Genomic DNA, 106556 nt, shown 5'->3' with positions numbered 1-106556 from the left:
AGGCAAAGTTAAATGGTTTGCCCAGGGTCATACAGCTATTAAGTGTCTGAGACTAGATTTGAACTCAGGTCTTCCACTGCGCCACCTAGCTGCCCTAAGGCACTATAAATGCTAGCTATGATTTATTATTATTTGCATTTTAAACCAGTGCCACAATTCTGAATCTGATCTCTTTGAACCCACTGAGGCTGTACTAAAGAGCTATTTTCTATGTCCACATCAAACCATCACAAGTTAAAGTAAGAGAACAAGGAAAGAAGGAATAATAAAGATAGTATCCTTTGGTCTAACACTGTTGTTTGCAAAACCCTTTCCTTAACTCTCCTTTGAGGTAGTTAGGGTAGATGTTTTATGGAACATATTTGACATTCATCTGAAGGTCTGAGATTCAGAGCAAGTAGACTGGGTTACTGGTAGGGATGGGAACTAGAACCCAGTTCTCCCAATTTCCAACCCAAGGCTCTCTCTACTGCAGCATTTATGGAATACTGGGACAAGAAAGGAGGGGCAGCAGGGTGCTCACATCACTGTAACCTCAGCAGGGGTGGAAAATGAGCCTTTCTTGAATTGATCTCTGCATCCCCTTCCCACATGGCTGCTGTTTTAAAATACCATGGGCCTCATGCATGCTCAATAAATATTGATGACCACAATGGGAGAGTAATAGCATCCAGTACTGCTGAGTAATCTGTTGGCGTGATCTTCAGAGGTGATTCATTGACTTCTTCCTGGGAATAGAAGGTCAAATGAGACAGAAAGAAGAGCATGAACCATGAGAAGGAAGGAAGGAAGGAACAGAGGGAGGGAAGGAGGGAGGGAGGGAGGAAAGAAAGGAAGGAAGGAAGGAAGGAAGGAAGGAAGGAAGGAAGGAAGGAAGGAAGGAAGGAAGGAAGGAAGGAAGGAAAAGAAAGGAAGGAAGGAAGAAAGGAGGAAGGAAGGAATGGAGGGAGTAAGGAAGGAAGGAAAGAAAGAAAGGAAGGAAGGAAGAAAGAAAAAGAAAGGAAGGAAGGAAGAAGGAGGAAGGAAGGAATGGAGGGAGTAAGGAAGGAAAGAAAGGAAGGAAGAAGAAAACAAGGAAGGAAATAAGCATTTATTAAGCACTTACTATATGCTAGCCATTGTGCTAAGCACTTTACGAATACTATCTCATTTGATCCTCATAATCACCCTGGGAGGCAGATGCTGTTATTACCTTCATTTTACAGTTGAAGAAACTGAGGCAGATGTTAAGTGACTTGCCTGGGATCACATGGCTAGTAAGTGTCTGAGGCCAGATTTTAATTCAGGTGTTCCTGACTCCTATATCCAGTGTGCCACCTAGGTACTAGGTATGACAGTGGGAAGGCAAAAGTGGGGAGGGAGCAGAAACCATCAACTAGAAGCATGTCAGGACATGCAAGGACCTCAAAGCACAGGACATCTATTCCAGCCCTCAGAATGTACAGATGAGCACATGGGGAACCTGTCCTAAAAGGGTGTTTTAGAAGGACAAATCATATTGCAATCATATTAAACATATTTCCACATGAGTCATGTTTTGGAAGAAGAATCAGAACAAAAGGAAAAACTACAAGAAAGAAAAAAAAAGCGAAAATAGTATGGTTCAATCTGCATTCAGACTCCATAGTTCTTTCTCTGGATGTGGATAGCATTTTCCATCATGAGTCTTTTTTTTTTTTAGCTTAAAAATAATTTAATAATTCATTTTCTACAGGAAATATATCTAATGTCAAAAGACATATATATATATGTGCATATATATATATATATATACACACATACATACACAATAAAAAGGTGGACTAAAATTTATCAACATAGCCAATTCAAGAAAATCTGGATTTAAATCTGACAAATATTAATTCAAACCAGGAAGTATTGAGGAGATAAACAACTTATATCAATCATACTTTAAGATGCTATGCAGGAGAAATGTTTGTTTAACTTTTGAAGGAAAAATTTTAAAATAATTATAACAATAACTGTAAAGTTAGATTTGATAGACAACTCATAAGTCTTTCTGAATTGTCTTAGATTCTTGTATTGCTGAGAAGAGCTAAATCTATCAGAGTTGATCATCACACAATGTTGCTGTTACTAGGTACAATGTTCTCCTGATTCTGCTCATTTCTCTCAGCCTCAGTTCATGTAAGTCTTCCCAGGTTTTTCTGAAATCCTCCTACTCATCATTTCTTATAGAACAATAGTATTCTATTATATTCATATATCATAATTTGTTCAACCATTCCCCAGTTGATAGGCATCCCTTCAATTTCCAATTCTTTGCCACCATAGAAAGAGCTGCTATAGATATTTTTGTGCATGTGGATCCTTTTCCATCTTTTATGATCTCTTTAGGATACAGACCTAGTAGTGGTATTGCTGGATCAAAGGGTATGCACAGTTTTACAGCCCTTTGGACATAGTTCCAAATCGCTCTCCAGAATGGTTTAATCAGTTCACAACTTCACCAACAATGCATTAGTGTTCCAATTTTCCCACATCTTCTCCAACATTTATCATTTTGCTTTTTTGTCATATTAGCCAATCTGATAGGTATGAGGTGGTACCTCAAAGTTGTTTTAATTTGGATTTTTCAAATCAGTAATGATTTAGAGCATTTTTCCTATGACTATAGATAACTTTAATTTCTTCATCTGAAAACTATTTGTTGATATCCTTTAACCATTTATCAATTTAGCCTGTGCTGTGCTCTCCTTGTATGAATTAGGGTGATAGTGGCAGAAATAAAAACCAAAATTCCTATTTGGAGGCAGTTAGAAGGAGTAGTGAATAGAGTCCAGCATTTGGAGTCAGGAGAGATAACCTGAGTTTAAGTCCCACCTCAGACACCTGGAGCTATGTAGCATTGTAGAAATCATTAGTTGTCCTTAGCCTTTTTCCTTATCTGAAAAATGGGTAAAATACACAGGTTATTGTTAGCATCAAATCATATAACACATGTAAAGCACTTTGTAGTCAGTCAATAAATGGTTATTAAGCACCTAGTATGTGCTGGTGTGACAGGTGAAATCTGAAATAACCAAAGGAAACAAAGGTTTGACTCTCTGAGCATATTGATATATTAAGCGATGCATGCCAATTACATAACAAATTGGGACCAGGCCTCCTCAGCTTGGCACTGGATGCCAAATACAGGAGGAGATAGATTTTTATGTATTTAAAGAAAACAATTAACAGAATATGAACCAGGATGCAAAATTAGGTAATTTGATTTATAATCGGAGGAAAGATTAGGGACTTTCTGAGCTGGGAGGGGGGATAGTGAGCACGTGGACTTTCCCAGATGTGAAACAAGATGTCACTCAATTCCCAAACAGGTGGAATATATAGGAAAATGCAACTTAAGGCTCAAAATGGAATCAGTTTTACAAGATGGAATCAGTTTGATTCATACAGTTCTCTCGATTCCCCCTCTTTGATTCATGGGGGAGGGGCCAGCCCAAAGTCAAATTTATAAGTTTTTAAATGTGCTTATGCTCACTATTAATATTCTGTACCAAGACAAGACCACTGGGAAGCATTTTCTCACTTAGATTAATACAATAGCTAACACAGAGTCTAAGAACAATAATGATGATATCCCCTATTAAGTTAAGCTACAGATCAAACTATTTAGCTGGGGTTTTTTTGTTTGTTTGTTTTTGGTTTTTTTGCTAGGCAATGGGGTTAAGTGACTTGCCCAGGGTAACACATCTAGTAAGTGTCTAGTGTCTGAGATCAGATTTGAACTCAGGCCCTCCTGACTCCAGTGCCAGTGCTCTATCCACTGCACCACCTAGCTGCCCCTCAGATCAAACTATTTAGAAGGCTCACAATGGACTAATTTTGATTTACATGTCACCAAGGTAACCAAGAAAATTCAGGAAACAAATACCATGAAACAAAAAGCCAAAGCAATACAATGATGATTACCAATATTAAAGTCTGCTTGTATCCTAGTAACCGCTCCCAATATCCATTTAATCAGTACATTTTGTCCTGAGTCCCAGATGTCCTATGGAGTTGTCTGGTTCCTGGAACTAGCTTTTCTTGGACATTTTGGAATAGGCCTCATTCTTAGGACTGCTCTGAGGGGGCTCTGCTTCTCCAGTTCCAAGTCACTTACAGAAATTCCTTGGTAATTCTGCTAAAATTTGTCAGTAACAAGACTTAAATTTGGTTTTCCAAACCTAAAATTTCAGAGTGTTTAAGTTTTGGTATACCACTTGCTGATTCTTTCTTTACCTAAACCCTGTGCCTAATATATGAATCTAAAAATAAAAAATAATTATGAGGGTCTGGCCTGTAAAATGAACCCTTCTGTCTTTTAAAAATTATCAGGTAGGTACTTTAAAATGGGAAAATAATTTCACTTTCTTATAATTATCAATGCAATTTTATATGTAAAATCCTTAATCAAATTTTGAGAACTTAACATATCCGAAGCCTGGATTTCCTATTAGAAACATTTGGAAGCCCATCATATACATATGTATAGAAACCACATCATATCTTTGTATTATTACTTTATCTAATTCCCTCCTTAGGAGGATATCATCTGTATATTATAACTTTACCACAAATACAGATTAAAATTGTAAGATTTTCATACTTGTATCTTATTATAGTAACTCAGAGATATTCCAGTATTAATCTATTAATTGAGTTAGTATTTCAACAGCAAAACTTCAACATTTGGAAGCTGTTTATTGAAATTTGCTACGAAAGGAAAAAGGCAGGACCTATTTATAATAATATCAAGACTATTTGTCAAGGGTATAGACAGACCTGACATATATCATAACAGAGGAAAAAACTCCCTTACCTCTGTTTGATTCTAGGCATGAGTCATATTTGACAGCAAATCATATGACAAAACTCCACATTATTCACAGGTTATCAAAAGCCAGGCCCAGGATTAACCAGGTGGGAAATTTCCTATTCACAAAGGAAATAACATAATGGAGAAAATGAGTCAGGAGGATTTTACCTTAAGCCATGCTAAGGTTATCCCATGAACTTTTTCTAGAGACAGACATCCATCTGGAGCAGTTCTCATACTACAACACATGCCATTTTCTCCTTGAATGGTGGACCATTGGTTTAATGGGCATTTCAAACAACCATATCTGAAATCAAACTTAGAACAATATTAAATTACAGTCTTGAGAAATTTTACCTCAAATAGCAAAATTTCACTAATCACAGCTTAGGGCTCAACTATTACTAATTTTCTCATGTTGCCTTAACAGTTACATTTCATTTATACTTCACTTATAAATTAAAAATAGCCACATTCTGGAGTTCTTCAAATTATACATAAAGTGAATACATGAAAGGTGACTCATATTAATGTACTGATGTTATATCTTTAAACCAACCTATACATTTTCATAATTTTCACAAGTGGTAGCCAAATAATTTCAGATGAAAATTCATTCTTTAATATAGTAAACTTGCAAATTCGCCCATTTGGCAAGGAGTGAGAGCGATGATTCTATTTTCTCAGTTTTAGGTTATTAAACTTTAGTGCTTTAGAATTTTTCAACATCTAGTCAGTGGGGCTGATAAGCTGTTATAATCCAGCCTGAATTCTAAGTCTCAAGAGGCCTCACAGATAAGAATATTTTAAAGGGTCTGTGCAACTTTTTTCCTCAAACAATAAATTATTATGATGATTATTATCTATTTTAAAATAAAATATACCCCATTAAATAGTTAATAGTTTTCAAATATCTATTTTTATCGCATTCCTTTAAAAGCTCAATTTGTAATCTAACAGCATCCAGATTAAAAGAGAAGTTATTTGTCTAACAGCATTTCTGACACAATAAAAGAAAAAAAAATTTAGAAACACAATAACAACATACACAACATCATGTGTTTAAAACATGAAACAAAACTTGTTACCAGTTAGATAATGTCAATTCAGTTGAATGCATTTCCAAATTATCTTATGAAGGAAATAATTCATTTTATCATCTTTGGCATTTTATACTAATCACATTTAAAACCTGGTATAGAGTTATCCAGTATGGAGCAATTACATTTGATTAAAGAAATAATAATAATAATAATGCTCAGTATCAATATACTGTTTACCATATGCCAGCATTCTGTCAAGCACTTCACAATCATTACATCTTTTGTTGTGGTCCTCACACCACTCTGGGAGGTGGGTGCTAATACTATCCCCTGTATAAATTAGGAAACAGAGGTAAACAAAGATAAAATAACTTGCTTTAGATCATGTGCACAATTTAATAATAAATTTCTAAGACTGTTGTGTAATTCAGGTTTCTCTAATCCATATACTTTTCTAGAATTTTTTTTATTTGATGCCACAATTAATAAGAGAACACATTTCACCATATCATAATTTAGTTACAGGACAAATCTCAACCAAATCAAATCTAGATTTACAACCACAAAGTCAAAACTTCAATTTTTCAGAACAACTGCTCTTTAAAATTTAGAGCCCAGAGTTAACAGCTCATCTTCAAAGATTTGTAGCAGCACTTTTACCTTTCCATAAACTTTTTATTTTCTTTCAAAAATCAGCCAAAAAGCCGAATCAATTCTTTTTGTGTTCATAATCTAGCACCATCCTCTCACCTTTCCCTGAGGCTTTTCAGTTTCAACTCCCATGACAAGATAGGGAGAGGCTCCACCTAGCAGCCTAATATTTCCATTCCCCTACTTTGGAGCCCAGAAAGTTTCAAAAGATTGGACTTTGAGGGGCAGATTTTCCAGTCATATCCCAGACTATCTAAAGAACTAATTTTCACTCCATATAATTTTTCCTTTGTAATTTAGCACAAAATTTTTAAACAACTGCATGGATTGCAATGCTGTTATCTTTTAGGGTTTCTAAGAGCTTACAAATGCATGAATTCTTTCTAATATTCTTTGATGACCTTGTTTCTAATTTACCTAAACAATTATGTTAGGTAAAGCTTTGAAAATTCTACTCAAGGTTTCCCATAACATATTCTTAGTTCCTGGTCACCTCTCCCTCTCCCATCATTGTGAATATCTATCCCTATTATCCAGAACAGGGTCTGGACCTAGGTAACAGTAAGGGTGGAGTAGGAAGTCCCTCCTCATGAACGTTTCTTCAGTTTAACTCACCTTTTCCATTCCTTAATTAAATTTTACCCATTTTAAAGTTGCTCCCTGATTTAAATAAACTTTTCTCTTTTCATGGTCAAGAAAGGGTTAACAAGAGGCAGTTCTTAAGCACCTGGGTTTTTTTTAATCAGGTAAACTGATTTCCTTCCTAGCTCAAAAACAACAGCTTTATCAATCTCCTGTCTAATCACTCTGATATGAATGAATGAAGACCTCTTTCCCAACTCCAAATCCCTCCCTCCATAAAGGAGAGAAAGGTTCTTAAACTTAATCTACAAATCGCCAGAATCCACTAAGATGTTATTAGCAGTTACCATAATCTGGAAATTTACAGTAAAGATACTACATTTCAGTTACAAATTCAGTTTCTGCTTCGTGTATAACACCACAAATTTCTACAAACTAGGAAAAAGATTTCCTTTATTTGATTATCTGACTTTATCTCTGTAACCCCAAACTGTCCAGGGCTGAAATGATTGAAAGTATCTTGCAGATTTTTTCTACTTTTTAACCTAATCTCCCACTGAAAACCTAAAGTGGGAGTTAGTTCTGCTTACTGGGACAGAGAATTTAGCATCAGATTAGAGAAAGCTAGGAGAACTGCTTCAAATATGAAACTATGAAACTTCATTAATTTCCCCCAGCATTCTAAATGCTTTGACTGCAGCTTTTCAACACTCTTTCTGGCTAGCTGGCAGCATTTTCCTCTTAGAAATTTTTCAAGGTAGTAGAATCTACAAATCAGACTAAATACAACACAAGATAAAGATTTTTTCTGAACATTTTACAAAGATATTAGGAAACATACAAAACAATAAGATAGAAAAAGTTAGTGGGCACAATCTTAAACTTATAGTAATTGAAAATCCCTTCTTCAGGCCAAATTTGGGACCCATTTGGATTTTTATATATTATAGACCAATTTTAATTTCTTTAATAATCAAAAAGGCAAAATTGAGGCCAACAGAGGTTATCAGTTTAATCTTTTGCAGTTGAAAATTAAATTTTGTATAATTCAATAGCTCCCACTACCAGTCTGTCAGTCATTCACTAATCATGGTTATTTGAGACTGCTGGTCATGTCATTTGTCAATATGGTTATTTGTGACATGTAATACAAGCTTCTTCAACTTAAGTGGAGGCTTACCTATTCACTCAAAGGAACTTCCTGGGAAACACCTGCCCCAACAATGTGAGGCCTTACCTTAGCTCAGAAGAATTTGAAATGAAGGGGGAGTCTGATCTCCTCAACCTGGCTTGGCACACCAAAAACTGGGTGAAATCTGAAATAACCGAGGGAAACAAAGATTTGAATTTCCAGGAATACTGATTTATTAAGCAATGTGTGCAAATTACATAACAAATTGGGACCAGGCCTCCTCAGCTTGACACTGGACCCCAAATGCAGGGGGAGACAGATTTTTATGCATTAAAAGAAAACAATTAACAGAATATGAACCAGGATACAAAATTAGGTAATCTGATTTCTAATTGGAGGAAAGATTAGGGACTTTCTGAGTTGGAGGGATAGTGAGCAGGTGGACTTTCCCAGATGTGAAACAAGATGTCACTCAATTCCCATGATTAGCAAGCAGGTGGTATATACAAGAGAACAAAACTATAGTCTCAAAATGGGGTCAGTTTTACAAGATGGAGTCAATTTGGTTCACACAATTCTCACAGTTCTCTCAGGGCACTGTGCTAATTGCTGGGATACAAAGAAAAGTCAGATCCCCTGCTGTCGGTTAGCTCACAGCTTGATAAGGGGGACAACATATAAACTACTCCATAGAAATGAGATGTATACAGAATAAATTGAGTGATCTCAGAGGGAAGGTACAAAGATCAAAGAGGACCATGGATGACTTCTGGAAGAAGGTGGGACCTTTAATTGAGACTTGAAGGAGGCCAGGGAAGCCAGGAGGAAGAGTTAAAGAGGAAGAGAATCACAGTCATGAGAGCAGTATTTGGAATCAGGTGAGCAGGGTTTAAATCCTACCTCTGATACTTTACCTGTTGTGGCTTTGGGTAAGTTATGTATCTTCTCTGGGTCTCAATTTCCAATCTGTAAATAGCAAATAGTAAATAGCAAAAAGTAAATAGCAAATAGTAAAAATCAGTTTCCTAATCTGTAAAATAGGGGGCCTGGGCTGGAGGACCCCAAAGATGCTTTCCAGCTGTAAATCTATGACTCTGTGCAGCTCAGTCATTGAGTCTGAGTGAGAGAGGAGAATATACAACCCTTGACAGAGATCGGGATGTCAGAGAGAGGGGCTGGCTTTTCAGAGGATGATGTTAAGTTCTGTCTTAGACCTGTTGAATTTGAGATAGAAGTGGGATAGTCAAGTGAAAATATCCAAGGGAGAGGTGGGGGCTCAGAGATGAGGATGAGTCAAGCGTTTCAGGTACCCTAGAGGTATCATTCTGAGTCATCTCCGTGGGGTGACAGAGTAGAGCAGGGGAGAGGATGAATGTATATCAAGAGAAGAACAGAATGCTGGAGACTGGGTCCAGAGGGATCTCTATGTTTGAGACCAAGGTTTGCAAAGTATTCTATGTATGCCATCACTGGATCCTCATAACAAGCCATTTACCATCTCCGTTTTATAGATGAGGAAACTGAAGCTCCGAAAGGAGAAATGATTTGCCCAGGGTCACACAGCTAGTAAGTGTTTGAAGTAGGATTTGAACTCAGTTCTTCCTGATTCCAGGTCCAGGGTTCTATTCACCATACCTCCTGGCTGGTACCATGGAAAGAGCTCTGGCTCTGGAGTCAGAAAATCTGGATTTGAATCCTGCCCCATTAACCAATTTCAGGTTGTTTCCGAGTCCAGGCTTCTTCAAAGAGTCAGGAGAAGGAAAAGGAAACAGGGAATGGTTAGTCAGAGACGTAGGAGGACAACCCCAAGCAAGGCAGGAGAGAATCACTCAAATTCCAAATCAGAGGAGACCTCAGAAGCCATGCAGGATAACCCACTCCTGAGTCCTCTCTCCAACAAATCCAACCAGTGGGCAGCATTTACTAAGAGATCTCCTGGGAGGAGAAGCCAGTCCACTCCCTCCTGAAGCAGCCCGTTCCATGTCGGGAGACTTCTAATGGTTGAGCTTTCCCTCACATTAAACCCAAATATCAAACAGAGCAAATCTGATCCCTCATCCATAGGATAGCTCTTAAAATACTAGAAGACCATTATCCAGGCTTCCTTGAGTCTTTTTCTTATTCAGGCTAAACATCTCAAGTTCTTTCCTCACAGGACATGATCTGGGTTGCTCTTCTCTGGACACCCTCTGGTTTAATCGATGTTCTTCCTCTAACGTGCCACCCAGAAGTGAACACAACACTCCAGATGTGGTCTGGCCAAGAGACAGTATGGTATAGGGATGCTCCCAATTCCCTAGTGTTAGACATGATGCCTCTCCCTCTTGTTGAATATAAACATTTATGGATATCTTTTGTCTACTAATACAGCCTGAGGTCTCTTTAGCTTATGTGCATAGATCCTGTGGTCCACTAAAACTGCCAGATCTTTTTTCAGATGAACTGTTCTCTAGCCATACCTCCCACCTCATGCTTACGAAATCGATTTTTTGAACCCAAGTGTAAATCTTGACATTTACGTCTAATTTCATCTTATTAGACTTGGTCCAAGACCCTGTCATACAATACATATTAGCTATCCATTCTAGCTTTGTGTCACCTGTAAATTTGATAATTCCAGGAAGAAGAGGAAGTTCTGAGAAGGAAGGAAAGGAAGAAGTCCAGAGTGTTAGTTGTGGGTCCATCTGCCACTTAATGACATTATACATAGGCATTTTACACACAGACACACAGACACACAGACACACAGACACACAGACACACACACACACACACACCCCTCTCTGACCTTCAGTTTCCTTCTTACATTCTTCCACTGGCATCTTCTGATGAAAGCACAGAGGTGATCCTGGGTTCTAGAAGCCTATGCCAACAGAGGCATAGTCTGTGACTTAAAGGTTCATTACCATGTTGGTTTTAGGGAGATGAATTTTTTGGTCACAGTAACTCTAAAAGCCCGGCTACTTACAGCTGAGGTGTGAAAAGTCTTACACAACTCTTGACCTTGTGCTAACCTGTTTGCCACAGGGGATTCAACTAATCTGCTGGGGACCTCTTGACATTTAGAAGATAAGAAAGAAAAATAGAAAATGGCCTTCAGTCTTCAGTGGCCCTCTTCTACTTCCTCAGTGACCCGTGGTAGGGTGGGGGGGAAGGGAGGCAGAGATTGATAAGGATCACAACAGCCCTAGACTGCCTTTATATTTCATCTTTTTTTAAACATTTATGGAATAAAACAAGCATTTCCACAACATAGTGTAATTAAAAAAAGATGATTGCACATGAAACTGCAAATCCATTATATACAACTTGCTTTCCTTTTAAAGATACGATAAAGTTCTCATATAAATTTCTTTTTTTCTTCCCTCTCCCCTGCCCTAGAGATGGCTACCATTAGATACAACTATATCTATATCTATAAAATTATTCTACACATATTTCTATTTATCAGTTCTTTTTCTGGATGCAGATAGTATCTTTCTTCATATATCTTTTATAGTTAATTTGGGTAATTATAATAGTCAAATGACTTATTCGCTCAGTCATTCTTAAGACAATATTGCTGTTACTGTATACGACGTTCTCTTGGTGCTGCTCATTTCGCTCTTATTTCATTATTATACTTCATCTTAGTGGCCAGAATTCAATGGAGATCCTTGCCCAGTAAATGGTTCCATTTTTGGAAGAACTGAATCATGTCAAGGCATATGCCCCGACAAGTATAATTTAACATACAGAGTCTCTAACAGCTAGAGAGTGCCCAAAGTGGAATGAGATGACTAGATAGGTAGTGAGCTCCTTGTTATGTGAGATATTCAAGTCATTGGAACCTGATGAGACCGTCATTTGCTTCAGCACTAGGTGGCAATGGCGAGTCATAAATAGTGGGCCGCTGAAGCTTTTCTTTGGGGCCCTGGGCTATTCACTCCAGAGAGGAGGGGTGGGGCCTCGGCATCCTTTCAGCTGCCCAAAGGGCAAGGCCCTCAGAGGCTGAAAGGGAGGACTGGGGAGGGAGTCCCTCTTCCCCTGTGGTCGGGATTGAGAGCAGGTTCAGGCACGGGAGGGAAACACCCTCCCTCCACTCCCCCACCCCAGTGCAGGGATGGCTTGGGGGCTGGAGGGTGGAGGCCAAGCACTGAAGGCCAGGGTTTATTTATGGCAGGAAGCAAAGTGTGTCTGAGATTCCCTGAGGGCCAGAGGGCGGGCGAAAGGGGCTGGACCTCTGGGGGCTTGAGGGAGTCTCCGAGGTTATAGAGGCCACTTTTCTGAGTGGGAGGGCATTTCCAGACCCCCCTCTTCACTGTCTCCAGTCTTTCTCTTTGTCCAGATCATGGGATCATAGGATTTAGGCCTGAGAAGTACCAGAGACGTAGCAGCTCATCCCAATGCCCCTCTCTTTTTACACAGGAAAATGGTCGCAGATCCTGCGTTGACCAAGGAAGGCAGAGGAAAAAAACCTTCATAAAAGCTAACATTTCAATCGCTTTCTTTAATTTTTTTTTTAAATTGATATCTTTGGTTTTTGCATCACCTTCATTTTTGAAATATATCCCTTCCTTCCCTATGTGGAAACTGACCGTCCCATCATAAAGAAAAACAGGGGGAAAAGTTCAGCAAAACCAACAAATTGCTCCTGACAGTACGTTACTGTTGAGTTGTTTCAATCTTGTCAGACTCTTCGTGACTCCATTCTGGGGTTTTCTCGACAAAGATATCGGATCGGTTTGCCATTATCCTTCTCCAACTCATTTTATAGATGAGGAAAGTGAGACAAATAGAGTGAAGTGACTTGCCCAGGGTCACACAGCTAATTAAGTGTCTGAGGCCAGATTTGAACTCAGGAAGAATTTTTGGTCCAGTTCGCTATCTACTGCACCACCTAGCTGCATTGTCTGACCATATATTCAGTATTTCACTCCCCAAATCCCCTCCACCCCCCACCTCTTAACATCTTAAGGGCTACAAAGTGCTTTACTCACAATAGCCCTGGGAGCTGAATTGTCAGTCCTATTTTACACAGGAGAAAACTGAGGCTCAGAGAGAAGGTGACTAGCTCATCACCCAGCAGTTAAATGCAGAGGCAATGTATATGTATAGCCTGTATCAGGTTGTCTTGGGGAGGGAGGGGGAAGGAAGGGAAGAAAAATTAAAAACTCAAAAGCTTATGGAAGTGATTGTTGATAAATCAAAATAAATTAAAAAACCAAAACCAACCAAACAAACAAAAATTTCCTTCCTTTCTATAAAGGCTTTAAAAAAATGCAGTGGCAAAACTGGAATCAGGGGCTCCTGACTCCCTGTGCTGACCCTTGACACTACACTGAGTTGCTAAGTTGTTTATGTCTCAGGATGATAGACGTTTCACAGACACGTTAGATACCATTCCCACCCCCCCAAATATTGTACTTTGCAGGGGCTCAGTAAATTTTGAGTGAACCAATGAAAACATGTCTAGCCAGGCAGGTTAAAGTGAATGCTGAGCCCCAGCCAGTGTCTTCTAAAACACCAGTCTGATGGTCACTCACCTGCTTCAGAAACTTCAGTAGCTACCTATTGCCTCTGGGGTTGAATACCCGAACTCCTGGGTTTGACATTTAAAGCCCTTGGCAGTCAGGCAGTCATCTGGTTTCAGCCTACCTTTCCAGGCTTATTCCCCTTCATGAAGTCTACCTTCTGGGGCAGAGTGGCTAATTCACTGCTCCTGAAAATCAGCGCTCTTACTCCAGCCTCCATAACTTTTGTCCAGAATGTGCTCCATTTCTGGAAACACAGCCCTGGCTCCTTAGGATCTTCCAGGCTTGGCTTGTGTGCCGTCTTCTGCCTTCTGATCTCTTAGGCTGCCTAAGGGGCTCTCCCCCTCCTCAAATTTTCCTTCCTATTCATATCCCACTTCCCTTCACTCTCCCCTTGCCCCAGAATGAAACCTCCCTGGGGGTGCTCTGAATCCCCAGAACCTGGGACAGCGTCCGGCACACAGTAGGTACTTTGTATTTGCTTGTTGGATTGGATCGGACCTCCAGGGCATCACTCCTTCCATAATCAAGCCTGCAGAGAGATCAGTGGGAAGGCAGATGCAAAAGCACTTTTATTGGCTGCTTCTCTGGCTCCCCGAAGCACCGGCAGAGTGGGGGACAGAACCACAGAGGCTGGGGTGCAAAGGAGAGGAGAGATGCACGCTGAAAGGAGCAGTTAACAGGGTGACAGGTTGAGACACGATGCCTGAGACCAGGGAGCCCTGTGATCTCAGACAGGAGAGAAAGACAGATCATCTCAAGCCAATGACAGGGGAGGAGTTCATCAGGAAACAGTTGTAGGAGAATTTTTAATCTCTGGTTTGGAGCAGCTGTCTGATGTCAGGCTGTCTGCATAGTTTCCCAACCATGCTGATGGTCCTCCAGCTGCAATATTAGGCTAATCTTCCCCCAGCAACCTCCCTTCCTCCCCCATCCCAGGGGATGGACAGGCCAAGGGCTGTTTCCCTGTTGTGAAGGTCAGAGGTCACTCCCTCCCCCATGCCATGCTCCATCACAAGTTCCCTGGAATGAAGACAGACCAGTTATGTCAGGGACAACCCTCCTGGGGCCCAGGAGGACAAAAGCCATAACATGGGTGATGTTTCTCTCAAGCCCCTGACCACCCAGCCTCAGCTGTGAGAGGCACGCACCCCGGCCCCTCACTAGCATCCCGTCCTACAAATCGACCAAGGGACAGACCAGGTACGTTGTCGAGAGAGCTCGTGGTCAGGGACAGGTTGACTAGATGACTGACTCACAGGTAGTATGGTGTCATGGGAATCTCCTTAGATTCAAGAGAGATGGATTCCCATCCTGTGTGACCCTGGGCAAGTCACTTAATTTCTCACCACCTCCATTTCCTCATCTACAGCATGGGAATAATAATAACCCTGCCCCATAGGATAATTGTGAGGTGATAGGTAAATATCCTGATATGTCCCTGATACTTAAATAAATCACTTTACAAAGCTCGGAGAGCTATAGAAATGCCAGATCTGTTTATCAGATCCCATTACTAGCTGGCTAGTGATCTTGGAGGGAGCTGGGCATGTGTGGAGGACTTAGCATGGAATGGATGAGAAGTGGTTTATTGAATCAAATCCCTGTTCCACACTGCTTACCTGTGGGACCTAAGACAAGTCATGGCTCTGCTCTGAGCCTAAGTTTCCTCTTCTGTAAAATGAAGGATTGTGGGATCACATGTTTCCTGACCTGGAGTCAGGAAAACCTGAGTTCAAATCCAGTCTCAGACCTTACCTGGGGTAAATCATTTAACCTCTGTCTGTCTCAGTTTCTTCACCTGTCAATTGGGGATAATAGCCTACCTCTTAGGCTTGTCCTAAGGATGAAATGAGGTAGCTTTGTAAACCATTAAGTGCAATAAATGCTAGCTATCGTGGGTCAGAGCTGAGAGGTACTTCAGAGTTCAGGCCAACCTCCTCATTTCTGAGAGGAGTAAACTGGGGTACAGAGAAGGGGGTGGCTTGCCCAGGATCTCACAGGGACTAGGGTGATGTCTAAGGTCCCTCTGATTGGAGGTTTGGGTTGGTTTCTTCTTGGAGAAGAGTTATTCCCAGGCTCCGATGTGCTCAGAAAGGAATCAGAGTCCAAGCACTGGGGCTGCTGAGGCTGCTTCCTCCTCTCCCCTCCCCTTCCCTCTCTTCATTCCCCCCCAGTCCAGCAAAAGCCCCGTGAATGGCCCCAGAACGGGGGACCAGGGCTGGGTGTATAATCGGGTTGCAAGGACAAAGATTTCAGATTCAATACTGTTGTTATCTCTGCTAATGGAGGAGGGGAAGAAGGGCTGATTGAAAATTGAAATCCAATGATAATCACCAAGTCATTACTGAGTCATTAGTTTCAACCACCTCTCCTGCTAAACCTTTTTATCTCTCTCCACTCTTCTTTTAACCCAGCTCCCTAGTCTGGCCTTGAGAGCCCCCCACAATCAGTAGACTTCCTGCCTTTCCAATTTTACTTTCTACTACTTGCCTTCCACTATACCCTATGCTTCAGTCCAACTACACTACCCATGAGGCTTATATTTGTTGTTGTTGTTCAACCTTGTCCAGCTCTTCGTGACTCCATTTGAGGTTTTCTTGGCAAAGATACTGGAATGGTTTGCCATTTCTTTCTCCAGATCATTTTACAGATGAGGAAACTGAGGCAAACAGGGCTAAGTGACCTGCCTAGAGTCACACATCTATGTCTGAGGTCGGATTTGAACTCAGGTCTTCCTGACTCCACTGCACCACCTAGTTGCCCTCTATTGCCTTCTACACCCTATACTTTCCCACCTCTGGACCTTTGCCCACACAGCTCCCTGTGTGACTAGAGTTCAACCTCCCCTCTAACCTGGTAGAAATCCTACCTGTCCCTTCAAGACCCAGTTGACGGCTGCTTTGGGATGCCCTCATCCAAAGACGATCTTTTTTGACATCTTCCTTGCACGGCTCTCCACCTAACGTACCTCTCACAGTCTCTTTTGGGTTTGGGTCCCAACACCTCTGCTAGACTGTGCCCTCCTTTCTAGCAGGGACTGTTTCTTAGCTCCTTCTGCATCTCCAGGCTTCGAACACCCTCCAAAGGCCTTTTGTTGACAGTGGAGGTGTGGGGTGTTTCCCCACCAAACCAGACCACAGTCCTTTAGTACAGACCTTTGGGAGCAGTTGAAGAGAGCTGATAATCACCAGGGGCAGCGTGGGATTTGGAGTAAGGCTGACCAGCTTCCTCCCTGTTTGATTCTGGGCTTGCCACTCACCCAATGGCTCAATTCTTTCTTTTGTAAAGAGAGGAGAATAACACCTGAAGGCCCTGACTTTCTGGATTCAGAATCATGCCTCTGCTGCTGCTTCATCCTCAGTACCCAAGGCCTTCTTGCCTTAGAATATCTTACCATCCTTCAGCCTGCCCACCATGGAACCTCCCTTTGCCAGGCCTGTCTTCTCCCATTGGCGAGCTTCTCCTGGGGCCTCCATTTCGTGGAGGGGTCCAGGCTCCCCTCATGGCTCTGCTTCCAACTTTAAAACCACGTCTCCTTGGGGTAACTTTATCACCTCCCCTCTCTACTTAACTCCTTTTGACAGACTGTCTTCTCCCATTAGACTACAAGCTCTTTGAGGGCAGGCCAGTTTCATTTTTTTGTCTCTCTATCCCCAGCATTTAACACAGTGCCTGGCACACAGTAAGCACTTAATAAATGCTTGTTTCCTTCCACCCCTCTGAGGATTGTAAATGAGCTTTCTTAAGCAACTACAATAAGGCTACTTTGTTGAGAGCGACAGCCTCTACCCTCTAGGAGCTTCTATTCTAACATGAGAAACAAATGTGCTTGTGGGCATTTGTATAGGAAAGAAACCAAGCAGGCCGAGGTCACCTCAGAGGCAGGGCACTAGCAGCCTGGGGAACCAGGACAGACTTCCGGCAGACTGAATGTGAGCCGAGTCTTGAAGGAAAGACGGCTTTGGCCAAGAGGAAGAGGGAGCATCTATCCCGGGAAGACAAGATACAGAGATATGTGGGGTCCTGGGCTGGCCTGTAGAGGAAGTGACAAGAAAGACACACAAGGTGGGAAGGGCCCAGCTTGTGCATGGCTTTAAATGCCAAATGGAGGACTGTCAGTTTGATCCCGGAGGTAACAGGGAGCCATCTGAGTTTATTGAGGGGAGGTAGGCAGGGAAGGTGCAACATGGTTAAACCTGTGTTTAGGGAAAATTGCTGGCTGATGAGGGGAGGATGCATTGGAGTGGGAAGTCAGGTAGGGAGACCAGGTAGGAGGTGACTTCAAAAGTCCAAGTGAAAGGTGATGAAAGTGAAGAGGTGACAGACTCTTTTTGTTTGTTTGTTTGTTTTTGTTTTTTAGGCAATTGGGGTTAAGTGACTTGCCCAGGGTCACACAGCTAGTAAGCTGTCAAGTGTTTGGTCTGAGGCCAGATTTGAACTCAGGTCCTCCTGACTTCAGCTCTGGTATTCTGTGTTCTAATGACCCTCCCAGCACTGACATCCTGTGTTCTAGGAGCCCTCCTAGCTCTATCCACTGTGCCACCCAGCTGCCCCTTGCTGTTGTTTTCTCTTTTTTGTTTTGCTTTTTCTTTGTTAGTGAGGCAATTGGGGTTAAGTGACTTGCCCAGAGTCACACAGCTGAGAAGTATTATGTGTCTGAAGTCGGATTTGAACTCGGGTCCTCCTGACTCCCAGGCCAGTGCTCTATTCACTGCGCCACCTGCCTGCCCCCTAGAGGTGACAGTCTTAGAGGTGGAAGGGACATTAGAGACTATTGAGTTCAACCACAGATGAGGAAACTGAGGCTCAGAGAGATTTAGTGACTTGCCCAGGGTCATAGCTAGTGAGTGTCTGAGGCAGCATTCAAACCCAGGTCTCAGTCCTTGGCTCAGGTTCGGGGCTCTTAGCCTCTGGGGAGCCAGGGCTGTCTTCACGCTGCAATGAGGCTCCTCAGCACTTGCTTGCTGAATTTGGATTTAGTTAGGTTGCTAACATGGACTCTGTGAATTTGACCTTCCTTCCTTCCCTCCCTGTGACTCACCTGGTGACTTAACAGCATCGGGAGCAAAATCCACCCCCATCCCCCCGGCCCCAGTCATGCCCCAGACGGCAGCTCCACCTTCCCTGGAGCCAGGCTGGGGAGCTGGGATCGGGCTGCTGCTTCTCTGGGCTGAGGCTGGAAAACGGGCGCGGGGGCGTCCTTGACGCCAGACTCCCCGGGAAGCTGCCTGTGGTGGTGGTGAATAAACAGCTGTGTGACATAGGCCTGAGGTGACCTTGGCTGACTCCCCTGAAAGGGAAGGGGGAAACAAACGGCCACAATGTAGGAGGGGTGCCTGGCGAGCAGCCCTTGTGCCCGTTCACTGGCTGACTTGGAGGACTGGCCCAGTCCAGAAGGAACAGGAATCAGGAGGCAGAGCTGCTGGCTAACTGGAAACCAAGGACTGTGTTATTACCCAGGCTCTCTCCCATGAACTGGTTATGTAACTTTGGACAGAGCACTTCTGTTCTCTGGGACATAACATCCTCACCTCTGCAACGTGGGATATGGCCTAGGTGATCTCCAAGGGCCCTCCCAGCTCTGCCATTGTGTGTTTTACGGGCCTTCCCAGCTCTGACATCCCGGGTTCTAAGGGCCCTCCCAGCTCTGCCATTGTGTGTTCTAGGGGCCTTCCCAGCTCTGACATCCTGGGTTCTAAGGGCCCTCACACTCTGCTGTTGTGTGTTCTAGGGGCCTTCCCAGCTCGGACATCCTGGGTTCTAAGGGCCCTCTCAGCTCTGACCTTCTTTGTTCTAGGGTCCTCCCAGCTCTGACATCCTGTGCTCTAAGGGCCCTCCCACCTCTGACATTGTGTGTGCTAAGGGCCCTCCCAGCTCTGCCATTCAGTGTTCTAAAGGCCCTCCCAGCTCTGACAATCTGTGTTCCAAAGGCCCTCCCAGCTCTGACATTTAGTATTCTAAGGGCTCTCCCAGCTCTAACTCCAGTGCCTTCCCTGTTACCTCCATTTATCCCATATATAGCTTGCTTTATAATCTGTATGTTGTGTTTCCCATTAGATTGTAAGCTCCTTGAGGGCAGGAACTGTTTTTTGCCTTTCTGTATCCCCAGTGCTTGGCATAGTACCTAGTAGGCACTCATCACCTCACTTCTCCTCCCTTCTAAGATTACCTTCCATTTACTGGGTCTATGTCATTTGCGTGTGTGTGTGTGTGTGTGTGTGTGTGTGTGTGTGTGTGTGTAGAGAGAGAGTTTTTGCATAGTCTCCCTCTCTCCATTAGAATGTATGCTCCTTGAGGGCAGGGACTATGTTTTTGCTTTTCTTTGTATCCCTATCACTTAAAACAGTGACTAGGTCTTACTAAGACTCAGTAAATGCTCACTGGCTGACAGGTTATGGCTCAAGGTTCCCCCTAGCTATGATACTCTAGGTCCTTTCAGGTCTATTCTGCTTAAGTACAAACCGTTGCTCGTGAAGGTGAGAGATGAGAAAGACCCACTACGTTTTATTAGAGGTCCACACTAGCTATTCTTCAGGGCTAGGGAGCTTCCCAGGGGCCAGTGGGGAGAGGGGTAGGTTCCGTGATGGCAGGCTTCAGCTATACTGGCCCTTCTCTGAGCTGAGGCTAGAGAGAAGGGGATAAGAATGAGTTTCCCACACTGGAGACGCCGCAGTGCAGGGTGGATGAGTGCTTTGTCAGAGATACTGTCCTCCCAGGTCCCTTCCAGCCCTGAGATTCTACAAGAAAGAGAATTCACTGTTTGGAAACAGTAGCTCAATAACCTCTTTTGTGAGGAGGGGAGTGGAAAAACAAGCCTCCTCTACCCACCCACCTGAAGGACAATGGGTTCAACGCTGGCGAGCCCAGACCCAGCCAGAAACCACAGGAGGCAGGTGATTTTTCTTTTAAAAGTCAGAAGTGTGTGTTTTTTTTTTGTTGTTGTTTCATTTAATATCTCATCAGCTTTACAGGGTTACAACTGTCTTAAATATTTCTGAAGTTTAAATACAATCTGTATAATAATGTTATTATAAAATGTAAACTTTCAGTGTTTTTTATTTCATAATCACAAGATTTTTTTTTTAATACCTGAATGTCCTGCAAAACTGAAATAGTTAAAGGCAGCCCTGGCAGGGCCAGAAGGCCCACAGAGCTGTGTCAGAGGTAGAATGTGGTTTTTGCCTTATTTTTTTTTCTTTTACCTGAGTTCAGGCACGGTCCCCCCTGCCCCTGGTCACAGCCCAGGCTGGGGATTCCATGCTGTCTAACAAACCCCAGAGGAAATGCTAGTCCACATGCCAAAAAAAGGAAAATTGAATGTAATATGTTCTCCAGAAAAAAAAAATAAAATGGAGGTGGGAGAGGTTGGAGGAAATTAGAAGACAGATGAAAAGATGACTGTACAAAATGGATAGTTACTAAGACCTAACCCTGACCTCTCAGCTTCCTTTGCCCCAAGCCCACCCCCCTCCCCCCCAAAAGGGTTAGCTGTAAGATAGCATCTTCTCATCCTAGTCTACTTAAGTACTTTGGCAGCTCCTAAAAGCAGCAGGTTAAAACAAAAACCCAACTAAAGCTCAGGACTTTTTTTTTAAATTTCTTTCTGACCCTAAGCTCAGGGTAAGGTTTCCCAACCCATCCCTACCACTATCACTGCCAAAGATTTGCTTTGGAAATAAGCCCCCTCCCCATCCCCCAGCCAAGGGGACCGGCCCCCCCAGTTTGCATAAAAGGGTGCTGAGATGCACCCCAAAAGTCTCTTGCTTCCTGGGGTAGAAAGTTGCTTGATTCTCCCCAGCTCTGTAGTCAGTGGGTAGGAAGGAGGGGATTGGAAAGGGGTACTGTGGGTGGCCTCTACTTGAGAGCCACCCTGATGGGGCTGGGGAAAGGGTGCTGCCAGGAGGCCAGGGGAGATCCCAGTGGGATCAAGCTTCAGTAGTGTCCCTTTGGAGGGGTACGGCCCCCGCCCCCCTTCAGAGCTTGCCTACTTTCCTGTTCAGTTCCTACCTAGCTTTAGCCCTGACCTGGCCTGTCCAGGGACACTCCAAGACTGCCACGAAGCCCTGTCTCCAGAGGTAGCTCTGGGTATAATAAGTGGCCCACTCTTCTCCTTCCCCTGATGAAACAATTGTCCCCTTCCCTTCTCAACCCTCCCTGCAAAATACAAGCGACCTTTTCAGGGAGGAACACAGCTGATGCCCCTCTTGTCCCCCACACTGTCCTGACACCCCAGACCACCAAAGCTACTCAGGCTACTCCCCAGATCTCCCTGCCTCTCCCAGTACAATCATTGGAGCTGAACAGCAGGCATAATTCCCCTGAGTAAAGATCCAGAGCCTGCTGAGAGAGCCTGGATCATACATAAAGACAATTTTACACAGAGGTTTCAGTACACACACATACACACGCACACGCACACATGCTCACGCGCATACACTATATATATATATCTATGTATAATTTTAATATAGAATTTCTTCTCCCAACCCACTTTCCCCCTTCTACAGTTCTTTCTCCCCTTGAACAAGCAACATGCTAGGATGGACAGGCAGACAGTCTGATTTGGAATGGAATCACTATAGAGTGAGCTGAGGAGTGGGCAAGTGAGGAGGCGCAGCTCGGCGCTGGGATTTCCTACACAGTTAAGGCTCTCAACTTATCCCAGATGGATGAAGAAGATGAGGGGAAGCCTTGGGGTGCTAGGACCAAAAAAAAAAAATTCACCACCGAGTGTCCTGCCTTCTGCTGGTGAACTGCTCCATGCTGGGCTGGCATGATGGATGGGTCCTGGATGACAGGCGAGATCCGCCTCCAGGGCACATTCAAAGTCTTTATAGATTGATAGGCACCACTCTACAGGTATAGCCTTTGAGGGCTTGGGGGTCACCTCCAAGCTCTGCCAAGTCCTAGAATAGCAAGACTGAAGAGGATGACTAGATGGGATTGGGTGTGGGGAGGTCCGAGGGGCCCAGATCTTTAGTCCCTTCAGATAACCTTTGACCTGGCTTGGGGAGGGCAGACTGGGTATGGTGATGAAGAAGATGACTATTATTATTATTACTTTTTGGCATTAAATATCAGGAATGAGGTAGAAAGAAAATTTCAAAGCTTTATCTTTCCCCTAAAAAGGGACACCTGAGTCCAGACACCACCTAACGGGACCAAAACTATAACTGTTTTTGGTACATCTTGACCAGCAGCCAGCAAAAGGATGGGAAAAAAGAGGAAATCTGTGGAAAGGCTGGATGGAGAGAGGCAGGCTTGAGGAAGCCAGTTCCCTGTGGAGTCCATGAACTCCCGGGACTCTAAGGAAGCTTAAGGATGGCTCGGGGATGTTGTAAATTAGATGAACTGTTCATTCAGGCCAAGAAAATGGGTACTCCCAGGACAGAGGAGGACAGAAGCCTTCCCTGCAGAAAGCTTGGCTGCACGGGCTGGTGTTTTCATGCTGGGTACTCCGTTCCCCATGCTTCCCTGAAGCCAGAGCAAGCCCTCTCATGTTTGCCTGCCAAGTAGGTGGTCAAGGGACTCCAGTAGGGTGGTTTTTTTGGGGGGGTGTTTTGGTCCCTCAAAAACAGAGAGTAGAAAACGTAGCCTCCCAGCCCAGCCACACCTTCCATCAGATATCTAAAATAACAAAGCTCGTAGGTTTTCGGCAAAGGGAAACTGACCTCACACTTCTTCCTTGCTGTGATACCTTCTGGGGTTCAGACGCCTGGATCTGACGGGTGAGAAGTCTAAGTCCTGGGCTGCCTTCCTGAAACCAACAGAATGCTCCCTCCATTTGTTTCTGACTCCCAGCCACTATGGGAAATAATTTAGCTGGGGGCTTTTTGGGACCCCAGGGAGTAGGAAGACCCTGAGAAGAGGGTTAGGAGGGGCACGGAGATTTGAAAAAGGAAAGAAGGAGGGAGGGAGAGAGGAAAGGAAGGAAGAAGGGAGAGAGGGAGGAAAGGAAGGAGGGAGAGAGGGAGGGAGGGAAGAAAGGAAGGAAGGAAGGAGGGAGGGAAGGAAAGATGGAGGAGAGGAAGGAAGGAGGGAGGGAGGGAGGAAAGGTAGGAGGGAGAGAGGGAAGGAAGGAAAGAAGGAAGGAAGGAGGGAAGGCTTAAAATGTACTCTCACTAGGCCTGAGGGAGAACAGGGAGTTCTGAGGGAAAGTCAGCAGGGATGAGGAGGAAGTGGTCCTGAGGTGCCCCACCAGGGGAGTTCATGGTCCTGAGATTTATTTATTTTTTTTTTTGTAGGCATTAGAAGGGAATGAAACTTCCCTTCCCCGTCCTGCTGTGATACCCCAATGTCTGTCACTAAAGTGCCTACATAGAGTCCGAGGGAGAAGCAGAAAAGGTGAGGGGCATCAGAATTTTCTATGATGACCCATCCTGGGCTTCCACCCTTGTCTTTCCAGACATGGCCCAGACTTCTGAAGAAGGACAAACATTGGCCAGACTGATAGACAGGCCGGGCCTTCCCTCCCCCCACCTCACAGGCCCTGAGCAAATCACCGTCTCCCCTCCCCTCCCCACCCCCTCAACCCTGGGCAAAACTTAGCTCCCTGGGCCCAATTATAGGCAGGAAGGCGAGGACCTGAGAAGGGCCACCCTAGGGACAAGGGTGGGAGGAGAGGGGAGCTGAGCCAGGGGGTGCCAACTGCTTAATTTTCCCTCTGGAGAAATTAAAATCAAGTGCAAGGAAAAACAGAGATCTAGGTGGGGTCTAGAAAGCTATTTCCACTGGGAGCTCCCCCAATACGAAGAAAGGGAGACCCTCCAAAAGACTTCAGGGTCTCTTTTAGGGAGATCTTGCAGCAGGAGTCGGGGGCTGGTGAGATTAGAGGGAGAAGAGCTTTTGAGGGAGATGGGGCAGGAGCCTGAAAAATAGGTTTTAAAGGTATCAGGGCCTGGTGATTAGATTGGGAGCTCTCCGAGGGCAGGGAAATTTTTTTTTTTGCCTCTTTTTGTATCCTTAGCCCTTAGTGCCTGGCACACAGTAGGTGCTTAATGCTTACTGATTGACCTGAATGGTCTGAGGTATTGGAGAAGAGACTCCTGGTCACTCTTTGGCCAAATGAGGCTGAGCTTGACCACCCGAAGTCTTTTTATGGGAAGAGGAGGGGTGGTGTCTGCCCTCACCTACTCCAATGAGACAGCTGAGTCTATTCAGTATAACAGTGACGATACCTGGAATCCTCCACCCCAGCAGAGGCACCTTGTTCACCCCCTCCTCATTTTTCAAGTGCTTTACTCTCTGTAATGGGGTACTCTCTAATGGAAGTGGGGTGAAGGGTTATCTGTTCCCCTCTCTGGGTGTCAGGCATGCATTCATTGTCAACGCAAGAGAAACGGGCAGTTGGCTGGAGACCTAGCTGTTCCCATGCTGAAGAGGGGGTGGTGGAGGGTGAAGAAAGAAGGGCCATGGGCCGATGAGGGCCCACAGCCAGGGCAGAAAGGTAAAAGGTATTAGTACTCAGATCCAGAAGACAGTCTCTAGGAACAGGCACTACAAAGCAAACGATGCAATAAAAACTCAACCCCACTTTTTTGGGCTTACAATGTATCAAGTTCAGGCCCTACCTGTAACCAGTGCCAGAGCAGAATTCATTTTTCCTGTCTCTCCAGCAAGTACCTATTCCTCTTTCTCCTAACCCTAGCCTAGAAATGAGAGTGGCATTTGGGGTCCTCTGAGCCAAGCTGTAGGCTGTGACCCACCTGCCCTGAGCTATTCATGCAAGGAGAAAAGATAGTGGGGGTAGGAGAAGGTTCGGTCCTTTGCTGGGTCACTCTTTCCTTTAGAATAAAGGAGGGTCCTGACTGCACACTAAGATGGTTCAACTAAGATCCTCTTGCCCAACTTCTGGCCTGAGATTAGTTGTACCCCTGCCTCTGCAAGGAGGGGGAGGGAAGGTGTATATACCCAGTGGCATAAACAGCTTCCCTGCCTTAGAAACTCCGCATCCCCCCACGGGAGGCAGGATCAAAAGATACTTTCGCCAAAGGGACAGAGGGAAATGGGAGGATGTCTCCCTCCCTGCCAGCGCCTGAAATTGTGCTACCTGCCTTCCTCTCTTGCCCTCCTGGCAACAGACTCATAAGTCCCTCTCCCCTCCCCGCCCCCGACCCCAGCTACAGCACCTGAGTTAATCATCTCTGGGAGAAGCCAGCCCCTGGAGACTCCAGGGTCATCAAGCATCCCCAGTTTATGAAAAGCAAAGCATCATAGGAAATTCACCAAAAAAAAAAATTAATCATAGTAGGGAGTAGGAAAGGGGAAAGGGATTAATAAAAAGGTTATTAAACATTTTTTTCTTTTTTTTTCAAGTTCAGTTTCCCTGAACAAATACGAATATATATATATATATATGTATTTTTTCCTAAGTTTGATTTTTCTTAGAGAATAAAATAGATTATTTACAAAAAAAAACCACCTCAAAACAAAAGCCAAAAACCTCTTAAAAACCCCCATATAGTTTGAGTGTAGTTATGTCTTTACAAAAACAATTCTTCTCTCCCCTACCCTCCCAACCTCTCCCTCCCCCACTCCCCCCAAACCACCAACAAAGACTTCTCTGCTCTAGGCTCAGGGCTTACTGTGGAACCAAGGAACTGGGCATGGTGAGTGTGGGGTGGATGACAAGAGAAATTACAAAAAGAGTGCAGGATATGTGAGGTAAACAATGTCGAATCGACAAAGCAACTGATAAAAGCCTGAACCCCCACGGACCTAGCTCAGTCCCTTGGGGATCATGATAAAGCCACTGGGAAAAGTCTACTTAGTTTCTCCTCTCCCTAATTTCCCCTTCTCCTTCTCCTGATGCTCTTCTTGGAGGGTCCGAAACCTGGAGAAATTCAAATGTTTCTTCTCTTTTCCCCTGGTTTTATTCAATTCTCTTTATAGATTTCCTGGTGTATGTATATCGGTCTTGGGGTGTCAGCTCTAGCTCCCTGTTTTTGATCTCCCTTCCCCGGCGTAGTCTCCACCCCCTCCCCACTCCCCATTCCTCCCTTGCTCACCCTCTCCCGGGGCCTCCCTTTCCCACCCTGACCCCACCAGTCCAGCGGGCTCAGCATGTGAGTGAGAAAGAGAATGAAGAGAGCGAGAGAGAGGAGGGGGGGTAGGCTAAGCCCCCTTGGCGGCTTAAGGCAAAGAGTTATTCGAGGTAGAAGCCGGAGGGACAGACAGACCCGCTGCCCCAGCCTGAGAGCTGCCACCGCTGCTGCCTCCTCCACCGCTACTGTTGCCGCTGCTGCTGCTGCTGCTGCTGTTGCTGTTGCTGCTGGGTCCTCCCCCAGGCCCGGTCCGGCTGCTGCTGCTGCCGCCGCTGTTATTACTACTGCTGCTGTTGCCACCTTTGCTGTGAGTGGAGGCTGGGACCGAGGCTGGTGCACCTGGAGGCTGAGCAAACAAGACCCCTGGGAACAGACAGAAAGGGCCAGGATCAGCAAGTCTACTCCCCCAATGTCCACATGAGCTCCAAGGGCCGGGAGGCTGATGGGGGCTCCCTCCTTCACTTGGGGACCCCCAGGCAGACTCCTCAAACCCCGTCCCACCTCAAAAAGCTCTGTTTGCAGTAATGGAGGACTTAGGTTCGAATCCCGATTCAGCCACTCTCTACCTAGATAACTCTCGGGCGTTTTACCTGCTCTGGGTGGGCCTCAGTTTCCTAAGCCATAAAAAAGAGGGGGTGGGATTACAGAAGGGCAACATTTTGGAGTTAGAAGGGACCTTGGGATAACTCCCTAAGTCAGCAATATGATGCATAAGCTAAAAACAAAACCAACCGAAAGCAACATTGGCCTGCAACAGGAGAGGCAAAGCTTCTAAGGAGGGGAAAGGTCCACTCTAGTCTGCCCTGGTTGGATCACACCTGGAGTACCATAGGCAGTTGTAGAAGCCACTGTTTAGGGAGGACCCTGATGATCTGTAGAATGTCTCGAGTGGGAGCAACCAGGGAATGAAGACTTGGGGTCATGGCCTAGGAAGACTAGAAGGAACACGGGCTGCTTAGATTGGGGCAGAGGAGATTTAGCGGGGCCGTCGGGCAGGAAAGCGATTAGATTTTTCCAGTTTGGTACCACCAGGTAGAACCGGGAGCCATGAGTGGACACTGTCGGCATGCTATCAGGAAAAGCTCCCTAAGGATTTGTTAAAGCTATCCAGAGATGAAATGAAGGGGCTCTCTGGGGAGAAAGGAGGTCCCTCAAGCCGGGCCTGGAGGTCTACTTATTGGGTAAAGCTTGGGGACATTTCCCTGGTGGCCGCCTGCTCTCAGCTAGCACCCAATTTCCTGAGAATCCAGTTCGTTGCTGGACAAGTAATTTCCAATCTCAGGCTCAAAAGGGCCATGATCTCAAAAGGTTCCTGCTCTGAAGTGGTCCTACCATAGCCATGGGAGTTAGGTGGGTCCCAAACCAGGCTAGGACATACCTGTATACATGATACCGTTGATTTCCACAGACATGCTAATACTGTTGGTGCCATTGGTGCTGGCTAGGTTCATGGCCGAGTCTTGGCGGTTCTCCGATGCTGGAGAGGCAGAGGAGGGGAAGAAAAATGATGAGTATGAATGGGAGAGGAGAGCAAAGGGGCTTCCCCGAGGGGGTTCTAAAGGCTGGAAGGGTCCCAGAATTCTTTCTTAGTGCTACTGGTGGAAGAAGGCTTCAGTAGCTAACACTATGCCTCTCACTGGGCTTTGGAAGCCTTCTCTATAGATATGGGTCCATGTGCTCTCCCAAACTCCTCTGCCTCATCCTCAAGTAGGTACAGGTCAGAAGTCTTGGCTTCCCCACCTGTAAAATGGGAATAATCCTATTTGCACTATAACTTTGTAATCTTCGAGGGCCAAGAAAATGCCACCATTTAGAGGCAATTGTGGTGTAATAGGAAGAGAACCAGATTAGGAGTCCCAGCTCTGTTATGAACTGTTATATTGGCCTAGTGCTTTCCTCTTTCTGACTCTTAGCATCTTCACCTATAAATGAATAGTATCGTCTGGATAATCTTGGAGGTATTTACTAGCTCTTATACTATAGGGCCTTCCAGCTCTGATATTCTGTTTTCTAAAGGTCTTCCAAGCTTTGACATTGTGTTCCAAAGGCCCTTCCAGCCCTGACATTCTGTGTTCTACGGGCTCTCCCAGCTCTGACTTTCTGAATTCTTTTTTTTTTTTCCTCTTTTGGCTAGGCAATGGGGTTAAGTGACTTGCCAAGGGTCACACAGCTAGTAAGTGTCTGAGGCCACATTTGAACTCAGGTCCTCCTGAATCCAGGGCCAGTGCTCTATCCACTGTGCCACTTAGCTGTCCCTGACATCCTGTGTTCTAAGGGCCCTCCCAGCTCTGACATCCTATGTTCTAAAGGCCCTCCCAGCTCTGACACCCTGTGTTCTAAGGGCCTCCCAGCTCTGACATCCTGTGTTCTAAGGGCCCTCCCAGCTCTGACATCCTGTGTTCTAAGGCCCTCCAGCTCTGACATCCTGTGTTCTAAGGGCCCTCCCAGCTCTGACATCCTGTGTTCTAAGGCCCTCCCAGCTCTGACATCCTGTGTTCTAAGGGCCCTCCCAGCTCTGACATCCTGTGTTCTAAGGGCCCTCCCAGCTCTGACATCCTGTGTTCTAAGGGCCCTCCCAGCTCTGATATCCTGTGTTCTAAGGGCCCTCCCCGACTCTGACATCCTGTGTTCTAAAGGCCCCCCCACTTGGATGTCTTGGGTTCTAAAGCCTCCCCGGCTCCAAAGCCTGCCCACTCCCCTGGCCTGGTCACCTTGGCTATTGATGCGGATGCTCATGGGCAGCTGGGCACTCATGGCCAGGAGGTTCTGCTGCAAGGCTCGCTGCATCAGTCTCTGTTGCTCATCTGCCACCAGGACCATCTTCTTCTCCGGGGGCTCACCAGACTCCAGCTTCTCCCGCAGCTGCTCCAGGGCCGCTGCTTGGGCCACCACGGCCGCCTGGGCCGCAGCTGCCTGCACGGCTGCAGCCTGGGCTGCCACCACAGAATGGCCTGCCAGGGAGACGGGCAGGCGGCTGGGCACCGTGATGGGGATGGAAGAATCCTCCTCTGGGTGGGACAAAAGTATGGTGTCACAGACCATAGGACCTTGGGGCGACCTCCCCACCCCCAAGCCTTTGTACTTTGCTATTCCTTCCTGACTGGAAGGTGCTGCCTCCCACCCCAGCTTTTCCAGCCCCTTCAGGACTCAGCACAAATCCCACCTTCCACAGGCCTTTGCTGGACCTCCCCCTCTGAGCTTACCTGCCCTCTACTCTCCCTCTTTAAAGGTGTCTCCTCCATTAGAATGGAAGCCCCCTGAGGGCAGGCTATTTTCGACTTCTCTAGCACTTTGCACAGTGCTTAGTACTTATTAGTAAGTGCTTGCAGACCATCTATTATATAGCATGCAGGTCTGAATTTCTTAGCAGAGGTGGGGAACCTGCAGCCTGGAGGCCACATGTGGCCTTCTAAATTGTTGGCTGCGGCCTTTTGACTGAGTCCAAGTTTTACAGAACAAATCCTTTTCTTAAGGGGATTTATTCTGTGAAGTTTGGATTCAGTCAAAGGGCCGCACTTGAGGACCTAGAGGGCTTCCCTGACACTCTCACCTTTTTTGATCTTCTGGGTTGGGGTGATGGCTCCTCCGTTGCTATTGGCTGGCAGTCCCAGGGGGGCCACCTGCAGCTTGGGTGAGGACAGCATGCTGTGGGCCCCTCCTGGAGAGTAGGCAAAGAGGGAGCCCCCAAAGCCCTGTCGGCGGCCCTCCCGCCGGTTGCTGTCAATGGCGGCCTGTAACTCGCTGGGGTTGCTCAACCCACGTTTCTCACATTCGTAGGGATACAGGTATTTCATGTATCTGCCATGGGTGTGGGGAGAAGAGAGAGGGAAGGAAAAAGGAACACTGTGACTTTAAGAACTTTGCCATGCAGTGGAGAGAGGTGAGCTCTGGATTTGGAGGCAAAGGTCCTGAGTTCAAGTCCTAGCTCTGACCCTGACTAACTGAGTGACCAGGAAAAAGTCACTTAACCTCTCTATGCCTCAGTTTCTTCATCTATAAAATGGGAATAACAATATTGGTATGATCTAACTTACAAAATTGTTGTGAGGGAACTGATTTGTAAATGATAAAGCACCACAGAAATGGGTTTTATTATTATTTTCCCTTTACTACCTTCTTTCAATCTTCCCTATTCTGGAAGGAAGGAAGGAAGGAAATGAGGAAGGATGGAAAGAAGGAAGGAAGGAAGAAAGGGAAAAGAAAGGAAAAGAAGGAAGGGAGGAAGGAAAGAAAGGAAGGAATAGGGAAGGAAGAAAAGCAATAAGAGGGAGGGAAGGAAGAAATGAAGGAAGAAAGGGAAAGGAAAGAAGGAAGGGAAAGGAAAGAAGAATGGAGCAAGAAAGGAAAGGAAAGAAGGAAGGAAGGGAGGAAGGAAAGGACAGGAAGAGAGAGGAAAGGAGGAAGAGAAATAAGAAGGAAGAAATGAAGGAAGAAAGGGAAAGGAAAGGAAAAGAAGGAAGGAAAGGAAGGAAAGGAAAAAGGAAGGAAAGAAGGAAGGAAAGGAAGGAAGGGAAATGAAAGTCAGAAAAGAAGGAAAGAAGGAAGAAATGAAGGGAAGAAAGGGAAAGGAAAAGAAAAAAGGAAAGGAAGAGAAGGACAGAAGGAAAAGGAAAAAAAGAAAAGAAATAAGGAAAGAAGGAAAGAAGGAAGAAACGAAGGAAGGAAGATAGGGAAAGGAAAGGAAGGAAGGAAAGGAAGAAAAGGAAGAAAGGGAAAGGAAGGAAGAAAAGACGGAAGAAGGAAGGAAAAAAGGAAGAAAAGAAGGAAGGATGGAGGGAAGGAAGGAAGAATGGAAGGTTGGTTTTATTAACCACCTGCTATGTGTCAGACACTGTGCTTTACCAATATCATCCCATTTGATTTTCACAACTACCCCAGGAAGGAGGTGCTATTATCCCTATTTTACAGTTGGGGAAACTGAGGTTGACAAGTGGTCGCACAGCTAATATGGAAACTGAGGCCCACATAGGTAAAGTGACTTGCCCAGGATCACCCATCTGATAGGTGTCTGAAGCTGGATTTGAACTCAGGTCTTCTGACTCCAGGCCCAGCTCTCCATCCACCCCCCACGCCCGCACTGCCGCCAGTGGGACTCACTGCGTCCGCAGGGTGAAGGCAGCACTGGTGATGGAAGTGGGCAGGTTGAGGCCCTTGGTAATCTCCCTCCACAGCTTCTTGTTGATCACCTCTACCAGGCCGCCCTTCTCGGTCACCAACACGTAGAGCATGTACAAATCTAGGACCTGCTTTGCCATGATGGGGATCCGATTCACCGGGGTCCCTGCCAGGGGGAAGAGGACACAGGATAGTCACTCAATGCCCATTAAGTCCTGGCTACTGTGCTAAGCACTGGGGATAGAAAGGTAAAAACACAAGGCCTGCCCTCAAGGAGCTCACAGTCTAACAGGGGAGGCAACATGCAAACAAATATGTCCAAAGAGTCTACGGATGGGATAAATTGGAGACAATCTGAGAGGGAAAGGATTGGCATTAAGGAGGATCAGGAAGAGCCTCCTGCAGAAGGTGGGTTTTGAGCCGAGTCTTGAAGGGAGCCAGGGATTCTAAAAGGCAGAAATGAGGAGGAAGGGCATTCCACGCATGGGGTGCAGCCTGTACAAAGGCACAGAAGTGGGAAATGGAATGCTGTGAGAAACAGCAGACCTACACATTAGGAAGATCAGTTTGGCACCTAAATGGAAGACAGATTGGCAAAGGGGAGAAATTTAAAGCAGGGAGACCACTTAGGAGGTTATTGCTACTAATCTAGGCAAGAAATGATGAATGGCCTAAAGAGGACAAATAGGAAATAAATTGTAAGGGGAGAAATGCCAAGATTTGGCCACAGCCTGGACATGGGGTGAGTCAATGAGGGTGACACACTGGGGATGACATCTCAGTTTGAAGATTGGGTAATAAGAGGATGGCGATACCTTTGCTGGTAACAGGGAAGCTGGGATGGTTTGGGTGGAAAGATAATGAATTCCATTTTGGACACATTGAGAGAAATGTCAAAATAAACAATATCAATACAATTTTAAAAGAAACCTTTTTTGAATTGACCCATGATTTCTTCCAATTTCATCTCAGCCTAAGCGCAGCAAAAATGATAAGAAAATAACAGTGGATGAATTTTTTTTTAATCACTTAGTCCACAACTTTTTTCTGGAAGAGGAAATGTGAAACCACTCTAGTGTCTTTGCCAAGAAAACCCCAAATGGGGTCACAGAGAGTCAGACAGGACTGAACAAGAAGTCAACTTTTTGTTGATAAGCCCCTCCGGGCTGGGGCCTTGAGTGACAGAATCCAGTCTGTCACCAGCCTTTCTGGCTTGGAAGTAGGCAGCAGAGTTTGGGCTCGGGGGGCATTAACTTTGGGGCACCCCGCATCATCTATACCCCACCAGGAGGAAGCAATCAGCTACCACGGAGTATAGCCCTCCTCAAATTAGCTCCCACCTACCTTCCCAGGCTTCTTCTGTATTATTTTCCCCTTCACATATTGTTCATTTCAGGAAAACTGTCTCGCTCATATATTCCTCATATGTGACACTCCATCTCCTGCCCTTCCTGAGGCCTGGAATGCATTCCCTCCTCGCTTCTACCCCACAGAAACCTTTTGTTTTTGTTACTGAATCATTTTAGTTGTGTCCAATTCTCTGTGACCCCGTTTGGGTTTTCTTGGCAGAGATATTGGAGTGGTTTGCCATTTCCTTCGCCAGCTCATTTGACAGATGAGGAAACTGAGGTAAGCAGAATGAAGTGACTTGCCTAGGGTCGCACAGCAAGTAAGTGTCTAAAGCCAGATTTGAACTCGGGTCTTCCTGGCACTCTATCCACTGCCCCACCTAGCTGCCCCTTAAGTGTTTGTTAAATATATGAATGAATGAATTCCTGGTAGACTGCCTGCCCCAGGCTTGCTGCAGACAAATTCAGCAGACTTGTGTCATAAACCAATAATTGCACGTACCTGGCTGCCACCATCCCAACCCAAACATAACACACCTTCCTAATCCATGAGAAAAAAAAAAAAGAAAACATTGGCACTTATATGAGGGCACCAAAAAACTTTCTTAAAAAGCTTTATGCTTGGCTTGGCTGAGGCCCAAGAGAAGAATACGAGGATCTTGGCATTGGGAGGGAGCCTGGCTGCCATCTGCTCTGACCTCCACCTGACAGTGGGTGTCCAGCCTCCGCTGCGATGAGGAAGCACGCCATTCCAACTCTTAACTGTTAAGAAGGTCTCTCTGCCACCCACCCTCTAACTGCCTCCTGGTTTTGCCCCCTGGTGCCAAACAGAACAAGGCTAATCCTTTCTATACACCCCAGACCTTCCAGCACTTGAAGCTGGCTCTCAAGTCCCCCCAGGGCCTTCTCATCTCTAAGACAAACAAGCCTAGCTCCTTCTACTGATCGTCACAGGACATGTCGGGCCTCAAGGCCCTCGCCTCCTTGGTCACCCACCACTGGACACGAAATGTCCTTCCTAAACTGTGGTAGCTCCAGGTGTGGTCTGACCAGGGCAGGACCGAGGCACCACCTCCCTTTCCTCTCTCTCCGATCCCTGCGTGCCGTCTTGGGAAGGGAGGTGGGGAGGGAGGGGGAGAAAAATTTAAAACTTATAAGCTTATGGAAGTTATTGTTGATAAATCAAAATAAATTAATTTTAAAAAATGAGAGGAGTTAAACCTGATGGCATCTAAGGTCCCTTCAAGCTCTAAATTTATAACCACAGACTCATAGATCTATCTAAGGCCATTAGATAGAGGTCATTGAATCCAACCTTTAGAGGCCATTGAAACCAACCCTATCTTACATATGAGGAAACTGAGGCCTGAAGCAAGGGGAGGGGGGCAAGAAGGGGGGGAGAGGGGAGATGTTAAGAAAATGACCCAAGGTCACTCAAGTTAAAACATGTATCTGAGGTAGGACTGAACCCCAGTCTTCTGACTCCAGAAGTCAGGAGTCTTTCCACTGAGCCATATTATTTCAGACTCCTGTAATCTGTCTTTGTCTCTATAACTCTACTGAAACTGTTGCACCAAAGGTTACCAATGACTCTCTAATCGAGAGTCACATAGCTAGAATGTAACTGATGCAGGACTTAGCTTTAGGTCAGCTTGGTTCCAAGTCCAGTAAAGTTCACTACGCCATGCAAGGACAGCAGAAAGTCATGGGAATAAGGAATTGAAAGGTTTTGAAATATTTATCATTGAAATGGTTGACTATAAGACCAAAACTGTGAATGGAGAAAAGGGATTGCTTTTAAACCACAGGAAGCTGGGAGACCCAGCGGATACTGATGGATTTAATTCAATAAGTTCAAATCTGAGTTCAAATTTTGCCTTAAGACACTCACTAGCTGTATGATTCCGGACAAGTCATTTAACCCCTCTTAGACTAAAGCAGTTTACCAACTTGATAAAATTTGACTATTATCATCATTGTTATCTAACCACCCCTAGCCCCCATTTTTTGCTTTTACATCCATCATCCCATTAACCCATGAACACATTACCCCTTTGCACATCGTAGTTATTTAATACATGTTTGGTGAACTGAATTACCTCATTTGGTTCTCACAACAGCTCTGGGAAAGTCTCAGTAATAGTAATGACTATTATCATCGTTATTACTATTATTATAATATCATTTTAACTTCATAGCCCCCCCCCCCCGCACCCAGCTTATGGCTCTGCTGCATTTGCTAAATGACTGATGTTCAGAATGGGAAAGGCACTAGAATCTGGCCCTCCTGGGTGGGAAATGATCTTTAAAGGATGTGGAAGACATCCAGAACTTTTCTTAAGCTCCAAGATTGAAGCCTGGAACCTCATCAGCCTCTGGTGGTGTGTTAACTCCGTTAACATCACCCAGCACAGGCCTAGGGGGTATGTGGAGCAGATGAGGAGGAGAAAGAAGGATGCGTGACTGGGGACAAAAGTATAATGATCAATGAATCCTTCTTTTCTTTCAAGGCTAAACTCAGCTACCACTTCCCCATGAAGCCTTCCCTGATCTCCTCCTAATTGCTGGACCTCTTTTCCTCTTTTTATAACCTTGTATTTACTTATCCGGGTACTTGGATACATACTGTACCCCACAGTAGAATAGAAACTCCCTGAGGACAAACACTGCTATATGGTTCATCCTTTTGTACCCCCAGACACAAGCATAGTGTTCTTGTAAGATCTAGGAACCTAATAAATGTTTACTGAAGAAGTCAACTGGACAGCTGATAAGGATGGCCGTAGTGAGCCACCATCTCAGAATAATAAAACGATAATCTTAGAATCTCAAGAGCTTGGGGCAGCTCTATCAGTGGATAGAGCACTGGCCCTGGAGTCAGGAGGACCTGAGTTTCAAGTCCGGCCTGAGACATTCACTGGCTGTGTGACCCTGGGCAAGTCACTTAACCCTGACTGCCTCAAAAAAAATTAAAAAATCTCGAGCTTAAATCTTAGAATGCCAGAAACTCAGAATCTAACAAGTCTAAAATCCTGGTATGCTTGTTTCATGTAATAACAAGCTTGTTAAGAACCCAGAATTTTGGACTCTCAGAAGCTAAGACTCTTGCATTTCTGAATCTAGAATCTCAGGGGCTTAAAATCCTAGCATCTCAAAGGCCTGGAAGTTGGAAATCTTAGAATCTAGGCCTGTAAAATTACACAAGCATTAGAATCTCAGGCTTCTAGAATTTCAGTGATAGAAGGGGTTTTAGGGGAAATCCCATCCAGGCTCCATCCCTGTGCAGGAATCTCTTCTCCAACACTTATGCACGCATGCATGCACGCACGCACACACACAGATGAGGCATGGATTTGCACAACACCGAGGAGTTGCACAACCTGAGGGAACCCTGAAGGAAGGCTGGACAACAAACCTCAACCAAAGTCCACTCAGAGACCCAGACAGGAAGTGTGAGGGCCTTGAGAGTTGGCAGCTCCATTCTCAGAGTAAACATGGAGTTTGCCCTGGTCCCTGTTAACACGTAAATGTGGCATGGGGCCAACTCTGACCTTGCAAACCCTGCACTCAAAGGACAGAGGCAGCCAGGAGGAAGTATTGGGGTGGAGTGGAGGGGTCTGGGCAGCTGCAAAAGCAGGAGGTCCGTGATGGTGCTGCTGTTACATCTGCACTAGTGAGGCAATGCTGAATCGGAAACAATGAAAAAAAAAACCAACAAAAAACCCAGAAGAAAGAGAATGAGACAAAGAAAGTATCAGAGACTGAAAGACAGTGAGAAGAAACAGAGACAGCTGGGGAGAGAGAGCCTGTAGATGGATGGAGGGAAAGCCAGGTAGAGAAGTGAAAGGCTGTTTTCAGATCCTATCCCTTCTACCTAGAGTCTGGAGCTGAGATTTTTTCTGAGCATCGACTTATTTCCTTTCCCTCCTTCCAGAGTCTTAGCCCCTGAAGGTCCAGACAGGGAAGAACCTGGCTCATTCTTAAGCAATGAATCCGAGGTGCTACAGACCCTAGCTTCTCTCTCAATGGGAAGCCACATTCCCAAGCTAGTTCAGAGAGCCCAGAACTCTCTCCAAGGGCTATGAAGTCAGAGAATCTGGGTTTAAAGCCTCCCTATGACATTTAGGACCTATATGACCTTGAGCAAGTTACTTAACTGTCCTAATCCTCAACTTTTTTATCTGTAAAATAATTGGGTTGAACTAGATGGACCTTGAGACCTCTTCTGGTCCTAATCCTATATTTCTAGGATCAAGACATAGGTAAATTCCCTACTGCCAAGCCCAGAGAAACTCCATTCAGATTCACAGTACCTCCTCCAACTCTGAGCTGAGCCTGTGTTCTCAGCGTGAGGAAGGGTAAGGCCCTGTTGACTGGGTGACTGGGATCCAAGGTTAGTTCTATGTCAAGCTTTCATGGGACACCTAACACAAGGAATTAAACCCGAAGCCTTGCTACAGAAGTAAAGAGTCTCAGCTGAGCTTGCTTGAGAGGCACGAGTCAGAAGCAAGGGCGCTTTGACTGAACAGATGTAAGGATAGGTTCTAGACAACAATGAAATCAGCCTTCTGGGGCCCTGGTAATTGGCCTCTTCCCTCATAAAAGGCCAGAGAGAGCTCATGTTTATTAAGAAAGATAGAGAGAGGGAAAAGGAGAGAGAGGGAAAAAGGAAAGAAGACAGGAAAGAGGAGAGAAATATGCAAGATAGATAAAGATGACAAAAAGACAGAAAGTGAGGGAAAGAGATCCTGCTCACTGAGAAAGACAAAGAAAGATTGAGAGATGGGGCGGGGGTGGGGAGGACACCATACAAAGAGGAAAAAAAGACAAACTGGGGAAAAGAGAGATGCTGCTTACTCTAAGAAGAACACGAGAGACAGGAAGAAAGGGAGGAACAAGGGAGGAAGGGAAAGAGGGAAGAAAGGAAGGAATGGAGGGAGGAAGGAAAGAAGGAAGAACGGAAGGAAAGGAGGGAGGGGGTGAGGGAAGGAAGGAAGAAGGAAGGGAGGGAGGGAGAAGGGAGGAAGAGGAGGAGGAAGGAAGTAAAGGAGAGGAGAAAGGGAGGAAGGAAAGGAAAGGAGGGAGGGGAGGAAAGGAGAAGAGGGAGGGAGGGAGGAAGGAAAGGAGAGAAGGAAGGAAGGAGAGGGAGGGAGAGAAGGAAGGGATGAGAGGGAGGGAGGGAGGGAGGAAGGAAGGAAGGGGAGAAGGGAGGGAGAAAGGAAGGAAAGGAGAGGAGAAAGAGAGGAAGGAAGGAAAGGAGGGAGGGAGGGAAGAAGGGAGAGGAGTGAAAGAAAGACTTATATTGCATTGTAAAGATAAGAAAAGAGAAAGAGAAAGGCTACTCTGCATAGTCTCTGACTGAGAGAAACCAAAGGCGGATGACAAAGACAGTGAAAGACCCTAAGCTCTCTCTTCTCTCTCTCCCTCTCTCTTTCTCTCTCTCTCCCTCGCCCCCAATCTCTGTCTCTGTCTGTCTCTCATTCACTTGAGAACCCTCAGTTATGGAACACTTCAGAACGACGGTCCACATTCTCTGGCCAACATAGTAACATCCTTCCAAACCCTGAGGTTGTGTGAGACCAAGCTGAGGCCAGATTTGTTAATACAATCAAGAAGGACAAGAAAGAAGGGACTTGGAAGGGCAGATAGGAGAAGAGCCATCCAGCTTGACTTGGGGGGAGGGAGGAGGAAGGGGATGAACCACCCAAGACCAGGCTCTGACAACTGGCTCACTCCCACAAAGCGGAAACGTCCCTTCTTCCTTGCAACCCCCTGCCAGGAATCTGTGTTGAAGGCCCTTTTGTTGGAAAAGCCCACCCGGAAATTTCGTCTGCTACCCTTTCCCCTGCCCTATCCCCTCACAGCGAAGGCCTGGCTGTGCCCCCCACCCCAACCCCCCAGCTGTGCTGGACTAGGCTGCAGGCTTTGTGTGAGGCATAGGGCTGGGGAAAAGGATGTTTATAGCATAACCCTGAGCAGGGAGGGCAGAGCCTATTCATGGGGAGAGTGGTGGGGAGGGCCTGGTTTACAGAGAGTTCCATTCATTCCCAGCAGCCAGGAGACCCATCCCAGATAAGGAACGATGTGGGGGTGGGGGGTGGGAGGCTGGTTGTCAAGGAGATGTAGGGATCTGGTTCTGTGGATGAAACATCCGTAAAATCTAAAATCTAATAACAGATATGTGCTTCCCCTGCCCCAAACTCCTAGTAAGAGACACCTGCTCCCTGAAAATCAGTGGAGGTGCATAGAGAGAATGTTTGCCTTGAAGATGCAACACCCGGATCCCAGTCCTAGCTCTTACAATAACTGGCTGTGTGACCTTGGCCAAGTCCCTTCCCATCAGAGGGTTTCATTTTCCTTATCCATAAAATGGAGGTGTTGGACTGGACTAAAATTCCTTTTAAATTGTATATTCTATATTCTGAAGTCCTTTCTGGCTTCGATATTCCCTGGTTCTCGGTTCTATTTGGGACCTGCCCCCATTTTACAGATGGGGAAATTGAGGTTGAGAGAGAAAGGACTTGCCCAAGGTTCTCTGACAAATCAGCGGCATCTGTGGGGTTGTTTGTCTTTTTTTTTTTTGTGAGGCAATTGGGGTTAAGTGACTTGCCCAGGGTCACACAGCTAGTAAAGTGTTATGTGTCTGAGGCCGGATTTGAACTCAGGTCCTCCTGAATCCAGGGCTGGTGCTCTATCCACTGTGCCCCTGTGGGGTTGTCTGAATCTAGATCTTCATCATGCCACCCCTCATGCTCCCATATCCCTCAGAATAAGAGGAGAACACTTGATCGAGAAGAGAGCAGGTTCCTAAGATCTAAGAGAACTAAAGGATCCCAGAATGGGACTGGTCAAGGTAAGTGACCATAAGGCTTCAAAACAACAAGTGTACAAGAGCAGGACAGTGTAGACTTGGCTAGATAGCAGGCCATATGAAAAAGAACCAAGGATCTCAGGGGACCACAAGTTCAACAAAGTGACTGTTATATAGTAGCCACAAAAAGGTTAAGTTGATATTAAGTAAACCCTAAGGGGCACAGCATCTAGAACATGGGAGCTGGTGGTCTCACTGCCCTCTGCATTGAACTATTGGGTTTAATTCTCGGTACCATATTTTAACAATGACAATTTTTGTTGCTGCATTTCAATTGTGTCTGACTTTCTGACCCCGTTTGGAGTTTTCTTGGCAAAAGATACTGGTGTGGCTTGCCATTTCCTCCTCTAGTTCATTTTACAGATGAGGAAACTGAGGACAATAGGGTTAAGTGACTTGCCCAGGGTGACAAAACTAATAAGTGTCTGAGGATGCATTTGAACTCAGGTCTTCCTAACTGCAGGCTTAGTGCTCTCTCTAAGCTGACCTTACAAACTGGAATGTACTCGTAGGAGGGAGAAGATGATGATGAGAAGATTGGAGATCGTGCCATAGGAGGATTGGCTGAAGGCACTGGAGATGTCTAGAAGAGATGATTTAGGCAGGACACAATGGTCTTTGAGACTTATGGAAGAGGAATTCTATTTGCTGCCTCCTTCACCTCAGGAGGCAATGACTGGGGGGAATGGGGAGAAAGGTTCCCAGAAACAGATTTAAGTTCAAGGCATGGAGGTACTTCCTAATACTTAGAACTATACAAAAGTAGATGGCCACCATTTAAAAAAAAGGGGGGGGTGTGGATGGCCTCAGAAAGTAGGGGCTTTCCCTCTCCTTGGGAGACTGGAAGTCTCCAAGCAGATGACCACTCCCTAGGCATGTTGCAGAGGTCTGAATCAGGGGGCTTGGAGGACCTTTCCAGTTCTACAATCCCTCCTTGGCACAGGGAGCCAGCCCACCCTCTTGGGCTGCTCAGAGGTCCCAATCTGCTTCTGGATATGTTACCAGCCAACTGTAACACTCTCTCACACGAGGATAGCACTTTTCAGTTCTGATAAGGCAGGGCATACAGGGGACATCAAGAAAGCCAGTTTGGGGCAGGTAGGTGGTGCAGTGAATAGAGCTCTGGCCTTGGAGTCAGGACGACCTGAGTTCAAATACAGCCTCAGATACTTAACACTTACTAGCTGTGTGACCCTGGGCAAGTCGCTTAACCCCTATTGCCTCACCAAAAAGAAAAAAAAAAGCCAGTTTGGAAAGAAAGGCGACAGGGTGAGGGGCAATTATGTAGAATGAGTCTGGAAAGACAGTTTAGAATGATTCCAGAGGCCCAACGGTAAAGCAGGCTGCCTGTCTCCTAACAGATGATGAAATTGGGGTACAGAATGGGACACAGATTTTTGAACATGGGGTGTGTGTGTAGGGGGGCGTGACTGTGCATAACTGTTACAAGGGGTTTGTTTTTCTTTTTTTACAACTGTGGTGGGAGGGAAAGAAAATAAATGCTTATTGAGCAAAAAAATTTTAAAAAAAGAAAAAGTGAGTTAAAGAAAGAGTTCTGAACTTTTTTTGTATGTCTTGGACCCCTCTGGTGGTCTGGTGAAGCCTCGAGATGCCTTCTCACAATCATGTTGTAAATGCATAAAATGAATTACATAGGGTTACAAAGGAAAGCAATTATACTAAAACACAGAAATCATCAAAGTATTAAAAAGGCAAGTTTGTGGACCCCCAGGCTAATAAGCCCTGGGCTACAAAGGGCTATAAAATTGTGCATACCCTTTGACCCAGCCATACCACTTCTAGGTCTATATCCCAAAGAGATCCAAGAAAAAGGAAAAAGACCAGTATATACAAAAATAAGCTCTTTCTGTAGTAGCAAAGAATTAGAAATTTAGGGGATGCCCATCCATTGGGGAGTGGCTGAACAAGTTGTGGTATGTGCTTGTGATGGAATACTATTGTGATATAAGAAATGATAGGAAGGATGGTTTCAGAAAAACCTGGAAAGACTTCCACGAACTGATACAAAGTAAAATGAGCAGAAGCAGGAGAACATCGTACACAATAACAGCCATACTGTGCGATGATCAACTGTGAATGACTTAGCTATTCTCAGCAACACAATGATCCAAGACAATTCCAAAGGACTCTTGACGAAAATTGCTATTTTATCTCCAGAAAAAGAACTGGTGGAGTTTGAATGCAGACTGAAGCATACTTTTTTTTTATACTTTCTTTAACATTGGTTTTTTTTGGTCTTCGTTCTCTTTGGCAACATGGCTAATATGGAAACGTTTTGCATGACTGAACATGTATAACCTATATAAAACTGCTTGCCTTTTCAAGAAGGAAGGAAGGGAGGGAGAGAATGTAGAACTCAAAATCAAAAAAAAAATGTTAAAAATTGTTATTTACAAGTAATTAAGAAAAATAAAAGAAAAACTAAATATTTTTTAAAAGAAAGAAACCCTCGGCTAGATCAAGATTGTGAAGGACTTTAAATGCATTTTCAACGTGAGGTTTAGTGGAATTTTGCAGGAATCCACAGCATTGAAGGAAATATCTGCCATTCTGTGTTCTCAGGTACCTTTCAGCTGTGACAATGTATATCTGATGCTCCCTTCTAGTTCTAGTAGTCTACAACCCTGTGACTAATCCTAAATGCCTGCGGCAATAACTCCCCAAACATCTGCTCCAGAGTAGCAATACTTTAGAAGTCAAGAAGTGAGTCTTTGAGTAAAAAGTTCCCACTCAAAGAGAGCTAGTACAGTACAGGACCATGTCTGGAAACCTGTCACTCTTAATAACGTGACCTTGGGAAAATCTCTGCCCTGCTCACAAGCCTCAGTCTCCCCATCTGTAAAAGGAGGGAGTTAGATGAGATCACCTCTAAGGTACCTGAGGTCTTTGAGAGTCAAGCACTGGCATTCTGTGTTCTAAGTGCCCTCCCAATTCTGACATTCTATATTCCAGGGGCCCTCCTAGCTCTGACAGTCTGGATTCTGAGGGCCTTCCCAGCTCTGACATTGTACATTCTAAGAGTCTTCCCAAGCAATTTTTACATTCTAAGGTCCCTCCTAGCTTTGATATTCTATGTTCTAAGGGCCTTCCCAGATCTGACATTTTATGTTCTAAGGGCCCTCCTAGCTCTGACCGTCTGGGTTCTAACACTCTAACACTGTACATTCTAAGGGTCTTCCCAATCAATTCTTTTTTTTTTTTTTGGCTAGGCAATGGGTTTAAGTGACTTGCCTAGGGTCACACAGCTAGTAAGTGTTATGTGTCTGAGGCTGGATCCAATCAATTCTTACATTCTAAGGTCCCTCCTAGATTTGTTATTCTATGTTCTAAGTGCTTTCCCTGCTCTGATATTCTATGTTCTAAGGGCCTTCTCAGCTCTGACATTCTGGGTTGCAAAAGCCTTCCAAGTTCTGCCACTTTGAGATTCTATACAACCCATTATGTAGAAAAAAATTCAGCTTATTTCCTCCACCCACTCCAGGCAGTCCTGTCCCCATCCAGACCATCTGCTTTCTCTGGGAATCTGATCTCTCCCACTGCACGCTCAGGCTGACCTCCTCCTCCTCTGCCCCTTGGTAAACACAGATGGGAATCTATGATCATTAGGACTCCCCTCCCCCACCCTGGGCCACCCACCCCTGCTTAGGACAATTCATCTTTTTTTTTTAAATCGAGGGAGCGGGTTTAGAGGAAGATTCATAAGGTATTATACAACCAGATTGAGAACTAGAAAGGGAACTCAAAGGTCATTTAGTCTAAACTCCCCATCTTAGAGAGAAGCTAAGTAATTTGTCCAAAGTCACCCAGGTATAAGGTGGTGGAGCCAGGATTTGAACCCAGGTCATGTGGTTCCAAGTACATTACCTATTATACTGTACCACACTGCCTCCCCCAAACAGAAGCTGCATAAAAAAAAAATACAGGACCTGCAGACATCTATGAAGTATTCTCCAACTGACTATGGACAACCCTGAGAGGTAGACAGGTCTATTTCAGTAATGGGGAAACCAAGGAACAAGTAACCCTCATTCAGGTGCCTGAGGGATGGGAGGAAAGCCAGGCTGGGGTGATGAGGGGCTCATTAGAATAGGACCCAAACCCCTCATCTCTTCTTTCTTCTATCGCTACACAGTGAAGAGTCCAGGACTGCTCAGTCTTTAGAAGGTATTCCAATCAATGACACAGCCTGACCAATTAACAGCTAAGTCATTTGAACCTTCCCCCCAAGCTGGCTCTCCAGGGAGGTTCTCCCTTTTACCATCTGTCCTCTGGCTCCTCCCAGCCTCTGGCTTAAAGGAGAAGAGGCAGCCTTTGAAATACTATCGGGACCCTCGGTATCCCTTTTCTAGGAAAATCTGGAATACCTTCCAGACTACACCTGGAAAAGGTATTATGGTGGAAATCTCACTAGTGTTCAGTGGGACCTGCCTTTCCCCACCCCACATATATATGCACACAAAAACCCAAGTCACACCAGGGTTCAAATTCTGTCTCAGATGCTTTCTACATTGTGTTACTTTGAACAGGTAGAGATGACCCTGAGGTCCCTTCTAACTTTCGACCTATGACCCTAAGAAGGAAGGAGTACATGGGGCAGAGTGAGAGGGATGAGGTCCTTAGACTCTTCCCTGACTCCATCCCCTTGCATGGAAAGCCTGGGCTCCCACATGGAGAAAACCCTAGAATCAGGAGGTCCTAGGCCCCCTCTCTGCTGCCCTGCCAGTCTCAGCCAAACTCTCCTGGTGTCGGTCTGCAGAGAAATGAGCTCTAGCTCAGACTCTTCAATTTGATTCAATGAGCACTTACCATGACAGAAATGACTGTAAGTTCCCTGAGGGCAGGAACTATTACATTTTTTCCCCCTTTGTATTCCCCAGCATCTAGCACATACCATAATAAATTCTGGTTGACTGACGAACAAGTCTGTTCACTTCAAAGAGTTTTAGCTATTTCTAATCTGTAAAATGGGGATAATAATACCTACATTATGGGTATTTTACTATATTCACTAGTTTCCACGGTGGTTATGAGGAAAGGGCTTTTGTAAACCTTAAAATGCTACTGCACGTGAGTTGCTGCTCTCACTTCTACATGATGGGCCCAAGTTGCAGGGCCCCCCATTCAGAGATGATTTCCTCCCAACCTCCGCTCTCTTCCCCAAGGTAGGGGAAACCCTCACCTCGTTTCTGCATGAAACTGAAGAGGTCATCCAGGAATTCTTTCCTCTTGGGGTCCCCGTCCAGTTCATACAGCTGTGTGAAAAGAGGGGAGACGGAGTTACTGAGGTATGAGGAACTGAGAAAGACAAGAGGCCCTTCCCTTCCCACCTTACTCTGCCTTACCTGGGCCTCCCTAGAGAAGATAACCATTCTTCCCCTTCCTTCAAACTACGAAATCCTAGGCGTTCCCAGGAAGGAGAGGGAGAGGGTCATTAACCACTCAATCCACAAACATTTAGGAAGCACTTCTTTTGTGCAAGGCATTGTGATAGGCACTGAGGATACAAAGGCAAAGCCACAGTTTCTGCCTTCAAGGAGCTTATAGTCTTTTAGGGGCAGCTAGGTGGTGCTGTGGATACAGTGCTGATCCTGGAGTCAAGAAGACTGAGTTCAAATCTAGCCTTAGACATTTACTAGTTAGTTGTGTCACCCTGGGCCTCTGCCTCTTTTAGTCTCTTCATCTGTAAAATGGGGATAATAATAGCACCTACCTCTCAAGGGTATTGTGATGAACAGATGAAATACTAATTGTAAAGTGTGGGGCACAGTGTGGGGCACATAGTAAGCACTACATAAATGTTAGCTATTATCATCATTACTATTAAATGCACTACAACAGGCAAATAAAACTGTTCCCAGAAGATGTATACAGAGTAAATGGAAGATAATCACAGAGAGAGGCACTGGTATTGAAAGAGCCAGGGAAGGCCTGGTTTGAGCTGAGTCATGAAGGAGGCCAGGGAAGCCAGATGGTAAAGATGAGGAGGGACAGAGTTCTAGACAAGACAAAAGGGGAGAGTCTGGAGATGGAGTGCCCTGGGGGAGGACAGGCAAACAGGCCTGCTGGAGCTGATCATGGAGTGTGTAGCAGGGCGTGATGTGTAAGAAGGCTAGGAAAGCGGCAGGGGAAGGGGGGGTGAGTGGAACCAGTGTACGAAGGCTTAGAACAACAGAGGATTTTGTGTTTGATACGGGAGGTGACAGGGAGCCATGGGGTCTACTGGACAGACCTGCTCTTTGGGAAGATCACTTTTTTGATCGGATGATGGTCTAGAGTAAGGAGAGACTTGAGGCAGGTAGTTCTGAAGGCCAGCAGGCTATTGCAATAGTGCAGGTATGAGGAGATAGGGGCCTACAACAGGGTGGTGGCAGGGTCAGAGGGGACAGAGAATGGATATGGACATGTTGCAAAAGCAGAAATGACTAGAAACGCCAACAAATTGGCTTTGTATGTATGGGGTGGTGGTGAGTGAGGGGGGGTTGACACCTACATTGCCAGCCTCGGTTGGCTGAGAGGATGGTGGTGTTCTCAACAGGAATAAGAAAGTGAGCAAGGGGAAAAGGATTGGGATGGGGTGGGGGGATGGGGGGATGGATTGTGAGTTCTGGCTTGGACGTGTTGAATCTGAGAAGTCCAAAAGACCCCAGAGCCCCGGGAGAGTCACCCTCCAGACACAAACAGCCTTCCTGAGCCCCCTGGCAATCTGAGGAAGATGGCTTCAGACTCTCTGGGTAAAGAAGTCCTGCCTAGGGGCACAAAGAAATCCGTGGGGACCATGGGGAGGCCTCAGATCAGCTGGTTTTATTACAGTCCACTAAGGCATGGCAGAGCTGGACAGGGTACTGAGAGTTCATTCAAGCCCAGGGTTCTGTCTCTTGTGCTACATGGGCTCCGAGGCCTCACGACCAGAGTAGAAACCCTCCCTCCCCTCCCAGAAACCATGAGGCTCTGAGCTCCTGGGCTGGTGGATGAGGCAGAGATAATTAAAGAGGAGTCAGAGAGGAAGGGGAGGGGGTGTTTGGGGAGTGGGAGGAAGGAGGGATGAAGCAAATACCAGGCTTTAGATTAAACACTCAGGAATGCAGTTTGGACTCAAAACAGGGAAGGGGGGGTGGGGAGAAGATGAGGAGAAAGAGGAGACAAATATTGAAACCAATAATTAAACCTCCCCAGGAGCTGGTGGGCGGGCAGGCCCAGGGGCGGGAAATGGGGGGGAGAGCTGTCATTAAGTCCAGAGGAGCCTAGGCTACCACCCTGGCTGATGGTGGGAGGCCAGACTGGGCAAAGAGGAAGCACAATTACTACAGCCTGCCTCTGTGTACATGTGTATATGTGTGACCTTGGATAAGTCTCTGCCCTTCTCTGTTCCCTCATATGTATATAATGAGGGAGCTGACCTGGCTGTTGATAAGGTCCCTTCCACCTCTGACATTCTAGGTTATAAAGATCACCTCCCTCTGACAGATTTCTCCCCCTGTGTTCTAAGTGCCTTTATAGCCCAAACATTTCCTGATTCTATTAATAGGTGATAGCACAATCAGCTTTGCCATTTCTGACTTTCTGGGCACAGGTTCTGAGGGTACAGATCCTGAGAGTCATAGGTATACCAGCCCAGTACAACCTGTCATAGGGCCCTGGAAAGGCATTTGGGGCACGGAGAAAATAAAATTCTAGAAATCAGAAGGGACCTTAGAACAGAGAATGTCAGTGCTGGGAGGGCCCTCAGAATAGAGAACATCAGAGCTGGAAAGAACCTTAGAAACCATCTAGTATAACCCCTTCGTTTTAGGGAGAATATTGGATTTAGTGTCAAGGAACTTGAGTTCAAATTCCATCTGTTATTACTTGTGTAACCTCTCTGGGCCTCAGTTTCTCCACATGAGGGTGTGGACTAGATGCACTCTTGAGAGCCCTGCTAGCTCTCTGTGACCAATGAGCCCCTGCCAACAGCAGAATTCTAACCAATTGCCTCCCTCCTCCCACCACAATCCTCACGTTCTTCCCCATCCCAAGTCTACGGGATCTGTGGATCTGTAGTAAGCAAAGCTAAGGCCCCACTTGGGTGGGGGATGGGGAGACGCCATCTTGAGGTCTGACAGGAAGATCTATTTGGGGCCTGGGCCCAGGGTCCCCAGCTCCACCTCCAGCCTTGTGAGGCTTTTGTCTCTGGACCACACCCAGCGCCAGCCTGTGGCAGCCCCACATTCCTGGCCTGATTTATGGGCCCAGAGTGGGGAGGCAAACATCCACTAGTGCCTTTTTCAGGGGGGGTTCAGCCCAGCCTCATCCCAGGCCCTGAGGCCCTCCTGAGAAGGGGCAAAGGGACACAGGCCATCAGGTCCTCCCGCCCCGTACAGAGAGAGATCAGCCTTGCAGACCTGAAGGGAGACCAAGGACTGAGGCAGGGTCAGGGTTCTTAACTGCAACCCCAACACACATGACATTGAAGACAAGACAAGGGGGACGGTCCCCTCAAGTTCCCATTGGTCCAGGGTCACTGCCCTCTGAGCTTCGGCCTGCCCAGGCTTGGGCTCTCTCCCTTCTCTCTTCTTTCTTTTTCTCCCTTCCCTTTCCCCAATTTTTGCCTGTTTCTCTTACTTTCACTGCCTTTTCTATCTCCCTCTCTCTCTCCCCTTCTTCTTTCCCTCTCTTCCATTCCAGCTTTTTCTTTCTTCTTTCCCCTATATCCTCCTCTTCCCTTCCTCTTTCCTTTTTCCTTTCCTTTTTTTCCTTCTCCCCTTTTCTCCTTCCTTTCTTTCTTCCTTCCTTTCTTTCTTTCTTTCTTTCTTTCTTTCTTTCTTCTTTCTTTCTTTCTTTCTTTCTTTCTTTCTTTCTTTCTTTCTTTCTTTCTCTCTCTTTTCTCTTATTCCCTCCTGTTTTTTTCTTTCTCCTCTTTCCCTCTCCTCCCTCCCCCTCTCCTCTCTCTCTCCCATTCCCTCCTGTTTTTCCCTCCCTCCTTTTCCCCTCTCCCCCTCTCTGTAGGAAGACTCTGGTTAGAAAGTAAACCAGATCCTTGCCTTTGGCCAGAAATCTGCACAAACACCTAGACACCAATTAAGATGAATTAATTATCTGATCAAATAAACCACAGACTGTTTCCGGGATAAACGCTCCTGGGACCCTCATGGCGGTGGTGCCCAGCGCCTCACCTGACCCTCCCCCTCCCCTGGGACCGGGTAGGCCCCAGCTCTGGTCTCCTGGGCCTGAGGACCAGGCACGACTCCTCTGAGCTCAAAGAAGAGAGCAGGGGGGCACACCCTGGCAGGAGGCTCTGGCTGGCTCTGTACCCTGGCAGATAACAGACATTCTGACATCAGCTCAGAGAGGCCCAAGGCATCAAACTCGTCCCCCCAACCCTCAACTGGGTCTAGGGCAGGGCACCTGCAGTTGGCCTCGGGCACAATCCCGGACCTTGGCATGACAGCTTTCCTCAATGACCACCTTGAACAACTGCCAGCTGAGCAAAAGGAGGGCAGCTGTCTCACAGAAGGAATCCCTGGACCCAATTCCCACTCACCATCCTGTAGCCAGGACCTCTTGCTGCCTGTCTTCAGACCTTGGAACATGGGGGCTGTCTGTCTGTCTCTCCCACACTCATGGGTACACAAACATTTAGTCTAGGGTTGGCTGTCCTGTCCGCTACTAAGGTTCTTTCCTCTCTCTTTTTCTCTTCCACTGCCTTGATTTTCCTTTTTTCTTCCGTTTCCTAATCCTAACCCCACTCTCTCTCTGCCCCTAAGTGCCCAAGGGGTTGTGATTAATTAGCAAAAGCAAAAGTCAAGGTCTCCTTTCACTGCAAAATGAGGAAGCTCAATTAGAAATGCTAAGTGCCCTCCAAGCCCCAACACTCTGGGTTCCAAGGGCCTTCCCAGCCCTGAATTCCAAGTTCTAAGGGCCCTCCCAGCTCTGACACCATGTGTTCTAAGGACCTTTCCAGCACTAATATTCTGTGTCCTAAGGGCCCTACCAACTCTGACAGTCTGGGTTCTAAGGGCCCTCCCAATTCTAACAGTCTGGGTTCTAAGGGCCCTACCAACTCTGACAGTCTGGGTTCCAAGGACCCTCCCAGCCCTGGATTCCATGTTCTAAGGACCCTCCCAGCTCTGACATTCTGTGTTCTAAGAGTCCTTCCAGTTCTGACATTTTGGGTTTTCAGGGCCCACCCTGTTCTAAGGCCCCTTTCAGCTCTGATATTTTATGTTCTAAGGCTCCCCTAGCCGCTCTACGTTCTAAGGGTCCTTCAAGTACTTGTATTTTCCATACTGCAGTTTCTCACTTGCACCAAATCCAGGAAAAGGTACACCTATCACAGGGTAGGGGAAAGAACACTAACCAGACACCAGGAGAGGTGGGCTTCAGGATACCAGGGCCCTAACCTATCTCAGCCACGAATTCACTATGTGACCCCGGCCAACTTGTCTTTATGGTACCTCAGTTTCCTAAACCAGGCAAAAGAGGAAGTTGGGCCTTGTGACCTGGAAGCTCCCTTCCCACTGCTAACATTCCATATTCTTTTCTCCCTTTAGGAGGCCAAGGTGACTACCAGAGCATTGCTGGCCTGAGACCTAGGAGGAGCCAGGGAAGCAGAACCTAGAGAACAGCAGTAGTCCCGCATCACCCCAATCAGGTTTAGAACTCAGCTCCTCAGCTAAATTGTACAATCGCAGAACCACTCACAGCACCACCGGCTCAGAGATTTAGACCTGGGGTTGGAGGGGCCTTGGACCTCATCTGAGTCCAAACCTCTCCTTCTCCAGAGCAGGAAACTTCAGGCCCAGAGAGTGATTTGCCTCAGTTTCCTCATCTGTTAAATGGGGATAATAACAGCGCCTACCTCTGAGGGTTGCAAAATTTGAACCCGTGTCTTACAGATGTCAAGTCTAGCCCTCTAGCTATTATACCACTCAGGCTCCATCACAGGTGTTCAACAGATACCTAGTCCGATTTTTTGCCAAAGCAGGATCACCCTCAATAGTAGCTGGGACAAATGATTTCAGCTGAAGACCTGCAGGGAAGGGGCTCACTACCTCCCAGAAAACTGCCTGCTTACATTGTAGCAGCTGAAAAAAAAATTTAAGCTTTTCCTTATATAGACCCAAAAATCTGCTTACCTGTGTCTTCCCAATACTGCAGCTAGTTCTGCCTGTAGGCACCAAACCAAACAAATTTAATCCCTAATTCCACATGACAAGTTCTTCAAAACCCTGAAGACAGGGGCAGCTAGGTGGCCCAATGGATAGAGCATCCGCCCTTTGAGTCAGGAGGACCGGAGTTCAAATCCCGCCTTAGACACATAACACTCACTAGCTGTGTGACCCTGGGCAAGTCACTTAACCCCACTGCCTCACCAAAAAAAAAAAAGTATAGGTCAAAATACCGAAGACATTTATCAAGTGCCCCATGCTCACCTCCCCAGGCCTCCACTTCTCCAGTTCCTTCAGTTGACTTGATGTAGATGTTTGGGGTTTTCTTGGCAAAACTCATTTTACAGATGAGGAAACTGAGGCAAACAGGGTTGAGTGACTTGCCCAGGGTCACAGCATCAGAGGCCAGATTTGAACTCAGGGAGACTCATCCTCCTGACTTCAGGCCTGACATTCTATCAACTGGGTCACCTAACTGCACCTCCACTGGACCAGTGGAGTATTTATGCAAAGTCTGCTCACTCTGGAGTCTGTGGACTCAGGTTTAAATTATTAACCTCTTTGGTTTCCTGATGTGTTAAACGTGGGGGTTGGAATTGATGATGGCTAAGGTCTCTTCCACCTCTACTGGACTGATTCTGGTATGGCGGGGTCTCCAGATGCCTCATCACCCTGGTCGGACATACCACCTTCTCTTCTTTGATGGATTTCAGCTTAGCCAGCTTAACCTCAACATGCAGTGGGCCAAACTTGACCCACCTACCTACAATGCTGTGTGGGTGGCATGGTATGGTCAGAAATCCTTAGAGATGATGCTTGCACAGGGTCTAGATTACTAGACTAAAATCTGATGTTTTGTGTTCCCACCCACTGGTCAGGGTTCTAGGAGACTAGGTCTTTGTCTCTATCCATTCAATGATGCAAGGAAGTAGAAAAAGTTCTAGGCTAGAAGTGGGAATGCCTGGGTTTCAGGAGCCTCTGCATCTCTACCCTAACTTAAGTGACCTTGGGCAAATCACCTCCCTTCTCTGGGCCTCAGTTTCCTGATCTGTAAAAGGAACCAGCTGGATGAGGTGATTTCTGAGGTTTCCAAAGGCTCTAACAACCTGGATCCTGGGCTCTGAGGCCCCCTTCCTTCCGTCTCTGAAATCTGATGAAATCGAAGTCCTTGCTTGGCCGATGACTCACAGTGTGACACTGGGTAAGTGACTGCCCCTCTCCGGGCCCCTCTTGTGAAGAAACTTCCCCATTCCTGTTAAGTGTAAGACCACCCTTCCAGGAGCCCAGGTTTGCAACCTCAGAGGCATCCTCCCTACCTGACTCCCTCCCAAGACTTGGTAATTCTAGCTCCAAAATTTCCTGACTCTCTGACCCTTTCTGCCAGTTCAGGTCACCATCAAATCTGGCCTCAGACATTTTGCTAGCTGGGCGAGCCTGGGCAGTGTGCTCGATCCCTACCTGGGAAATGGGATATAATAATAGCACCTACCTCAGAAGGTTGCTGTGAGGATCACATAAGACAATACCCGTACAAATGCTTTGCAAATCTTAAAGGGATATATAAAAAACATATCCTTTTATATGTGCATATAGATATCTACTTATATAAATAAAATGTATATATTTATTATAAATATATTCCTATAAACAAACATGTTTCTAGGAAATATGTTTATAGAAATAATATATATTATAAATAAATATGTTTACATATGAGAACATATAAACACATACACATATATATTCTTATTCGGACTACTGCAATAGCCTCCTAATCGGTCCCCCTGCCTCCACCTCTCTCTCCTCCCCAATCCTTCCTCCACACAACTAGCATGTTGAGATCCCTACAGCACGTCTTCTATCATTAAGCTCCTATGGCTCCCTATGGCCCCTAGGATCACATCAAACTCTTCTGTCTGGCACATTTAAAACTCTTTACGATATGATTCTAATTTATCATTCCTGACTCACTTCCCATTAACCCCCTCCCCACACTCCACATTCGGATCAAAGTAGCCCACCTGTTGTTTCCCGTAATACACACCATCCCATCTCCGGCCTCCAAGCCTTTGTAAAGACATTCTTCTCCCCTCTTCCTGAAATGCACTCCCCTCTAGACTCCCTTGGAGGCTCAGCTCTGGGAGTCACTTCCTAAATGAAGTCTCTCCTGATTCACCCTTACAACTGAAATTAAATTTATTTGTATATAATTTGAGTTTATTTTCCTACATGCTGCCCCTCCCCCCGCCAGGGAGAATGGAAGCATCTGGAGGCCAGGCATGGTTTTTTTTTTTCCCCGCTTTGCAGCCCTGGCAGTGGGCACAGGGGCTTGGCACATAGAAGGCAATTACAAGATGTTTCATGAATTAAGTTGAAATCATGGTTTGGACTGAATGACCTCTAAGGTCTGCCTTTCAGCTCTAAATTTCTCTATTGTTACTAAGATGGCTAAAGCTGTAGGAAGAAAGCCATGGGGGTGGGGTTCTGGGGTCTAAAAGGCAGAGTAGAGTGTCTGAATCTGGATCTGGGGGGGAAAGGGGGGCCTCTCCAACTGCCTTCCGGTAAGTAGTTAAGTGCTCAGTGAGGGGGCTGTTATCAGACATCAATGGCCGGAGCTAGAAGGCAGCTGTGTTGAAAGACGAGCTATAAACCCAAAATGGTAAAAGGCCCCGCTGGGCCGGCCATGGGAAAGGCTTCTGGGGAGGCAGCCTGAAGGTCAGGAGAAAGGACCACTAAACAGAAGGCAGTAAAGGACGTGCCAGCTTTATGGGCTGGACAGCCAGCCCCCGGAGGCCCCGAACCCCTCCCAGCCCAGCAGGAATGGGGCCGCAACGTGGGGTAGAGGAAAGCTGGGTGGGGCTCTAGGCCAGGCTTGGAGAAGCCTAGCCTTCTCTGGGCCTGCAGCTTTCTCTTTTACAAAATGAATCCAGAGTGCCCCCTATTCCTCACTCTTGCAGGGTTTGGGAACCTTTTGACTGAGTCCAAGTTTTACAAAAGAAATCCTTTTATTAAGAGGACTTGTGCCTTGAAGTTTAGATTCAGTCCAAGGACTGCACTTGAGGACCTAGAGGACCACATGTGGCCTCGGGCCGCAGGTTCCCCAGTCCTGGCTAAGGCTCCTCCCAGCTGGGACATTCTTTGCTCTAAGACCCCTTCCAGGGCCAGTAGTCTAGTTCTTCCAGCTTGGATACTGTTCAATTCAACAAACCTTTATTATCTCATAAGTTTGAGGCACTGCGCTGGGCCCTAGAGATAAAAACATGGCTTTGTCCCTGCCTTCAAAGGCTGAACAGGTGGGGGATGGGGGGGGAGGGAATATAATTCATACACCCACAGATAAATCTAGGAACAGAGAGAGACAACAGTGACCTTATAGTCCACATAAGGGAGACTGGCCTCCTGGACATTCCTCCCACAAAACACTCCATCATCTCCAGCCGCTGGGCATTTTCCCTGGTTATCTCCCATTCCAGGCTCTCTCCCTTCATCTCACCTCCTGCCTTCCTTCAGGTGACAGCTAAAATCCCTTCAGGTGCCAGGAAACCCTTTCTAATCTCTTTTAGGGATAATGTCTCCCCTCCGCTGGTTCTCTCCAGTTATAGACAAAGCCTGTCTATAGCTGGCCTGTAAGTAGTTCTTTGATTGTACTGCCTGCCCTGTTAGATGGGCAGCTCCTTGAGGGCAGGGACCGTCTCATGCCTTTCTTTGAAGCAGAGTGGCTGGTACATCCAAGATGCTTCATAAATGCTGACTGACTGACAAAATCCTCTAGGATTAATTGACGTGGGCCACTATCTGCTCTGCTCTGCCACTGTATATCTGAAAGTCTCCTCCAGGGGACCCAGAATATCACGGGAGGATTCCTAGGAACGGGTGAGCAGTGACGAAAGCAGAACCCGGGGAAGCCAGCATCACAACAAAGTAAACATTAAAACAATAAGGTGAAATTGAATGGTGTGTAATTATGATGGCCTTCCCTTCGTTGGAGAGGTGGGGGATGACAGCTTATGGGATGTCATGCGCAGCATCAAATGGGTCAGCGGGTTCTGCCGAACTAAGGAGGTATCTGTGTTAACAAGGAAAGGGCCTGTTCACAAATGCACGGGACACAAAAACCCAAAGGGACCAATAACACTTTAAAAATCAAATCGGGGCAGCTAGGTGGCATAGTGGATAGAGCACCAGGCCTGGAGTCAGGAGGACCTGAGTTCAAATCCAGCCTCAGACACTAGCTGTGGGACCCTGGGCAAGTCACTTAACTCTGATTGCCTCTTAAAAAAAATCAAATCCCCGTTAGCTGTGTGACATTCTAGATTCTCTGGTCTTTCCAACATTTATGATGCAATATTCCATCCAAGTCTGATGTTCTGACCCTTTCTGCATGGCCCCAGTTCTCCCAGATGGGGTTCAACGGAAAGAGTACTGGTTCTGGAACCAGAGAAACAAGCTGAATTTGAATCATGCCTCATGCTTACTTACTGCCTGTGTGACCATGGACAAGTCACTTCCCCTGTCTCTGAGTCTCAGTGTACCTCACTTTAATCAGAGCATTGGACTGGATGATCTCAAAGGACCTGGTTGGAGCTCCGAATTTATAATCCTGGGTCCTAGCTAATTCTAAGACCTGAGCTGCTGTGATGCTCATCTCTCTTTGCCCGTAGTAACCTCCAGAGGTATTTGTGGGAGCCTTGCACCCAATCTCCACACCCCTCCAACCCTATGTGGGGTGGAAGGGGTAAAGCATGCCATGATACCGAAGGGATAATCCTGGTGGGTGTATGTTCCCCGCTCCCCCTGGCCTCCCGGGGCCCCCAGCCAAGGTCAGCCTTAGTCAGAAGTCCAGGAAACACCCTCCTTGCACAAGGTTTGTTTGACAAAGATAAGCACAATTCCCCCCCCCCCCCCCAGATGCGACTGTACACCATCATCTTATCATCCCAAGCTTCACGCAGCCCCCATTCAAGGTCTGATTTTTGGCCCGTGATCCTTTAGCCTGCGCAGAGCGGGTCCAATGGTCCTGGTAAGCAGCTGGACGAGAGGGGTCCCCAAGGGACCTTTCAGTTCCAACATCCTATACTTACAGTAAAATCTGTAGTTCAGATTTATGGCTCACTTCATGTTTGCCTCGTGCTTTGTATGAGCAGTCTGATTTGGATCCTCCTAATGCTTCTTTGGGGGGGTCCCAATATTTTTATCCTCACTTTATAGGTGGGGAAACTGAGGCTCAGCAATTAGTCTGAGGTGACAGGACCAATAAATGGTAATGCCAGGATTTGAACCCAGCCCTTCCAACTCTGAAGTTCACAGTGCTCTCTCCATTTCAACACACTGCCCTATTTTCTAAGAGACTTTTTAACTCTGACATCCTGGGTTCTAAGGGCCCTCCCAGCTCTGACATCCTGGGTCTAAGGGCCCTCCCAGCTCTGACATATCCTGGGCTCTAAGGGCCCTCCCAGCTCTGACATATCCTGGATTCTAAGGGCCCTCCCAGCTCTGACATATCCTGGGTTCTAAGGGCCCTCCCAGCTCTGACATCCTGGGCTCTAAGGGCCCTCCCAGCTCTGACATATCCTGGGGCTCTAAGGGCCCTCCCAGCTCTGACATATCCTGGGTTCTAAGGGCCCTCCCAGCTCTGACGTATCCTGGGCTCTAAGGGCCCTCCCAGCTCTGACATCCTGGGTTCTAAGGGCCCTCCCAGCTCTGACATCCTGGGTTCTAAGGGCCCTCCCAGCTCTGACATCCTGGCTAAGGGCCCTCCCAGCTCTGACATATCCTGGGGCTTCTAAGGGCCCTCCCAGCTCTGACATATCCTGGGCTAAAGGGCCCTCCCAGCTCTGACGTATCCTGGCTCTAAGGGCCCTCCCAGCTCTGACATCCTGGGTTCTAAGGGCCCTCCCAGCTCTGACATCCTGGATTCTAAGGGCCCTCCAGCTCTGACATCCTGGGTTCTAAGGGCCCTCTCAGTTCTGACATCCTGGTTCTAAGGGCCCTCCCAGCTCTGACATATCCTGGCTCTAAGGGCCCTCCCAGCTCTGACATCCTGGTCTAAGGGCCCTCCCAGCTCTGACATATCCTGGTCTAAGGCCCTCCCAGCTCTGACATATCCTGGGTTCTAAGGGCCCTCCCAGCTCTGACATCCTGTTCTAAGGGCCCTCCCAGCTCTGACATCCTGGGCTCTAAGGGCCCTCCCAGCTCTGACATCCTGGGTTCTAAGGGCCCTCCCAGCTCTGACATATCCTGGGCTCTAAGGGCCCTCCCAGCTCTGACATCCTGGGTTCTAAGGGCCCTCCCAGCTCTGACATATCCTGGGCTCTAAGGGCCCTCCCAGCTCTGACATCCTGGGTTCTAAGGGCCCTCCCAGCTCTGACATCCTGGGTTCTAAGGGCCCTCCCAGCTCTGACATATCCTGGGTTCTAAGGGCCCTCCCAGCTCTGACGTATCCTGGGCTCTAAGGGCCCTCCCAGCTCTGACATCCTGGGTTCTAAGGGCCCTCCCAGCTCTGACATCCTGGATTCTAAGGGCCCTCCCAGCTCTGACATCCTGGGTTCTAAGGGCCCTCTCAGTTCTGACATCCTGGGTTCTAAGGGCCCTCCCAGCTCTGACATATCCTGGGTTCTAAGGGCCCTCCCAGCTCTGACATCCTGGGCTCTAAGGGCCCTCCCAGCTCTGACATATCCTGGGCTCTAAGGGCCCTCCTAGGTCTGTTGCCCAGGGGCACATAGCTACAAAATATCAGAGACAAGATTTGAACAAAGGTCTTCCTGACTTTATGGCCAGTACTCTGATGCACTAATTCCCTGAAGTGCATTTATATCCACTGCCCACTTGGCCACCCCCACCCTCCCCCAGCAAAGCAGCCTCTAATAACAAGCCCAAACACTTAAAAGCACTTTCCATCGGGCAAACCCCAAATGATGGAGGCTGAGTTTCCCAACAATTCTGTGAGGCAGATATCTGTAGGTATTATGATGTTATCCCCATTTTATGAAGGAAGAAATGACGTCTCAAGGGGTCGAGGTCTGCTGCCCAGGGGCACACAGGTACAAAGCATCAGACTGGAGTTGAACCTAGGTCTTCCTGACTCTTAAGTCCGCACTTTTACCCAGGAATTAATGAGGTTCCAAAGCCTTCCCCCGGCACCCCCAGGAGGTGGCTCCAGAATGACGGACACGGCCAGTATCATTAGCCTCATTTAATAGATAAAGGAGGAGGAAGTAGCTTGCCTACGAGTCATCAAGTAAGGGTCAGGGCTGGGATTGACAACCATCACAAGAGCCGATATTGAGGGCAACGTTAAGACCTACGAAGCTCTGGTTCTCACAACAGTGAGGCGGGCAGAATCAGTCCCAATTTACAGGTGAGGAACCGAAGACTGAGAAAAGCCAAATGACTTGAATAGGGCCATTTAAGCTATTAAGAGTCGGAGGAGTCCAGCATCCTTCCCTCTCTCAGACGTTGCCTCAGCGGTCCCTTGGTGTGGAAGTTCAAGCAGCTCCCTCGCCTCCCCTCCAGTTTTTCAGTTTCTTTTAAAATTCTGTCTCCCCGCTATCAGATTGTGAGCTCCTTGAGGGGAGGAACTGCCTCGTTTTTGTTGTGTTCCCAGGGCACAGCAAAGTGCCCAGTGCATAGTACGATCTTAATAAATGCGTGATGACTGAGCCTGGCACACAGTAGGAGCTCCATAAATGCTTGAGGACTCTGACTAGGCAAGGTCTTTTCCTTCCCTGGACCTCAGTTTCCTCGTCTATATGACAAAAAAAGGTCATACTCTGCGGTGTCTAAGGTCCAGGAGTCCTTCTGAAGCCTTGTGGGAGGGTATTGGGAATGGAGGCTCAAGATGTGCTCAACATGTTCACCTCAGTTAATGCAGGAGGGGTCAGGCGCCAAAGCTGGGGATGCAAGGAATCGTCACTTCTCCCTGGCACAGACCCTGAGGTGGGGGGGTCCTGAGATAGGAACCTTTGCTCCCTAAAAGGAGGATGTCAGTGAGTGGAAATACACACACAAAAACACATACGTACACGTAAACACATGCATACATGTATACACACATAGGCCTACACATACCTACACACATACATGCATACACACAAACACCCTGCGCGCCCCCCCCCCGCAGATGGGCCTGACTTCGATGAACAGGAAATACTTGTTCCCTGGCTGCTACACTCAGCACTTTTTGAAGAAGAAAAAAAGTCAGCCCAAGCCTCACACAATTGAACCAGGGTCAGATTGCCGGCCTGGTAGATAACAAGAGCTGCTCACACAGCTCATTTGTGGTGGGGGAGGGGATCCAGAACTGCCCTGTCCCTCCCTAGCCCCAGACCAGCTCCTCATGCCTACTCAGACCCTGTCCCTGACACAGAGACCTCGGATGCAGGGCAGCATTTCCTACCTACTTCTAACTCAGCCCTGCCCCTCTGCCCCTTTTCCCTTCTTCATAAGAAGGCCAAGGTATATAGGGGGTTGGAGTAAGCTAGAAGTGCTCATCCTAGAGCAGGGAGTATCACAGCTGAGAACACCCTTAGAACACAGAATGTCAGGGCTGAGAAAGCCCTCAGAACACAGAATGTCAGGGCTGAGAGAGCCCTTAGAACACAGAATGTCAGGGCTGGGAGGGCCCTTAGAACACACAATGTCAGGGCTGGGAGGGCCCTTAGAACACACAATGTCAGGGCTGGGAGGGCCCTTAGAACACACAATGTCAGGGCTGGGAGGGCCCTTAGAACACACAATGTCAGGGCTGGGAGGGCCCTTAGAACACACAATGTCAGGGCTGGGAGGGCCCTTAGAACACACAATGTCAGGGCTGGGAGGGACAGAGAGAATCAGAACTGGGAAAGATCTTAGAACATAGACTATCAGAGATATGAACCTTAGAATACAGAAGAAAATAGCGTGTTAGATCTGGGAGGGCCCTCAGACCCATCATAGATGGATGGTACCTTAGAACCTAGAATGAACAAGGGATGTCTGAACTGGGAAGGAATACATCGGCCTTGAGGCAGATTAAAACATTTAGCTAAGACACAGTTCCTTCCCTCACAGAGCTTAAGCTATTAAGAACCCACAACATAGGAGCCTGGAAAGTGGAGCCAGAGAGCAATCAGGGGATTACTCTCCCCAGACCTTGAGGGGCTCCCACTGTTCAGTGGAAAAAGGACAAATTCCTCTGTCTGACACTGGAGCCTTCCCTAGCCTGGGCCACCCCCCACCTGCCACCCAACATAAAGTGGTTCTGCTGGGTGAACCAGACCCTACTTGCTGCCTGGAGGCCCTCATCCCAACCCCAAACCCCACCTCTGCCCGATTTCAGAACACAGGATGGGGGGTGGGGCAGGGGTGGAGGCCAGTTTGGGAGGCAGTGGAAAGATTCTCCAGGACTGAACCTGGCTCCCTACCCCCACACCCCCTCTTCTCAAGGACTCCTGGCAGTCACCCAGAAGCTGCTTAGAGACATAAGGGGCCCTGGGGTGGGTGTATCTGACCCATTCCAAGGCCAGTGAGGCCGAGTAGCCCCAAGAGCCGTTAATGAACCTGCACAGTAGGGCCCCTACCTCTGCCTGGGATGGACCTTTGCTCCCTAGCAGAGCCAAAGTTGCTCTGACAGGACCCCAAACCGCTGACTGCATCACCCCCACCCCCAATCCCCTCCACTGCAAATGATTCCAAAGTCTGCCCAGGGCCTCACCTAGGGGCAACAGCAGGCCCGGATACTCAGAAGCTCAAGGGAAGGCCAGAGCCCCACCGTGACCAAGGCAGACAAAGGGAGATGATCATGAGACCCAGGTATTCAAGGCCTGACTGCCCCACTCAGGCAAGTCACAAGATCATAAGCTTTTACTGCCAGAAGGCACCTTTGAGGCCATCAGGCACAATCCATTCGCTTTACTGATGGGGAAAGAGGCCCCCATCAGGAGTGATCTGTACAAGGTCACAGAGCAAGTAAGTGATAGATACAGGATTCAAACCAGGTCCCTGAGGCTAAAGTACTCTTCCTACTGGACCACACTGCTCTTTCCCTGGAAAGATCCCTAGTTTTGCAGTCAGGAAGGCGTGGGTTCTGCTACCTGCTGTGTGACCTTCCTGGGCCTCTGTTTCCTCATCTGTAAAATAAAGGAAATGAACTAGATGTCAACTTCTGGGGTCCTTTCTAGCCGGAGATCTACAATTCCCTGATTTTTCTCTGGGCCTCGATTTCACAGGCTCATAGAATTTGGAGCTGGAGGGACCTTAACCTCTCACTTTACGGATGCAGAGATGGCCAGTTCAAAAGTAGCTGAGTCAGGATTTGAACCCAGGACTCTTTTCACCGCAGTCTCCTCATCTGTGCAATGGGGCCCCTGCTTTCCCTTATGCCCTGTTACTGCTGTAATGTTTGAAATGGTGCCAGGAGAGTGGAGAGAGGTAAACCACTGTTCTTTGTCACGTTTCTCCCCAGGAGCTGGAGAATTGGGACGGGCAGAGACGTGGGAAGGCAACTCCCAACTTCACAAGGCTTTGGATAGGGGAAGGGGAGGGAACTCTTCCTCTTGACAGACAGCTAGCTCCTCCACGAAAAGCCCAAGTCTGACCAGGTTATCTCCAGCCTACTCAATAAATTCTAGTGGCTTCCTATCCCTTCCAAGATCAAATACAAAAGCCTGGCTTGGCCTTCAAAGTCTTGGGAACCTGCCCCCGCCACACCTTCCCAGCCTTCTCATACCCCATCACCCCACACATACTCTGGGATTCTGTATACAGGTCTCCCAGCTGTTCTTCGCACCAGATACTCATCTCCTGACTCTAGGCATTTGCACTGGCAGGTATCCATGCCTGGAATGCTCTCTTTCCTCATCTCTGCCTTCCAGGCTTCCCTCAAGCCCCAGATAAAATTCCACCTTCTACAGGAAGCCTTTCCCAGTGCTCCTTAATGCGATCCCTTCCTCCATTGATCATTTCCAATTTGTCCTGTCTATTTTTTGTGCATAGTGATTTGCATGTTGTCTCCCCCATTAGACTATGAGCTGCTGGAGAACAGGGGCTTTCTTTGTACCTCTAGTTCTTAGCATAGTGCCTGGCATACAGTAGGCACTTAATAAACACTGGCTGACTAACTGACCGATTCCAGCAACGCAGGGAGGGTCTGTCCCCACCACCGGGCCATGTTTGCAGTGTCCAAGCCTCTGTCAGGCTTGAGTTAGACACACAGGGCAGGCTGGGGCTCAAAACCAGTCAAGGATGCCGTGTATCCCCTCCAAGCTGACTGAAGCCCTTCTCATTCTTAGCCCCAAAGGGCCTAGGAGAGTCACAGCAACTGCTCACATTTCTCTAGCATTTTCAGTGAATCAGTCAAAAAGCATTTATTAAACACCTACTACGTACAGGCATGGTGCAAAGTGCTGGGGATACCAAGAAAGGCAAAAAAGGCCATTGTTGCCCACAAGGAGCTCACAATTCTCCTTATGATGTCCACATGAGGTAGATAGTACAAGAATTATAACTGTCCCCAATAAACAGATGGAAAAAATGAGTCTCAGAGAAGGGGAGTGACTTTCCCAACATCACAGAAAAAAAGAACGACACGGCAGAACAGCTTCAGACCTCCAGGACAGGCCTAGGCTTGGGGGTCTGGGGGAATAAGATTAGCTGTCCAATCTTATCTTACACAACTCTCCAGCCAAACTGGAACCTTGCTAACTCTTTTGACCTTCCCCCACCTCTTTGCCTCTGTCCCACACTCTTCCATGTATAGGCAGGTCACTTTGGAATCTTCCCATTCCTTAAAGGCCCAGCCAGATAAAGAGACCACCTCCTCGCCCGCCTCCATGGCCACTGCCCACTCCCAACTGAACGTGATCTCTCCTTGCCAACATTTCTCTGGATCTCTTGGATAGCTCACCTTCCCCTGACTTGTAGCTACGTGTGTATTTCTCTTTCCACTCCCTTAGATCAAGCTGTTTGAAAGCAGCGTCATTCACCAAAAACAAGGGAAAAGGAGCTATTTGTACAAGAATATTTATGGCAGCTCTCTTTGCGGTGGCTAGGAATTGGAAACTGAGAGGATACCCATCGATTGGGAAATGGCTGAACAAGCTGTGGTATATCATTGTGTTGGAATATCATTGTGCTATAAGATTTCAGAAAAACCTGGAAAGACTTGTATGAACTGATGCAAAGTGAAGTGAGCAGAACCAGGACAACACTGTACACACTAACAGCAATATTGTATCGTGATCAACTGTGAATGACTTAACTACTCTCATCAAAACAATGATCCAAGGGCAGCTAGGTGGCATAGTAGATAGAGCACCGGCCCTGGATTCAGGAGGACCCGAGTTCAAATCTGGCCTCAGACCCATAACACTTCCTAGCTGTGTGACCCTGGGCAAGTCACTTAACCCCACTGCCTAGCCAAAAAAAAAACCCAACAAAAAAAAATGATCGAAGACAATCCAAAAAGACTCATGATGAAGCATGCTATCCACCTCCAGAGAAAGAACTGATAATGTCTAAATACAGATTGAAGCACACAATTTTTCACTTACCTTTCTTTCTAGTCTTCTTTTACAGAATGACTAATATGGAAATGTTTTACATGATTGCACATGTATGACCTATATCGGTCTCAGGGAGGGCGGAGGGAGAGACTGAATTTGGAACTCAAAACTTTTTTAAAAAAAGTGTTAAAAAATTGTTTTAATATGTAATTGGGGAAAAAGAAAATATTACATACACAAAATAAAAGCATCATATATATGAAAACAAAACAAAAAGTAGCATTACTGAGTGGAGCTGGGATGCGATTTGGAGAATCAGAAACCTGGGTTCAAATTCCCGCCCAGTTCAATTCAATTCAATCCAGCAATTTACTACTTCTTGCTTCCTGTGTGACCTGGGGTGAGTCATTTAACCCCTGTGAACCTCAGTTTCCCCATGTGGAAAAGGAGAGATGTTGGATTCGATCTGACGTTCTTAAGTCTTTTTTGTGACCTGGACCCCCTTGACAATCTATCTGAGGCAGCCCAGAATATGTTGTTAAATGCACAAGATAAAATACAGAGGATTACAAAGGAAACCAATTACACTGAAATATAGTTATCAAAATACTTTTACAAGACAAAGTTCAGGGCCCCTATGTTAAGCAACCCCTGGCTTAGATGATTCCAGAAGTGCCTGTGAGTGCTAATAACTCCTATCTATGAGTTCTGATCCACCTGCTGAATATACAGGCTTAGGAAAGGTATTTATTAAAACAAGAATGATAAGACTCATACACTCATAAAGACAAGACATGGCAGGGTCAATCAGTCGATCACCTAGTACCTATTATGTGCCAGGCACTAAAGACAAGACAGAGCAGGATCAGCCAATCGATCCATCAGCATTTATTAAGCACCTACTGTGTGCCAAGCACTGGGCTGACAAATGGTAAGGAACTTGTCCCACCTGGGGAGAAAGGTCCCAGCAAAGTAGCAGACCCAGGGCTGTGGGGCTTCAGAGGATGGAGAAGTTACCTTCTTGCTGAGAGGGGAAATTTGGAGCAACAATGTGTCATTTAAAAGTGTCTCTCTCCCTCTCATCTCCTTACTTGTTGCATTTTTATTCATTACCAGCTCTTCCTGGGAGCAGAGGGCAGTGTGGTAGAGTCTCGGGGCTGGGAATTAGGCTACTTGGCTTTTACTGGCTGTGTGACTTTGAACATATCCTTTCCCCTCTCTGGGCTTCTGGGAAATTGAGGAGGTTGACTCTTTGTAGAGGTGGGGGGCTATGGGTGTAGAACACTGCATATAATGCCAGGGTTAATTTTATTGGACTATTTTTTTCCCTTAAAAAAAGTTTTTTTTTTTATAAGGGATGGTTCTCTGGGAGGCGAAAGAGGGAGAGATTCATTGGGAAATGTAAAATAAAATTTACTTTATAAAATGAGTAAGTTTAAAAAAAATGACAAAGTTAGAATAGATGATTGCTAAGGTGCCTTCAATAATCCTATTATCAGTTAGCCATATAGCTTTGGACAAGCTCCCTTTTCTCTCGGGGCCTCAGTTTCCTCAATTGTAAAATGGGGGAGGGGAGGGGCAGGCAAAAGAGTCTCTAAGCTGTGGCCTACTACAACTGGTCAGTCCTGCCTTTCTAGGAAACCTGGGCTGCTATTACCCGGAATCCCAGTCTCAAGGGGAAAAGATTGGCCCCAACGGGTTTTTTCAGTTGGGTTTTTCCACTCCCTTCTCCCTCACCATAGAGTCCTCCCTGCTGAGAGGAGGTGCATTCCTCAGAGACATCACAGTGAATGCTCCAAAAAATCCTTGAATATCTCCAGTTTTAGGAGAGAGGAGACCCCAAGTCCCAGCAACCCTGCACTGTGCCACGAAATCACTGTGGGCCTTTGGGCAATTTACCGCCCCTCCCCTGGCCTCATTTTTCCCCATAGGTTGCCCTTCCCAGTTCCCCCCAAGACCGTCCAAGTGCTGAATGAGGGCCTAGATGATCCCTACTTCCCAGTTCTTCCCAGCTCTGACAGTCTGTGTTCCAAGAGCCCTTTCTGCTGATTGCATCCCCCCTCCAGAGACAAGGAGGCATTTCCAAACATTCCACTCCTCCCCACCCCAATCCACCTTGACAGCACCCCCCCCCCCTTAAGCAGGGTGTCCTGACATTTGCATGCTCAAAACCCCTGAGGCTCTCTCTGTTTCATTTCCGTTTCAACCTGGGGGGGTAGAGGTGGGGGAGGGAGCCAGCTTCCAGATGTAACAGCATCAAGGACCCAGTTCACAGAGCAATTGGGGAACTGAGACTAAGGCTGAAATATCCGGCCCAACAGCAAAAGCCCCATAACCCTCCAGGGGCCCCTTCCAGGCCTCAGCTATTGGACTGGGCAGTAGGAGGGGGTGGGGGACTGATCCCAAAGCAGCAGGGTGGTGACAGACCCATTTCCAGCTAAACTGAATTCCCCCAAAGCAGCTGGGAGAGATGGGGTAGCTGATAGAACCTACCCAGGGAGGCTCCAAACCCACTCAGTCCCTGGCTTCAGGCCTTGGAAAGGCCACTGGAGAAATTACTACAGACCTGCCTGTGCCGAGGGCCAGGAAACCTGGGTTCTAGTCGTGAGCCATGACACTACCAGGCGTTCAACTCTGGACACGTCCCTTCCTCTCTGTGGGCCTCAGTTTCCTCATCTGTAAAAGGCACGCTCGACAGTCTCAAAGGTCCCTGCCGGCTCTAATATTTTACATGCTAATGTGGGCTTGTCACCTCTTTCTTTGTGTACGAATCTGGGCAAGCAGGCCTCAGTTTCCTCTAGTATCAAGTGGAGAGATTATCCCTGGCTTCGTCTCCAACAAGAAGCTGGTGAGAACTTCGTGGGATAATTATCTTAGAGGATTTTACAGATGGTACAGAGTAGCCCCCATGTCCATATGGAATGTGAGAGCTGGGAGGGCCCTTAGAACCCAGAATGTCAGAGCTGGGAGGGTCCTTAGAACCCAGAATGTCAGAACTGGGAGGGACTTTAGAACACAGGATGTCAGAGCTGGGAGAGCCCCTAGAACCCAGAATGAATGGACCTTAGAACACAAGAGGATGCAGGGAGAGCTAGAGTAGAGGGACCTGTATTCCATCTACTCCAATCCACACCTGAAAAATATCCCCAACAGGCAGATATCATCTACCCTTTGCCAGAAAATCTCCAACAAGATTTCAGAGAGGCAGTATAGTCTAACGGATAGGGCTCTAAACTTAGGTTCAAATCCTGCATCAGACACATGCTGTGCATTCTGGGTTTAAAATCTTGGGGTCTCAGTTTCCTCCTCTGTAGAATGAGGAAGATGGCTCAATGGCCCCTAAAGAACCTTCCAGCTGGAAGTCTATGGTTCTGTGATAGGAACCCACAACCTCTAGGGGCAGCCCACTGTACTTTGGGAAAGTTTATTAAAGTATCCATCAGCCTTGAGGCCAAACGTGCAATTTGGGGGCTTTGAGAAAAGTAACGCATAATAACAACAACATCAATGTTCCATTTCACCAGCATTTCAAGGTTTAAAAAAAAAAAAGCACTTTCCTCTCAACAGCCCTGCTAGTGAGTAGTACAAAGACTATATAATATACCCATTTTACAGATGAAATATTGGGGGCCAGAAGGGGGAAGTTACTTGGCCAGGCACACAAATCTTACTGTCCAGAGCTACAACTTATGTGAGGAACTTAATCTCATCCAATTTCTGCATTTTAAAGATGGAGAAACAGGTTCTGAGAGCAATCAATTGTCCAAAGTTTATAAGTGGTGGGGCCTACGTCCTTTGGAATCTTCTGGGTCCAGGTTCAGTTCTGTTTCAACTATAATTCACTAACCACACAGTTCTTACTCCTCACTGAAAAATGGGCCCTAGCTCAGCTGAGTGGGTACATAACACAGCAAAAAGAATACTGACTTTGGAGTATCTGGGTTCAAAAACTGTCACCTAGACTTAGCACCTATGTGACTTTTGACAAATCACTTACGCTTCCCGCGTCTCAATTTCCTCATGTATAAAATGAAGAAATTGGACTAGAATCCCTTCTGGCTCTAGATACCTGACCCTGTAAATTTGTCTTGGGAAGAAGAGTCCTGATTACACAAAACTGAAAAGCTTCTGCACAAACAAAAGTGATACATCTAGGTTAAGAAGAACAGCAGTTGAATGGGAAAAAAAAATCTTTGGTTTCAAATTTTTCAGATAAGGTTTTAGTGTCCAAGACATACATACACACACACACATACATATGTGTATGTATAGATATACATGTATATGAAATATATAACACCAAAAACATTCTCCAATAGATAAAGGGTCAAAGGCAAATAAACAGTTCTCAGAAGAATTGCAAACTAACAAAAACCATATAAGAATGTTCCAAATCACTAATAAGAGAAATGCAAATCAAAACAACCTTGAGGTTTCACCTCACACCCAGCAAACTGGTAAAGATGACAAAAAGATGGAAACGACGCATTGTCAGTGGAGCTATGCAGCAGCAGGACCATTTTGGAAATCAAATTAGAATTATGCAAATAAGGTGACTAAAATGCTCACACCCTTCCTGGTCTGGAGATTTCACTACCAGGCACATACTAAAAGGAGCCCATTGCTAAGAAACTCCCCACCTATACTAAAATATTGATAGCAGCACTTTTGGGTGTGGGGGGGAAGGGAATCCATTATCCAGGGGACTTCAGATGGAGATGGGGTTCTGGCTACAGATGCAGCTAGCTCCAGGGGCACAGAGCCTGCAGGATGCCCATTCTCCTCCCCAGAGCCTGCCCCGGCGACTCCTACAGAGCAACAGAGTCCACTTGGCACCAGAGATCCAAAGTCATCTGGGGCAGCTGTATGATCTCTTACTTAGAGATGTTGGCTGTTATCCATTATGATCTTGGTCACCGATTCCCCATGAGTCACTTTTGTTCTGTCCTTTCTAGTCCAAAGCCCATTCTCCTTAGTAAAGAAAGCTGCCATGATCACCTTCCATTTATTTCAAGCAGTGTTCCTGTTTTCTTTTTGAGCCTCTGGAGCAGGGGTGGGGAACTATGGTGGCCCTCTAGGTCCTCAAGTGCGGCCCTTTGACTGAATCCAAACTTCTAGATATGTATATTAGGGAAACACTAGCAGGGGTGGGGAACCTACGACCAAGGCCGTATACATACATATATACATGTACACACACATATACATAGATATAGATACATAGGATCCCTTTTTTGGTGTCCTTAGCTTTCCTCAACAGTCTCATCCTCATCTGGGAAATCGGACCCTCTCCATCTTATTGAACCATGTGATCTAGTAGATAGACCACTGGCTCTGGGGTCCAAGGACCAGAGTTCAGCTCCTGCCTCTGTCCATTTCCTACTGCTGTGACCTTGGGCAAATGACTTACCCTCCTGGGGCCTTGGTGGGGTAAATAAGGGTGGGGAAGGGGGCAGAGGGTGACAGAAGGTCCCTGAGGCCTCTTCTAGCTCTGAATCTAGAATCCCATGATGATAGATGCGAAGTTTGACAACTGTGAAAGATAGTAACTCTGATCCACATAAGGACCAACCATGATTTCAGGAAACCCTCAGGATATAGAAAAAGACGGATGTTTTTGGACATGGCCAATTTAAGGGTGTATTTGGCTTCACTATCCATTATTTGTTACGAGGGTTTTGTTCTTCCTTCTTTTTCATGGTGAGGAGGAAGGAGAGAAAACAAATTTTTGTTAATTGAAAACAATTTAATTTAATTAAATTTAAAAGTAGATAACAGAAGTCTGAGATTAAGCCATGCTCCTAGCTTGTCCCCAGGGATAGTGGAATAGTGAACAGGATCAGAGGAATGAAAAGACCCAAGGAACGGTTGGTTGTCTTCACTGATCTCAGCTCCTAGTACTTGGGGCTGGGCAGGTTCTTTGAGATCATCTTAGTTTAACCATCTCATCTTACGTAGGAGGAAACTGAGGTCCAGAAAGAAGTGGCTTGTCCAAGGTCACACAGGGGCGAGACTCAAAACTCCAAATCTAGTTCTTTCTGCCCCATGCCGGAGTCAAAGAGGTCTAAGAGTCTTTCTTTCAGAAGAGAGATGCCAATTGTATGCAGATATTCCTATGCCCTCCAACATTACATACAGGACCGATTAGGGACTTCCCCACAGAAGACCCCACTGGCTAGTGAAGAAAAGCTGTGAAAGGCCAATGCTTTGAGACCTTTATAATCCAGTAGAGCTTCCATTCCTACTCCTACCCTCCTTCCTCTACTATCTAAATCTTGTCCATCCTTCTGACCTAAAGCAGGAGTTTCCATCTCTTCCATCCCTGACCATCCCACTTGAGGATGGTATCTCCTTGACCCTATCATTCAATTCACAAACATTTATTAAGCACCTACTATATGCCAGGCACTGTGCTAGGGGTTAGAGGCACAAATAAAATGAATTAAATAATCTCTACTCTCAAGGAATTTATATTCAAAGGGAGAAAACAAGGACAAATATAAATATATAGAGAATATATATAAAGAGAAAAAAATACAAATCAAGACAAAATAGTTAAAGCAAGGTGGTTTGGGAGGGAGTATGGGTACAAACAGTGGGGGGATCAGGAAAGGCTTCATGTAAAAGGTTGTGCCTGAGGTGTGTCCTGTAAGAAGAGAAGGACTCCTTGAGGCCAAAGTGAGCAGGTAGTGCATTCCAGGCAGAGGGCACAGCCAGGGCAAAGACAGGAGAAAGACTGAGAGAGGCCAGATGTGGCTGGATCACAGAAAGTAGGAATAAGGTGTGATGTGGCTGGAAAGAAATTGAGGTCAGGTTGTAAAGGGCTTTAAAGGCTAAACAGAGGAGTTTATATTTTATCCTCCAGGCAATGGGGAATTCTCTATTGAATAGGGAGTGTTATGGTCAGATATGGGTTTAAGGAAAATCACTTTGGCAGGAAGAACAATCAGGTAGACATTGTGAGGTGATGATGGCCTGACTAAAGTGGTGGGTGGGTGAGGAGAGAAGGCATCGGATGCAAGCTTGGGATGTGCTTCAGTGGGAGAACACTGGTCTATGTTACTCTCTGTCCCACCTAAACATGGCTCATTTCCAATTCTAAACTGTGACTTAGTTCGTCAAGGCCAGGACCTGAGGCTTGGACATCTTGTCTTCCCCAGAGCATCTCGTGCAAATTGGGGATTGAATCAGCACAAGTGGACAGAGAAGTCACAAGCATGATGACGTGGTCCCAGGAAAGTTTCCCTCTCTACCTGACAGGCAGAGATGGCAGCCTATGAGCTCCTCTATCTATGACATTCTATTCTAAGGGTCCTTCAGCTCTGACATTCTGGGTTCTAAGGTTCCTTACAGGTCAAACTACCTGGTTCTGAGGTCCTTCTCAGCTGTGACATCCTACGGTCTAAGGGTCCTTCCAGCTCTGAGATCTTGGATTCTGTGCTTCTCTGAACGTCTCAAGTCTACCACACAGAAACCGAACAATGTTCAGGCATATCTCCAAAGAGGACTAAGAAGGTCTGGGGGCTGACCCTTTGAGGTTATCTTTGGCAAGCTGCCTAACCAAGCCTGGCTGAGAACCGCACTCTAAGGAGAGCTGCCTTGGGGTCCTGCCATGGGATGCCTCCTGCATGCTGGCATACTGAGGAAGTGGAGAGATGTAAGCCCACAGGAAGGAAGGAAGACCATTTCCCTGCCCCCAGCCTCAAGAAAAAAGGAAGAGGCCTCTCTTGCCGGCCCATACGTCGGCTCTTTCCTACACATGCTCCCAGAAAGCACTTAAATGAAGTCAGAAAACCATAGGGGAAAAACTGGGCAGAGCAGAGAAGAATGGGGACATGGGATGGGCATTTAAAGCCTTCCCACACTCTGCTTGCAGCATCTCTCTCCAGACTGATTTCCCATTATTCCATGTCCTGGCCAACCTGGCTCTTCCTCGAACCTTCCATCCTACTTCTGCACAAGTAAACAGGCTGTCCCCTAAGCCTGGAATGCACTCCCTCTGGATCGCCATCCCTCGGAATCTTAGCCAGGCTCCTTCCAGGCTCAGCTCCAGCACGGCCTCTGCTCCAGCACGGCCTCTCCTCCAGCAGAATCCCTGCCTGATTCCTCTGATGGCCAGTGCCACTCCCTTCTCATGTTCTCCTGCACTTAATTCCCCCGAGTAAATGTCAAAACCCCGGGTAGAACGTAAGCTTATTAAGGGCAGGTGCTGCTTTGGGGTTTTGGCTTTGAAATCCCTAATGCTTAGCAATTGGACAATTTACATCATTTCATTTGAGGCTCCGGGTATGATTATCCCCAATTTAGGCTTCGAGAAATAACTTGCCCCTGGTCACAGAACTAGTAAGTGTCTGAGGTGGGATCAGAACCAAAGTCTTCCTGATTCTAAGTCTAAGAGGCTAACCAGTCCACCACTCATGCATGGGTAAGTCCGGCTCTCACAGCAACAGCTAATAACACTGGATCTCTAGCCCAAACAAGGTGGTTTCCAACAAACTGATTTACTGGGCTCTACCAGCCAGCAGGGATCCAATTATTATTAATGACAGCTTCCAACTCTCTGGAGAGTTACTGTTTACAAAATCACCTTGTGAGGTGTTATTAGCCCTATTCTCCAGATAGGGAAACTGAGGACCAAAAGATGGCAATGACTCACGCAAGGTCATACAGTTAATAAATGTCAGATTCAAGACTAAAATCAAATCCTGGGACTTCCTGCATTCTCTTTGATCCATACCATTCTGCCCACCACCTTAGAAAGCAGAAGACTCTCTCAAAGTCAGAGGGAATGGGGTCAGGAGTCAAAAGCGCAGGAAACAGAAACACCTGGTTCTCATCCCAGGTGCACCACTCACAATCTGTGAAACTCTGGACAGGTCTCTGAGCCTCAGTGCATCTGTGAACTGAAGGCACTGGATTCAGTGATCAGTAAGTTAATCCTGGGTTCTAAGGGCTCTCCCAGCGCTGACATTCTGGGTTCTAAGGGCCCTCCTAGCTCTGACATGCTACATTCTAAGGGCCCTCTCAGCTCTGAAATTCTGGATTCCTTGATTCCTTCTATCTCTGGCATTCTATGACTTAAAAGCCCTCCCAGCTCTGACTTTCCACGTTCTCTGTTCAAAGGTCCCTTCCTCTAAAATTTTGATTCCTTCTTGCTTGAAATCCAAGTTATTGCTATCATTAATCAAAAGTTTCTCTAGCATATTTAAAGACACTGGGCCATCTTGGGAAACCATACAAAATGTCTACCAGATTCAAGCTCAGAAAAATCCCCAAAGCAAAAGACAAGTGGGCAGGGGAGAGGTCGAGGATTCCTCCCATCCCAGGGAGAGGAAGCTGGGGCAAAGAGTGCAGAGGCTCTAGAGGCCAGGAGAAGCTGGGGTTGCGCCCCTGGGCCATGCCACCTAGTCACCCAGCATAGGAATGGGGGTAGGGAAGGGAGAAACCAATAGGTTCTGCCAACTTAAGTCTGCTGTCCCTGAGATGGGGACTCCCTGTTGGGCAGGGAGGCCCTTGACTCAGTGCCAACAAGGGCAGCCAACCTGCCTTGTTCGGGGAGGGCCAGGCACTGGCCCAGACCCAGGCACCTTTCCTGACCCTGTTACTAAGATCATTGTTTTCTGATGAGAAGGGAATCCCCTCCAAGTGGGGGCTCTGGGGCCTGAGGGGTACAGAACTCCAAGGGAAGTGCTGGGCACCAGTGGCAAGGGGTCAACTAGCAGAATCACGCAGGCACAAGCACGGCTGCCCTCCACTGCCTCCTTACCCTAAACTCACTAAATGCTTGGTCCCTTTTCAAAATCTCCACTCATGAAATAGCTACCATGTATTGGGGCTTTAAGGTTTGCAGAGGGTTTTTACATATGTTATCCCCTTCTGATATATTTATAATACTTTTTATATATATGTGTATATATATATATATATATACACACACATATACATGTAAACATATTTACATATATTATCTCCTTTTGATCCTCAAAACAATGTACCTGGGAGGGAGATGCTGTTATTATCCCATTTTACAGATGAAGAAACTGAGGCAGGCAGCGGTTAAGTTAGATTCTCCGCTGTTTTACATGTGACTCTTACCTCCCCAACTCAACATCCTCAGCTGGGCCCTGGGAGGGTACAGACAAACCCATGGAGAAGTGGCATCTTTTGATGTGTACGGGACAGGATACTGTACTTGGGAGTCTGGAAGACCTGGATTCAAATCCTGCCATTAGATCCTTACTAGATGTGGGACTTTGGGCAGATCATGTAATTTCTCTGTGCCTCAGTTCCCCCATCTGTAAAACAAGAGAATTGGATCTGGCTACCTAAAGGCACCTTCCAACTCTATGATTCAATAAATGTTTGTTTATAGATCCTGCCACGGATTCAGAACTCCCCTGGTCCTCAGTGGCTCTGATACTGAGGATTTCAGTTCGTGAACCATCCCACGCACTGTGTGCCCTGTGCTGGGGGCTATGGATTGCCCTTGCAGACCCCCACCCTCCCTCCCCTGTCAGTCTAGGAGGAGGGAATAAGGCAGCATATTTCTATCGCTTTTTTATAGTTTGCAAGTGGCCCTTATGAGGTCAGGGGGGCAGGTACTATTGTCTTCATTTTTTACAGAAAAGGAAGCTGAGTTACAAAAGGGGTAGAGGGGAGAGCAGAACCTAGGTGGCTCAAAGTCTAGTGCTCTCACCACCTCATACAGAAAGGGCTCTGCCTCCAGAATCCAAAGACTTGGGTTCAAATTCTGCCTATGACACTAACTACCCAGCTGACTGTGGGCAGTCACAACTCTCCTCAGGCCTCCTTTGTAAAATGGGGGGGCTAGACCAGACTGCCTCTAAGTGTTCCCCCTCAGAAATTTTTCCAGCTCTCCCAATACTCATGAGGCTCTGTGCCTCAGTTTCTCCATGGAAGGGGGCGCTGCTGACTTCACTGCAGGGTCAGGATATCCAAAGGTTTACAAAGCCTGCAGGCAGGGGCAACAGGACCCAGTTTTCATCCTGCTCCTTTGGACTCTCCCCACTAGGCCTTCAGCTCTGGGGCCTCCCAGGGTCAGACCACTGGCTGCCCCTGAGCCCAGGGTCCAAACTCAAAAGCAGAGCTGGTGGGAGGGCAGGGAGGAGCTAAGAGGCCCCTCGGCCCCCACCCCCTCAGCGCCCTATGACTCCAGCTGGAGGCCACTTTCAATGGCCACATTAGTTACCATTTAACCCCATGACCCTCAATTGTCCTCTGTCTGCAAGGCCCCAGAGAGAGAAATGGATGAGAAGGGGCCCCTCCTCCTGCCACTGGGGCACGCACAGGGAGGGGAGAGCCCCCCACGTGTCGGGTCAATCACAGAGAATGCACACGTGTGTGTGGTTCTACATGAACACACACACATGCACGCATGCACGTACACACGCACGGGTTATCTCTCCGGCTCTAGCCCACCTCCAGCCTGTACCCCCCTTACCCGCCAGAAAGAGGCTCTGCTTCCATGCCATCTACCTCCAGACTGTCTCTAGTCTTTGACTCCCCTGTAGCCCTCTCCCCGGTCACCCAGCACAGGGCTCTCTGACCCACTGAGAGTCTCTCTGAGTATCAAAGGGCAGTGGAAAGGACCCTGCGGTTAATAAACCCAGGTCTCCTGGGGCACCTTGTCCAGGGTCTTTTCAATAGAGCCTAGGACTCCAGGACTGGCCCTCTCTTCTTTGAGAGGATTTATTCCATCTCGCTCTATGGAGATCAGAGATGCTGATGGCTGACCCAAGGGTTACTTAGCAAGTTAGAACGAAAATAGGTCTAACTTTGAAAGAATTATTGGAACTGGATGGGACTGAAAAGAACACACTAGTCCAACCTATCAGAGGACCAGAGAGGGGCAGACACTTACCCACAGTCACACTGCAAGTCAGAATCCAAGCCATGGCCATTCAGAGATCACCTAAGTCAACCTTCTCATTTTTACTGATAGTTTATGGCTGAACCAGGATGAGAACCCAGACCTGCCGACTCCCAGCCAACGGTCCGTCCTTCCCACCAAATAGCTGGCCTTCTCTGGGATTCGATTCTATAGATCTTCTGTCCTCCCAAGCACTAGCCAGCCTACCTCTGACTCTACTACCAATACCCCAGCCTCCTTCCTCGCTACCCTGAGGCCCTGCGGAAAACTTCCTGGAATCACTTGGATCATTCCCATTTTCCAGATGAGAAAACTGAGGCACAGAAGGGGAAGTGAAACTTGCCCAAGGTCCTAAGAGTACTAAGTAGCCCAGCCAGGCTTTGAACCAAGGTCCAAATCTACTGCCTTCTTCTCTATACCATGGGGGCATCTCTGCATCCTAGACAAGGGGGTCTCCCCACGCTTTGGGGGTCAAGATGGATGCTTTTCCCAGGAATGGGGGGAGGCTGTTCCCACCTGGGTGCCTGGGTCAATGCCCATTGCTTGCTGCAACCCCATCCAGGGAGTTCAGCCCCAACAGCTGCCCCAGAGGAGTCTGCAATCTTTCCTGTTTTATTTTCTAAAGGTCACAGGGCTGGGGGAGGAGGCGGGGACCGTGACAAAGGACAGCCAGGTTAATCTGTCCTGAAGCCCAAATCCGATGCAAAATCATTTACCGGCGGGACTCGATTTTCCAAACAAACCTGCGTTCGTTATGGCTAATGGTTAACAGATTTCATCATAAACTTTGGTCTCGTGGTAGAGGAGAAATTATAATTAGAATCAAATTATCATCAGAGGCCAATTGTTTCTTTAGTGGAGGGTAGAAAACACACAGCCAGGTGCCCAGGAGGCCTACAGGTGCACTCAGAGGCAGGGAGACACAGGCATGAAGACCCACACGAGCACATCCCCAGAGATGCAAGCACACGGAGACAGAGGAATAGCCGGGGGGCTAGGTGCCCAGGAGCATCCTGAGCACCCAGCTGCATGTGCAAACGCCCACCGCTCCGCCTGCAGACGGGTCTGCTCAGGCACGTACAGGTCTACCCAAAGACGAGACGCTTGGGACAGTGACTATGAGAGCAGAGACTGGGGTTCAGGGCGATATCCATGAGTTATCTGCCCTGGGCAAAGTCCTTCAGCCCTTTAGGCCTCAGTGTCCCCATTTTGGAAGATGAGGGGCTTGGAACTAACACGTACAGAGATGGTGCAGGTGTGCCTATGGAAACATCTAGTTTCATGTACCTAGATACAACACACACGTGCGCGCACACACACACACACAGTATGCAAAAAGAACGCTGCCTCAGACGCTGGTTGCCTCACCTTTCCTCATCTGTAAAATAGGACTAATAAATAGAACTGTACTGTTTCCCCTCCTCCCTTCCCCCAACTGGTTACTGTGAGGATCAAATACCTAATATGGGTAGAATACTTTGGAAACCTTACGCGCTATATAAATGCTACCTATCATTCATTATTATTAAAGGTAAACACACATCTGCATGAGCCTAAGTTTACACACACACACACACACACACACACACACACACACACGCCCAATTATTCACATACACATATACAGACAAAGGTATTCAGATACATACATGTTCACAGGCATGCCCCCACTTCCCCACACACACAGGCACATATACAGATACCAATGAGTACACGTCACAGCCCTAAGGCAGGACCATACACACACCCCTATGTGTACACACCGCCTCAGAATTGACAGGTTAAGCCTCACATCCTCTGTGACGCCTGATTTCTTTCTGGGCACCCCAGCTTAAGCCAATATGCCCAACACATCAGTGCCAGCTGGGCAGACCTCAGCAAGGTACATCCAAAGAGCTACGGTCCTCAGGGGGAGGACAGCTGCATCCAAGGGGCCAGGTTGGGGGTCTCCTGGCCCTGGGTTTCCCTCTCTGGAGAATGAAGGCATTTCCCCCCCACCCCCTCCCTAGACCGGGATGAAGGCACCACCCCAATGCTCTGCCCGCTGGGCCATGGGCTGATCCCAAGTGGAGGCAGCTGCGGCGTTCTGTTATTAGAAAGCGTGGGGAGGGGCCAGGGCTGGTTGGCATAGGCCCCAAGGGAGTCGGCCAGAGGCCAGCGTGGCGGCAGGTGACACAGTAACCTTGGGGAGGGCTCGAGCCAGGCAAGGGAGGGAAGGAGGGAGGGCAGGCGGGCAGGCGGGCCCCAGCTTCTTCCTGCACTGACTCAGCCTGGGCAGTCAGACCCACTGCGGGCCTTGGAGGAAAGTGTCCCCTGGGGCAGGCATGGAAGTATTCACACCCACTTGCATTTCAATCCAGCCTCCTGCCCACCTGGGTGCCTTCCAGAAAAAGAGTCAGAGACGGGGAGAAAAGGAATGGAACTGGGCGGACATCAAGAGAGGACAAAGGGACAAACAGAAAGAGAGATGGGGGGACAGGCATGGTACCAACCTCCTAGAGGGCTCTGGCAGGAGGCCACCAGGCACAGAGGGCAGGGGCATCCTCAGCGAGAGCCTGGTCCTGGGAAGAGAGGGATCAGCAAAGAGAGGTGAAGCCCCCAAATCCTGTGCCCAGGGGTAGCAAAAAGCTGGCAGCACCCCTGGGTTCTCCCAGTCAAGTGAATGTGGGCCACAGCACAGGGGAGACAGCTGCACAAGGCGGCGGGGATGGGGGGGGGAGGATGGAGCTGGAAAAGAGAAAAGGCAGAATGAGGAGCCGGGACTGCGGGCACCCCGATTTCTCCCTCCTAAGATCTCCATATCTCAACTCAATCACTCTTGGACTCCAATTACCTGAACTCGTAGTAAGTAGTAGGGGGAGAAACATGCATAGAACAGAGAATGTCAGAGCTGGCAGGGCCCTTAGAACATAGAATGTCAAGGCTGGGAGGAAACTTAGAACAGAGAATGTCAGACCTGGGAAGGCCCTGAGAACACAGGACGTCAGAGGTGGTGTGGGACGTTAGAACAGAGAACATCAGACCTGGGAAGGTCCTTAGAACAGAGAACGTCAGACCTAGAAAGGCCCTTACAACACAGAATGTCAGAGGTAGGGAGAGACCTTAGAACAGAGAATGTCAAGGCTGGCAGGGAACTTAGAACACAGAATATCAGAGCTGGTAGGGCCCTTAGAGAACAGAATGTCAGGGCTGGGCAAGCCCTTTAGAACAAAGTATCCAAACAAGGAAGGCTCCTAGAAAATTGAATGGGAATCCTGGGAAGGATCTTAAAACAAAATATTGGAGCCCAGAGGAACCTTAGAGATCACTGAATCCAACCCCTTCATTTTATAGTTGAGGAAACTGGGGCCCAGAGAGGGAAGTGGATGTGAAGCAGCCAAGGTGGGGCTATAACTGGGGGCCTCTGCCTTAGTTCCCCTGTGGGAAGGGAAGGGAAGAGGAGGGAGAGGAGAGGAGAGGGGAGGCGGGAAAGGGACGGAAGGGCCTTGTTCTAGGCTTTTGAAGTAAAGAGAGGTTCAGCCTTCTTACGCCAGGTGAATCAGTCCCTAAAATGCCTGTTGTACTTTGCATGGCTCTAACCCCCCTCTTCCTGAAAGTGATCTCAAAGCACTTTCTGATCATGAGTTCAAAGTCACTATGGAAAAGCCCTTAGAAGAGTAATTAAGAGGGGAAATAGAGGCCCCTTCTGACTCTATCAGAAGGAGGAAGTGATGCGCTTGGGGCCAGCTTGAAAGCTGGGGCTTCTGGGGGAGCTCAAAATAGGAATCGGGAATCCTGGGCCTTCACTCACGTGGCCCCACCTGCCCTGGCCCTCAGGTCAGCAGCCCGGCCAGGGACTTCTCGGTTCCCATCAATAACTAAAGATGTCTACCACCTGGCCCCAGCTGAGCAAGACCGAGAAAGCAGCAGGAGGTGGCAGGCACTCCTGAGGAAGGGGGAGGGACCTTCACCCCAAACTTACCTGCTATTGTTGTCAACCAGGGGCCCTTGATCTGGGGACAGAGGGACACATGTTAGAACTGAGAGGATACTTGGAATAGAGAATATCAGGGCTGAGAGGGACAGAGACCGTCAGAGTTAGGAGGGCCCCTAGAACCCAGAACGTCAGCCCTAGAACCCAGAATGTCAGAGCTGGGAGGGTCCTTAGGACACAGAATGTCAGAGCTGGGAGGGCCCATAGGACAGAGAATGTCAGAGCTGGGAGGGTCCCTAGAACCCAGAATGTCAGAGCTGGGAAGGCCCTTAGAACCCAGAATGTCAGGGCCCTTATGACACAGAATGTCAGAGCTGGGAAGGCCCTTAGAACCCAGAATGTCAGATCCGGGAGGGCCCTTAGAGATCATCTAGTCCAGCCCCCTGCCCCCACCCCCCATCTTGCAGATTAAGAAACTGAGTTCCTGCCAGGAAAACGGAGGATCCCATAGGGAGTGAAGTTAGTGGCTTCAGAACCCAGGTCTCCAGGCTTCTAAGCCAAAGCTCCTTCATATCCCAGTTAGGGAGGAAGAAACAGCATTGCTGTAACTCTGGGGCGCCCCAGCCCCTGGAATCCTCCTGCTTGGTCCTCTGCAAACCCACCTGATCTCTGGGACCCATGGCTGGAGAAGGCCCTCTGTGACCCTGCTGTGACTCTCCCCTTTCTCACTGCTCACGTGCACAGAATGACCCAGAAGTTAATTCTGTCTTGCCTTGACCTGCTCTCTAGCTGTCCTATGGGTGTGAATGCTGTCTCCCTAGCCAGACTGTGAGCAAATACTGTGCAAATAATATATTCCCTTCCAGTTCTCCCCAGTGCGGCCTGACCCTGGGCGGGGCACACAGAGCAGCCCAGTAAATATCCCACCTCTTACCATAGATACCGTGGTGACCTTGGGTAAGTCATGTCGCCAACCCCCCCTTCCTCCCAACCCTTGGCTGCCTTCTCTACAAAATGAGGGGGTGGATGGACTAGGAGGCTTCTGACTCAGCATCCTAAATCTTAGGATTGTCCATTTAAGAGGTGGGAGGGTCCTTAAAGAACATCTCGTCAAATTCTTGTCATTTTATAAATGAGCCAAGTCAATGCCAGAGAGGTCACTTGCTCAAGGTCACAAAGGCAGTGCCAGGCCTTAAATACGGCCCCCTCTCAAAAGAAAACTCTACCAGAGCTCTTAATCTGGGGGCTATGAACCTGATTTTTTAAATATTTCAATAGTTGTATAACTGGTTTTCTTTGTAATCCTCTGTATTTTATTTTATGCATTCAAAGACACTACTCTGAGTCCACAGGTTTCACCAGATTGCTAAAGGGGTCTATTACATCATCATCATTTATACAGCGATTTCAGGTTTGCAAAGCACTTTCCACATATTATCTCACTGCTCCTCACAAAAACCCTGCAAGGCAGATGTTACTATTACCCTCATTTTACAGTTGAGGAAACTGAGGCAAACAGGTTATATGACTTGCCCAGGGTCACACAGCTAGTAAGTGTCTGAGGCTGGATTTTGAACTCGGGCCTCCCTGACTCCAGGTCCAAAGCTCTAGCTCTGCTTACAGAGGTCACCAGGGAGTCAGTGGCTGAGCTAGGAGGCTAATGCAGCAGACTTAGGCAGATACAAATTCTTTTTTTTAATAGTACTTTAATTTTCCCCCCAATAACATGTAAAGACAATTTTTAACATTCATTTTTTAAAAATTTTGAGGATTTCCATATTAGTCAGATACAAATTCTTGTCTGATTGAAGAAGACACTGTCCTACAACCTTTCCCGCACCCCCAAACTGGATGCCCCTAGAAACTGCCCCCTCTTCACATGGCCACAGGCTTCCCTGCCCCGGGGGAAGTTCACAGCAGATGAGGGAGAAGGCCTTAGGCAGGGCTTGGAGCCAAGCCCTCATCCCTGGAAGAAGAGGTCCGGGCCAAACTGACCAGGGGGGGGTTTCCACTCTGGTTTTCCTGCAGGGATGGGGGCCGGCTGGCAGCCAGAATTGACTTTGGGTCCAGAACAGCCATCAGGCTATTGACCTCAGCTGCCTCAGCCTGGCAGCAGGTGCCAGTCAAGGGCAATAGGAGTCTGTGCCAACACCCACCTGCTAAGCCTCCTATCAGTCCAGATGCAAATTAGACAGGAACTGCACTGACTCATAGAATGTGAAAGGAAGAAGGGAGCTTAAATAATAATAATAATAATAGTAATTAATAATGATAAAAATAATGATCTCCCAAATCTCTAGCATTTTTGTTACAATAGCCCCATGAGGTAGACAGTGTGGGCATTATCCCCATTTTACAGATTGTAAACTGAGGCTGAGGGAGGTGAAGGGATTTGATCAAGGTCATCACCCTGGAGCAAATATAGCAAGGGTCTCAAACTCTGGCCACAGACCTTACAACTTTGGAGTTAGAACAGACTTTGACCCTGAGTAGGCCCAGGAAAGGGAAGTGACTTACCCAAAGTCACACAGATAAGGAAACAGCAGAGCCAAGATTCAAAACCAGGTCTTCTGACTTCAAATGCTTCATCTTACAGGTCGGGAAACTGAGGCCCAGAATGGGTAAGTGATATGCCCAGGGCCACAACCAGGACAAGGTCTCGGGTCTCCTGACCCTGTCATACCAACCCCCAAACAGGGTTTCCTCCCCTTCTCTCCACCCCGATATTTTCATTCCTGAGGCCCCATCAGCTCTGGGAGCTGCCCATGGGAAAGCTATGGAGGAAAGGCCTTAGTCACTGCTGGAGCTGCCCCATCCTTATCAGAAGTCCTGGGCCTCTGCTCCCTCAGGGCCCCTTCCTGCCCCTCTTGGTTGCTCCTTAGCCCTTCCCCAGAACTCCCCAAATCCTCAACCCAAGAAGACAGACCAGGAGAGAGCATGGGGACTATCAGTAACGGCGGAGGGGCTCAGGGCTGGGCATCGTGGGGCCTTGGGGTAGTGGTGAGTAATGGGTAACCTGACCTTAGCAGAGCTGCTGACACGTAGTAAGGGCTTAATAAATGTTTATTAAGTGACTTGCCTGGCCGGTGGAAATCCCAGCAAGGCCTCTGTGAATCAGTGAAAGGCAGAGAGGGCAGTCCCTCTTTTCACAAAGGCACCACGTCCTCTTGGCTGTGAGAGCTCCCAGGCCAACAGAATGGAAGCTACTTCAGGACGGCCCCTGTTTTCTGTTTTATCTTTGTATTCTTGGGGACTGACACCTAGTAGGTACAGGTAAGTAGGCGGTGGAGTGGTTAGAACATCAGACTTGGAGTGAGGAAGACCCAAGTTCAAATCCAGCCTTGGACACCTACTAGTTGTGTGACTCTGGGCAAGCCACTTAAAGGCTATCTGCCTCAGTTTCCTCATCTATAAAACTGAGATAATAACAGAACCATCTCCCAGGATTGTTGTGAGAATCAAATGCACTTTGCAAAAACTTCAAGCTTATCTACATGGTGCCATTATTATTGTCATTATTAACAAATACCCGTTAGGTCAGACTGGCTAGAAAGATGTCAGTGGCTACTGCTTTTCTATTCCCCTTCTCGCCAACCACCACTTCTTCAGTGTCTCTCTCCTCCATATTTTTCCTCATCATTAAGTAATAATCACACATAACAACAGTTACATTAAATAGCTCCTACTTCTCCAGTGACGTGAGATTTACAAAGCATGTTCTCTTCGCAACAAACCTGTGAGGTTGGGTATGGCAGAAGCATTATGTCGATTTTACAGATGGGACACTGAGCGCCACAGCCATATGTACTGAGCTTGCAACAATCAGTCAGGGCTGAGGCTGAGGAAGCGGCGCCTCCCCTATACCCAGCTGCCCTGAGCACAGTAGGTATTTACTGAGCCCTGACTGACAGCCAAGGAGTGGGATTAGAGTTTTTCTCTACCACACATCAGATTCTTCTCCCCCACCCCCATGCAGTTCCGGCAATCACACTGACAATCCTGAGATATGGCAGGTCCTCAGGGCCCTTTCCACCCCCCCACCCCCACCCCGGCATCTCCCTTCCCAAATCCCCATAGCTTGAAGGCAGCTAGCAAGTGGATGAGGGTGGTGGGGATGATGGCGGAAGGGCAATGAATGGGACACCAAAGCTTTGCTTCCCTCCCTAACAGACAGACCACGTCTGCTCCTCCAGGGGGTCCAGCTCCCCTTCCTTTGCTTTTAAAAACACATGAAGCAGACTCGGGGCAAAGGGGACACAGGGGAGGAAGTGGGCGGCAGGAGCAAATTAGACAAGAGAACAGGATCTTGGGACTGGACCGGTCCCTAGATTCTGGATTAGCTCCTTTTCTTTGGCCATCAGTTTCCTCTGTAAAATAGTGGCGGGAGGGGGTCTTGAGGGAGGGGGAGGGGGCCTGGAGTGTTGGATAAGACACTCTCTAAAGTCTCAGGTCAGACATTCTGTGCTCTATATTCCAGGGTCCTTCCTAGCTCTGACATTCCAAGACTATGATTCCTTTCAATTTCCATATTCCAAGTTTTCAGGCCTTCCCAAGTTCTGATATTGTGCTCTAAGATTCTTCTCAGGTCTGATATTCTAGGTTTTAGGTTCCCAGCTCTGACACTCTGACATTCTGTGTCCTAAGGGCCCTCCTAGCTCTGATATCCTGGGTTCTAAGGGCCCTCCCAGCTCTCACATTATGTATCCTAAGGGTCCTTCCAGCTCTCACATTCCCTGTTCTAAGGGCCCTCCCAGCACTGACATTCTGTGTCCTAAGGGCCCTCCCAGCTCTGACATTCTGGGTTCTGAGGGCCCTCCCACCTTTGACATCCTGGGTTCTAACTAAGGGCCCTCCCAGCTCTGACATCCTGGGCTCTAAGGGCCCTCCCAGCTCTGACATCCTGGATTCTAAGGGCCCTCCCAGCTCTGACATCCTGTGCTCTAAGGGCCCTCCCAGCTCTGACATCCTGGGTTCTAAGGGCCCTCCCAACTCTCACATTATGTATCCTAAGGGTCCTTCCAGCTCTCACATTCCCTGTTCTAAGGGCCCTCCAAGCACTGACATCCTGGGTTCTAAGGGCCCTTCCCGCTCTCTTTCGTGGCGGCCTGCGACATGCCTTCCCGACTAAGGAAGACGCGGAAGCTCCGCAGGTACGTCAGCCACAGCCACGGGCGCACTGGCAAGCACCTGAAGCACCCTGGAGGCCACAGCAATGCAGGAGGGCTGCGCCATCACTGGATCAACTTCGACAAATATCATCCAGGTTACTTTGGGAATGTGGGTATGAGGCATTACCACTTGAAGAAGAACCAAAGCTACTGCCCAACTGTCAACCCTGACAAACTGTGGACACTGGTCAGTGAGCAGAGCAGGATGAATGCTGTCAAAAACAAGGAGGGACTTGCCCCTATCATTGATGTTGTGCGGTCGGGGTACTACAAAGTCCTAGGAAAAGGGAAACTCCCCCCAGCAGCCAGTCATCGTGAAGGCAAAGTTCTTCAGCAGAAGAGCAGAGGAAAAAATCACGGGTGTTGGTGGAGCCTGTGTCCTTGTGGCATAAAAATCCAATGTTATCAAATAAAACAAATGTCTTTATTAAAAAAAAAAAGAGCCCTTCCCCAGCTCTGATATTCCATGTTTTAAGAGCCCTTACAAAAAATCAGCAACACATGAATTAAATTCTTACTGGGCACAAAGCCCTGAGCTGTGCACTGGGACAGCATTGCTAAGCCCCGAGCCCTGCCCTCATGGAGCTAAAAGTGGGACTCTTTTGGGACCCATCCTTCTGCCCCTTCATGTGAATTTATCCTTGGGGGCCTCCTTGGTCCCCTTCCTGCCTTCCTGCCAGTGCCCCTCCGACAATGGAATCCCTTCGGCAGCCTCCTAGAGTTACATACTAAGATCCATGACCTTGGGGGACCCCCTCCCAGAATAGGAGAACTGGTGACAGAGAGGCAAGAGAAGAGGGAGGGGCTTCTCCAGCCACTTCTGGAAGCCCTGAGCCTGGCTCACCCCCAGGGTTATTTTCAATCCCAGCTAACCCACAGGCTTGGCTCGGAGTCAGAATCTGACACATGGATGCACATCCATATATAAATATAGGCAAATGTCCTCACCAAGGGAAAGATGGGCCTGCATTTTTTTTTAACTTCCCAGGAGAAAATGATTGCTATAAGAACCCTGGAGCCCAGGACAAGTCACTTAATTGTTCTGGTTCTCAATTTTCCCATCTGGGAAATGGGAATAGGGACAATAATTCCCTGCCCTGGTGACCTCTGCGAAGTTTGTTGTGAGAATCAGAGGAATTGTATATTAGAGTGAATTGTAAACTGTAAAGCAAGTGGTTAGAGCACCGGCCCTGAAAGTCAGGAGGACCTGAGTTCAAATCTGGCCTCAGACCAAACACTTGACACTTACTAGCTGTGTGACCCTGGGCAAGTCACTTAACCCCAATTGCCTAAAAAAACCCCCAAAATACAAAACTGTAAAGCACCTGATATAAGTAAGAGCTCCACGTGAAGAAGCAACTGACCAGAAGCAGCCATCCCCTACACTAGCCCATAAGATGCGTGTGCACCAGCCGTTGGTCTTCCACTGGCTCACCACAGAAACTTGAGCAAGTCTCTTCCTCTTTTCTAAGCCTCTATATCCCCATCTGCAGAGTGGGATTTCAAGCTGTGTGATCTTGGGCAAGTCATCTGACTCAGTTTCCTCAACTGTAAAACAGGGATCCTAATAGCACCTACCTCCAGGATCACTGTGAGGATCAAATGAGACAATATTTGAACATCTGCACTATATTTGAGTTAAACTGTATAGTTATATAACATACATCATATTTGTATTAAATCTGTAATTATCCTCTGCATTAATATCTGTAAAGCACTTAGCACTGTGCCTGGCACCGTATGGTGGGAGCTATCGAAATTCTGGCTGTTGTTATTATTATTCTGGTTATCGAGGGTCCTCTAAACTGTGAGGCACTGAATATACACGAGGGCTGATCCCTGTTTGTGCCGCCGTGGCTATCCCAGGCTCTTCGCCGGGGCACCCCTCCTCCTTCACAGGAATCATCCCAGCTCCCCTTTGGCATGTCAGGGTTTATACAGCAATTTTTCTTTAAAAAATAAAATAAAATTTAAAAATAAAACAAAATTAAAAACCAAAGTAATTTCCCTCACTCCCAGCAATCTGAGAAGGCAAGAGTACAAACAAGGAAAACGGTCAAGGGGCAGACAAGCTGGGTTCCCATCTCAGTTCTGCCACGCGCAGATTCTGTGTGATCCTGGGCAGATTTCTTTCCCTCTCTGGGCCCCAGGAGGGGGAGATGCACGAGGGAATTAGGGGACTTCTAAGGTCCCTTCTGGCTCTAAAACTCTAAGCTAGGTGATCATCTCCATTTTACAGATGAGGACACTGAGGCTCAGAGAGATGAGGGGAGTTCTCCAAAGTCACCCAGCCAGGACTCTTCAGATGGAGAACTCCAAATCCGGGAGTTTTTTCACTCCCACCAGGATGCTCCAATCCCCCGGGGTCTCCATTTGTCTCCTCTTTCCAGCTGTGTCTCATGCAGACCCAGGAAAGGCGGGGACACAAATAAGGAACATGAGAAAGCCCTCAGTTTCCAGCTCGGCTGCCAGGCCCCCACCCCCCACCTCCTTCTGTCTGGTTTCCATCTGGGGCTGCTCAGCCACAACCCCCACCCTTAGCCTTTACTGCCCCCTCCCCTGGCCCCCTCAGATGGCCTCATCGGTGTTTAAATGGACTTAAACACACATCAAAGCAGCTCAGGCCGACCTCCCCGGAGCCCCTTCAGAGAAAAGGGCGGTTTCCTCCCGTTAACACAGAGCTGATGGCCCCAGCTTCCTTAAGTCTGTCTGAACAGTAGGGGATCAGTGGCAGACTGAGGCCAGAGCTGGGGTGCTTCCCCCCCAACCCGCTAGCGCCATGCCATGGAACTCAAGACCTCCCAAGGGCTCAGTCAGTGACTGGGCCAAGGCCCATGCCCCCTCTGGCCCTCGGCTTCCCTGTTTCTTAAATGGGGGCAGGGGAAGACCACTCTGAAGAGCCCTTTCCAGCTCCCAAATATACTCAGGATACAGAAATGTCGGGATTTAAAGATCGACTCCAACCCCTTCATTTTACACAGAAGGAAACTGAGGTTTACTTGATTTGTCTAAGGCTACAAACTATGTCCTGTCCCTGGCTCTCAGTGACAGGGAGGAGGAAGAGGAGGCGACCTTGCCGAGTTCCTGGCTTAGGCCCGGACTGTCCCTCAAACTCATCCACGGCCCCCAGAACCCGGCCAGAAGGGCCGATGCTTCGTGATCAGAATGGATAAGTGGGAAGTGTTGAGGGTGAGCTGAGCCTCCCTCTGTGGGTTCCCAGGGATGGGTCCCATTGAGGTCCTTTCGTCAAGAAACCTCATGTGGAAACCCCATGTCCCCCCATCCCCTGTCCAGGGGTCCCAGGAGCAGTCCTGTCAACAAACAAGATTAAACAACCTGCCCCGGTTATTATCACTAACAAAACAATAATCACAACAGCTCCAATTTCTACAGTTCTTCCTGATTTACAAATTGTTTTCCTTCCAAAAGTCACAAGAGCTAGCCAGTGAGAAGAATCTTTCCTCCATTTTACAGACGAAGAAAATGAGGCTGGAGCGACTGGTCCATGGTGACACAGCACTTGGACCCAGACCTCTAGCCGCCCTGTCTGGTGTTCTTTCCACCACCTTATGTCCTGTGATTTTGTTCATTAGAACATAGCCCAGCCCTCCAACCCAGGACTATTCTGTCTCTTACAGCCTGAACCATGGGCAGCCTTGAAGCCCAATCAGGCTGGGGCCAGGAAAGACCAAAGCGGGTCTGGGCTGTGGCTCGGGTCCAGAGCGGTCCCACAATTAGCTGTTTGCTGCTCTCCCTCAGCACTTAGTTACATTAAGGGAGCCTGGCCTACTTTCACAATGAATAGTCCCCTCACCTGCTACCCCAAGCCCCAGAATCAGGGGCTGCACCTGAGCTCCCAAACTCTCCATACAGGAGCTGAGGACGGAGTGCTTCCTGCCCTCTCTCACCTCTCACATCAAGGCTGTCACCAATTCCTATCAATCACACCTCCACCACATTTCCCACATCTCTCTAGTCCTTCTGTATCATCACCTTCACCCAGATACTCACTACCATCCTTCATTTCAACAGCCTCTAAAAAACTCTCCCTGTCTCCCATCCTCCCTTGATACACAGGCCTGGCCACGTCACTCCTCCTCAAAAGCCTTCACTGGCTCTCTACTGTCCGATGAGCAAAATCTAAACTCTTCTGCTCTGCATTTGAGGCCTTCTACAATATGGCACCAACCCAACCTTTCTAACTTAGCTTCCATTACTCCCACTTCATGCACTCCCCACTCTGGACAAACAACACGCCTTAAATTAACTCTGCTGCCTCCTTCCTATCTCTCCTGTCTGGAAAGTCTTCCTGCTGTAGAACCCCTGATCCCTCATTAAAAGTCTGAATCAAGTGTTGAAGTTGATTCAACTGAATACACATGGATAGAGTATTACAGTCACCAAAGTTCTAGATGACTCAACTGGTAATGGAGCGAAAGATGAGCAAAGGTATAAAGATGGTATCCAGGAGCTACAGGAGCACAAGAAGGGTGTGGGCCAGTCAGGTACGGAGAGGGAGGGCTAAGAGACGGGAGCCCAAGACAACCAAAAGTAAACAGTGAAGGAAAACTGGGAGGACTGTCTAGGGAGGGTTTATGAGGACCTGGATCAAATGGGATGAGATGGGGGTAATCTGTATCCCCATCGAGATTACAGATCCCCCTGAAGTTTCTAAGTGTGTGTGTGGTGGGGGAGCAGGGATCCCCAAACCCTCTTCATTCTAGTGCCTTCCCTGTCTTAATTATTTCCTATTTTGTCTCTATCTAGCTTATTTGTACATATCTGTTTGTTGTCTTCCCCATTAGACTGTAAGCTCCTTGAGAGCAGGGACTGTCTTTTGCCTCTTTTTTTATCCCCAGCGCTTAGAACAGTGCCTGACACATAGTAAGGGCCTAGCAAGTTGTTTATTGACTAACTGAGGGTATAAGGCATAGAACAATGAAAAATAAAAATAAAAAGGAACTTGCGGTCTAATAGGAGGGAATCATATCTACAAATAAACCTGATAACAAGGGAAAATGTGATAGAGACAGTCACACAAGGGCCATAAGGAATTTGAAGGCATGAAGGTTCCTCTGAGCCCCCATCAGTAATGGCTTTCCCCTTCTGACCCAATACAACAACAATCTGTTTGCTTCTCACCTAGAGTGGGTTCCCTAATTGCCTGTGCTGATACCTTGTTCTGTTAGACCATAAGCTGCATGAAGGCAGGGCCCAGGGGTGTGCTGTCTAAGCTTCCTATTGACCTGGGCACAAAGCACAAGGCTTCATACCACAGGTAGCCTGTCCAGTCTACTGAGTCAAACTTGAATTGCCTGTTAGCAATTGACTTGGCGATGAATTCTGTACCTGGGCCCACTGCCCAATGCCTAACACTTTGGTGCCAAGCTCTGTTTATCTCCTGGGACCCCTGCCCGGTTCATGATACTTATTCACCTCACCAGCCAAGTCCTGGCTGTGATCACTGCTATATCCAACATACTGATCCAGGAAGGCAGGGGAAAGGATTAGTTCATCTGGGGGTAGAAGAGATCAGAGCAACCACAGAGGAAAATGGTAGACTAGGCAATGTCTTCTCCCACAAGGGGGTCTCTCCCTGGGATAGCTTTACAAGAAAAGAGCCCAGCAGTCCTGAGGAACATTCATTCAACAAAGTCACACGGCACATCAGTGCATCTAGGGCAAAGGCTCCCGCACACAGGGCCCACTCCGGGCTGCCTCTAGAACAATCCAGCCTGCACAGCACAAGAGACACAGAGTCCAAGGTCCTACCTGTTTAAACTGTTCTTCATACGTCCAGTCCCCGTGGTCGGGGGGTTGTGGCTGAGGCGGGAGCTGAGAGGTGCCTGGGTGGGTGAGTCCTGGAGCCAGGCGATCCTGGCCCCCCAGCAACCGGGACGCATCCCCCAGGAAGGGCTGGGGAGCTGGTGGCTTCCGAGGGAGCAGGGAGCCGGTGCCCAGCCTGGCCCGGCCAGCCGGGCCTACCCCCTCCTCCCCGAGCTCCTCCTCTTCTTCCTCATAATCATCTTCCTCCTCCTCCTCCTCCTCTTCCTCCTCCTCCTCCTCCCCAGGGTCTTCCTCAAAGTCTTCTTCCGCCCATTTTTGTTTCCTAGATAAAAGGAGAAAGGGGCAGAGGTTGAGTAAGTGACAAGACCCACGTGCCCTCCCCCCTTTCTCCAATGGGATGATGGAATAAGCCCTTGGACAGCGAGCCTCAGGGCCAAGTTCACGTGAGCCCCGTTACCCCGTTACTGGTGTGTGGCTGGGCTGGTCCCTTGTCTCTGGGAATCAGTTTTCCCATCTATAACACTAGGTAGAACCTTCCCTATCACACAATAGACACCATTCCTTCTCTAGCAGGGATGATATGTTGGCCAGCTCAGAGAGCATAACCCCCCTCTATTTCTAGAGGAAGAAACGGGAGAACCTGGAGAAGGGCACAAATGTTTCCCAGAAAGAAGACCTCTGGCTCCTCTCAGAAGAAATGAGGGTTTGGAAGTAGGGGCAGGAGGCTCAGCAGTGGCCACCGCTTCAGAGCCTCAATGATCCTCATCCATGAAATGGGCCAACAATCAAGTTGTGTAGGCCTTCTTCCCCTCTGGGGATGCACCTCTGCCTTGGTTCACCTGGGGCAGGTCTTTGGGTCCTCCGAGACCCTGTGGCTATCCATCCCCCATGGCCACAGACACGGCGCACAGAAACTAACATCTAACCCAACGTCCTCATTTTAGAGATGAGCAAATTGAGGCCCAGAGGTTCAGGTATCCTGACTCCCACACCCTCCCTGCCGGCTCGTGACTTACAACTCCTCCTCTTCCTCCTCCTCCTCCTCCTCCGAGACCAGCTCCTGGAAGCGTCCATGGCTGCCCTCGGTCCCCTGGGCTGGCTCATCTGCCCGTGCAGGAGGGACCGGGGCCGCCTCGTCCTCTTCTATCTCATCCTCATCCTCCTCGTCACCAGACATCGGACTCCCCTCGGAGCCTCCAGGGCTCGGGGCATGGCTCAGGCCGGCAGCCGCTGCCCGCATGGCCGCCAAGGCTGCCATCTGGGCCCGCTGTATGCGCATGCTCTCTGGCTCACCATCTTCTGCATTGGGACCGGGCCCCTGGGGCGCAGCGGGCCCCGGCAGCTCCGGTGCCTGCTGCCGGGCCTCCATCTCCTGCCGGGCCCGCTGCTGCCGCTGCAGAAGATTCTCCATCACCGCGTGGAGCTTCATGGCTGTCCGCCGTCTGCCGGGGGGCTGAAGAGCCCTGGGACAGGGGGGCGGCAGGGCAGGGCCCGGCGGGGAAGGGGGGAGGCGCCGGGGGGCAGGCGGGCCGCACTGCAGCGTGGCGAATGGGGGGGCTTCGATGACAATGAAAGGAGGGAGAAGGGGCCAGGCTGGGCTCTCCTCTTCTACTTACTCTGGGCCTGTCCCCAGCCGGGACACAAGCCCAGAGGTCACCAGGAGCCAGCCCTCTGGGCTCAGGCAATCACTCAGCTGGACATCCCCTGGAGGATTCCCGTGATAGAGCAAGGCTGGGAAATGTCCTTCACCACCAGCAGCAGGGCCAGTGGGGTCTGAGGTCAGCAAGTCCTATTTGCTTCAACCTGGCTCAAGCCTGTTTCATCCAGGGACCTCTGAGAACCTGTCTGGGCAAGGGGAGATGGGAAAGACAAGTTAGCTAAATGGGCAGAGCTGGAAGGCTTTCCCCTCCCTTCTCCAATCCAGTCCGCCATTACATCTCCCTGTGGCTAGGGGCTCATTCTCAAGCCTCCTGCCTTCAAGACAACCCAACCAGCTGGCTAGGTCCTGGTGCATAAGAGATTAGCATCCCAATAAATGGGCCTGGACCCTACTTTCACAGGTCCTCCCAATGAGCAAACTCCCTTTGCCAAATGCAGACCAGAATCTGCTTGCCCCACTTTAGAGGAGTCCAAGGTCACTCAGCCAGCCAGTGCCAGGAGCAGAATTCCTGCCTCTCTCCACTACAAAACTGCTAGTTCTGACTCCTTCACGACCTATGACCTCTACCCACAACCTATACCCAGGCCTGATTCCCAAAGGATCTATGAATTGCCCTGGCAACAGGCCCCAGCCAGCTATGGTACACCAGGGAAGGGCCAGGGCCTACAGGCCAGACAGAGGGGTCAACTCCCATTTCTATGACACTTGAAGGTTTACAATGAGAGGAAGTGGTACTAAGTAAAGTGTCATGAGTCCCATTTTACAGATGAGGAAACTGAGAGGAAGTGATTTGTTCAAGTCACGCAAGTACTAACAAGCTGGGATTTCTATCATCATAGGAATATAGATTTAGAGCCAAAAGGACCTGGGAAGTCATCCAGTCTAACCCCTTTTCATTTTACAGATGAGGAAACTGAGGCCCAGAGAGGTAAATGTCAGTGTCACACAACTAGTTAACGGTTGGAGGTCCCTCCTGATTCCAAGGCCAAAGGGTTATTTCCACTAGACTCTGTGGAGAGAAGTTCCTGATAGAGCAGTCACGCAGAGGTCTTGGACAGGGAAAAAGGGGGACAAGCTGTAACATCTAAGAAATCCAGACCATTTTAAGTCTCCTAGTGCTCAGAAGCTGGGGAGAGAGAACTCTGAGTGACCCAGCTATCCCCTCTCCCCTCCCTCTAAGCAGGCAGACAGAGAGACCGTGAGGACATGGGCTAAAGTGGAGGCCCGCACCTTCCCCTTTCCAGCTTCTATCATAAGGGTCCTTTGGGCTCCACCCAGAGTGTCCCCCTACTCTTGCCCTCCAAGGCTAGGAGGGCTCCTTGGAAGCAGGGCCATATTGCTGAGAATCCATCCCTCCCCCTAACGCTTTGCCTCTCACCCACGACCCAGGGGTCTGGGCGCCTCCAGAGACAATTCATTAATATTAAAGCTGGCCTTCCCCGGCACCTGCTGCAGTCCAGGGAGAGATAAACAGCAGCTGATCAGGAACTGGGAAGCCCCCAGAATTGTTGCTTCATAAACAGAGGTGGGGAAGGCCTCCCCTGCCTCAGCTGCTGATTGGCTGTGATCTCCCTGGGCCATCGGGGGCCCAGGGTGCGTGTATGGTGTTCCAAGTTCTAAGTTCCACACATACAAAAGAGGGGGCTGCCACTGGCTGGCTGTCCACCCCCATCAGGGCCCTGAGAGGGGGGCAGGACTACTTTCATTGGTGGAATCTCACTCAGCTCTGGCTCCCAAAGATGGGGCACTCGGAACCCTAAGTTCTCCTTCCCCCAAACAGAGGGGAGACCCAGAATTCAGGCCTTTGTGAACACCTAATCCTAAGACTGGTTTCCATCTGGGAGGAGGGCAGAATGAGAGCTTCCCAAAGGCTAGAATCAACCAAGAAATGGGAGGTGGGGTTAATAAATAAAGAAGGACCCCGGCAGAAAAGGAAAAGACATACATGTCGTGTGTCTCTAGGCAAACTGCTATCCCTCTCTGGGCCTCATGACTGAACACCTCCCTCCTGTAACAAACTGTGTCACAGTGGAAGGAGGAATAGACCAGGCCTCCTTTCCCACGCTCTGCCCCTGTCTGGGCCTCAGTTTCCTCACCTGTAAAATGAGCAGTTTGGGCTAAATGGCTTCCAAGTTCCCATCTAGCACATCTCCAAATTCAGCATTAGGGTCCTCCAAGAGCCACGTTAATTTCATCCAAGTCTAGAACTCTGGATATTGACACAGTGCTCATTTTAAAGGAATGACGATAATTCTCATTTTTAAAGGATTTCTCTCACAACCACCCTGGGAAGGTAGGAACGTATTATTACCCTCATTTTACAGCTGAGAAAACTGTGGCTCAGAGACTGTCTGAGTCAGGATTTGAACCCAGGTCTTCCAGACCCAGTATGGGCCATAAGGCCAGTCACATGGCTGGGAAGTCCTCCCTGTCCAGGCTCTTGGTCAAAACTCAGTGGCCAATAAACATTAAGTGCTTACTACGTGTCAGGCATTGTGCTAACGGTAGGTGACACAAATAAGAAACAGAAAGCCATGCCTGCCCTCAAGGAGCTTACAATCTAACAGGGAATTGCTTTCACAGAGGACAAACAGAAAAGCCCAGAGAACAGAAGCAGACCTTCCCAGGGTTGGGATGCCCAGCCCAGGGCTCTTTCCACCTGGCCCAGAGCCTACATGCTGATCTCAGCACTCACTCCCTTCTGTCCCACTTCCACCCCCCAGCAGAAGTAAACCGAAACTAAAAACTCCTCCCACTGGGGTGGCAATCAGACCCCCCTCCAAATGAGGCTGAGGGATGGGTGTGCAGTGGGTGGATGATGAAAGCATTCACAAGTGGCGCCACGGGGTAGAGAGAAGGGAGAGAGAAGAGGGGGCAACTCTTCCCTTTATGGGAAACCTCATGCTTCAGAAAAAAGATCTCAAAGCTCACACCTCTGAGATTACACATGAGGGATGATCTCTCCCTTTGGATCCTGGGGATCAGGGAGAGTCCAAGGCACCAGATGAACAGAAGCCTGGATCAAGGTTTCTTCCAATATGTCCCTTAGCCAACCTACCCCCCATCCCAGCCATACACACACACACAGGTCTGTAATAGGGCCCGAGGGATTCCTTGGGGGAGAACATGTGATTGTCAGGATGCACAAGGCTATTTGACAAACCTCCTGACAAAACCAGATCTCGGTAGATGAGCCCATGCAAGGAGCACGCATTCAAAACCACTCTTGGGTTGTATTCAAAACCATGTTTAGGTCAAAATGCCCACACAGCAAACACACCCATGGAACTGAGCCAGGATGGGCAAGGCAGCCCGGCAGCTGAGTATCCAGCAGAACCTCATAAGAGTGGTAAATCCACCCCGAGGCCAGTCGCCAAGTGCTAGACTCCTATGGTGACACCTGGGGGAAAGGGTTGGGGGGGGTGGAGTTGGGGGAAGCTTCTCTCAGTTCCAGAGCTTATTTTGGTCAAAGTTACATGGAGGAAGGAAGGAGGGAGGGGATGGGCGCTCAGTCTGAGCTGACCCAGAACTACGGCCAATGAAACCCCAAGATTAAATCACGAAACTGGAATTGGAGGAGATGCCACCTGAGCCTCCGCCACCAACGTCCACCATGCGAAATCTTACAGATGGAAAAGGTCTTGGGAATCGTCGACCATAGCGAGGAAAATGAGGCCCACAGAGGTGACAGTACTCAGTGGCAACAATACTGGATTTAGAGTCAAAGGGCCTGAGTCTGAATCCTGTCTGTTATATTAACTAGTTTTATAACGTGTAACAAATCACTTAACTCCTCTGGGCCTCAGTTTCCCTATCTGAAAAAATAAAGGGTTTGCTTTAGATTATCTCCAAGGTCTCTCCTGTGGCTGACAATGTACTAGGGTTCCAAGGCCCCTCCCAGCTCTGATGTTTTACATTCTATGTTCTAAGCTCCCTTTCTGCTCTGACAGTCATTATTCCAAGAGTTCTCTCCTAGCCTGACATTCTGTATTCTAATATCCCTCCCAATTTGACATTCCAAGTTCTAAGTCCTGGGAAAGCTAGGTGGTACAGTGGATAGAGCAGCAGGCCTAGAGTCAGGAACACCTGAGTTCAAATCCAGCCTCAGACACTTCCTAGCTATGTGACCCTGGGCAAGTCACTTAACCCTGTTTGCCTCAGTTTCCTCAACTGTCAAATGAGCTGGAGAAGGAAATGGCAAACTACTCCAGTATCCCTGCCAAGAAAACCCCAAATGGGGTCATGAAGAGTCTAATACAACTGAAAATGACTGATCAATTCAACGACAATCTTACAAACAAATGAAAGTTCTAAGTGCTGAGGTCCCTTTCCACTAGGGGTTCTTACTCTCCTTTTTTGTCATGGACTCCCTCCCCCTTGCCCTGGGCAATCTGTTGAGCTTGTGGACCCTCTCTCAAAAGAATGCTTTTAGATGCACAAAACACCAAAGATTACAACAGCACACAACTATATAGAATTAGTTGGCAAAATATTTAAAAAAAAAACCACACCAGATTTGTGGCCCTTGCTTTACAGACCTAACATTTAATGTTCTAAGGGCCCTTCCAGCTGCAACCCCAGGCCTCCTCCGGCCCTCAGCCGTCCCCTCCACCTCCCTTGTCCAGAACTGACCTGAGGACGACAGCTGGATAGCAGAGTTGGCTATTTCCCTGGGGAGCCTGGGTAGGGCCTCCTCTGCTCTGCTCCCATCCCTCTCTCCCTTGGTCATCCCATCAGTCAGCCCTTAGCCCTGCCCTTAAACCTTCCTTTTCTCCAACCCCACCCACTTTTCCGCTTTCTCCATCAGTCCTCCTTACTGTCTTACCACCCAGGAGGCATCCCTAGGGTCAAACAACTATGCATTCTAGGACAGCACCGGTCTGCCCTATTCATAAATCCCAAACAAAATCTGAACTGGGAGGATCTAGTGTGACCTCATCAGAAAGTCCCTCAAAAACACTCCTGACAAGTAATCTTTCAAACTCTGCTTGGATACATCCAATGACAGGAACCTCACTACCCACCTACTAAGGCAGTCCACCCCACTTTGAGACAACTCAAGTTGTTAGAAAGTTCTGCCCCTCCATCCAACCCAAGTCTGCCTTTCTACACCCCCACTCCGAGTTTTTCCCTCTGGTATCCAGCAGAAAGAGTCATCCCTTTTCACCATGACAGCCTTCAGATATTTGAATATTCTTATCCTCAGGCTGCTGCTGGAACACTGGACTTAAGAAACAGAAAGACCAGAGTTCAAATCTAATCTCTAGCACTTTCTAGCCACATAAACCAGTCACTTAACTGCATCAGATTTCTAGGATTCAATTATTAAATTGTGGACAGCTGGGCATCGAGGTGGAGAAAGACATTCAGATCCAACCTCAGACATTTACCGTCTGTGTGACCCTGGGGAAGTCACTCAGCCTCCACTTGCCTCAGTTTGCTCACCTGTAAAGTGGAGATAATAATAGTACCTATCTCCCAGGGTTGTTGTGAGGCCTATATGACATATTTGTAAACCACTGAGCACACCTACAAGTGCAATATAAATGCTTCCTATGATTATAACACTATCGTAATGGCTTCTTTCTTGCTTAGACACTAATAATAACCTCCATTTCTAAAGGTATCTAGACTTCACAAGGTACTTTCTTTAAAACAGCCTAGCGGGATAGGAAGTTCAAGGACTGTCAATAGCCCCATGTTACAGATGAAGGGGCTCAAAGAAGAAAAGCAACTTGTCCAAAGTTAGAGCCACCAGGGCAGCTAAGTCTCAGTCCAGAGCTCCTTCCATATGCTACTAACTCTTCTCCAGGCCAAACACCCAGCCACACTACTTCCCCTTCCTCCTTTCCTTGATGAGGTAGGGCACTGTGACTGCAGGTCACTGCATAGATGGTCGGACCTGGCTGGATGGTTGGGTTTAAATGTCTCTGTTGGGGGTGGGGTCAGGGAGGGAAACGGTATCCAAAATGTTTGCAGTGGGAAAACAAAAGTCATCACCGCCCCCCCACCAGTCTGGTTAGAGATGAAAAGACCAACTTTGAAACGTCCCATCACACAGGGCAACAGTGGGACAGAGTGATGGGAATTGGAGTCAAAACACCTGGGTTCAAATCAGAGCTCTGCTATCTGTGTGACCTCAGGCAGAAGGCTTAACAGCACTGAGACACAGTTTCTCAATCTGTAAAATCGACAAGGGGGTTGGGCTAAACGACCTCTAAAGTCCCTCCCAGCTCTAATTCTATGATTCTTCATGAAGCTGTTGGGGAAAGAGGTGGGCTTAAAACCAGGAAACCTGGACCCCAAACTTACTAGCTGGGCGACCTTGGGTAAGTCACTTGCCCCAGTCTCTGGACCTTGGTATGCCTATTGTCTCAGGTCAGTGTGGGGAAAGCACCTTCAAACACTATGGAAAAGGGAGTATCATTTTTGATCAGAGCTCAAAATTTAAATGTACGTAAAGGGGTTTGGAGATGAAACGTTTGCCTTTTGAGTCTCCCTTTTACTAGTTGGCTAAAAGCTCAGAGTCAGTGATCTTTTGTGAGGTTTGTTTGCCTTTTAAAACAGCCTCACAGTTATTTGAGACCATCCCCAGCAGGCATTACAAGTAATCCTTTTTTTTTTCCCTTTCCACTGATCTAAGTCCAATCCCCCCACCCCCATTTTACAAATGAGGAAACTGAGGCCCAGAGAGAGGAAAGGATTTGGCCTAAATTCCCACAGACTGAGCCCAGACTAGAACTCAGCCCCCCTGATTTCAGGCCCATAAATGTTGGGGGTGGATTGTTTCCTTAATAGAAGATCTCGGCTCAATGCGTGAGTCCCTGGGTGACCTTGAAGTAGTCAAGGTGCCTTTCTGGCTTATACTTATTAATGTGTAACCCTGGGTCAATTAACCCTCTTTGGACCTCAGTTTCTTCATCTATAAAATGAAGAGGAGAACTCAGTGTCTTCTAAGGGCCCCTTCTAGCTCCAAATCAAGATCTAGAAATCTTTCAGCACCTCGATTTTCTCATTTGTAAAATGAAAGCCACATAACTTTCTTAACATCTAGCCAGTTAGCCAGGTTGTTTAAGAGAGCTTTCGGGGAGGGACATGCTATTATTCCTCCCATGGTAGAGTCACGGAGGCCAAATGTCCTGAACTGCCCTAAGTGGGCCCAGGGCTCTTCAATTTCGCCTCTTCTGTCCTCCCCTAAAGTTTCAGCCATCATCCCCACAAACTAGGAACAGGGCTCACCAGGCAGCCATCATTGATTACTGGTGCATCCGGTCACCCAGGTGGATTCCTGAGACAACTCACCCCTACCCTTCTCAGAAAAGTCAGAAACCAGCAAAGAGCCAGAAGTCAAGATCCTAGAAGGTCCTTTGGGGCAGGCTGACTTAGCTTTAAAGAGGGAGAGGGTGACCGTGAAGGTGAAGGGGTGGAGGGAAGGGATGGGACCTAGTTCTGGCAACACCCTGGCTGGCTGGCTGCCTGACCTTATTCCCTACTTTAGAGGGGCCCAACTCTGACTGGCAGGCCTGCTCATCCCTCTCTACCATGTCTCTACCCCGAGTACAGGACATGTTCCCTGCCTGGCTGTCAATAGAACATAGGGGAAAGAAGTTGTTTTAGTCCTACGGAGGGGAAGAAGTAGCTTTCCTGCCCTCAGTTTCCATATCTAGAGAATGCCGAAGCTGGTCATAAGGACAATTTTAGGTCTGACAGTCTACACTGTAAGGCCCTCCCAGTTCTGATATTTTGTGTTCTTAAGGATCTCCCGGATCTGTCCCTTCCCTACTTCTACCCGGAGGGATGCCCTGACAGAAGGCCACCTAAAAGACAAAAATGGACAGCCAGGCGTGGGTCAGAAGGGCCTGGCCTCTTTTCCCTTCCCAGGGTACCCTGCTTTCCGCTGCCTGTAAGGGAGAAGTGCTGAACCCGAATTTCTGAGCGGAGCTGTCCTGACAACTCAGCTGCTTCAAGAAAAACTGTCCTTTGGTCTCAGAAAACCTGGATGTCTGGGCATCCTGTAGGCATGTGGAGAAGGGGATGGTGGCAGCAACTAGACACAGAAAGGACTGAGATCTTCTAATCTAGTTTATGAATCTGGGCTTGCCCACCCACTCCCTAGACATCCGTCTCTGCCAGGGCTATTGGGTGTTCAGTGGCCTCTTGGGATCCAGCTATGATGAGCATAAGGACTGGACAGTCAAGGGAGGGCCTTTAAGGTTCTGAACCCCCCTCCAAAGGGTTCCCCCCCATATCAGTGACAAAGCATGCTCACCACCTCCCCCACAGCATCATCCCTGGCTCTGGCCCCCAAAACCAATTAACCCTTTGCTCTCCCTCTATTTACTACATCCTCTGGCCCAGGGGACTTAGAATAGCCGCAGCCAGAAGGATTTTTGAGGTGGGTGGGAAGGAGGGACACTCTAAGTTATCCAGGCAAATGCTGGGGGTGGGGGTGAGGCTGAGGGGAGAGGCAGGAGGAAGGAAAGAGTTACAGTGGCTTTCATGCATGGGTCTGCTTCCCACCCCCAACTACATCTGGGTCTTCTACAGAGCAGAGGCTTGGGGCCCCAGGACCCTTGCAAAACCCAGTATTTAAAGTGTTGTGCAAGGCTGCAGGGCCCTGGACAGAGAGGCCTTCAAAGTGGGGGAGGGGAGAGACCAGAAGGGGAAGGGGTAGCCCCAGCCTGTGATGGGAAGCTTTGCAGGGAAGAAAAGAAACTGAAAAAGAAACGAAGAGAAAGAGAGAGAGAAAAAAACAAAGCCCAATTTGTTCAAACTTCTTGGAAAGAACCGATTTGCATTTCGAGTCTACCGGAGTGTGTATCTCCATATGGTAACTAGTATTTACCGGATTTATGGTGCCAAGAGGCTTCCTCCAGAGAATGTAAGCTCCTTGAGGGCAAGGAATGTTTTTGCTTTTCCTCAGTATGCCCCCAGAGTAGAGGGCACTAGGCACTTAGCAATTACTTAATAAATGCTTGCCGATTGAGTGAAAGGCAGTGACTTGGTTTCTAAGGATGGGAAAGTAAGCTCTGTGGTTGTGTATCTCTTTATGGCGGAGTGGATCAGGGTGTGAGAGAGATGTGTGTGTGAGCCTCTGTGTATATGTATGTGTGTGTGTGTGTGTGTGTGTGTGTGTGTGTGTGTGTGTGTGTGAGCGTGAGCCCTGTTGTCCTCCCCCCCTACACGCACACTTCACCCCAGGTTCCACCATCAGGGGCCGGGCCCAGGGCAATCGAAGTTCCCCGACCATGTCCATTCCCCACCTTTGCTCTGAAGCTGGGGGTGGGGTGGGGGGTCCTGCCCCTTTCCGGCCACCCAGTACTGGCCCCTGCCCCACCCATGCCTGGGAGCCTCAGAGGCGCCTGGAACTCTGGGGTGGGGGTGGGGGACTGCTAGGGGACCCAGGAGTCCCAGCCCCCGGTGGGGGGGGTGAGGAGGGGGAAAAGGGAGGAGGAGGAGGAGAAAGAGGAAAAGCGCAGAGAAGGAAAAGGATGAAGAAGACGGCGTGTCTGCCTCTCTCCCGGGGCAGCCCAGAGGAAAGAATCCCTGAAACGGAGTCCGAGCCACCCCCCTCCCAGCAGGGTCGAACAGCCCCCTCCCCACCCCCCAGTCCCCAGCCTGGCTCTGCTCGGCCCGGCCGCCCGGGGGACAGGATTTCCGCTCGGTGCAGCCGAGAAGGAGCAGCAGCGGCTGCTGCAGCAGCAGCAGCCCAGGCCCCGACGCCTCTCCGGGTCCGAGCAGCCCCGGCCACATTGTACAGTGGGGGTACCGGAGGTGGGGGATACTGCCTGGGGGCCCCTTCCCCTCCCCCACTCGGTGTCTTTGCCAGCCCTACTCAGCGGGGGTTTGTCATGGCGGAAGGGGGGGAGACAAGACAAGAGAAGCCTCCTCCAATTGTCCTAAGTGGGGAGCCCTGGATTTAAAGGGCCAGCCGCCTCAGCCTAACTTTGGGGACCCTTGCCAACTGCACGAGGAAGGGAAGTCCCGTGTTTAAAGGGCCAGCAGCCCCCGGCCCCAGTAGAACTTCGGGGGCTCTCCCTAATTACCGCAGGGAAAGGGCGCTCTGGATTTAAAGGGCCAGCCCCGCTCCCCCTAAGTCCCTGAGTAACTTCGGGGCGCCTTCCTTCCCCCCCCGCCAGCATCCCCCAATCACTCTGGAAGGATCGGAAGGGGCCGGGAGGGGGAGGGAAGAGTTCCGGCTTTAAAGGGACAGCCTCCTGCTCCCCCCAGACCCTGCCTAACTTCTGGGCGCCTTCTCCCCTTGAGCCCCCAGTCCCAGTTACCCAGGTAGGATCGGAGGAACAGGAGGAGGGGAAGAGTTCCGGAGTTAAAGGGCCAGCCGCCCGCTCCGCCTCCCCCCCGCCCCTGCTCAACTTTGGGGGAGATCGTCCTCCCCCTCCCAATGGCCGATCCAGGGGAGGGGGAGTCCCAGCTTTATAGATCCCGGCGCGCCGCGGCGCCCGCTCGCAGGCTCGCAAGGAGGCTGCCTTACCGTGCTCCGAGGCGGCTCATGCCCCGCCCGCCCGCCCGCCCGTCCGTCAGTCCGCCCGTCAGTCTGTCCTGCGCCGCCCTCGGGCTCCTCTGGCTCTCCCGGCCCGGGCTGGCCTGGCCGCTCTCCGCCTGCCTCCTGCCTGCCCTGCAGACCGTGCGCACTCCAGCGGCCCCCCCCCGACCCCCCCACCCCGATTTGGCCGGATTGGTAAATTTCTCCTGGCGCGCAGTATCTCGCTTCCCCCCCTGCGGCCCCGGGCGGGCTCCCCGCCCCGCGGACGAATCATTGGGCGACGGAGGCAATCAGATGCAAATTCCTAACCTCTGAATCAGAGCTGCGGCGGCGTGCGACCGCCCCCCCCGGCCACCCCTCCACCCCGGGGTCGTGCAGTGACCGCCCCCACCCCCTCACCGCTACCCTCGGGCGGTCGCTGACCCACCCCGCCCGGCCGGCAACAGGGTGTTGGAGGCTTCCGATCCCGGGCTGCGGCCCCTTTAAATCATAATAAATAATTTTTTTTAAAAAGAAAGATACTAAAGTCTCTTCGGAGGACACGCCCCCTCCCCCTCCCTACGCCCAACCCCCAGTTTAGGGACCGTCTACAAAGTGCCCAATTGGGTTACAACAGGAGGAGGAGGAGGAGGGGGGAGGAGGACTCTCGAAGGCCATTCAACCTTGGGGCCCTGTGGGTTGTAGGGGAAAGTGCTCCGGGCTGGGAGGGAGGAGCACCTGAATTCTAGTGGGACGAGAGGGAGGAAATGTGCATTTATTAAGTGCCTACTACATGCCTATAACAGGGCTAAGCCCTTTACCTGTGTTATCTCCTTTGATCATCACAACAAAGCTGGGAGGTAGGTGCTATTATTATCACCTTTTACGGGGAAAGAAAGTGAGAGCCAGCGAGCTCACAGATTTGCCCAGGGTCATGCAGCTAGAGTCGTCAGTCACCTCTGAATCCCTGACTCCAGGCCCAGTGCTGGCCCCACTGTGCCAGCTACGAGGTACTTTTCCTCTCCTCAGTTTCCCCATTGATAAAAAGGGTTGGATTAAATGATCTCTACCAAACCTCAGGTTCTAAGGTGCCCCATCTTAGGGGGTCAACCTTGGAGTCAGAAAGATCTGGGTTCAAGCCTTGCCACTGTTATAAACTACCTGTAACCATCTACAAGTCACTTAAAGACTTCTCGGGGTCATACACTAAGGCTGTAAGTCACGGAAGAGTTGAGATACATGGATTCCCCCCACCAAAAGCTTCCTTCTTAGCTTCAAATCCTACATCAGACACTTACCAGCTGTGTGACCCTGGCAAATAATTTACCGTCTCTGTGTTTCAGTTTCCTCATCTGTAAAATGGGGATAATAATCCCAGGGTTGTTGTAAGTATCAAATGAGATGGTAAAAAGCACTTAGAATAGTGTCTAGCACATAGCAGGTGCTCTATAAATGCTTATTCCTTTATTATTCCAGCTATGGTATCCTATGACTTGTATTTTCTGCCCTAAGAAAAAGATGAGACTGTGGAGGAAGAGGCCAGTTTGAAATCAACTCCCCCATTTAAGCTCCAGGATACCTTCCAACCAGGTGACCTGGCAAAGGGGACAGGTGACAACTAATCAAAGATTCAGGTTTGATGAGTGAGGATGGATTGGGAGGAGATAAATGCTGCCCCCAGGAAATCCAGTCAACCTGCCTGCTTGTCAGACCAGGAAGGGACCTGTTGTTCAGTGGTGTGTGACTCTACGTGACTCCATTTGGGATTTTTCTTGGCAAAGATACTGGAGTGGCTTGCCATTTCCTTCTCCAGCTCATTTGACAAATGAGGAAACTGAGGCAAACAGGGTTAAGTGATTTGCCCGGGTGCCCTATCCACTGTGCCACCTCACTGCCCCTGAAAGGGACTTTTTGACTGTAAAATATCAGAGCTGGGAGGATCCTTAGAACAGTGTCAGAGCTGGGAGGAACAGAGAATTTCAGGGCCTGAAGGGCCCTTAGAACCCAAAATGTCAGAGCTGGGAGGGCCCTTAGAACACAGAATATCCCACTTGGGAGGAGCCTTAGAACTTGGAATATCAGAGCCCTGAGGGGCCTTAGAACTCAGAATGTCAGAGCTGGGTAGGGCCTTTAGAATGCAGAACATCTCACACTTCATGTCCAAAAGTCAAATTCCATATACCCCACCTACCTTACCTTCTAACTCACTATTTCAGTTGTTGGCACCATTGTCTGTCACCCCAGTCATTAAAACCTCAGTCCTTTCTTTTACTCCTTACTCTCTTCTTCCTCCATGCTCATCCCTTCCAACTTGGCTCCGTGAGGCCCTTCTCACTTCTTGCCTGAACTGTTTTAATAGCCCGATAAGTGGGCTCTGTATCCAGTCTTTCCTTTCTGCAATCCATCCTGGATATTTATATGATAAAATAAATCTTCTTTGGTTTGGCATTCAGGGCCCTCTACAATCTGACTCTATCTTACCTCTCTAGCCTTACTTCATAACTACCCTCCTCCCTCCACCATGTAGCTCATTTCCCTCCCAAATAAAACCATTCAACATCCCCTCCTCTTGCCCCTGTGTGCTTCCTCCCCTCTTGTTCTCCCCTTTTCCCATTTCTGGTCGTCACTGAAGCCTTTGCCTGAAACACACTCCTTCCTTCTCTTCACGAGTTTAAATCCTTCCCCAATTCCTCTGACTAGCAGAAAAACCTTTCCTCCAGAATTTCTTTTTCTAGGTCCTCCCAGGGTCCTCCTAGTTTTCTGGGCCTCTCCTATGCCCCAATTATAACTAGCCTTTCATTCTAGTTATCTGTACATAGGCCATTACTCTCCCAGTAGACTGTAACTTCCCTGGGGGCAGGGGTGGTATCATTTTTCAGTTTCTGTAACTGTCATGGACCTCAGGGCATGTAACATGGTTGAGTTGAACAGAATTGAAGTGGGCAACTCCCTTCTCCTCTCCACTGGATAGAGTAGGCTCAAATTAAGAATTTGGATTCTGCACTCTCTAAGGTCCCGCCTAGTTCTGACATCTGAAATCCTAAATTCCCTCCCAACTCAGACTGTTTTTGGTCTCTGTTCAAAGGGAACTCCAGGTGCAAACATTCTGTCGTTTGTGTTCTAGTTCTCCCACCTCTGACGGGCTTTGCTTTTTGTTTGGTTTTGTTTTTAAATCTGGGTCTCTCCACCTTGCCCAGGCTGGAAGTACAGCAGCCCATGGACCCCGCTCGCCCTCCTGAAAGGCATATGGGAAGCTTAGACCTGCTCATTTCCCACCTGCGTTGATTCACCTGTCCTTAGGCAGCCTGGGGGGGGGGGACCCGCAGGGGAGGGGGGGCCCAGCTTCAGAGGGATTCCCATATTGGTGCAGACACCTTGTCAGCTTTAGCCCTACTGCAGCTTAGAACTACCAAGGTCAACAGATGTGCCATCCTCTCCTCTCCCAGTGGCAGGAATTACTACTGTTCTAAGGACCCTCCTAGCTCTGGCATATTATGGCTTTTCTAACTATCATTCTACATTCTAGAATTACTAATAGGAATTACTACTGTTCTAAGGTCCCTCCCAGCTCTGACGTTCTGTGTTCTAAAGGCCCTCTGATATCCTGTGTTCTGAGGACCCTCTCAGCTCTGACATTCAGTGTTCTAAGGGCCCTCCTAGCTCTGACATTCTGGGTTGTAAGGGCTCTCCAGGCTTTCACCTTCCGGGTTCTAAGGGTCCTTCCAGCTCTGACATTCTCTGTTCTAAGGGACAATGCTAGAGCTGAAAGGACCCTTAGAATACAGACTGTGCCTATTTCTTTTGTTAGCATCATCAATGGGGTTTCAAACCTCATTTTTTACTCTTCCCTCTTTCTGTTCTGATATTCTATCAGGCCCTTCTTA

General features: G+C 48.1%; 1 protein-coding gene and 1 pseudogene across 3 annotated transcripts; one reads left to right on the top strand and one right to left on the bottom strand.

The window, feature by feature from the left end:
- Positions 1-20646: 20646 nt before the first annotated feature.
- On the bottom strand, positions 20647-102850 carry ARID3A (AT-rich interaction domain 3A). 3 transcript variants are annotated; one of them, XM_020969310.2, is made up of 9 exons: positions 102682-102850; positions 91546-92374; positions 90515-90851; positions 45328-45400; positions 31890-32073; positions 30343-30590; positions 29504-29800; positions 28171-28269; positions 20647-27155 (listed from the first exon to the last, which is right to left on the bottom strand). In XM_020969310.2, the coding sequence occupies exons 2-9, from the start codon at positions 91956-91958 to the stop codon at positions 26881-26883; spliced, it is 1926 nt and encodes a 641-aa protein (XP_020824969.1). In that variant the 5' UTR covers positions 91959-92374; positions 102682-102850; the 3' UTR covers positions 20647-26880. The 3 variants fall into 3 exon arrangements, with proteins under 3 accessions (XP_020824969.1, XP_020824972.1, XP_020824968.1); XM_020969313.2 differs by having other exon boundaries at positions 91546-92370; XM_020969309.2 differs by lacking the exon at positions 102682-102850 and adding an exon at positions 93568-96352.
- LOC110196185 (large ribosomal subunit protein uL15 pseudogene) lies at positions 84680-85182 on the top strand (annotated as a pseudogene).
- Positions 102851-106556: the final 3706 nt, after the last annotated feature.

The sequence above is a fragment of the Phascolarctos cinereus genome, unplaced genomic scaffold (genome assembly GCF_003287225.1).
Source record: "Phascolarctos cinereus isolate Bilbo 61053 unplaced genomic scaffold, phaCin_HiC Scaffold_4;HRSCAF=312, whole genome shotgun sequence".
NCBI classification, from domain to species: domain Eukaryota; kingdom Metazoa; phylum Chordata; class Mammalia; order Diprotodontia; family Phascolarctidae; genus Phascolarctos; species Phascolarctos cinereus.
Note: the sequence above shows the minus strand (reverse complement) of the source record. Positions and strands in the feature narration are given on the sequence as shown.

Excerpts from the sequence above, each read along its gene's own strand:
- ARID3A (XM_020969310.2), bottom strand. The coding sequence starts at position 91,958 with ATGAAGCTCCACGCGGTGATGGAGAATCTTCTGCAGCGGCAGCAGCGG. Across the intron at positions 45,401-90,514 it reads ATGAAGAACAGTTTAAACAG|CTGTATGAACTGGACGGGGA; the intron begins GTAGGACCTTGG and ends CTTTTCACACAG. Across the intron at positions 32,074-45,327 it reads CAGTTTCATGCAGAAACGAG|GGACCCCGGTGAATCGGATC; the intron begins GTGAGGGTTTCC and ends TCCCCCTGGCAG.